General features: G+C 39.4%; 1 protein-coding gene and 1 long non-coding RNA gene across 2 annotated transcripts; one reads left to right on the plus strand and one right to left on the minus strand.

Annotated features, from left to right (window-relative positions):
• Positions 1–47,643: 47,643 nt before the first annotated feature.
• Hao1 (hydroxyacid oxidase 1) lies at positions 47,644–103,252 on the minus strand. The gene is made up of 8 exons (XM_052181490.1): positions 103,116–103,252; positions 97,580–97,731; positions 74,142–74,397; positions 66,500–66,675; positions 55,374–55,465; positions 50,625–50,783; positions 50,447–50,516; positions 47,644–48,321 (listed from the first exon to the last, which is right to left on the minus strand). The coding sequence occupies exons 1-8, from the start codon at positions 103,250–103,252 to the stop codon at positions 48,251–48,253; spliced, it is 1,113 nt and encodes a 370-aa protein (XP_052037450.1). The 3' UTR covers positions 47,644–48,250.
• Positions 71,118–79,390, plus strand: LOC127684585 (uncharacterized). The gene is made up of 3 exons (XR_007977753.1): positions 71,118–71,212; positions 76,646–76,754; positions 79,253–79,390. It is a non-coding gene; the product is annotated as an uncharacterized LOC127684585 (long non-coding RNA).
• Positions 103,253–139,169: the final 35,917 nt, after the last annotated feature.

Genomic DNA, 139,169 nt, shown 5'->3' on the forward strand with positions numbered 1-139,169 from the left:
AACCCTATCTGAAGGGGATATGCCAAAGAGGACATCCAATATCTGCATCTGGTCTCTATATGCATGAGTATATGGCTGCCTACACACAAATATGTATATGTATGTCTGCAAAATAAGAAATAAGAAAACATAACGGTTATTCATCAGATAGTTGATTATGTTCTTCAGTTAAAAGCTTTTATTGGTACAGTGCCTCGAAGACCTTTAATTAGTCCTACATCGGGAACGCAATGGCCAGGAATTCTGTACAATATTCTGCAATGGCTTCTTGGAAGCATTAATCAACTTGAACAGAAATGACACTTGGAGTCAATGGGGAGTCACAATGGAAACAGCAGCTTGTCAAGGAAACGGGAAAAACTGAAACCTGATTAGTTCAGAGAAGCACTTAATAGCTATTATAGTGTGGATCATGTGCTAAAAGCTGATCATCCCCTTGTGATGTTACTTGAGGTACTGGACCTTTAAGGCAGTAAGGCCTAGTGGCAGGAAGTTGAATCATTAGGGGTGAACCCTAGAAGGGCTTTGGAACCCAGGCTTTCAGTTCTCTTGCTTCCTAGTCACCATGAGGTCAACAACTGTCTTTTATGACCTGCCTCTGTCATGAGAAAAACAACTTATGGGAAGTCACAGCCCGAGTGAACATTTCAGACAGGAACTGCAATGAGAATGGAGAGAGGGTAGTTACCTTTAAAGGACCCAGCAGGACACACCAGGCTGTGTCAGAGACCATACACTACCATGAATCAGAAAGAAAGGCTAAAAGCCAGTCACCATAGCAGAAACAGCAAAGGCAAAGGTTCTCAACATTAGGTCTTGACCCTTTAAGGACTCAAATGACTCTTTCATAGGCATTGCTTATGGAATATCCTATGAGATATATATACTTTACAATTCATAACACTAGCAAATTATAGTTATGAAATAGCAATAAAGGTAATTCTATGGTTGGAGGTCAGCACAACATGACAAAGCTTATTAAGGGGCCGCAGCATTAGGAAGGTTGAAAATCACTGAGCAAAGATAAGGGTAGAGCCATCATCAGAAGAATCCAAAGAACATCCAACATCCAATAGAAAATGAGAATGATAAATGGTCCTGCACTGGGGCATTTAGAATGTCTTAGACATAAGAGTAACTACACTGAGCTCATTCTTGTCATCTAGTGATTGCTGGGACAAAGGTTCTATCAGCAGCTTGGGTCTCTGTCTGAAGCTGCATAATTCCCTATACCAGGAATGTATAACATCCCAAGACTCTCAAACCAAGCTTAGTGAGGAAATTTTTTTCTTTTTCTTTCTTCCTTTTTCATTTTTGGGGGATTTTCAGTATCTATGTATACTCAACAAATTGTATAGAAACCCTGAAATATCTGTACTAGTCAAGTGAATGCCTGTCTCACTACATGCCCACTGCAGCTGAGTGTCCCAGAGTTATCACCCGGCCTACTCCAGAGCCTCACATATACAGACAGATTCATGGCGTTCAACATCTTCAAAGATTAAGAACCTTCATTTTATAATTTATACACCATACGCCACACGCTTATGTCAAATTGAAATGTTTTTATGTCACAGGTCATAAAATCTCTCTATCATCCAGTAAAATTTACAAAATCAGGTGTCTACATTTGAGAACATTAAAGGTGGTATCTGTGATAGAATTTTTGTTGTTGTGTTTTTATTTCCAAACATTTACTGAACCTTTCCTTGGTAGATTAAGAATCTTTTATTTTTGCAATAACTTGTCCCAAGGGAACAGAATAAAAGTTTTCATAAATAGAACACAAGTATTTCTTAAATAATAATGTGTGATAATTATACTATAATGAAAGTTTTATGTGTATTATGTTGGGGGGGGGACTCAATCTCCTGCCTCAGCTCCCTGAGGGCTGGATTTGGGGATGACAGGTGCATGCCATTTTGCCCAAATCACAAGAAGTCTAGCTCTTACGAGGAGCATTTGCTAAGATAGCGCTTGGGCGACAGAGCAGGTGCCCATGATGCTATAGGCTCATTCTGCATCATCTCCTAAAGCAACTGTCTGTCATGTGGTAATAGATGTATGCATAACTAAAATGGTTGACATGAGATGACTCGCACTCTGGTGATTAATGATACCATGCATATTTTAGATTTAAAACATTAGTTTATAGAAATTTTGGAAAACGTTCCTTTTCTATTACTGGTACTTTTTTTTAGATATAACTCAATCACCATAACATTCTTTCTTTTGAAAAAGATTTCCGGTTTCCAATGAATTACTTGCTTGTGTAATGTCTAGAAATTTTGGACATCCATTCCATCAAAATTGGAATCTATGTATCTATTGAGGCATCTGACTCACTTGCAAAAGCAGGATTATAAGGAAAGGATCAACAAGCTTCTGAACATGCATCATCTGGGCTAACCACCTCTCCAATGTGCATCCACACCCCTGAGCTAGAAGCCCAACAACTTGGATACAATCGTGTTCGGAGTTAACTGATGATACCTAAAGAGACTGTATGTCCTTGTTGTGTTTGCCTGCTCAAGTAGAGTTCTCAGCCAACTGCCAGCAAAACCTAAGACCAGGTGACAGAGCCACCTAGAATATCCAACTCAGTGAGACCTTGACAGGCCTTAAGTGCAAGATGGCAGACACTTTAAGTGGGAATTTCCCAGACAACCTCTCCGAATTCCTGACCTTTTAAAGTATGAGCAAAATAATATTGTTTTAACAGCATACATTTTGGACATTTTGTTATTCAGGGTGGATAACTGAGATATTGTCTGATTCATGTCTCACTGTGAGATGAACTTTTTTGTTCTTCTCTAGCTCAGGGATGGGAAAGCACATTGGAGAGGCTGTTAGTCCATATGATGTAGCCTCAGAAGCATGTTGATCCTTTCCTTATAATGCTGTTTTTGAAAGGGCAAAACCAGAACAGGGAAGTGGGAAGGGGTGGATGGGAGAAAAGGGGGAGAGAAGAGGGCTTATGAGACTTTTGGGGAGTGGGGGGCCAGAAAAGGAGAAATCATTTGAAATGTAAATAAAAAATATATCGAATAAAAAATAACAAACATTTTAAAATCAATTGTAAAAAAGTCATTTGCAGCATCATATTTCTTATATTGTTGTGGGTTTCTTAAGTGGATCCATGTTATTAATGAGGAATCGGCTCATTCATAAAAATAAAATGCTGTTCTTGATATGAGGATTATAAACATACCCTAAGTCATCATGTTTGGCAAGAATGTATTGACTTGAGCACAACATCCTCTGTAGTCTTGGGCATTTGAATATTTACTTCCCAGTTGTTTGTGCTGTTTGGAGAGGCTTAGGAGGTGTGCCGTGGCATGCCTTAAGTATGTCTTAAGAGAGGTATGTATTGAGAGATGGGCTTTGATGTTTAAAAACTTGAGGCATTTCCAGTTTGCTCTCTCTGCTTTGTGTTTAGGGTTCAAGACATAAGGTCTTAACTGCCAGCATCAGCTGCTGACCTCGACTCTGTCGTCATGGTCTCATTCCTCTAGAGCTCTCAGTCAAATTACTTACATTTTGTAATTTTCCTTGACCCTACTATTTTATTATAACTATGGAAAAGCAAGTAATACATCAAATAAACATGAAGTTTGATATCTTGTAAATGTACATATAAAATTTCATTCTGTCCCAGTGGATAATTCCATAGCTATACTCATATGAGATGCATCAGATAGGCTCAGTGGATTAAAAAGACAATTAAATAATTAAAAAAAAAAGAAAGTGAGTCACATGCCCAAATAGATGCATAGAGAACTTTTATACGCTAAAAAAAAAAAATCTCCTGAAATCATGCTAGTGTGTGCACATGTGTGGATGCACATGTACACGGTCATACCACACACATACACACACACACACACACACACACACACACACACACACACACTCACAAAAGGCTAAATATGCTATTGGTGTTCTTCATGTCGGACTAAATTTCGCCATCTCTGCCTTCAATTCAACATTCTAGCTAGTATCATCTGGCTCTTAAACAGAGAGCAGCCCTCTGCAAATTCATCCCTGTTCTTTTCTCAGGAAAAAGACCCCGTGCTCCCAATTTTATACAAGAGATGATATTGGGAACTCAGTGTTCCTTCCTCTTAGTGTACTCTAGACAGAGCAGGGCTAATGCACAGTACAAGGGATTTACAGAGTCATTCTTGAGGCCGTTTCTCTAGCACAGGATTTAGTTATTCTGTCTTTTCAATCGCCTCCATTGTGCTAGATGCAATATTTCATAAATGCAACCTAAGACTGTGCTAGGTTACTTTTCTAACAACCACATGATGCTATTGGCTAATGTTATGGCTGTCATCAGATGGAAATCCCAGAGTTTTGCCATCTGTGCCGTGGCCAAGCCAGCTCATTCTCATGCAGCTGACTTCTGAACCTAAACAGAACCTGAAACTTGGTTCTGTTTTATGTCATTTCATTAGTCTCTGCCCAGTGTGTCTCTGGTAGTTGAGATCATCTTTATTCTTAGGTTTGTCACTGAAAGATTTTTCTGTTGTTTGCTTTCTACATTTTATTTTTTGTGTGCTTCATACATGATCGTTGCCTCTATATCACTCTCCCCATCTTCCTCCTCTGTAACTCTGCCCTTCCAAACTGATGACATCTTTATTATACTATTGGCATGTTATTGTTACACATATATGTATGGATATACATATATCCTATTGAGTCTACTTAGCATTGCTCATAAGCAAATATATATAGAGAGAACTGCTGGAGGTTAGACAACATATACCAGAGCTTATCCTTCAAGAAAACTTATTCTCCCTCTTTTAGCAGCCTACAGCTCTTCATCAAGATGGTGAAACTTTACAGAATTTCCCACACTTGTCTTGTTTAGGTGACCATATTGTTGTGATTTCATGGGTGTGTTTTTCCTTTCCTGTCTAGGGCACTTATCTCCAGGGGTAAATCCTAGTTTTCTAATTCTTACAATACTCCTGCACTCTTCTCTTCTTGCATGATGTTCCTGGACTCTTAGCTATAGGCATTACATAGAGGATATACCAACTTGGTCTGAGGTACTCCATGTCCAGTTATTCTGTTCATTTAACCAAGTACAGCTCTCTTTTATACTCTCCATTACATAAGGAAGCTTCTCTGATGATGGATGAAGGTTACACTTACCTGTGGGTATAAGCTTACATATTTAGATTCAATTAAAACTCATATTGGTTTAGGAAATGACATTAGTAGGTTCTCATCTAGAGTCCATGGCCTCTTTAGTAAAGGGTACTTGGCTAGATTTATAGTACCAGGCATGAATTCTCTTCCCCCACCCCCCAGACTTGACTCAAGTCCAGTTAAGCACATGTTAGTTACTCCCAAGATAAAAGTGCGACCATTGAACCATTGATGCCATATTGATTGACTGGCCATGGTGGCCCACAGGCTTGTTGACTTGCACACCACTTCTAGATACTCTGAGAGCCAGTTCTCATGGAGCAGATTTCAAGATTAATTCCAGCTACATTCTTCCAAGTCCTGTGTCTAAGTGTATGGTGTCTTCAGCAATGGGCAAGTTTATATTCAAGAAGGCAACTCAGGGGAAGAGTAATTGGTCATATTGATTTGAGATAGTCTTATATTCCCTAACCAACAACTTAAGGGAAACTTTCCCATGTCTGGCACTGGGATTTTTCTTTGATAGTTCATGGTTCTTGGGAGAATACCACCACCACCTAATTCCATAAACACATGCACATGCATGTATGCATGCACATGTGCACTCACATGGACAAACACACGAGAATGCATATCTATACATAGATATGTAAGATTACACAATAATAATGTCTCTGTGGCTTTTTCAAGCATTTTTCCTTGCTTACCTCTCATCCCTCTTTCTCACTTAGGGTTCTGTGAATCTCATCTATGCACTTTCACCTCTAAGGTTCTACTAGCCCAATCCCATTAGAACACCACAGCGTTCCTTACCAATAAGCAGTAAGCAGGGGTTTAAGGCCCCAAGCATAAACAGCCTCATTGTTCCATCCAATTAGCATGAACTTCATGCCAAAATGTTGACAGACACAGATAAAATTAAAAGAAGCATGGTATCTATAGAATGTTCTAAAGTTTATAACAAAATAACAAAGCACATAAATTTAACAGAATTTATTTGGAGATAAGCCAATTCCTAAAATATGTAAATTATCTCCCAACAATCTTCCAAGGGCTTTAAATCACATACATAATAATAAATTCTAAAATATTGCAATATTTTCTTACATAAGAAATAGACAACCACTGTATGTGTCTTCAAACAAAAATTATCACTTTTAATACATACAATAAAATAATCTTTATTGTATGATTTTTAAAATAGCATAAAATAATAATGAAAGCTCCCTCAAAAACACTAACTAATCCCTATTGTAATGTTTCACTACTATCTTGAAAGGTCACACACCATTTTTGTAGGTCAGACCTCAACTACAAATTTTGTTTTCTGGTATTTCTTAAAACCTCAAATGTAACCATTCTACTAGTTATAATAAATAATATATAATTAATGAGTAAAAAGACATGAGTTATTACATTATTTTGTTTTATTTTCTTCTTATCTAAAACCTCTCTGTAGAATTCATTATTTGGTCATTCTTTTTGAAGTTTGCTGTTTATTCCAGCTTGTATGTGTAGACGTGTGCGCCTCTCTTGATGATGTTTTCACAGTACCTACAACAGAGCCCAGGGCTTGTAACAACTCTAGAGAGATGTTGAGTGCAGTACAGGATTTCTTCCTTTTTATTTTTCAGTTACGCTTATCTGTACTTAATTGTGGGTAGCGTTGTAACTAAGTACATTGTACAGTGTGTAATGATCTAATAAGGATAATGACCATCTCTCTGCCTCCTAAAGTAGGATCATTTCTATGTGTTGTAAACCTTGCTTCCTAGTTATCTCGCAATGTATAATTAACTGTTCTCGGCCACATCTGGTCTGTGTTACTATGTAACAGAATGAGGTTATCATCCTTTTTATTTTGGTTTTGTTTTGTTTTGTTTATTTGTTTCTGTGATAGCTGCATGAGAACCAGGTATTTGAAAAACTTCTCAGGCCATCCTAGCATGTAGTCTTATATTCCCCTAACCAACAACTTAAGGGAAACATTCACATGTCTGGCACTGGGAGTTTTCTTTGATAGTTAAAAGTTTTCAAAGTTAAGACTTTGATAGTTAAAAGTCACTAATTCAAGGATGACCAGACATGTTTGCATATTCTTTACTGGCTTTTCTTCCTTGGCCATCTCCTAAGAAGACTGTCAACCTTACCTCCAATTGAGACAGCCCCTTGCACACTTTAGTGTTCAGTGAACATCTTTAAGCATTATTATTTGCTTCATTGTGAATTGTAATCTGTCTTTCCAAGAGATTGTATGTTTATGGATAAAATAAAGCTTGTTTTCCTCCTTTCTTTCTGTAGAAAACCTCAGGACCACCCCAGGCTCACCTGTGAGTCAATTCAGTTGCATACACAGGAGGTCAGCCACTTCCTTTTCCTGCTATTTCTGTCCATCCTCAGTCCAGCTCTTTAAAGCAAAAGACACATGTCATTGTTATCTCTGTGTTATTCCCCAAATTACGCAGTACTCTTCCATAAGCATGATTGCCAAAATGTAAAATGAGTAAAATGAATTGACCATGCCACAACTAGAAAGAGCAACAGGCTTGGACACGGCCCCCAAAGGATAGGCATCAGTTGCACTTGGAGACCAGGCAGAGAAGTTTAAATCTATCTTGGGCTCCTTACTGCAGTAAGGTACTTTATCTTCTCAGCCTCTAGGAAGCAAGCCATTTCTCCAAAGGGAAAATTAATTTTCACCAGAAACAACGAGTGTAATCTAACATGAGCAAGCAATCTCCTTCTGTTTATAATGACCCTGGCCCTTCCTCTTGTGAAAAGCAAATGAATAAACACGCACAGCATGGGGTGTCAATGCACATCTGACCCCTAGGAGACTTGGCGGATGTTCAGAAGCCACCACAGCAGTAGAAAAAGAGTCCTTTCTTAGCCATCTGGACTGATGCTTTCAGATCCTTCCATTTCTGCTCCTATAGGAAGGGGTGGGGCGTTTGATTTATTCACATTGGCAGAGAAACTCTATAGCTCAGCTCCGTGGGCACTGAAAGGAAAGAAAGCTCTGCATGTCATCAGTGGCCAACAGCAAACAAGCACAGGAGTTACCTGGGGGTCTTGTCAAATGCAAATTCTGAGCTTTGTGTGGGAACAGAGATGCTGCATCTCTAACAGGCTCCCAGTCGATGCTCCTGTTGCCAGTCCACAGGGCCTTCTCTGAGTATCCAGGAAGCAGACACGTATAGGAAAATAAGAATGACCGCCAAGCACTTTTCATCTCTGCCCTTTAATCTTGTGCTTATTTGCAGGACTAAATTAGGTTTCTTCAATAGTTTATAATAATCAGAGAAGTCTATTGTTCTTAGGCTTTCCGTCTCATTTGATTTTTTGTGATGGAAAAGCCTCTAAACTATTTTAGATTACAAGGTGGTTTTTTGGAGGGGGGAAAAATACTGAAAGGAAAAAAATTTGTAACATAATAAGATGTATTTTATTTTAAGCAAGGTGTGTGTGTGCGCGCGCACGCCCACGTGTGTGTGTGTGTGTGTGTGTGTGTGTGTGTGTGTGTGTGTGTCTGTCTGTCTGTCTGTCTGTCTGTCTGTCTTTGGTGAGTTACATCAGCCTCAGTTTCTAAACACCACAAAATATAATTAAATTTACTGTAGCAACCAGACTAAATATTACTCAAATAAGTAGTCTTCTAGAATTGTGATAAAACACACAGGACATAATGCTTGCAATAGTTAAATGATTCAAGCCTGGTGGGAATTGTGTTTATATGTTAGTTGGTAGTTTGCTGAGCTATGATTCTTCAATTAACTCTACTATTCAAGTCTGTGGCACACAAAGAATCAAATATGTTCATATGAATATGTCTGGGGTGTGAACTTCTACCTGTAGTCTAATTAGCTATATAGGCGTACTAGATTTACCCTCAAAGTTCTATTTTTCCAGAGCATGCTTGGCAAGGTAAGTATTTGAAATTCTCACCTGTCATTTAAACACCAATGGAAGGGGAACTTCCTGCCTACCATGAGGTGACATGCACTTAAGGAAAAAATCACTGAGATACCTTGAATAGTAGTTTTCCTGGGTTAGTAACAATACAATAAGTAAGGTCATTTATTTTGTTGATTATAATTGTAAAAACATTTATCCATTGAAAGAAAAGAAACAAAATACTGAAAATTATTAATAGGATACAAAATATCTACAAAGGAATTCTTAAAATCTTTTTCATCACTATCAAAAATTAGTTTTTCAAAATTAAAATTTTATTACAAAATTCATTTAGGTACATAAAATGGACCAACTTTCTATGAATCGCTATCAAACAAGCTATGCTATTCTTTCTAAATTGTTATTTATTAATATTATTTCATGTGTCTTGCCTGTATACTATCTATGTACCACATATGAGCTTGGTGCCTGAGGAGGCCAGAGTACAAAATCAGATCCTTTGCAACTAGAGTTACAGAATGTTGTGAGCAGCTTTGTGGGTGCTGGGAATTGAATCCAGGTCTTCTGAAAGTGCAGACAGTTCTCTCAACCACTAAGACATCTCTCCAGCTCCTGATTCTTATTTTTTTTAAAGTGTGTTATATTAGTTTTGCATAATATTTAAAGCTATCATTTATTTAGTTAATTCACATTTGTATACAAAGAAAATACATTCACAAGTTTTTTGTGAAAGTGATTTGTAGTCCTAGAGTCTGGATCACTGATTAAGAGCACATGCTTTTCCAATGAACCTGAGTTTAGTTTCAAGAGATAGAAGAAGAAAATAACAGAGGCAGAGGAATCGTAGGGGTGATGGAAAATGTAAAACAGGACTCTTTCCTTTGCCTTCCTGGTATCAACCAATAAACCATACACTATTTCCAAACCACATCTAGCCCAGAATAAATAAGTTTAAAGAATGCCATCCCAATTCATTTGCCCAAAGTTCAAAGTGCTGACTCCTTCCCAGGAGTCACCATCACCACAATCTTTACCTTGGAAGTGACATCTGGAGTGGTTATGCCAATGGCTTCATAGAGCTTATGTTGAAATTTTTGTCTAACTCCATGGTAACCATGACAAAGTTGATTTCAGTACTTACCATTATAATGAACATAAAGAACTCCTGACATAATTGTTTGCCAACAAAAATGAAGTTGCCTAAGTTAGTGTCTATTGTTCTGTTGGATCCTGGAAACCTATCGTAAGGAACAAAAATTCAGAAGCTATGTCTTCAATTACACTCTGGAAATACACTACAGTCTAAGAGGGTGGTTTCCATTTGCCTGGAAATTAAAAGATGTAGATTCTTTTCCTGTTTGGTCACCCACTTTTTTTGAGTTTGAACAAAATAATCAAACTTTTCAAACCTTAATTTAGTCTATGAATGTAATCTACACTGTTTTGTATCAGCATCTCTTTGTTTTCATCAAAACAATATATAAATTATTAACTTGAAATTTTCAGTAAATGTAAACCCTGTGTCCCTCCTCATTTATCCAAAGTCTTTGTCTGACAATCATTTTTCATTTTTTGTTTTTTGTTTTTTCTTGTCCCAAAAGCTTCTGGGAAATTTCTGCTAGCCGTGCTGAATCATTAGTGAAGCAACAAACTATACATTCTGGGCAAAGCAAATTTGCACAGTCCATGACATCACAGATTATTTGTAAGCCAGCAATGTTTACTGACAGACTGATAGAGACAAAACTGTACCCAGCATTGATTGATTTCAGCACCCTGAAGAAAGGCTACTGAGGGCCTTCCTTCAAGCTTTCAGGTAATGCGATTTTGATAATGCACATTTGAGATGTGCACGATCATCATAATGACACAGAGGAGCCAACCTTCTAAGTCTTGTTCAACACAAAAGTAAGCATTTGAAAGAATACAAAAGGGCGCCTGATAAGAATGGTAGGCAGCCTTATATCAATGGAGACTTAACCTTGAAAACCTACCTCCAGCAGTACCCATTGACCTTTGAGGAAGGTCTAAAAGCACAGAAGCTCCAGAACAAGGAAGGATAAACTAGAACTATCATTAGCTCCTCTGTCACTCTATACTCACTGCATCTATCAAGACTTGAGTTCCCATGTGTCTGTCACTGTTAAGTGTGAAGATATGACCTCACCCCAGAAAGAAGGAAATGGAGTTCACTGGCTGGAATTGACAGCTCTTCAGTACAAAGAGTCTATATTTCAAACTTCCCTAAATAGTTGAAGGAATGAGTAGTCTCATATAGAACTCCTTATGAAATGGAGTTTACTGGCTGGGGTTGACAGCTCTTCCATACAGTAAGTCTATATTTCAAGTGTCTCTAGTGAAAGGATGCCAGGTCTCATATAGAACTTCTTATGACCACGTTTTCTCTAGGATCACTATATGACCAAGCTCTTTATTGTTTTTACTTTCTTGCTGTCTTTTCCTCCTAATTACTGTCCTTATTTTCCCCCTTGTATTAAAGATAATTGATGATATAGCCTCAGTTTTTAATTATAGTTTGAACTAGATAAATGTTTGAAAACCAGTCTAAAAGAGAAGAGTGATTAACTGACCTGGTAGGACAGTCCAGCTAGTAAAAAGAGAAGTGGACTCGGTGATATAAGACTAGAAACTCAAGTTGAATGCAGACCAGGAATATTTGCAATTGTGGATGATGATGAAACAGTTAGGATTTCTTCCAAGTTAATGAAATGCATTGAATTTTAAAATGATTGTGCATACTATATGTACTCAGATATGAAGGAGTCATACCGTAAGTTCTGTTGGATTTTGTAGTTGAGTTTTATACTTCACACCTTTCTGTTACTTTGAGAAGCACTTGAGACTTATCAACTTGTAAGGAGAAACAGTTTGTTTGGGCTCATAGGTTTTAGGTGGTGGGAGAGGGGTCTTTGTTAAGGAGACATATCCTGATATACAATGCCATATAGTGAAATTACTCACCTCACAGCCAGGAAGCAATATATAAGAAAAAAATATTATTACACAGTGCCCTGTAAGGACTTTCTCCCAGTAACCTAAAGACCCGGCACCAACAACGGGCATTTCCTGTTGAATTTTCTACTACTTCCCAATAGCACCAAAGCAGAGGACTAAACTAGCACAGACACTGGGGATACCTAAGATCCAAACTAGAACAAACCTCTAAGAACTTGGTATTCATTTCCAGTGCACAGAGGTAAGGCTCCAACAGGGAAATGATCAAGGTTTACTCAAATAAAGATGGCTGAAAGGAGGTGGAGTATCAGAGCTTTTCAATTCACCCAGAACCTCTCCTCAGGGGTAGAGTTTGGCTTTTCTATGACCAGCAAGTCAACATTGGCAATAGCTCAGCCACTAAAGCAATCTCCAGTAAGCTACTGAAACCACAGAGGACTTTGAAACACAGCGTCTGGGTTTCAGTGTTATTCCCAAGAAATGTCCATAGTCTTCCCCTAACACTTCTCTCCATGAGGAATGGAAACAAGGAAGAAGTGGAAACCCTAGCTGAGTCACAGCATCTGGTGAGTACTTTTCTGTTGTCAAAGGACCTGAGAAAGGAACAAGAGTGGTGCTGGCTTCTGAGAGAAGCTTTTCCTGAAGAAAGGTAAATGAGCCTCAGATTTCTAACTCAGGCTGAATATGTCTATGAGAAGGAAGGAAAGGGAGTCTGTGCTCACATAGGCAGGTGTTTTCGAAGCAGAGAGCATGCCCAGGACCACACAGCTTCAAGAGCGATGATGGGTTTGGGTTCCCCTAAATGAAATGTTCAGCGATGCTGTTTGGCCCTCCAAGCCTTGATCAGAGCTTAGGTTCCCTCCCTTGCCTCTTGCTTTAGTTCAGTGTTTTGCTTGACTCTGAGTCATAAGCTCTTTAAGCTGGCAGGAAACCCAGAATTGGGCTGGCAGCTCCCTCTCCCCCAAGCAGAGGGAGTGTCTTGGCTGACACCTAAGCAACCTTTTCCATCTCAGACATGTAACAGAACCAATGAACATTAGCAGAACGGAGGCTGGGCTGCATTCACAGAGTAGGGGAAAAGAGAAGCCATCCTGGAGAAATGCATTAGCTCAAGCTATGGTTTAGGAAAAATAGTTCATGGGATTACCTCAGCCATCCACTAAATCCTTTAAATGGTTTGTACTATCCACCACAACCATCTCTGGTCAAACTTCCAGCCTATCCACACAGGTTGCTTCTATTCTCCTTCCAGTGTCCTCTGGACACTTTTCCTAGTGATATCTATCTTTATTTTATTGTCTTCTAAAATACAGCTACTCGAAATACAGAAGTGAAGTACCCATGCTCAGGGTCCTCCCTACTCAGAGTTTCCTTCTGAACAGATCGGGGAAGGCTTCTTTGCACCAAAACCAGTAGAAATTCCACTTGACTTTGTTAAGGATGGGGAAGATATGACCAGAGAGAGGACAAAATTATCAGTCGTTGACACCCAGTCAGTTGTCAAATTAACTCTAGCAAGGAACAAGCATACCAGCAAAGAAGGAATCAGACTTTGGAAAGGAAAGTTTGGCATGTAAATGTTATTCACTGATTGCTACAATGTGGGTGACCCTGCGGTTCAGGGGAAGGGAATGTGGGGTCTGAACACCTGCATAGAGAAAATCTGCCAAAACACTGAGTGTTGAAAATCATGGCAGAATCTTGGAATCAGTCCTGACCTCCTTCATAGATTTTCCTTTAACCAACCTGGTACTCAAGTTTAGGACTACGACTTGGCACGTTCTCTACATATAGACCTCAACAGAAAATGTCCATCTCACCTGAACCCATCCCTACACTCCACAGTGCCCCTCTCAGCTCTCTCTTGGAGAAAACCTCCTGCCATCATTTTCCTCTGGCTGGCTCTCGGCCATCCTCATCCTTGGCTCCTTAGTTTCAATTCTCTCCCACAGCACCACTTCTCACCCAGGGCCCTAGCCTGGTTTTGATCGAATGTTTCTCTGTTTTGATTGTTTGTGCCATCACACAGTGCCTTCTGGTTGCTGACACCAGGGTTCTGCTGTCAATCATGTGTTTGGCCTCCAGAAGATAGTTTTTGCCCAACTGATTTAATGAAATCAAAATATCAAGACAACAAAACTCTAAAATATTTGAAAAGGGCTCTTCTTGCAAAAGTAAAATTTGTCAATTCTGAATGTGTAAAACAACATATCTCACTGTCTGAGAGAAAGCTCTACAAGACAGCTATATTTCCTATATTAAAAATGTGTGCAGTTTTGTTATGAATTGAGCTCTTTCTTTTAAGAGACACTGCCTCTTTGTTTATTTCAGATATGAGCAGCTACACAGCTGCTACCCAACTCAGTACTAGTTATGAGAGATAACATTGAGTTATTATAAATAATGTGTTAATAGTGCCCCACCTGTGTGCAAAGGGTCTTGGAAGAAAGACTCCAAGCTAAGTATGAAATGATTTTATATCCAAATTTCCAGGGCAGAGATGAAAGCAGGTTCAAAATGTTGCGTTGCAACTGTTCCACCTGGACCTTACTTTGCAGTCTGTGCAGAAGGGATTTGCCCTTCAACCTCACTCTGTGTGCCCATTTGGAATTTCTGAATGCCAAACTTTCTATGGAGAGAATGATCTTATATTAACACAGCCAAGATAAAGACTTTGTGTCTTCATATTTGTGGACTGTGGATCTTATTTGACAGTTTTGGTTTCAGACTATGAAGGAATAGAAACAACAGGAGAAAATATCTCAATAGTCATTTCTGTTAGGAAGTGGGAATCTCCTAACAGTGGGAATTCTCATTTAGAGAATATCACTAAATGAAAGATATAAAGAAAGACAAATTTGATGAAATATGACTTACTAAAGAAGAGGTAGCTGGGGTTGGAGAATTGGCTCAGGAGCCAAGAGCATCTGTTCCTCTTGCAGAGGACTCTGATTCCATTCCCAGAATTCTCACATAAGAACTCCCAAACATTTGTGACTACAGTTTCAAGTAATCTGACTCTATCTTTTGATTTCTGTGAATATCAGGTACATATTAAGAAAACATCAAAAACACTCATACACATAAAATAAATCATAGGGGAAGAATAAAAAGAAGGAAGGAAGGAAGGAAGGAAGGAAGGAAGGAAGGAAGGAAGGAAGGAAGGAAGGAAGGAAAGAAGGAAGGAAGGAAGGAAGGAAGGAAGGAAGGGTCTTTAGTATTTTAAGTTCTTATCATAGTTAGTCTCTGATGAAATGTGTTACCCAAGGAAGAATTAAGCATTTTCCATAGACTTATAATAGATAAACTGCATTTTATAAAGACTATATATGGAATGGAACACATCTTTCCCTTTCATTTCTACCTAAGAGTATTATTCATGAGCCATTATTAAAATAGATGAGAACAATTCCATATTTATGCCCAACTTGACAGCTTCTTTTGGACCTATAGGACTTTGGACCTTCAGTGCTGCCATCTCATACTGATTTGAAGAGTGCTTTAACCATTTGTATGGAGAAACAGGGCAATATGAGACCCTACAGGGCACTACCTGGAGTGTCACAGGGTGGAAATGGATAGAAATGGGCAGTCAGTTGTTGCATCAGATGATGCTGCATGTGAGGCGTAGGGCAAAGTCTAAAAAATATTCTCTTCCTATCTTAAAGAAGTTCTTTGGAACTGGTTCCCTGAATTTGTCAGTTGACTAAAATCAAAGAGGCTACCTTAAACCTTCTGCTGAAAAACCTCTATTTCAAGAGCTCAGACATGGAGATAAGGAAGCCATTTCAGTTTTATTGGACAGGGAATCTCACTATGTAGGTTAGGATAGCCTTTAAATTGTAATGATCACCCTGTCTCTATTGTTCTGGGATTGTAGTCACCACATGAGGTATTTCAAGATTCTTACTTTTGCATGAAGTTTGTCCATTTGACTGCAACATCCTCTAAGGCTGAACCCAGAGAACTACATAACATAATATGCAGTCTTTATTAAATGCAGTTTATCTATTATAAGACTATGGAAAATGAGTAATCCTTCCTTAGTCAGTGTCTCGCAATCTCCACCTTGGTTCTCCCATCTTCACTCAGCCTTTAAACTCTAACACCATAAGCAATCTGGACAATTACTGTTCCTCCATTTGTATTTTCCATGTCTCCACTATCACTTTCTTGTCATCTGATAATGTCTTAAAACTCTTCTTTGCACCATAGTGTTTTATCATGCTGGTTATTTCAACTAAGCAGATGAGAACAGACCCTTGCTCTGTTTTAGCTAGGAGACCCACCCCATAAAGAATTATTAGGAACTTGGGCTGTATTTACTGAATCAAACTGCTCAAGATCCATTACTTCAATTCACTATGTCCCTCCTATAGGAAACCTCCAAGTTATAAAATTCAGTATGCTTCACTAGTCTTTGTGATGTGAATATGTAAAAAAAAAAAAAAAAAAAAAAAAAACTCCATAAAGAAAGATAATTCTAAAGGGTATCTGAATGTTCATTATTCAAAAAGAGACATAGGCATGATTAGAGACATATGGAAAGTGCTCCGTACTACCAGTCACCAGGGAAATACAACTTAAAGCCACAACAGATAGCACCACACCCCTGCTCAAATGGCTATCACTCAAAACGACATAAGATAAGAGCTGGCAGAAAGATGGAGCAGAGGGAATGCTGACTCACTGCTCAGGCCTGTGTGGAGTTGAGGATCTGGGGTGGCACACAGCATGGGGTTCCCCAGATTGAAAACAGAATGACTACATGACCTAGAAATATGTATCTCCCCAAAGCAAAGGAGATCACCAAGTCAAAGAGTTATCTGAATTCTCATTTTTATAGCAGCACTCTACATAATAGCAAAAATATAAACCAGACTAAGTGACCCTCCCTTGTGGATAAACTAAACAAAGAAAAATGTGGTGTGTATGCACAGCAGAGAACTCTTCATCCACAAAAAGAATGAAAGTCTACCAAAATCTACAGTAAGAACTGAATTCAAATAACATTAGTTGTGTTTTTATGGTGAATATCCATACAAATATGTTTGTATTTCACTTTTCAAGCAATGCGCAGAAATTGCATACCATATTCGGTACTTGACATGAACCAGACTTCATACTGGTGGATTCTGCCTCACTGTAGAGTAATGGAAGAGCACGTCTGACGGGCTAGTGGAGCTGGGGAAAGCATTTTCACCTCGTGATATGTTTCTCTGGAAACAGTACTATCTATATATTGAGTAACATCTGTGTTATATTCTTGAGAAATTTAGAGGGTGAATTTTATGTGCTTATACCATAAAACTACAGTGTGAGGTAATGCATTTGTTCATTAGCTAAACAGAATCATTCAGGGTGTTTATAGATCTCAAACATCATGTTAGATAGGATATAAGCATCCAGTATTACCTATCAATTTAAAAATAAATAATATTTAACAAAAATATATATGTATAAAGCATTGTGTGATCTTTCCCAGGATGAAGTCTGTTGTACACATTCTCTGCAAATATGGTACCTTCAATCTACAAAATTTAGAAATTTTAGAGTCTTTCAGCTCTAAAAGCTGGGAACTAAATGTGTTGGTGTAATTTGTATGCATGACTATCAAACACCTCGATTTTACTGCAACCCACAACACTTAGCATTTTATTTTATTTCTAAAAATAAGCAGTATAGCTGTTTGGAGGGATGAGGACCCTTTCCGTAACTATTATCTGAGGACTCATTTCTTTGTATATGCATAAATGACTCTTGGCTAGAAACAAATACTATTGTTCAAACTTGTGCAAAAGCCTAACTTGTAAAAAAAAAATCACTATTTTATGTGCCTGAAAGAAAGAAATGGAGTGTCTGAACTATAGCTAATGCTAAGACAGGATTTACAAAATGTGTCCTTGGGGCTAGAAACTGACTCAGCCATTAACAGCATCCACTGCTCTTTCAGAGGACCTGGGTTCAGCACCCATTTGGTGTGGCCCAAAAACACCTATAATCCCAGCTCCAGGGGAATCTACAGCCAGTGATTTCCTCAGGCACCTGCACCTCTATGAACACACCTGCATATAAATGTACTATGATGTGAATGGTATTGGGCTCAGAGTCAAGACCTGCAGTGTGCATGTGTTTGTCTGTGACTAAACAGAAATGTGTTTATGGGTAATATGTCCTTCTTGGGAGCACTGTCCACAAGGGATCATTTATTCTCTACAACAAAGACACACAGCTTTCTACACTGTGAGATTTGTCCATCTCATCACCTCTCTCTCCCCATTCAGAAGCACTACAGTTCCCTGATTCCATCTAGCTTAGTCAATCACATTTGGAATCAAATCAAAAATAGCAGACGCGTGAAGACTGTAGTTCACTCACATTAGCAGCAGCATCTTGGACACAGGATACTGGGATGTCTGGTAACCTTCCTTTAGTTCCCCTTTCCAAAGACTATGGGGTTTAACCCTTCTTTAATTCAGTGAAATAACCACAGCATCTTTCCAATCAATTTGCAGGAGGGGCTTAAGTTGTGGCCTGTGGCCTGAAATCATCAGAACATTGACTGGAACACTAAACTAGGAACATTTTTAAAAGCTGTATAAGAAATGAACCGCAGTTATGTCTGAGAAATTATGATGATTGTGGGTACTAAAGGTAAAAAAAGGAACTTTATTACTGTAAATAATACACCTGTAAATGCTATGTTGCTGTGGTTTGGCTTAGTTTGACTTACATTCATTGTTATACTATGAATGTGCTTAATTTACATACTAGTTTAATTAAACATACATAACCAGTGAATTAAATTGGGCTTACTTTCACTCTCATATTAACAAAGGATGCTCTAATAGTCATAAGAACTCTCAGGCTTCTCATTCTTATCATCACCCCAACCCTAGTCTAGCCTAGCCTCCTTATTCCATGGATGTGCAAACTGAATTACTTACTGTTGCTGAAATATTAAAAAAAAAAAAAAAAAAACAACTGGGTCATTCCTGCCCTAGTGCAGGCAGCCTACAGGTCACAGGGCTCTCGTCAAGCATTCTCACGTGCAGATCTCTTGGCCTTGTGACTCTTTGGCCCTATTGGGCCACAGGGCCTCCACTGGACCATTTTACTCGGTGGCTCCTCTGCTAGCCATCTCTCCAGCACCCCTGCACACACACACACACACACACACACACTTCATCTTGCTTCCACACAATGCCCACAAACCCCACAATCTGCCACCTCACCTCCTAATTACCTGGTGGAATCATGACTGTCAAAGTTTATTAGTTAACCAATTAGATTTATATACTAATAAGATCACAATTTATAAGATGCCAATAAATAATTTTATAGCCAATTGATAATTATAAAGCTTTGACCCAAATATTCTAACCTTATGATAACATCAGGAAGGCTTCCATTCCTCCCCCCCTCCTCCTGCAATCTCTGTCTCCCCAACATCTAGCTCCGCCTCCCTTTTCTTGTCCAATCACAGGCTTCCACTTCCCTAATGTGATTAGACAAGGAAAATCCTGCAACAACTTAGGATATGGCCAACTACTTTACAACCTTGATACCATCAGACCACTGCTTTAGACTAGCCCAGAATTACTTTCACCTTACTGCATGAATAATAATGATCTTATTTTAAATACAGTAACTATTAAAGGATCTAACATCTTCCTGTCAAATTGTCTAGTGTTCTTCACTTAATGTTCATTTTTATACAATTTAAGATTCACTTTGGCTTGTAATCCCTTACTTTGAAGAGAATGTTAAATTGGGATGGGTTGATTATCAGTCATTCCACATATTAATATAAATTATCTAAATGGGGATACACTTCCCCAGGCACATAGAACTTCTACGTCTAAATGAACTGGATTTTCCAAGGGGGCTGTAAACAATCAGATGGAGGCTGGGGGCAAGGCCAACTAGTACCATGCTGGTCACACAATTACAATCATGGGAATTAAACCCTCGGCACTCAGAAGAAAACTCCAACAGAGACAGCATGAGCCTGTGATCCCAACACTGGTTGTGGAGTCAGAGGATCCCTGGGACTTTCTGACCAGTCTAGTCAAATCAATAGTGTCCAGGTTCAGTGAGAGACTTTGTCAAATAATTAAAAGAGAGTGATTAAAAAAAGACAATCAGTGCAGACCTCTGTCTACTACACATGCCTATGCATATCTATACATGAAACCTAAACATGATTATTAGCAGTGACATAGAAAGACTCCTCTAGCTCACTGAGAGGAAAAATAGTATGTTCATAATGCATTTATCCCTTAGAATGAAATCAGCCCAGGTTGGGATAAATTTACCAAATTGGCCATCTGTGGAAACAATCCATACAGGGAGGTGACCTAGAAATTCTTTGAAAAATGGGACCAAAATCTTTTGCAGTCCAGAGTAGTTTAAAAAGGCTGGACTCCGGTGTCATAATTATGAAGCAGTAAGCTGTGCATTTGTGCTTTACCTTGCCTAAGATGATGTCATGATTCTCTGGCAGTTGATTATACAACAAGAATCAAAGAATAAGAAAGCACCTCTGTTTGTCCAGCATCATCATGAGAATGAGCACACAGGCCAGAACCACTCTGATGCTACTCGGGGGATCACAGGACTTATTCAGGCAACAGGTGTTTCCTAGACCAGTAAATTTAATGGAAATGGGGTCAAAAGGAGAAATGGGGGAGGAAAGAGAAGACACAGATGGAGGAAAAGGGAGATACAAATTAGGGAAATGGAAAAAAAGAGGACCATGGGAAAAGGGGTCCTTGGGGACCTTGAAGGAGAAGAGCTACATCTTCCATAAACAAACCATTTTATCTACTTAAAATAAGAGGAGGATGGTGAGGGTTGGCCCTCTCTGTAACTCCTATCTGTTGTAATGACATTTGAATAAAACTCCTACTATAGACTCTATTTTTCTAGAATGAACTTAAGCACAGTTGTTATTAGCACAGTGCTCTTTAAAATTCAGGACTATCCACCACTGCTCTTGGCATAGAGTTAACAGCTAAATATACATTTTCTACCTCCACTTCATCTCCCAGTCTCCACCTTCCTGCTACCCTTGGTTCTGTTCAGACTTCTAGAACCCATAAATATGCCTGCTTTTTCTTACTGACCATTTTCCTATTCCGTGCTCTCTATGCAGAACAGAAAACCAGCCTTTCATCTCCCAACTGCCCCTCTTGGGCTTGCTGGTGAATTTCTTAGCCAGAAATAAAAGGCCAAGTAAACTTTCAGGACCCATGCATGCCTTTCCATACAGAATCATTTGTATAGATCTTATAGGCATTTTCCAAGTGACCTGGAATTACTTCAGTACCTTCCACTCTGATAAATACTAAGCCCAGACAGGCATCTACATTCTCATGTTTACCTATGCACACTTGTCCCACATAACACTTTATCACAAACTCATGAAAACATTGAATGGATTAATGGATGGATAGATGGTGGATGGATGAATGGATGGATGGATGGATGGATGGATGGATAAGTGGATGGATCAATGAGTGAATGAATGAATAAAGTGACACAAACTGCTGTTAGGAAAATCTATCCAAAACTTGAAAATAATACAAAATGAAAGCCTTTGGGTTGTCTTCAGATGCTACAGGGTTGATTATTAATTTGTAAAGAATAAACAGCAGTGACTCTTAGCCATGGCACTAAGTGCATTATACAAACTCAGATTCTCACTCTGAGAATCAGATTCTAAGATTCTTATGTTTATATCTTGATGTTTCTTTCACTTAGCATGTTTTTTAAAAGCCATAAAGTCACACACATTGTTTGATGTTTCCACATTTGAAAATTTTGCTACAGCATTAAAACAGAACATTGTCATTTGTCATTCATTGAGTTATTCATAAACCACCAAATTGCATAGGTTGGGAGTGAGCCAGTAAAATACAGAGCATGTTTTCTGTTGAACAGCTAGCTTAACATGACAGTTGTCTGATAATATGGAAGTGAGATTCATATGTTAAAATCATAACACTAAATAAAGTACCACCAGGATAATACAGTAGAGCCCCTTTAGAGCAGGTGGTTGTCAAGTTTCTGTGGGAAATTAAAGGTAGGATTGTATATACTATACACAATCATACTTACATACACTGAAATGCTAAGCATAAATGATACATTGTCGATCTATTTCCCACACAGTAAATTTAACTTCGTTTCTTCGTCAAAGGTATGCATCACACTCTGTAGTCATAGGGAACAATGTTAACACTGTTACTTAGCTCTTTTAATCACAGTTACTCACTCTTGCCTGCTATTTGCTTTTCCATCATTCTAACAGAGGTCTGTGGATCATCCCCCAACCAGACATGCTCCACTCATTCAAGTGGAAACAGAAACTTTTCCCAATCAAAGCATCTGAACAGACCACATTAAGCAAAAGGGCTGAAAATCTAACAGCCTATTACTCATAGTTAGCTGATGATCTCCCGATGATTGTTGCTCAAGACAAACATTTACTAAATCAGTAAAACATCCCATCAGGCTCCCCATCCTATCCCATTAGAATGTGCTCACTTGGTAGGGTTGTTTATATCACTCTTTAAGACGGGCATTTGTTCAGTTCTGTCTCCCGCTGCCATCCCAGAACCTATGGGTATTGTTTCCTGTGACCTGTGGATTTTTCAGTGGCTGGAAGTGTACCTTTCCCTAAGACTGCACCTCAGAGTTGATCTTTAAAAAGAGTCTTCAAAGTCACTAGTGTAACACTCAGGCTCAAGACAGACAGACAGACGGACAGATTGATAAATACAGAAATACAGAGATGGATGGATGGATGGATGGATGGATGGATGGATGGATGGATAATGGATGAATGGAAGCATGGATGAATGGATAGAAAATCTTAATATATATATTATATGTGATTGGAGGCATATCCAAATTTTCTCTTCCTTAGCTGGCATTCCTCAGGAGTGGAAAAATATCAAAGGCATTCCCACCCAAAAGTCCACATTGAAGTATGTTTAGTGACAAATTGAGATGAACAAAAGGCAGGAAGCTGGGAGTTCAGACCTTAGTTGGCCCTGAGTTCACCCTATTGTGCCTATGTACCAGGAGGTCAGCAAAGAACTCGGGGTCAGAAGTAGCTGCTTCTGTTTCCTTTCACTGTTGAGATATTAAACTTTAAAACCCATTGATTTGACAAGAAATTTCCAAGTATGCATAAGCAATACATGTGTGTGACCTCTCCGTAACTCCAACTTTTAAAGGCCTGTTTTAATCTAACTCTTTTTCAAATTTATAAAATCCTCTGTTACCTTTGGTGAAACCCATTTTCTATGTGTCTATTTTCTTTCTCTACTGAGTCATTTCCCTTACCAAAAAAAAAATAATAATAATAAAGAAAAGAAGGTTTGCAAGAAGTGAAAAATAAAAAGGATTTCATCTCAGGCAATAGCAACCATCTTAGTTATTTTCAGCTTTAAATGAAATCTCTGAATTCAGTGACAAGCCTAACACTCTCATCCAGAAAAGATAAAGAATAGATAAAGGAAATGTCGTACATCTATCCAATGGAATACTATTCAACTATTAAAAACAAGGACCTGATTAAATTTTCAAGAAAATTACAGGATGGAACTTGAGAATATAATCCTGAGTGAAGTACCCCAGACCCCAAAAGACACATATGGTGTGTATGTACTCACTTACAATTTGACATTAGCCATAAAGTTCAGGATAACTGTTCTAAAATCCACAGACCCAAAGAAACTGGGTAATAAGGAGGCCCTATATGTCCCTATATGAGGGACATATAGGTTGTTTCCAGTTCCTGGCTATTATGAATAAAGCTGCTATGAACAGAGCTGAGCAAGTATACTTGTGTTATAGTGGGGCATCTTTTAGGTATATGCTCAGGAGTGATATATCTGAGACGAGCTAGAACTATTTTCTGAAAAACTGTCAAATTGGATTGTATAATCCAAAGCAGTTGTACAAGTTTGCACTTTCACCAACACTGGAAGAGTGTTCCCTTGTTCCACATCCCTGCCAGCATATGCTGTTACTTCAGTTTTTGCTCTTAAACATTCTTATGGGTATAAGATGGGATCTTAAAGTTGTTTTGATCTGCATTTCTAGCTGAGATTCCTACAAGTGGGTTATACAGAAACTGAAATGGCCACCTCCTGTAGCCAGGTGGGGCTTCCAGTGGAGGAAAGGAGATGTCAACTGACTCTTAAAGCCTTCAACTCAAAATTTGTTCTGCCTAAAAGATGTACAGAGAGTAAGATGGAGCAGAGACTGAGGAAACATTCTACCAAAGACTGGCCCAACTTGAGACCCATTCCATGTGAGAGAGTCAATCCTTGATATCATTAATGATACTCTGCTATGCTTGCAGACAGGAACCAGTGTAACTGTCTCCTGAGAGGTTTCATCCAGAAGCTGATGGAACAGATGCAGAGATACACAGCCAAATACCTGGGGCAGCTCAGGGAGTTTTGTGGAAGAGTGGGGGATAACGGTGAGCAAACTGGAGGGCTCCAGGATACCACAAGAATTCCTACAGAGTCAACTAGCCTGGGCTCATAGAGGTTCACAGAGACTGAACCACCAACCAAAGAGCAAGCAGGGGCTGGACCTAGGCCCCCTGCATACTTGGAACAGATGTGTAATTTGGTCTTCTTGTGGGTTCTATAACAACTGGAGTAGGGGCTGTCTATGACTCTGTTGCCTGCCATTGGCTTCCCTTCCCCTAACTGGACTCCTGGTTGGACCTCAGTGAGAAAGGCTGTGTTTCATCCTGCTGGGACTTGATGTCCCAGGGTGGGGTGACAACCAAGGGGGACTTCCCCTCATGGAGAGAATAATGGAGGGATAGACGTGTAAGGGTGGGACTGGGAGGAGAAGGGGGAGTTATGATTGGGATGTAAAGTGAATAAATAAATTAATGAAAAATGTCTCTAGTGTATCTGCAGGTGGAATTGTACTCTCCTTGCAGAAATGGACTGCTCTTAGGACCTGTTATGTTCTGTCTGGAGTATCCACTGCTGGGATGGACACTACTCAAGGAAGCACAGAAATCTTCTATGAAATTAGAATATACCTTAGTTTTGATTCAGGGATATTGATTTGCGAAACATAAAAGTAGAGGTGGTCTTCCATGATACATAATGATACTAAGGCAATTATCAGAGCTTATTAAGACTCCAGGTATCATATGTAATAGCCATGCATTGAGAAACCCGAGTATAGCAAGTCACAGCCTAGAACTCTTCTATTTAGTTGTTTTTCACACACTGTGAATTGAGAGAATTACAAGACTCATCTCCCTAAGACCGAGACACTGTGGATAACTGAGAGTTCCTGCTAGAACAGATCACCACAATATAAATAACAAGTAAGCCTTGGAGTTCCCTTCAAGCAGGGTAGAGAGTCCAAACTCCTCTCATGGCTTCTAGCAGCTTGCCGATTTAAAAACCTCCTATATCAAATGAGCAAATCTTCACTCTGCCTCAGAGTCAGTAACAGAAAGACATTCTTTTCAATAAGGGGAAATTGGGGTAAAATGTCAAATATAGAGATGATCAGAAAATGTAAACACCTGTATCACTCAGTAGTATAGAACCATAAAAATTATTATTCTTGCTGGCTAATGTCTCTGTTCTCCTTACTTTTCACATTTCCTTAAATTTTAAGAGAGAAACAGTAGCTGAAAACCCACTGTATGCCAGTCCATCAGTGTTTTCCGAGGATAGTAATGGCTACATAAGGGAAATAAATAAGATAATAGTAAATGGTTACATAAGTCTCCATCAAAAATTGTTGTAATTTAAGAATGACAAGAGACAGACTAATGATATAACCTGGACCACAAGCAAGGCCAACAGGCACAGATCACAACTGTTCAGGCACATCTAGCTGTGGTGCTCCCTAAGGCAGTGGTTCTCAGCAATGCTGCCACCCTTTAATACAGTTCCTCATGTTTTGGTGACCCCCAACAAGAAAATTATAATTGTCGCTATTTCATAACTGTAATTTTGCTACTGTGATGAATCATAATATAAATATCTGTGTTTTCCTAATGGTCTTAGATGAGCCCTGTGAAAGGGTCTTTTCATAACCCCTCAAAGGGGTCTCGAGCCACATGTTGAGAACCACATGAAGCGAAGGTGATGAGAGTTTCTGGCTTACCTTTGAGGCTTCTGCCCTTAGAGAGATAGTGAAGAGCTACAGAGCCACAGTGAACAGGGCCTGGAGGAGAAAGCCATACTAGAGGAACCATGTCAGCATCCCCAGGAAACGGGGTATTAGGTCACTGCACTTGCTCTTTGAAGCATAATTGAAACTTGTCCTGGCAGAGACAGAAGGACAATTGAGTCATTACTATGATAAGAAAATAGACCTCTGCGACTTAAGAGATGTAGGATATCTCATATTCAAAGACAGAATGAATCAGACACATGGTTTTTCTGAGTAACTGAGCAATGCTTTTAGCATTATTTTGGAGAAAACTATAACCAAAAGTGAAGTGGTACGTACAAGTTCCCCCAACTGTTCACAATAGGACCGTGAGTCATCTCTGTTGGAAAGATGACTATGTGATCAATTCTTACCAACAGGACATACAGAAATACAGATATCATAGGAACTGCCTTTATGCTTTACAGGCCTTGAAAGACCCTAAACTACAGATCTGAAGATGAGTACTGGAGCCTTACCAAGTCAACATCTAGCTTCTGTCACTTTAGAAGTCATGTTTCCATTTTTGGTTCTCCAAGGGAGAGTGTTAGCCTTAAAACTAGGCAAAGTCCTTCTGAGCATTCCTGTGGTACATGCAGTATCTTCAGTAGACAGCATCACCTCTACCTAAGAAGCTCTTTGTCATTTCAAAAGACTATGTGCCTGTAAGGTCTTCTCTGAAAACTTCTCTCTGGGCCACTGCCCTTGCACCTCCATCACCATCTGTTTACTCCCTGGGCCTCTCACCCCTTTCCTAAAACACTTTCACACAAGAAGTCACAATGCAGCATGGTTTTGTCCAAAGCTATAAGCAGACATTTGGTGAAATGGAAATTCAAGAAAGTATTTTCCTTCTTTCGTAAAAAAGGGCCTCTATTGATGTCCCCTGTTTCTGAGTGTCTTTAAGCCTCTGTAAGTTTTAAGATAAGTCAGGCATCTTCCAACCATGTAGTTATTAATGATAAGATAAAGCCCAGCACTCCTCTATGGTACTGAGCTGAAGGCTTATGGAGCAGGGTCTCAATCACCAGTGCCATTTGCCCTTTGTCTCTCCATCTTCTATCTGTCTCACATAATCATGCTTATGTGGAACTACAGAGATTTTAGATAAAGCCTCCCTACTATCCTTGCCCCACAGCAAGCAAGTCAAAACAAGCCACCAGGGTAGAAGCCAGGCAGAGGGTTGGAGTTGCCCCCACACTATGTCATATAGCACTCCTCAAGCATGAGAACTTGAAAGCTAAGACGGTGAAGTTATTTGTAAGTCCCATATAGGTGGACTTTCCTATGGTTATTTTTAGGTAAATGTTTGCCCTGCTTAATTTACAGTACTGCTGAAAGAGCCCTTTATTTCTGTATGCACTGTAGATTAAATGGGAAGGCTTTGGAGATACAAGGAACCAAATGCTTCACCGCAAACTGAATTATTTCTGCTATAATTATATATTTGGATACACACTTGCAGGAAAAAGATTCTCACCCATCTGCAGGAACTGTGCAAGGAGACAGGGCAGAAAAACAGCACAGAGAAGAGTCTCCATTCCTGCTTGGTTTGAAAATGGAATAAACACAATTCTTATCCTTGCTCCCACTTATAACTGCCTGTTGCCAGGGGCAACATGCTGCCCTTCAATCACCAGCTTGGGGTCATATTTGCATTGGTCCAGAAGCACAGCATCCCACATGGCATCATCTACATATGTGTCTTCCAGAGTGATGTTTAAGCAAATCACCCTGGTTTCCCCCTCAGGATGAGGGAGAAAGAGCTTAGGAAACTGGTAACAGGAATTCTTGCAATGGAACATGTTGACCTTGAATAACTTGGAGGTAGATATCACTGTGCCCACTGTCACTAGATTTTTCTTGAGCATACAGTCAAACTACAGCCCACCACTACCATTTTAGGTAGATATACATGACAGGGTTTTTTACCACTGGAATGTGAATGGAAATGCCTTATGAGCCTTAATGCAGAGTTCATCAAACTAAAGCCTACAAGCCATACTGGACCAATAAAGTTTTATTCAAGCACAGCCACCCACTCACACATGTATTATCTATGATGTACAGTGCAGGCTTCAGAAAAAAGTCAATTAAACAGACGACGGGTGAGCCATGTTGTCTAAACTAGGTATTATCTATCCATTACACTAAGGTATAACTGACCTATGGTTTGAGATGTGTTCAAAAGGAATATTTGCTTGATTCTCTTCCTTATTAACCATCTGGAAGAGACCAGACAAATAGTAAAGCTATGATTACAAAGGTTCAGAACTTGTTTCTGTAAATGACCCCAAAAATAGATGTTTTCTGTCCCATATCCCACTCTCTTGAGACACATAATATGGACAAAAATTATCATTGTATTCTTTTCAAGAACTGAGATGTGGTTGTCACAGGAATAACACCAAGACGCAAAACATACTACTTTATATAATATGACATTCAAAAACTGAGTAATTGTAGCACAGAAAACTCAAGGTATGTAAGACTTACATTAAAAGTTGGAAATGGCAGGAGTGAAGGCTGAGACTGCACAGATGGTTCCAAAACAGCCTTGAAGTTCTCCTCGTGTGATATGAACTGAGGAAGATTGAAGCTTCAAACCCAGAGGATTCACCCCCTCCTATTTGTCACTAGCCTGACCATGTGTTTGTATTATTATTAAAGGCTGCACTGATTTAGTTGAAATTTGAAGATCCAAAAAAATCCTTAATTACTCTACATTAGGGCAGCTTTTATTAAAATACCATTTTAAAAGGGAATCTAGACAAAGAAATCCAAAGCATATTTGTCTTCTCTCCAAACATCTATTGTCCTCCGGTTATAGAAAATAGTTTTAAAAAAAAAGAAAAAGGCTGAAGAGATGGCTCAGCAGTTAAGAACACTGACTGCTCTTCCAAAGGTCCTGAGTTCAAATCCCAGCAACCACATGGTGGCTCCCAACCATCTGTAATGAGATCTGATGCCCTCTTCTGGTGTGTCTGAAGACAGCTACAGTGTACTTACATATAATATTAAATCAATAAATTAAAAAAAAAAAAGAAAAAGAAACGAAAATAGTTAAGCAAAGGAAATCAGGTACGACTTGGGAAATGAAAGGTTCCCAAACCTACTGCCTCATGAGCACACAGCAGAGTGGAGGACAAGCTGCCAGTGTCTCTGTAGGGTCTTCTCTCCCTTGTCCCCTCCCTTTGACTGTGAGCCACTTCCCAGGAGAGCTCTTCAGAATCACTCAAGATCCATCCTTGTTTGTCTTCTCTGCCTCAGTTGAAAGCAATGAGTCTCAGGAAGCATTCATCACACCGCAGCCCGAGTTAAACTTTACATATCTGTCTCCCCTGCCAGGTTCCAGGCTGGGACCATTACCTAGAATGATATCTAGAATACAGAATATGTTCACTACATATTTGTGGAATTGATAAGAAAACTGTATGCCAGTGTGTCGTAAAAGCTAGTGAAGAGTTACAATTGCTTAAGAATAGTGACTCTGCAGAAGTATGACCATGAACCTGCATCATTCAGCCCTTACAGCAGGGAACCATATTCTGTGTTCCAGGCTAAGGAGAGAACTTTGAAATCCCGGGAACTAATGCAATGCTCCTCTCTTCTGGTGGACCCAGCAGGGACTCTAAAGAATAGATGGGGCAACTCACAGCCAGCCTAGGAGCCAACCCTTCTAAGAGCATCTTACATATGGCAAAAGTGATGTAGATTTGGGGGCTGAAATAATGGCTCAGAATCACTGCGGTAGGAGGTTTGTGTCCTAAGAAGTTAAGCAAGAGGTTTACAAAATAAAAATGTCTATGTAATAAGTACTAAAATGAAATATTAATATAAGAAAATTGTGAAGTATTAAGAGATCATATGTTATTTTATTATTTATCAGTTTAGTTTGTGGGTGAATATATTTTACTGTGTGTGTGTGTGTGTGTGTGTGTGTGTGTGTAGACACACACATGTTTGAGCTCATACATCAAAGCCAGGCACAACTTGTAGAAGTCAGTCCTCTCCTTTGGCCCTATGACATCCAGGGATTGAACTCAGTTCAGCAGGCTCAGGAGCAAGCATCTTTATCCATGGAGCCATGAAGCCAACCTGCCCAGAGGGTAAGTGTCAAATCCTGCAGCCAGAGAAGGCTACAGTAAGAAAGCAGCACTGCGTAAAGATCAGGAAGAAAGGGCTGAAGGAAGGAGCACATAAGCAGACCCGTAGAGAGTGGGCATATTTCTTTTAGGCATAGAAACAAGCAGGAGACCAAATGGCTGCACATCATTAGTAAGTGACCTAAGTGATGGCTGGGAAGGGGCACACCTTTCATATAGAACCTGCCCCACCCCACCGGTATAAGTTCTGTTTCCTTCTAGTGAGATGGAAAGCCTGCAGAGGTCTGAGTAAAGAAGAAACAGGTGTCCACTTAGCTTTTAATGGTGTCACTCTAGCTAGCATGTTGGAATTAAAATGAACTGGGGACAAGATTGGAACAGAAAAAAATCTTAGAAAAACTCTTGTCCTAGTGCAAGCTTGAGATGATGTCACATAAGGCCAAAGTTAGCCAAAGAACATATAGTGGTGAGTGCTAAGATCCTAGCAACATTTCAAAGTCGGCACCAACAGGCTTGGCTTCTAGATCTTAAGAGGGAACTCAAAGAGTTAAGGCTGAACAACCAGAACAGAGAAATGCCAATTGCTGGGATGTGTAAGACACTACACTGAACAGAGAGGGGTCAGATGACAGCTTCAGTCGGGATTTGATTGAACTGCCGAAGTGGAGAGCACCTAATGTGCTTCTTTTGCTCTGGCTTTCTCTGGCTTTGGTTTCCAGGGTCCTATCTTAAGTTTCTGTCTTCTGAAGAAAGGGTTAAGAATTGCACTTCTGAAAGTGTTCTGTGAAGTCATGAGGTGCAGTGGAGGGAGTGTTGTCAGCATTTACATGTGGAAACCCCAGCATGATGCCATCAACCCCAAGGAGAGCTTTTCCTCTGGCTTTTGGGAACTTGGGAAAGGAAACAGGATTTCACAGCACCCTCGGGGCTCTTGGCCAGAGCGGCAGGCACAGGGTAGATTCTTTGCAGGCTAGTCTAGTGCCCTTGCTGGAAACCCTCACAGTTGCTAAGCCCTTGCAAATGGATCCACCCATCGTTAAATCATAACCTAAGGGGACACAGAGTAACAACAGATCGCTCATGCCTACCTCTCTTTGCCCAGAAAGCAAATGCATTAAGAGCAGCCACAGAAACTATGATTTCAACCGAGAGGATCTGAAACCTGTGGATTTCCTCTTTAAGGAAACCAGAGTCCATGCTCGCAACCCATCTCCCATATCCAGCTCATCTCAAAACCACCAGCTCTGTCCTCACCACTCCCAGCCATCAAATCCTGGTAGGAACAGCTGTCACCACAAAAGTCATACTAGGCCAGGACGGCCAGCTGGCTCAGAAATTCACAAACAAACTAACCTTGAATTTTATTTTGAGCAGTAGGGCTTGCTAGCCCCTTGTATTCTTCAGAACTATCTCTGTGTTTACTCTTTGATAAACAAACACCAACTCAAATGTCATTTGGGGCTGTATTGTGGGGTTTCAAGGCTCTGTATTGCTTTCTTTGCTGCAAGTCTTTACATTAATATACAAAACAATGTGTTTCTTTATGCCGTTTTATACTAACTTTGTCCTATTCACTTCCAGCCTCACCCCCACCCCATCCCACCCCCATCCCACCCCTATTCAAAAAGATGGTATAGTCTCTTGAATTTTCCTTTCATAATGAAAAGGCTTTAAATCTTAACAGTATGGAGACTTAAGCATCCTAACTGAAGCCTAGAATCTGATGCTCAGGGGAAGAAGCTTCTAAACTGTTGTTCTAGTAACAATTTAGTGATCATTTTTCACAGCGTAGACAGAAGTCATGGCCTGGTAGATGACATAATCTGGTATTTTAAAAGATGTAAGAAATCAACAAGTGGATGTGTTGCTGCACAGCCCCACCTACCGACCAGCTGTGGAACAGACATGAGTGAGAAAGGGAACCAGCGCCCCAGAACCACGGAGAACAGGAGATGTGGGAAAGAGGGAGAAAAAGAGGAAGGGATGGATTTAGACAACTGTTCGCAAACTTCTGTATTCTACTGATGCAGAAGCTGAGATCAGAGCATCTACTAAGGTTCACAAAGGGGGCAAAGGACCCACAGATGTTCTTAGAAGGGAACCCACTTTCATATTGTCCAAGTTTAAAAAATAATGACTCTTCTGCAATAGCCAACAGTAGAGATGTATGTAAATAACAGAACAAAGAAGCAGGAAGCTACTCATCACCTTGAGTTCACTTCTTTCCCCAGTGCTTTAAAGGCATTTAGACAGAGAAATGTTGGTATTCAAAGCACTGCATTTGACAATTATACAAAATACATGTAATTTGATTTTGTACTTTATACCTAGTATACAAGTTAAATTAATATCTTATATCTAAACAAAAATGTAACTATGTAACTTCACAAAGTAAAGAGAAAGAGAAAAATTCTTTGTGGTTTTTGACTCAGGCTAAGCAGTCTTATATGTAACAGCAAAAAAATCCAGTAATTGAAGACAAAATTGATGGGCAGATAGTATCGATAGTTCAAAAATACTCTTAATCGATGACTGTTTACTATAATATAAACTTCTTTCTGCCACATTAAAATGACTGAAATATGCCCTAGCGAGTAGGCAGGGCTCACGATCCCCATCAACCTTGAGGACACACTCAACAAGGATGCTCTGTGCCTCCAGGAATGTTCTCTGCACCGAATGCAATAGAAGTGGTTGAGTGCCACTGTAGCCCCTGCTGCTTCCTTCGCAGACTTCAGTTTACATTCTCACCCACTATTGGGGTGAAACCTGGCTCTTAGTCTCAGAAATAAGGAAAAGAGTTCAGATGTCGCCACCTACAGGCAGAACATGAATTGTTTTGGAGTTACCACCCCAGGAGTGAGGGTCAAGCTAAGGCAGGAAGGAGGTGAAATCCCTAAAGCCTTTACCTTGCAGAAGGTCTGTGCTCCGCTCCATTTGCCACATCCCTATTGCTACTGCTGGCTTTATTCCGGATCTGCTAATATGTTTTCGGATTGCAAAATTTTCACTGATTAATAATTATTTCTTGTATGTCTCTTGTGTGATTAAAAATGAATAAATCTATTATGATGTAGAGACCAGAAAGACCAAGGACCCACCTAGAAGAGAAAGATCACCAAGGAGAGGATGTACTAACATAGTCTTGCTGGCCAAAAGGATAAGAATCCTGTCTCTGCTTCCCTAGAAGGAAATTCCTGGGAATCCCCATGCCAAGCCAGCGTTGGTGGTGGTTCTGGGGATCAGAGCTCCCTTCTCTTACTTGTGTTAGAAGCACTTTAGCTACGGAACCATCTCCCTAAGCCTGTTACAGGGAGTTTAAGCATCTGAAAATGCAAAGATTGATGTTCTCTAGCTTTATAGAACCTTGCAATTCCAGCTTTACTACCGTGTGTTTAAGAAATATAAAAACTCTGTGAAGATGTGTGTAGAATCTTGATTTAATCAGTCTTTGAGTATTCGATAAAATTAATCCAGATAGTACCAAGCACAAAACACTGAGAAAGCCATTGGGTTCTTCCATCCTGAAATGGCATCGTTGGTGTGTTCCCTGTTACAGCACCAAAGCGGCCAGCAACTCCACTCTGTTAAAATGTTCTCAATGGGCAAAAACCCAAATAGGTTAGGTCTCCATTGTCTCTTCTAGATCCAAAGTTCTCCGCACTTAGGGAAGGATCATACTATCCTGACTTCAGAGAGATGACATTTTACAGTCATTTACTTCCTAGGAATGCTCTAGTAAAGTATCGGGAGCATCTGCCTTGTTATTTCTTTGCATGGAACTTTATTGTTCATACAAAAAGGCCGTTCAGTATGACCCACGATCTTCATCTATATCATATACTTCAGTAATTGCTCTCATCAGTCATAGAAACCTGAAGACGTATGAAAAAAAATGCTTAGCCACTGGCTTCAATGCCTAGGTAAATAAACGCTTCCTTGAACCTCACTCCAATGATAAAATGTGGGCTAAAATTTCACACTGACAGACTGCGGTTTTGATCTGTTACAGTTTTAAGCTAGAGTTTCTACAAATATTGTTTTTTAGAAGATGAAGCTTGGCTGTGTAGCTAAGATCTTACATCAGCTTCAAGTTGGAGATAGAAAGAAAGAGCCTGGGTCTGCTGTGTGTGTGTGTGTGTGTGTGTGTGTGTGTGCGTGCGCGTGCAGAAGACCATCCGTAGAAGTTGGTTTTCCCCTGATACCACTTGGGTTCCAGGGATGATACTCCAGTCACCACAGTTGGTAGCTTCTCTCCCCACTGAGCCAACGGCCAGCCCAAAACTCATGATGCTTTGCAGTCGTTACTCTGCCTTTCCTTTGTTTGTGGCTGAGTTCTTCTTCCCTCTCAGCATCAAAAGTCCTTAGCTCTGAAGTCACACTCCTGGAGGTTTTTGTTTCCTCCTCTTACTGTCCAGTTTGTGTCTCTTCTGTCCTGTTTGTTCTTCTTCATTTGTAAACTTTCATAAGAGCAGTTGCTAACAACCACATGGCACAGATAATACCAGGCTATCTTGCAATACACTCTGTTGATGATATTCGTTCAAAACTGTCCAATTTAGCCTCAAACAGATTCTTGGGACAAGGGCAAGAAGTAGTGGCACACTTTGCAAAATATTACAAGAACGGTCTCTAGTGCACATGATAATATTGTTCCCCTCTGATGGCCCTCAAGTTTGGCCTCTATAGTCTACATTGTTCTCAGTTGTCTTCCACAATCTTACCAGGAAGGGGCTTTTTAAAAAACCCACTTATAGTGTTAAACCACTTTCCCAATCCAAAGTCCCAAAACAGCAGCATGATCAGGCCTGTCACAGCAAAGTCTCATTCTGGGTATGGTCTTAGTTACTTGTCTATTGCTATGAGAAGACACCATGATTAAGGCAACTTATAAAAGAAATCATTTAGCTGGGGACTTGCTTACAGTTTCAAAGGGTTAGTCAATTACTGCTCTGTCAGGGTGCTGGAGACAGAATTAAAAGTATATATCCTGATCTGCAAGTTGGAAGCAGAAAGAGAGCTACTGGGCCTGGAAGGTCCCGCCTCCGCCTCATAATACTTCCCCCAAAACAGTTCCACACAGCAGGGAGCATATTCAAATATATAAGCCAATGAGAGCGATTTTCATTCAAGCTACTGTCTTCCCCAAAACATTAAGCAACCTCTTTGCCCCTCTTGTCTCTAATTGAGACAAACTCGGGTAGGTGGAACTCTACCCTAGGGGCTCTTTGAAGCTGTTCCTCAAAATCACCTCACTTCCTGGTGTCTCTTGAAAGTGGATCCTTATTAAATTACATGGGCTCCATCTTCATAGGGATAAAGTGCTTCCGGGTACCTCCACTGTGGACTCCTGCCTCACTGTGTCTGTCAGACAGGCTCTGAAACAAATGTTCAAAGAAAATAGCACTGTGGCCAAATATTTTTGCCTTCTCCTCAACCTAATTGACCATAGAAGTGTTAGCTATTCTATTGCTTTTCCTGTCTTGGTGTGTTTCCTTTCCCTTCTTCCTGCAGCTTCAGGTTAAGTTGGAGGTGACAATTATAATTCAAGCGAAAGAGAAGCAAAGGTGTCAATAATGGCCAAAGGAAACAGCTGAGGAGTCCTTCAGCAGAGCCCTGAGGAGCCAGCCTCCTGACGTAAAAACTCCACAACATTTTAAGACAATAATTTCCTTAACTAAGATAATTACTAGACCTAGTTAACGATTTCGTACACTTTAGAACACTTTTTTCCAAAGCTTTCACTCTGTAAAATATTACTCCAGACTAAAGTCGCTCCTTTAAAAGACATTTTAAAAGATCCCCTTCACTCATTCGCTTTTTCTTTGAACCATTAAAGTTATTATATAGCAAGGAGCAATTTGCAATAATTTACCCCTCCCCATAAAATAATACTAAGGTAGCTATGTACCCCATGTGTTTGATTTAAGTAAAAGGGTTTCCATTCCAGGACCTCACGAATGCACAAGGTTCAATTTCTGCAGAGCGCTAATGAACAGGCCGCTCTCCAGGACCGGGCCCCTGCACAGAATGCCTTCATTCAGGGCTACTGCTCGCGCATGGAAAGTGTTGGTTAAAAATCCCACAGAGTTCAGACGACCTTTTCCTAACTCCCCCCGCCCCTTATTTGTCTTTCTGGTCTAAGCCAGGAGTTAACATAAATATCCACCAGCTGATGTTGGTAGCTGTGAAGTTATGAACGAGGCCACAAGGCTCAGTTCTGACCCTGTCCCCAATCTGTAAGCTTCTCCGGGCAGCTCCCAGGCAAAGGGCACTTGCCGAACTCCCCACTTCATACTAGAAAGCGTTTTCAGATTCAGTCCCTTTTCCCTTTAAAGCTCGAAGAAGAAACGCTGTCTACTTAATGTTTACTCTGGGTTTATAGAAGAAAAACACGACCGCGGCCGCTCTGCCAAGCTTTAAACTCTGAGATGCCTCGTCAGGGCTGGAGCATGTGTCAGTAGCTCAAAGCAGCAGCGGGTCTAGGGACGGATGCTGCCGTGGCAGGATCTTCCTATTGCACTGTGGCGAGGTCTTTTTTTTTTTTATATCAAATTCCAGACAGATACCTGGGGCACTTCTTGTTCAAAGAGCAGAGAAAATAGCCACAGCTTTGATCTCTGTCTACTGCTTGGCTAATTATCCAGACAGGTGTTCTAAAAGGATGTTGAAAGTTCTTGAATAACAGCACATCAAACAGGCCCTCTGTGCTGAGACAAAACGGAGAGAGAGAAGGACCATGAAGCCTGGCAGGCCTGCGGTGTAATTAGTCTTTCTTTAATGCCTATTTCCCACAACTTACTGCTTTTTAATATGAACTATTAATTTTCCAGCTTCCGGCTGAAAGGAATTTTGATATAAAGCTGAGTCTGAATTTTGTAAGCAAGAGGCTAGGGTGGTGTTAGGAACCCACCATCCAGTTGTAAGTAAACCAGAAGCTAACATGCTGCCAGAGACATGGATGAGTTTGTCAACACGCAACTTTCTGCTTCTAACTGGGCTTTGCCCAAACTCAACATTTGGTGTTTCCTTGTCTCTGAGGAAACAATACCTGTGTTATATATTCTCTGGATAAATCTACAACTTGATGGGCATTTATAGGAAGTGTCACTACAAGTGTCACACATAGAAAAAGCTCCCGGGAACTATTCTGTACTCCGTGCTATGAGCTTTGAACTACGCATATAGATCAGTATTTCTCACTGTCAAGGCCCTGTGTTTTTTCTAGGTTTTACCGCTTGCCGTATCTGAGAGTGGAAATAATTGTCTAGACCGCAGAACCAAAGAGATGGAGAACAGGGTCTCAGGTGTTCAAATGAGGACCAGATCCTAAGCTGGCAAGAGACCTGACTGGAACAGGCACTCATAGCCAGATTCCTGTCTCTGTCTCCATCCTGGGGTCTGCCCTTGCCAAGACCAGAACAGGAGCCAAAGGCAAGTAGTCAACTGTATTCTCCATGGCTCCAGTCCTTACCAGAGCAAGGCTGATGGAGAGCCATTGGAGGGAGGCACAGGCAATGACCTGCAGAAAAACTACCCAGGAGACAGCAATGATGGATTGTCATGAATACCGAGAGACAGCTGGAAAGCCAGCTGAGTTAGCAAAGGCAAAAAAACCCACATTTCCTCTCACTCTATCCCTTGCCTAACACTGAACATTTCAACCCAAGAGTAACAGAACAGAATTAGTTGATCTTCCCATGAAGATCTCTTTTTATAGTATCATATACGATCACAATGTCAAAAACATTTCATTTAAATACTCATTGCTTTCTTGGTGTCAAGGAAGAAAGTAGCCTGATAGTGACCTACCAAATCTGCTGACAGATGATTCCAGGATTTCAGATCGGCTGAGGCCCACCACGAGCAGCACAGTTCACAGTGCCAGGGTGATGTTAGGATTGGTAAGGCTCCATTGTGCCAACTATTTTCAGCACTTCTGTGAGTTCCCTTCACTGTTTGCTAGTCTTGAGAGCCTTCCCTCATGTGCCTACTTGTTTTGTATACTGCCTTCTGCTATTCTTGTGGAAGCCACAAGCAATCCATTTTAAAGTTAGTAATTTTTAAGTAATACTTACCTGAAATGTATACCCTTACTTAGACTGATTAAAAGAGTTATTCCAGGGATTTGCATAAATAGATTTTTTTTTATTTCTTATAACTCAATCTTGTTTTTATTGTCTGAAAGCTTATCATTAATCACTGGTACTAGTACTGCCAGTTGACTGACCTTGGATAAGTCATACCTTTTCTGGGTAAGTTTCTTAAACTGCAGATAAACAGGCAATAGTTTAGAGTTCTCATAGTGTGCACAGAATCCCAGTCCTCCCCTCTGTTGTATCTTTATCCAAAGCTTTCATAATAAATACCTGGGCTGGGGAAAGCAATTAACTTCTTAAATCAACTCAGCAGCAGATGGGCCTCATGAAACCTCAGGACTCAATGTTAAGTTTATGGAATTGATTTAGGCACACCAAGAAGAAAACAAATAAGATGGCAAAGTTGAAAGAATGGGCAATTTGCTTTGCTACATTTCTATCATTCCATGATCTCAAATTGACAAGCTCATTCTGGGACACTGATGGGAGACTGAGCAAACAAAGACAAAGACTTAGTGAGACCTCAAGCTAACTCTTGCACCTTGTGATTTCACAGTTGTCACAGGATGATGCATTCATAAGGCACTACAAGATTACCATCAGAGAATAAATGCATCCTCCTTTAGTATACATCAATGGGGAAATAATTCTAGAACCTTTGCAGAAACTAAATCTCTTTGATAAAATGGCATAGGGTTTGCACATAAACTACACTTACCATCTAATATATTTAAACCCATCTCTAGTAACAACATAATAAAATACAAAGGCTTTATAATCATTATACTGTAGTATTTATGGATGAAGGCAAGAAAAAAATGTGCGTGTATTCAATGTAGGCACAGGGTTGTTTGGCCTATGGGTGTTTGAATCCATGGGTATGGAACCCGCTGATACAGATGGTTAATTGTATGTTTCCAAAATTTCGTTTTTAAAATGGAACTATAGCCAGAAAACAGTTGGTTTGTAAAATGGTGCAAAGAGAGAGTTGCCAGGCTCAATGCACACATCTACCAGTACAGAGTGCCAAGTTAAACTTGAATTTCACATAGCAAGTGATATTTTGAAGACATGTCCAACATTGCTTGGGATATATTTTCACGACAAAGTTCATTGTTCTCATAAAGTATCTACTGTTTTGTTGCCAGTAAAGTCGTCAAACATTGAGAACAGCATTAACTCTGTTTTCCCTATTGAGAATACTGAGGCTCTAGAGGGTCCCATAGTCATTAGTAGCTCTTCTTCCTGACCACATATGGCAGGTCAAGAAACAAGTAAGTGGCCGGTATGAGTTCTGTTTCCTCATTATCTTGAGTGGGAGATGGAAAAAAATAAGTGAAGTTTTCTTCACAACAAATGCAGGAGACATGACTCCGTGGAATGACCATTAGCTGATCATCCCACTAGGGGAGGCTATTGGGTCTGTGACTCAAAGGCACCAAGGCCACACTCTAAAGGAACAAGACTAGAAAAATCCACAGCATTATTGCTGCTTTCAAGTCATGTTACCCCAAACCCTGCAGCACCATGCCATGGCTACTGCTTGGGGATTTGCCTATTCTTGTGGTTTTCCTAAGGTATTCACTCTTTCTCTTGACTTAGTTCAAATTGTGTTGTATTGCCAACAAATCACGGTGAGTTATAAGATCTTGTCAGGCTGAAATATGACTTTCTCTGAAGCACTGGAGAGATATTGATTATGCATCTTGTTTTAAGATGGCTCCAGCATAACTGTCATGCATTATATACTTTTGCCCTACTTATCTGGATACATAATCCTTTCTCTAACCTGTGTCAAAAATGCATGTGACACATGGATACATGACTGACATGATGCAAAAATTTCTATCATTTAGTTGAATTTCTGTTGCTTATCAAATTCTATTTGATGTTTACTGAAGAATCAAAGGACTTTTAAATGTCAGAATCTATATTTAAGAAAACCATATACTTTAATATTTAATAGTATCATAGTATCATTTCTATTCCTTATTGTAAATTAATTTCACAATGACCTTTTGTGATCATAAAGGCTCATTTTTACTTTCAGAATAATGCACAACATCAATGTTCTTTCTTCACATATTCTGGTTTTAAAGTTCCTAAGTTAATGACAATGGAAACTTACCATGCTAAGTTAAATAGTAAAACATTACAAAGCAATGCAAAGAATACTTTAACCTAATGGTGGGGCACCAGCAAGAATCCCAAAGCCTGGGTGACAGCTCCTGGTCTACTATTCATCATCACATAACCCTTCAGAGAGAGAGAGAGAGGTGGAGGGGAGGGAGATCTGGGGCATAGAAGCAACCTCTGGAAAATCAAAAGATCATGCACACAACACTGCCCCTCCCAGGCTTCCTGGCATCCTCCCAGTGAAACCATTAAAATGTCCTTATTAATTGAATATTGTTTTTGAAACTGTCATTGTGAGATACCCAAGGACCAAGATAAATATTAATTTCACTGAACTGTTTCTATGTTGTGATGTGGGTCTGAATATGAACATTTCTAGGATTCTAATATCTGTAATTTTTCTTCCCAACTTATAGACCAGGGAACACTCAACCATGATGAATATAGAATAGGAAACCATAATGACTCTTAAACTGGAGAAGAGTATTAGAGATCCCTAGCTTATGTATCATCTCTGATTTATAGTCAAAAACTTCAAGGGGCACAAGAACATAAGATGTATTAATATTAGTGAAAATGCTCTTTGAAATTAAAGTAATAAAATTAAATTCTTGAATGATGTGAGTCTTATTCCCTTCTCATTGTAGCTGGTACTTTTACCATTTTCCTTTAATTGGATAATTTGAAAATCACAGAAGACTATGAACTTCTATCATCAAGAAGGTGTATGTTTGGGGAATCAATAGAGAATGCATAATTGAGATTTTATACATATTATATATATTTTTGTACATTTATATATTATCTCTATAATATATAATATATTTATATGTTTTATAAATTTATATGTTGATATATTATATATAAATATATTCTTTAACCAATATTTTCAAATGTGTGCTGTTTCCTTCCCTTACCGACAGTAGGAGAGAAGCTTCCAACATAGATATGTTAACAGGGTGTTGAGTAGAGGGACAAGATTCTCATCCTTGAGCTCTTGGTGTGACTGCTTCAAAGCAGAGGCAGTTGAGATTGCATGTCCCATGGCCTTTAACTGCTGCCTTCCTTAGAAGAGCCACATAACCCTGGACTGAGCCTGGCTTCCTAGAGCCTTTCTTCCCCTGTTTCTCTGTTTACACATGCATCATTTTCTCCATCGTTTGCCTGCTTGGTACAGGATGGACAAGGGATGGCCAAAGAGCTGAAGGCCAATCAAATAATCCTGAGTAAATTGTTAACAGACCTAGACTAAGATCAGCCAAGAAACATTTATCTAAAATGAGGTTTGGGGGAAAATCTGTGGATTTCATTTAAATTGTGTTTACTTGACAACAAAGTCTGTCGTATATTTACTGGAGAGTGCACAACTAACTTGTTTTTGCAGTTGGGTGGACAAACCCACCAGCTGAACCAATGGCCACCTTTCAAATGCATTAATTCTGGCTTTTGTATATACTATCCTGGCCTAATCATGACTATTAAGAGTTGCATGAAATAAATCATTTTATTTTTTTCCTTGATAGATTGAGGTTTTACTTATGACTGAGTCTTGAGTATTACTGCACTGTTTCGCTGTTGTTGTGGATATGTGTTTGGGAATGTTGAAAACTGAATTTTAACAGTGTTCAGTCAAATGACTGAGGGTCTTTTCAAAATCTTTCTTGTTACTTCCTTACTGCTTTTAAAAAAATAAAACTACTGCTTAAAACAGTGGTGTCCACACCATGATAAATATTATATTTAAAGATATATTTCAAATTTTTCAAAAGACTACTTTTTAATGTTTAAACTACATTGGATGTATTGTGGCTTGAATCTAGATGTGTCACAAAGTCATATATGGTAAAAGGTCCACTTGTTATTTTGGAGAACCATCAGTTAACACAGAATTTAAGAGATGGGTCTACCTCGGGGACTTTCAGAGACCGAACCACCAAGCATGGAATGGGCCTAGCCCTACATATTCCCCTGCAGATGTGTAGCTTGGTCTTCCTAAAGGTTCCCCCAACAACTGGAGGTGGGGCTGACCCTGAATTCATTGCTGTCCTGTGGATCCCATTCTTCTAACTTGCCTACCTTGTCTAGCCTCAGTGAGAGAAGATTTGCCTAGTCCTGCAGTAACTGGTGTGCAGGGGCAGAGGAGGGGGAATGATACCCGAGGGAGGCTCCTCCTTCTCAGAGGAGAAGGGGAGGGGGAAATGGGCAAGGAGCTGTGAGGGTAGGACTGGGAGGAGAGAAATGATATTGGGATGTAAATTAATTAATTAACTAATTAATTAATTTTTAAAAGAGAGATGGGTATAATAAAGGTTGTGGAATCAAGGAAGGGGGTGTTGGTAATCTACCCTCTTCAACTTCTTTCTCTGAGGACATGCTGCCTCCACACAGTGCAAAACAATAGAAACAGATAACCTGTGAAGTGCAATCTCTGAAAACCAGGAGCCAGTGCCTTCTTCCCTTTTTATAAGCTGGTTATCACAGGTATCTTATTATAGCAACAAACAACTAACTACACTGTAGAGTTAGAATATAAACTAATGTTGGAACAGAAATTAAATCTTGACTTGGGGAGAGCAATGGTCTATTACTAGGGTTTAATCTTTAGTTGAGACTTGCTTATTTAAACTAACACTGTTGATAGCATGAACAAATAAGTAAATGTAGGGACAAAACATGTTCTCAATTTGAGTAATGTTACTTGTTCTTTATGATAAAGAATTTTTCGATACCAAATAGGTGACAGAATTTTTTTAAAGAACAATTTCATACCAATTCCTACTTTGCGATTTGACATACTCTCTGTTGGGTATTCTTCCTTCTGTCTAACCTATGCTGTCATCCATAGGCTTCCAAGGTCTGTCATCACAGCACATTTCCCATGTTCTTCTTGTTCCTATTAATAACAGCTTACGTATATATATATGTATATACATATATATACATATATATAAAATTTCTTACAGTTTGTCATCATGTCCTACTGCTCAGTGATATTACCAGGCACCTAGACAATGAGATCTAACATCCAGGATTATTTTCTTAAAATGATGTGTCCCTTCAGTGTCTGGACTGAAGATATGAGACAAAATTCTTGCTTTTGCTTCAATGATTCATAACTAAAAGTCTTAATAAGAAAACCTAATCAAGGATACAAAAACCAAAGATACTTTAGATCAACTTCCCTTCCAAATAATTTTAAAATATAATTACATGTATTATTTCAATTGATAAAATGTGCAACTAAGTTATAAATCATATTTTATTTACTCTTGTAGTTATATACCTATGATATAGGAAATAGGTGCTGTGATAAGTCCAAAAGCTACATTGCTTACAGACTCCTCCCCACATGTCAGCATCTGAGATTCCCCACTTTTAGAAGGATCTGGGAAATTTTCAGTTGAGCATTGTCATTATCTAGGTTCAGAAAAGTATCCTTAGAGAAGCAAACAGGAAATGATTTGTTTGAAAAAGCATCCTTTTCTTTTCCCTCAGCTGTCTATGGAGAATCAAATTGAGGAGAGAAGAGTCCTATTGCACAAGTTAGATTTTGAAAGGACAGGAAATTGTATCCTTTAAAACAGATAAAAGTTTTCCATCCTATAAACATATAAGGATGCCCTGCTATCACTTGGGTTAACATATTGCCTAAAATAGTCACCCTGAAGCCTTCCTATAATTGCCAAATGACAGAGTGCACACTGTAAAAGAGTGCAAGGTCAGAGTGTGTCCTCCATCTCTCTGTAATATGAAACCTTCATATTTTCATACACAGACTTTATTTTGTTGCTATGCAACCTACATGCAACACAGTGCATGTAAATAAATTATGGATTTTACAGAGAAAGGAAAAAAACCCTTTCTTCTTTGAGAACAAGCCGCAACTTCCTTTCATGCTATGCTAATGCACCACAGCCGTTTCAAGCTGTTTCACAAACACCAAGGTTTGGCCCAGATAAACAATCAAATGAATAACACAGCTAGGATACAGGTGCAGTTTGCAAACTGCACGCTAAGGAGCATCTGTCCCACTGCCTTCAGTCCTACAGGCCTGACAACTGGGTACCCAAGCCTGGTAGTGAGGAGGAAGTTTATTTCACACCCACACCCTTCCAGATAGTAGGATATGAGCAAGCTTAAGCAAAGGAAATTCTGGAGATTTCTACTGGAAGCCATCCCAAACTATCCAGGCTCCAGGCATAAATCTATCAGGTAGAAGAAGTATTTCGGCCCTGAGAGAAACACACAGCTATGACAATAAGATGTTATGGAGAGGGGGGACTTAGTGGTCTTGAACCGGATGTAGGCCATATCTACATAGAACATGACCATCTCAGTGTTTAAACTGCATAGCTTTTCCTGGAAAAAGCATAAACGAAGAATGCATGTGCTTTAAAGCAAAACAGAAGCTACTTCCATGGGGAAAAGAAAAACATGTAAATAACCCAAACAGCTACCAGTGGAAGAAGAGAACACTACACTGTGGCAACGCCTTACAGTGGGTCAGTACACACTACAAATCACTAAGTAAAACTAACTGCTGATAGATTTGGTATGAATGAGTCCCACATGGAGAGAGCAGGAGTTCTCAAGCACCCACGCATATGCCATACGGTTTGCATCACATGATCTTTAGCAGCTCTCATCAGCAATCCCTGGCCACAGACATGATGTTTACTTCTGAAAGGGAGGGTACTGTGAGGAAGATGGAAATTTTCTACATCAGGATCTCCAGGGGACCCTCGGGTTGTATAAAATGTATCCACCCACATACTTGGTCTTTTCAGCTTGATACGCTCCATGTAAGCATTTTATGCCTCTGAAAAATATAAAATAAAATAGGAAGAGTCAACTGTTAAAGCATGCCTGGTGTTTCTTGGTGGCATATGGTTGGTCCCTACAGCTCATAGTCATTGAGCTGACTGAATGAGGAGCTGCAGCATGTGGGCACTGCAGTCTGCTGTAACACTTTTGAGTTGTTCTGTTGTAGAACACTGCCCTATTGCACTGTGATATAGATAACACAACAGCCAAGGAGGCAGCCTAACTAACAAAACCATCTTTTCTTTTCTCCCCAAGATTTACAAAAGCTCGGAGAACAGATGAATATTAAACACTATGTATACACGTGTATATACACGTGTCAAAACCTCCAGGGTACACCATGATTGTGTATGATGTTTGTGTTTTACGTACTTGCTTAATAATAAACTTAATTTAAAAAAATCAGAAACAGAAAAGACAACCAAAATTTAATGGCAGGGTTCCTGGGAGTGTAATGGACACACTCCATTCTCACGTCAACTATTCCTGTATCCTATTTGTTTCCAGTGGATTTGATTTGTCTTTTAAAAAGGAGGAACCAAATATATCTTTTTGGTTTTGGAAAAGTTGTCCAACATGGAGTTTTAGACATACTCAAACTCTGAAAACATAAAAAGAAATCTGCATACCCTAGTCCTGAGCTTACAAAAAAATTATAGGGAGTTTACACCTCTGCAGCTATTCTTGTGGTAATTTCAATAAACCCTTCTTGGGGAACTTCACTTCCTGAGCTATTATCAACATCTTGGGATGGCATCATCCAACAACGTAGCCACAATGGATATTACTCACTAACATCAGGGATATGTACTAATCAGTTGGGAATACTTCGTCACTGATTAACTAGTAATGACAGCGTGATAGGAAATGAATATGTCACTTCCCCCTCACAGGAAAAGAGGAAAGGATGAAAACTAACTACCTCATTTTTATCAGAGTAAATGGCTGTGTGTTTTAATCTAACACGCATAATTTCAAAAGGGAAATCTCTGTTTACATTACTATCATTTAGCAATGATCTGAGATTCAGAAGCTAGTGGAGGAGATCACAAGACAATAAACACAATAATAAAGCAATATCACTACTATCATTTTTAAGGTGGCTTCATTCAAGAATGACGGTTGATAAAAGTGACTTCAGAAGCCAAATGCAGCTCCCATTGCAGAAAGCTCCCTGGGACTAAAACTTACAGCCCAGTGCTGTTAAAGTCACATAGTCCAGGGTTCCATATCCAGAAGGATTCTCATCATGTTCAGGCTTTGACGCTCTTTGGCTGCTACCTTTAAAACACTAACAATTTTACCTTTGAAATTGTGTCTCTTTTTAAATTTACCTTAATTTATTTATTCCCTTTACATCCCTCTATCAGCCTCCCTCTCCTCCCAGCATCCCCTCACACTGATCTTACCTGTATTCCACCCCCACCTCTCCTCTGAGAAGGAGGAGCCCCCGTGGGTATCACTCCACCCTGGCACATCAACTCATGGCAGGGCTAAATGCACCAGAGTCATGGTAAGTCATCACTCCAATTGTTGGGGGATCTGCATGAAGCCCAAGCTGTACATATGTGCATGGGGCCTCTAAGACAGCCTAGGTTCAGCCCATGCTTGCTCTTGAATTGGTGGTTTAGTCTCTGGGAGCCCCCAAGGCATTCTGGGAGACAAGTGGAATATATACGGAGACAAGCATGACACACTGTCCCTTCTGATACCCCTCCATGCCCCAGGAATTGGCTCTGGGCTGCTGTCTCAGTCACCATGTGCAAGTCCTGGGCATGGGCACAAGCAGGGCAAGTTTCAGGTAGAACCACAGTCACTTTATAGAGTTGAGAGAGTACCTTCACTAGCCATGCTGAAAGAAGAATGGTGCTAAATAGATAGAATTTTAAAAAAAAATGAAAACACAGACAAGTCAGAAAATTACTGTAGTAAAAGGAAAGGCTTTTTTTTCCTTTATTCTGAACAAGAATTTCAAAACTTTATTCACCATGGGCCCCACAAAATATATACTTGACACTGAATATGACTACAAATGAGGAGAAGTGAGAAAATCACAAAAGATTCAAGGGGAATTAGGAAGTCAACACTTACTTTAAAATGGGAGTGAGGAGACAGAGTTCAAAAATAAAAAATAACTCCATGTGATCCCAAGTGGACTAGACATATCCCCTTCAAATACAGTGACTACCACGAAACATACAGATATTTTCAGACATGAAATATATAGCTAAAAGTCCACCTTCAAAGGAATAGGGTGTTAAAAAATGAAAAGCCTCTAGAAAACATCACAAATTACCGCCATCCATTTCAATTCTACCCGGTGCTATTTTCTTAACACGGCAAATCCAAACCTCATGTTTCTCTGGGCATGTCCAGCATTTCAAAGCCCAGCGCACACTGTAAGAGCCACTGTCTTAAGGAAATCTAAACAGAAGACAGGTTAATAAACAGTGAGGTCAGTATCTTTCACTTCAGCATGCTACCTTCAATCCCACCAGAGGATATCTTTTGTTCCCCAGCACTTTAGCCTGCCAGGGGATGACGTTGCCCAAACACATTTTCAATGTTTTCTTTTTAACAGTTAATATATTTCCAGGATGCAAGTCCATTTCTTTCTAGAAGGTTCCTAGGACACCCATTGAAAAGTCAAAAGCAATGAAGGAGAAGGGGTGGCTATTTTGTTGGAAAAGAACGACACCCTTTGTATTGAAGTGGGGAGTTACAGTCTGTGGTCACCCTCTGCACAGTGTCTCTTTGTCAAGTAATCCACGCTGGAAAAAAATAATACAGATGGGAAAATATTGTGCACTGTCAGATCTTGGAAACAGCCAAAGGATTTTTCCTCACCAATGTCTTGTCGATCGCTTTCACATTCCGACACCCTGAAAAAAATAATGCATACATTTAATATGAGATGAATGCAATAATAATCAGGCAGGTAATCGTTTTCCCAAGGAATGTAAAACTTGACAAATGTAAGGTTTATGATTCAAGGTAGGCTTGCCAAATCTTATGTGGCATGAGACCATTTTTATTACCTAAACAGTCCTTAATACAAAATGACTGGCACATATTTTTATTAACACAAAGAGTGTATTCTTTCTGCCACATTTAATAGACAGCCAGAGGCTGAAAACTTTCGTTTAGGAGATGTCTGCAGCAAATTAAAATGTGTAGTGAGGATTCACAGAATGGCATTCTTCTCCTGAAAGTTCTGACAGGCTCCGGCTGCACAGTAGCACGGAGACAATTCATCTAGGGAGTTGTGGCCATCAGCGCGATATGGACTTTGTGCATCATAGAAAACGAGAGTCTATTTGATTCACCTTATTTGGGGAAGCTGGTAATTCACTCAAAGATTCCCCTCCCCACTTCTTAAGGTCCATTTTGAGTCAAACACTAAGCAATCCTCAGTAAACACAGCACTTAGTAATTCTTTTAACAAACATTTATTGTTTGTGTGCCAGGCACCATTTAAACACTGCAAGCCCTACAGTGAGATAAAAGACAGAAAGATCCCTGGTTACACATTTTATATTCTAGAGAGGAAGCACAACAATACATAATGTGTGTTGTCTTAAAAATAACTTATGTGACAGATGACTTATGGACAGTGATGGAATCTAAGTAAAAGGAATGCAAGAACACGAACAGAAAGCTGGACGATGGGGAAGGATGAGCAACCAGGGCGGTCCTTTTGTGAAGGATGAGTTTACACGAAGGCTTGGAGGATGGAGGATCTTCTTCATGCAGACATCTGGGGAGCATCAAGGATGAGGAAAGAGCCAGCACACAGGCCGTGATGCAAGAGCTTGTCAGATAGTCAGGGAACTTTAAAGATGCAAAGGAAGTTTCAGCACTGCAGCAGGAATGGCCACCGTGACAGGTGTGACTGAAAGGGTAGCAAGGAATGGAACGAGGGCCTTGTAAGCTACTGTAATCACTTTGGCATCTATGCTAAGTAAGTCAAGAGTCATTGGTGGGTACTGATCATGAGAAGAACATGAGCTAAATTAATGTTTTAAATAGTCATCCTGGCTTCTGTGATCAAAGGAGACTGAGGGAAGGCAAGTAGACAAAACTAGAGAGGAAGACCTCCAATATCCACTGCAAGAGGAAAAGACTGATGGTACTGCCAAGTGGTGGTGGCAGTGGAGGTGGCAAAGGGGGTCACATTCGAATTATGTTGTAATGAGCAATCCCTGTGGATAGCCAGATGTGAAAAACAAGGCAAGTCTTTGGAGTTTGGGCCAGAGCAAATGAACCTTTGACATGAGCATGAACTGGGAGAGAGGGGCTACAGGTAGAACACATGTAATAAGAGAATTCGAGACTTACTTTTAAAAGGGTAGAGTCTGACTTCACACGCAGTTACTGACTGGCCAGTTAGCTCTATCTACTCATGTATTCAGAAGTGAGAAAAAGAATGATGCTACACTTATCTTTAAAGTCCTCACCAAAGCATCCCTGATGGGATGGATGGGATGCTTGAAGCTGAAGGCTAAGTAACTACCATAGACCTATGCACAACGGAACACCCCCAGTCTGAGTGCTATGCCTCTAAGCCCTAAGTATAAAGCCAACAACAAATTCGGTGTCCCAAATCATCTGTTTTCCTCCCCCCTTCTGCTCCAGGGAGGCTGGCTTAAAGCTCACAGAAAACAAGAAATTGGTAAATGAAAGTCAGAATCTGCTACGGTTTGATTCTGGAGTGTTTGACACAGGCTCATATTTTCAGTGCCTGTTGTCCAGTGCTGGTGCCATGTTGGAGACTCTGAAATCTTTAGGAAGTGGGACCTAGACAGTGGAAGTAGGCATTAAGGTCAGGCCTTCCAAGGTCATAACAGCCCCTAGTTCAATTTGGGCTATGAGCTTCTCAAAGCCTTCACCATGGTGATGGACTGAAAGTTTATGAAAACATGAGCTCGAATAATCGCTTCTTCTGGTAAATATTGTCCATCAGTTATTGTGTTACTGTGACACAAAATGCAGGAAGTGCAAGCTTACCACTCAGAGCCATGGCCAGCCGGAATTCTTCCTTCAGTATCTCCAGGACATCTTGAACACCTTTCTCCCCCTAAGCAAGAAAAAGATGGTAAAGTATTGAATAAACTTGTCAGGTTCTATGCATTTAGTTCACTATTAAATCGTATTATTTTAGTTATTTATTTTCTTGTCTAATTACCTGGAAAGCCAAGCCCCAGATGATGGGTCTTCCCACAAAAACAGCCTTGGCTCCCAGGGCCAGAGCCTTGAGAACATCAGTGCCTTTCCTTACTCCCCCATCCAGGAAGACTTCTACCTTCCCTTCCACAGCCTCAACAATCTCTGGCAGGACATCAATCTAGGGAGAGAAGAAGGACAATGTTACACTGTGTGAAAAACTCTGCATGTTGTCACCTCCAATGATTTCAGACCCACCCAACTAAGTCTCTGAGAGGAAAGAAGCTTAAGAGAGGTTAAAAGGAGATAAGTAAACCGGGCAGTGGTGGCACACACCTGTAATCCCAGCACTTAGGAGGTAGAAGCAGGTGGATTTCTGAGTTCGAAGCCAGCCTGGTCTACAGAGTGAGTTCCAGGACAGCCAGGGCTACACAGAGAAACCCTGTCTCAAAAAACCAAAAAATAAAAAATAAAAGAGATAAGTAGGTTTAACATTGGTAGTGGAATCATTTCTTACTGAAGAAGACATACAAAATGCTAGGAACTACAAACTCACATGAATTTGGAACTGACTAGTTTCTATGTTTTCAAAGTCCAGCATTAATTTTTCTGTTTCTGGTATTTAAATGCAAATGCTGTGACTAAAAATGATAAGCATAATTCTAAAGTGCTTGGTCTTACATACTTCCTTTTTTTTTTTAATAAAAGTAAATGAAGTTTCTTACCAGTATATATTATTCTGAATGTTATTTCCCAGAAAGCTATGGATAAAATTAGATGTCATAAGCTGTCCTATATAAAACATGCAAGCATAGCTCCTCTGATTTCCTCTTATAACACACTTTACATCCAGATAAGCATTAGGTAACTATGAAAGCACTGTACTCTCTTTGGTAGGAATCTGACAATGGGAACCCTGAGAATCCCTATCTTAGTCGTCCATTGATAATGAACTTAGTTTATCATAGAAAATATAAGAACTTCACAAGGATGAGGTGGTTGCTATACTGTCCTTCCTGATGCTTCAGATGCCTCTAAATGTATCACCTTTCTACCACATCAATATAGCCTTCTCCCATTCAAATAGTGTGTTTACCCACTGCTTGGCACTGGCTTTGGTGATATGACCCACTTTGGCCAATCACTTATGTGCACAGAAGGTAGAGGAAGCCATTCTGTAACAGACATGAAGCGATGTCAGTAATTCTGCTTAGGTTTGTACTTCCACCACTTGTCACAAGATAGAGGTCCCCTAGGATTGGTTTTCACAAAGCTTGAGTCCCAGGGAGACTATTCTGGAGGGAAAGCTGTCTGAGCCTCACTCCGCTGACCCTAAAACTTACATCTCAGCCAGCAGGGTAGTCCCAAGCCGGGATCAGAAGATCCAAGTTGTGGAATAATTCAACAGGACAATTGTCACTTTAAATCACTGGGTTTTCCCCCCTAGAGCCACAGTAGTAGGTGACACAACTGGATCATTAGATGTAGGTGAAAATTTGTAGAAATTATTCACATTTGTCCCCAAAAAGGTTTAGATCTGAAATGAAGTTCCTACTCCTTTTACGCATGCTATGAAAGCCACCACACACTTAAACTGCCCTTTTTTCCAGAAATAATTGTACTGAAATCACTCAAAGGCTTTCCTCCTTCTCTCCTAGAAGTTTAGTGGCTCAACTTAAATAGAGTTTTATGTAAAAGGCTGAAAACCAAACACAGCTACAATTTGGAGGAAGTGGAGGCAACCCTTGGCAAGTGGCCCCTAAATGTTTGGCAGGTAGTATAATTTTCCCCTTTCCCTTTTGGCTTCCATGCCTTGCCAAACATGCTTCGGATCCATTTACATACGTTCCCTTACCTATACATAGTCCCCCTTTTACATTCAGGCAAGTTACATCAACATATAAATGCTACAATTTCCAAGCCATGATGCAAGCCGTAATTAAGCATATTTCCCCATTTGAAACCAGAACCAAAGAAAAATATTAGCTAGCTTGGGTTCAATACACATTTTCAAAGTCACACAAATCAAGTCTGTTTAGGTTATTTCCAGTGCCTAACCCGGCCTAAAAGTACACTAATAAGGACACTTAAGATATGAATCCTGGACTATAAAACAGAGCCTGCGTTTGTGTCTCTGTGTCTGTGGACAGGTACGTCTCGTCTCATCCAACACTGCATTTCTGACTTCCCTCCCTTTCCAGAGCTGCACTTTCACTGACCACACATTGCATAAAATCAAGTGATCCCTGCAGACTGAATAAATAGAGCAGAGAAGCTCACTAGGTAGGCTCTGTTTATGCTTCCCTTTTGCCTTTCCTTCGCATCCCTATAGCATTCATTGTTACTCTCTTGAAGATGAACACTCAAAGGGCCCAGCCAAAGAAGCTGATCATTAATCGAGCTGCTGCAGTTAGAGCAGAGGAGACCATAGTCCCAACTGCTGTGGTCAATCCTCAGACTCTTTCCTGAACCATTCCCCACACCTCACCAGGGGTTCCACCCAGCACAGTGAGAAAAACATCAGCCCAGAGATTTAGCAAGTCCCAAAATGGCTCTGATGATTTCTGCCTCACTCCAGTTCATAGGGGTGCGATGCACCTGAGGCATCTTAGGAAAAGCAACGTGAGGTTCAGAATTGTGCTTAGCCGTTCCCCAATGGAGCAGGAGAAATTTTAACAATGTGTTACTTCTGTGTATAGATCACCAAGAAATGAATGGCACTTTAGGAAACCGCCCCCTTCATGAAAACAAACCAACCTGATACACTGGGAGATGGAAGACAGTGAGATTATCCTGTGCCAGGCTCATCTACTGCATAAGCAACTGACTCCACACACCCAGGACTGGGCCCAGCCAAGACCAGAACACAGACCCTCACAATTCTCAGGCCAAAAAGCAAACTTAGAAAACTGGCACATAAATAAATGGGAGTTCTTTGAGCCAGTAAGTTCAGATTTATTTTTATACCTCAAAAGCCAATTAATATATCAAGTACCTCTTAAGGATGACACATATAAAGTGTCATAATTTTACATTTTATATTAGACCTTTGTGACACTCCATGCTGCATATTCAGTTTAGGGGTTCCTCTATGCTAAGTAAGCATTTCAGCATTGAGCACCACACCTAGCCCTAGGGACCCCCTCTTAAAAGAAATAACCCGCCTCTTAGATGGTACAGAACATGCCTAAGGACTCAATTTTTAGAGTTATTAATTTAATAGCACAAACGCTTATTCAGTGCAAGTGTTTGGCAGATGAGAGATTTACAGCGGAAAAGAACATTATATCTGTAAGTCTGAAGTACTTTGGGGTTCATTGGCATCAAAATGAAATGCAAATCTGAAAACAAACTTTTTTAAAAGAGAATGTTCTAAGGACTCAAACGAGCCAGGGAATAATGTGTCAAGATAACCGGAAGTTAAATTGCTAGCCCCGAAATTCAAGCAGCAAGTCTTTCTCCTTACAAGGGAATGCTATGAAGTAGAGAAAGGTAGAGCTGCACAGTCCAAACACATTCTTCATAGAATCAGTACAATCCCAGGAGAAGCTCAGGCACAGGAATCTGAATGACTAGCTGCTCTCTCTCTCCAATATGCTGGAGACAAGAAAAGAACTCAAACCCAAGCTGCCCATTTGAAAACTCCTCCCATGATATCATACTGTGCCCTGGCTTATGATGTAACCAAGTCTGCGGGACAGTAAGACTTTCTATGCCAGCTAGCATAGAGCCTTAGACCATACTCTCCTTTTAAGCCTTTGACTGCCCACCTCAAAGCCCATACACCACCAAAGGGGAAAACACTATTTGCTATAGACTGAGTACTTTCATACATTCCCTCATTATCATGGCCTTAAATCTGCTATAAGTATGAGGCAAAACATAGCCCAGTATATCCTCTCATGCACACAGCCTGCAAAAGGAACAGTTATTGTTTCCTAAACAGTCTCAGAGACCACAACTCAAAAAGCCCTTTTAGATAAGTTTCCATACATCCTTGGCCAGAAGCAAAGAGACCACAGCATTTAGATATTTTCCCCTTAAAATAGAGTTAGATTTTATTTTAGAAGATTTATGGTTTACTCTTAGAAAACAAACTTAATTTAGCCCACACACTAAGTCTACGTCTCGGTGCACAAGTGAGCATAAACCTGAGCCTCACTTGAAGCTGTGACCAGTTTCTGCACCCTGCTTTAAGGTGGGCATCACTGTTCACCTCTTTCACCTGTGGGCAACATTTACTATCCCCCAACCTCTGCATCTGTGGGACCAAGGGTACATCAGACAGGACTCACAACCTCCAGCTTTATAAGTTTAAGCCTTGGGCAGCTAATCCCACTGTGCACAGACTTGGTTTGCTGTCCTCTTCAGCGCTTTGGAAATGCTGAGTACCTATGCATACTACTCTTCCCTGCTGACTTGTACTCTAATCCTAGTGGTCTGCAGACTTCACCACTTCATTTCCTTCAGTTTTGCCATATCTGAATCTTCTCTCTCCATCTTCAGCTCATATAACACCTAAGTGTACCTATGTTCACAAGAATATTGCCTGGCTTACTAGTTAACAAGGTTTCCATTCATACACTTATAAATAGACATTTGGCTAGTTAAAAATAAATGTATTTGCTAATTTAGATAACTCTGTATCACAGAAAATCTGAGATATCACATAGCACGACACATTTTACTATAAGTGATCATACACACACACACACACACACACACACAAGGTAGACATGCATAGAATGGATAAATCCCAGTGGACACTCACAGTAGCTGGCACCCCATCCAGTTGTCGTGCCCCATGATTCGACACCAAGATTCCATCCACACCATGCTTAACGGCTTCCCTGGCGTCATCGCCTGAAAAAAACAAAGCAACATTCCATGGAAACACCACTGTACAAAAGGCTCGGACTTCAGATCTCCAGGATTCCTGTAAAGGGAGGAAGGAGGACCTCACTCCCACCTGTTCTGTTTAGTATTTTCACCATTAAAACACACCCAATAATTATGTGTGGAATATTAGTAGTGGTTTCTTCATCCAAAATTAAGAATTAGAGCAATGTAATTATGTGGTAGAACTGTGAGTAGATAGCAAATTATCATTAATAAGGAATTTGTCATTGTAAAGACATACTCCTGTTAACTTTATTTATTTATTTTATAATATTCTATTAGTTCTTTGATAATGCCATACAATGTATTTTGGTCATATTCATCTCAGTTCACCAACTCCCCGCAAATCCTTCCTTACCTCCCTTCCTGCCAACTTCTTCACTTCTGTCTCCCTTTCCACCCTCTCTATCAGATCCAATTTGTATTAGCTGACTATTTTCTGGGCATGGATCCTTGCCCAGAAAATAGTTCTGGAGTATGGTCAATATACCAAGCATCACATCATTAAATAAAGCTTATTTTAACTGTTAGTGATATATATTTTAAGATTGATTTGTTTGTTTGTTTGTTTGTTTGTTTTTATGTGTATGTTTGTGTGTTTGCATGAGTCAATGTGCCCCACATCAGTGTGGTAACCCAGTGAGGTCGGAAGGGAGTGCTGTTGACTCTTCTGGAAGTTGAGGTACTAGGTTTGAACTCAAGTCCTCTGGAAGAACAGTAAGCACTGGGCCATCTCTCCAGTCCATATTAGCCATTTTTAATTAATAAAATCATATCAGTTTTCTATTTAGCAGAACTATTATCCTACAATGGAAAATAAAATTCTATGAATGTGAATGAGCAGTATAAAAGCAGCCACCAATGAATGAATCTATTCCAAACCGTATTTAACAAACCTATGTTTCAATTTCAGTAACTGTTTTTATGTTTATTATATAGTTACATTTTTGCTCAATGGAATGCATGATAAACGTGATATTAAAGTTATAAGATAATTTACAAATTGTGCTTCAAATATATTTATTTCTTAAAATCTACTTTTTAAATAGATTAAATTTTTAAACCGTTAAAATGATTGTTAATTTTTACTTTCTAAACTACTATTTCTAGGATGCCTCTATTTTGTTAGTTCTTAACTGTAATATTAGGTAAAACTAATTTAATGTTGTCTTGAAAATCAGACTTTGAAGAGCTCAACAGGTCGATAGAGAAAATGCACAAATCTATCAACACAGTAATGGAGATCAAAGGCAGACTTAATTAAGAATAATTACAAAGGATACACAACAATTTGTAATTCTGATTATTTTAATTTTGTGCTACATCATTTTCCACTATATGTCATGGGATACTAAAATTGAGCTCATTTAAGAATGATAGTGATACTATTGTTTTTAAATTATGGGTCCATATTGATGTTACACCAACATGTTATGGCCTGAGTACCACTGTTCTCTCCAAATTCTTTTGAAAACTTGGGGTGGTGGTTTGAATATGCTTGTCCCAGGAAGTGGCACAATTAGGAGGTGTGACCTTGTTGAAAGAGGTTTGTCACTGTAGGGGTTGGCTTTAAGACCCTCCTCCCAGCCTCATGAGAGCCAGTCTTATCCTGTCTGCCTTTGGATCAAGGTGCAGAACTTCAGGCTTCTCCAGCCCCACATCTGCCTGGATGTTGTTGTGCTCCTACCTTGGTGATAATGGACTGAACCTCTGAACCTACAAGCCAGCCCCAATGAAATGTTGTCCTTTATAAGAGTTGCCTTGGTCATGATATCGCCACAGAGCAATGGAAACTGAGACACTTAGTGTCTGATATGATAGTATTTCCAGATGGAATCTCTGATGGGTAATTAGGTTGTGAAAGTGAAGCACAATGACAAGATTATTTTCTTTTACTTTTTCTTTTTGAGGCAGGTTGCAAGGGCAGAAGGAAGATACAAAGGGATGGGGACATGAGTAAGATTGGGGTGCATATTGTGAAATTCACAAAACATCAACTAAGAGAGAGAGAGAGACAGAGAAAAAGAGAGAGAGAAAGAAAGAGAGAGAGAGATTTCCCTTATAAGAAAAAGCTCTGTTTTCCTGTCCCTTTGAAAAAAGAGAAGAGGTAAGCCCTCACCAGAAACCATCTATGCTAACCATCTTGGATCCCATCCTCTGGAAGCATGAGAAATTTTTCTATTGTATATAGTATTTTGTTGAGCCTAATACTATCATTGCTGTGACTATCATTACTACTAGAGGGCTTCTGAGACTCAAACTTAAGAATTGCTATGACCTGGAGAATTATCTTCCCCAAACTAGAAAACAAGGCAGAAAAAGCCATGTAAAACAATAACAAGGGGTCAGCCCTAAAAGAATGTGTATATGAGGAACACTAAATGAATTCAGCAAGTCACATTTATGAATATATTTATAAAGTGCATGTGTGTATGTCTATGTCATCTGCGTGCTGGCTAGTTTTACGTCAATGTGAACAAAGCTAATTTTGTACAAAAATAAGGAATGTCAGTTGAAAACAATACCTTCATCAAATAGTCATGTAACCAAACCTCTAGGGCATTGATTGACAATTGATGTGGGAGGTCCCAGTCTTTTATTGGTAGTGTCATCCCTCAACAACTGGTTCTGGGGTATGTAAGAAAACAGGGTAAGCAAGACTTAGGGAGCAAGGCAGTAAGCAGCATCCCTTCATGACCTCCGCATCAGTTCCTACCTCCTATTTTCTACTCTTGTCTTTCTTGATGAACTGTGGTATAGAACTATAAGTTGAATTAAAGCCTTTACTCCCCAAGTTGCTTTTTGGTCATGGTGTTTGATATCAGCAGTAACTAACTGTTACCCTAACTAAAACTCTCTCTCTCTCTCTCTCTCTCTCTCTCTCTCTCTCTCTCTGTCTGTCTCTGTGTGTGTGTGTGTGTGTGTGTGTGTGTGTGTGTGTGTGTGTTTTGCATTACTAATTAAAGTAAAAAGAGATCATGAACTTGCAAAATGTATCACAGGGTATTTGGAGAGAGAAGAATAAGGGGAAATTATGCAAATATGGTACATATGTATAAAATAGAAAAAAAAGAATTACTTTTATATCCAGTGGCTTTTAAAAGAATGAAATAAAATTAGCAAGTATAATCTCTGATTGACAGCCCGGAGGACATTTTATAGAGAGAAATGGTCTGTTTTCTTTTCATATGAGTGACTGGTTTAAATGCATTCCTTTGATGAACTTAAGAGTTCTAAGCATTTGACATTGCTGGATTACTCCTCTCAACATACCTGCTGTATCATTTACTATGGCAGATTATTGGCACAGATGAAAACTGTCAATCTTTTAGATAGAAAAAGGAAAAACTTCATCTGTTCATAATTTAATTTCTTTAGCCATATTGTTTTCATTTTTTAAAAGAAATTTGTTAAATTTGTGGAGGAAAGGGGATACTAAGATGGCTTCTTCCAACATCAGCCATTCCTACTTTGCATTTTCTTGTTGTCTCCTGCTTAGACTTACAGACTTTGGTACATGACTTACATAGTTTTGTCTTCTTTTGTTTCAGTAATTATGAGGTGACTGCATCAAAGTCTCAAACCTTTCCATCATCCCAGCTAACCCCTTTGTGTTCCTCCTCTTATCCCTTCACAGCTGCCCAGAGCCCTCTGCCTTCTTGCTTTGCTCTTCAGTGGTTTCTCTCTGGCCTTCATTCTGTTTCCTCTGCCTTAAATCTCTAACAAACAGAAGGATGTAAGATCTCATTTGGTTTATGGTTTTGTTTGTAGTATGCTCATGAATAGCTGCCCCAAAACACTTCAGTGAGAAACAAATCAGCAACCCCTGACTGAACCCTCTGTGTGTTTCCCTAGATAAGCTGTAACACACTCAAGGTTGGGCAATTGTTTTCCCACAGAACTTTACAGACTTCTCTCCTTATTTGATGGAAACCATCACTGACCTGAAGACAGATGACAGTCTTGCCTGTAGTCCTTCATAATAAACCCTTTTCTTGATTTTTCTCACCTTATATTCATTTTATTTTTTGGCCATAAGGTTTGATTTTTTTTCTTAGTCTAATGACTTACATCACCAAAATTTAGCCTTATCTGCCTTTAACAATGTCTTCCTGCCCTTTCTTTGTGTATTTTCTACCTAAAAAGTATGTCAGACATTTTAAACCTGTCTGTGTATCTAACATCTACTTAGCTATAATGTTCTATTGGTCTTATTTTCATTGTTACTTTATTTATTTGGGGAAATGTTCCTGATTTTTATTCAATTACTCAATAATTTCATTTTTGTTTTAGTTTTAGTGTGTCATACCTCTTTCTTATGTTCTACTTTTCCTCTTAAGCAATTAATAAGTCAGGCTGAGCAAATATATATAAAGTATTTGCTACACAAGACTGAGTACCAGAGGTCAAGTTCCCAGGACCCTTGTAAATGCCAGATGGGTTTGGTGGCCCACCCTTAATCCCAGGGAGGAGATAAGCATAAGGCCTTCTCAGTAAGATACCTAGACTAGCTGGATCTAAGTGTGTGTATCTACTTCAGTAAAACTTCTTGTGGTGGTGAAAATGTTCACACAGATATAGCCATTTAACTCTTGAGAAACGATGGCCTATACAGCAAATCTGCTACAGAAGAATAAAATTAGAACCATATATTCTACCCTGCATGCAGAAAATAATTCAAAGAGAATAAAAGAAAAAAGGATAAAAGAAAAAGTTAAACTAGAAACACTAAACTATAAAGAAAGGCAGAAAAACTATTTCAAAATATAGGAACAGATAAAGATTTGGTGAACTAAATTTCAATTACACAGGGAAAAGCCCAGGAATTTACAAATGGTGATACATAAAATTATCTAGTTACTATGCAACAAAGTAAACTACTAATCAAGGAGGGAAAGTCCATCTGATGGAAGAATATATTTGTCAGCTGTACTTCAAGCAGCATGTTGATATCTAATATATATATATATATATATATATATATATATATATATATATATATATATATATATATATATTTGACAATTTTAAGTACCATGAGCTGGAAAGATGGCTCCACAGTTGAGAGCACTGACTGCTCCTCCAGAGGACCTAGGCTGGAATCTCAGTGCCCACTATGACTTCAGTTCCAGGAGATCTGACCCCTCTTCTTGCCTCTGCATGAGGTATTGTATGTGTATGTATGCATGTATGCATGCATGCAGTAGACAAACATATACACAGGTAAAACACCCATATATATAAAATACAATTTAAACTATAAACACATAATTCTTTTTATGTATTTATAAAAACAAACAAAACTACGAGTCAGTATAAGCCAATCAAAGGAAGATACCTTTCTCAAAAGAACACAAATGGTGCATACATATTTTAAGTTGTTCAAAACCTTTAGCCTACAGGGAAATATTACTTGGTAAGCCCATCTCACTCCAGTCAACTAGACTGTCATCAAGAAAATAAAGGACAATACTTACACATCCATGTTTTTTGCTACTGTATTCACATAAGCTGAGGAGTGGGAGCAACCTAGCTGCTCATCAATTCGTGAATGGATAGTGAAAGCACAGTACATATACACAATGGAATTTTATTCAACCACAAAGAATAATGTGATTTTCATGAAAATGGGTGGATCCTGAAATGATTATTAACTAAGCATGGTGACGTAGACCAACGAAGACAGACATAAGTGTTCTCTCTTAAATGTAGATGCTGGCTTCAGTGTTCACATATATGTAACCACCCATGTGGGTTCAGGCCACAAAAATAGAAAGAAGGGCATGAGAGCATGAAAAGAAGGAGCTGAGAAAGAGAAGGAAAGAAATAGGACATACACTATGTAAACAGAGAGGAAGGTGGTAGTCAAGCAAGGGCACAAAGGAGGCCAGGGTGGTGGGGGACAAAATTGGGATAGAGGCCTTACCAAACAAATTAGGTTCTAAAATCCCATAATGGAACTTTATACCTTGCATGCTAACTAAAAATTAAAATAGAAAAGAATTGAAATGTGGCCTCCTGACTCAGTAACTGAAGTTTTACTTTAATCTTTATTAATTTATACAGCTACCTGTGACTGGCAGATGCCACCACACTTATTTAACATTGCAGCCATAAGGAGACATGGGACAGTATGATGTTAAAAATACATATGTAGTCAAGAAGACATCTTTAAGTGATGTAGCTGCCTCTGGTTGTCTAGGTATCAAACCAGATGTATATAAAACAAAAAAGTAACTGAGATTGGTTAAGTCCAGAGCTGAACATATGGACAGTTTCCCATTTTCCTCCAAGTTACCCATCTGCTATGTGAGCAGAGAATCCAATGCCTTCTCTGGGCCAATGTCTTAAACCACCCAGGAAAGACAACGATCCACATTATATGGGTTTGTGGAGTGAAGAAGTTGGGAGTTCAGAAAGTATGCAGCACACATTGGACCCTCTGATATAAAGGAACTGCTATTTCTTAGGATGAAAAGGAGTGGGTGCTACTCCACTGAGTGGGTGCTACTCCACTGACCAGGTAAAGAAAACTGGGAAAGACTCACTTATTGAATGTTTTGAAACAAGGAAGTCATACTTTAGTCAGGATAAGACTAGAGAGGGTCTCCCATTTGAAGAAACGACACTTTAAAAAATTATGTCATCCAGATCATGGAGAGTCATTTTCCATGTTCTCTAGACACTGCGGGGCTGTTGGGCAAGTGACAGAATGACTTGCTATGACAGAATTATGAGTGTGTGAGACAGGAAGAAACAGGGTTGGATAAAAGGGTTTCTTATTTGTTAACTGCTTATGAAACCTACCCATGAGTTTGTGTTTTAAGTTTTAATTTAATTATTTATTTTATAACTCAGACCAAAAAGCTACTTAAAGGGTCACAATGTTCTGACTTGGCAAAATATTTACAAATCATTGACATTTTCACTAATCCTGAGAGAACATGATGTGGCCTTCCAATTTTGTGCTTTTGTCCTTAAGTCAGTTGAGTGCTTAAGAAAGGCAATCGTCAGAGGGTAGTACACCATGTGCTGTCATGTCATACATTGCTTTACATATTTAAACTACCAAAGACAAGTTTAAATCCCATAGAGCTAACCTCAAGTATAAAGAGATTCAGTAACTTGCATAGGTTTAAGAACTAAAATATTTTGTATTATGTATCAGCACTTTTGAAAATAATCCAGGGATAATGAAGTAATATTAGTTAAGAATTTTCTAACCTAGTGTATGTGAAAAAATCTAATTAGAGAAGTGTTTCTTCAAAACAAGTCTTAATGAAAGTTAAAAAAAAAAAAAAAGAATGGTTTAAAAAAACAAAGGAAACTCCAGAAAGCACTATGAATTTGCTCACAGATTCTGTTTGTTTGTTAGCGTGAGTTCTAGTGAAGACAAAATCCTGTCTGTAGCACACGGTTGGAACATTGTTAATGTTCTCCCAGGGCAGATTTTAACCACAGCAACAGATGATATCTCTCATTCCAGTTTGCATTTGTTAAAATGCAACTCCCAAAATGGTAGTAAGAGTGGATGCTTCTAGAACTTCCCAGCTACCCATGGTTTCACATTCCAAAACCATAATCTCTGTTCTTCTGCTAAAAAGAAAAGGAAAAGGAAAGGACAGAAAAGGAAGGAAAGGGGACAAGAGGGGAGGGGAGGGGAGGGGAAGGGAGGAGGGGGAGGGGAGGGGAGGAGAGGGGAAGGGAAGGGAAGGGAGGGAATGATCTTAGTCCACCCATGTGACTTCTAGGTGAAAATGTGTGAATTGATGAGAACTGGGCTTCTCAGAACTGCCTTAGGTTTTCCTGTAGTACAGGCTGAGCACATGTGTTACTTTATACACTTGTTGTCATGGAGATGATTTTTGTTTAATAAATAATTGAAATAAACATTTAAAGACAAACTAGACAGTATAAACTTTACATGTATGAATAACTTCCTTTCCACCCCTACTCTCTTCATCTTGTCTTTTGAGCTCTCTTTCTAATTAGATAGACTCATTGTTTTCACTAAGCATTTTACCTAGTAAACACTTTAGCTATTATATGCTAAATATCGTGAGAGCCTGGACAAATGAGGCAGATAAGATAAGAAGAGAGGATATTTGGATAAGAAGAGAGGTGGTGTTGCTGGGGGATAGAGTGGGGACAGTCCTAAGTACAGTGATTGTAAGCTACAAATCTAGATGTGCAAGAGGTTTTCAATGGACCACTTGTTATGAAACCTAAGTTAGTAGATTTGCACAATATGCCACAGGATAAAGTTGTATGGAATGATATAAGTTGAGAACCTAAAACTGATACCAGCTACGTGAAAATACTTCAGAAATGACTTTGTTGCTTCATCTGTCCTCTGTTTAATTGAGTCAACCTGGGAACTAGAGTAAAATTTCATTCATTCTTATGTATTCAAACCAACTAGTCTAGAATCCATTGGATTAACCTTCTAATCACTTGCACATGTCCAGTCTCTCACTAGCATCATTTAAGTTTACACACAATCAGCCCACACAATAGCTGTGCTCCAGACTTCATATGGTGACTGCACATGGTGTTAGGGCCATTGCAGAAGGCATGAATGAATTAGGATGCTTTACATTAGAATGTGAAGTCTACACTCTTTAGTTTGAGTGCATGTCACCTAAGTTGTTACCTGCAGCTGGTTTATTCTACTAATATTTCAGTCTGGAACAATCTGGTGATCTGATAAGATTGCAAACCTCATCCCATCAACTTTCACCCTGAAATGTGATTATTTAGCCTACCTTTAAAATTTCCTGATACCTCATTACATCTACTGCAGTCTACTCTATAGTTTCTATCTCACCATCAGTGAGATTTATTATACTCCAAATGCTTGTCCATATGTCTGTCTCCTGTAAAAAACATTTATAATTTTGGGCAAGGCCATCAAGTTGTTATATTTCAAAAGTTAGCACAGAGTTAGCATAATAAAAGCCTAACTTAGTGGATGGATTAATGGCATAGAAATTCCAGGCTGAATTTCATTTGGTACCCATTGTTGATTATAGCTCTGAATATTAGGAATAATAGTCCTGACTGATCAGGTAAGTGCAGTTAAAGCAATGAGTGATGCAAGATGCACACTGAGGTGTAGAATCCACAGTAATTCTGTTACAACAGTGCTCAACAGGGAAGCATATAACTTTTTTTTAAAAAAATTCAAAAGCAAAAATTAACACTGAGCTCTGTTTAAACACTTCTCCACTACTCCACAGTATCAGTGGACTCATTTTATTCCTTTAACTTTTATGAGCTTCACTTCTACATAAATTAGATGACAGAATCAAAGTAGATGAGATGCCCAGAGCTTTAGGCTAGGAACACACGACTTGAATAGGGAACCCTGACTGTTCTTGCAGAAGACACAGGGTTGGGTTGGCAGCACCTATAGTGCTTGCAAGTGCTGATAACCCTGCTCCCTAAGCTCTGATGCCCTCTGACCTCTGCAGGCTCTATGCACATAGAGTACACATAAGGACATGCAGGCATGTGTTCAAGGTCAATCTGGATCTTTAGATGCTCGGGTTTTAGTAGACACTTTCTTTTTTTTATTGATATATTTTTTATTTACATTTCAAATGATTTCCCCTTTTCTGGGTCCCTGACACTTCCTGAGGACCCTGTTATAACACTCCTGGGCATATATCCAGAGGATTCTTCAGCATGCACTAAGGACACATGCTCCACTATGTTCATAGCAGCCCTATTTGTAGCAGCCAGAAGCTGGAAAAAACCCAGGTGTCCTTCAATGGAGGAATGGATACAAAAAATGTGGTATATTTACACAATGGAGTACTATTCAGCCATTAGAAACAATGAATTCATAAAATTCTTAGACAAATTGATGGAGCTGGAGAACATCATACTAAGTGAGGTAACCAACCCAGTCTCAAAAGATCAATCATGGTATGCACTCACTGATAAGTGGATATTAGCCTAGAAACTTTGAATACCCAAGACATAATCCACATATTAAATGATGTCCAAGAAGAAGAGAGGAGTGGCCCCTGGTTCTGGAAAGACTTAGTAGACACTTTCATTACAAAGTTTTACTCAAACTCCTTACTTTAAGCTTGTTTTTTGGTAGTTTCTCTAGTACCATATCTTTTTAAAGGTGTTTTAAGTATTTTTTAAAGGGAGGAAGACATGTCTGTAGATGAACACACTACTGACCAGTGATCCTCATCTTTGTAGTTTCCGGGTAGATTTTAATACATGCAAATGCCAAATTCAAATTCCTATTTCTTAATACCAATAGCTTAATAACTCAGAATTTTACAATCTTCTACCATTCTCCAAAGAAAAGCTCTGTAGAGTCTGACACATTCAAAAATCAGTCAAAAATTAGTCATGGGAAGGAAGACCATTAAAAAAAAAAAAACAACTCCTGAAATGTTCTGGTGGACACAGTGCCATCTTTGGGGCTTCTCTTTGGACTGAGATCAACTACTACTGCCTTAAGATAAAGCAATGAGCTCATGATGTTCTGTTTAGGTTCTGTCAAGCTCTGTGACTCAGTAACAGCTCCAAAATAAGGCAATGGCAGTCCAATATTTTGGAAAAAATTACTTCCTATTTAGTAGGAGTCCAACTCTGCTACAGAATATGGCCCACAACCAAGAGATTGACTAAAACCAAAGGAGAGAATTGGATGACTAGAAAGATTACAGAGAGATCTTGGTGATTAAGAATACTGACTAGTCTTGCATAAGAATAGTGGCTCACAGTGCCTGTAACCCAGTTCCCTAAGCTTTGATCCCCTCCTCTGACCTCTGAAGGCTCTGTGCTACTTAGTGCACATAATGACATGAAGGCATATGGACACACCTAAATGTTTGAGAGAGAAATGGGAGCTGATACATCTTACAATTTGAAGCATCATTTGTTCTATCAATGATAGAACATCATTTTTCCATGTTTTTATCCATAAATGATCATAAAATCAGTGTGCAGCAAAGTAGAGAAATGACAAACCTCTCAAAATGCCCTTTACAACAATAGGCAGTGATGTCAATCGTCTGAGCCATTTAATGTCATCCCAGCTGAGAGATGGGTCTATAGCTTGTGCCACATACTCAGCAAGTCCACTGTTGTCTCCAAAATTCCCCTTAGGAGAAAATGCCAAATCATTGGTTTCAAAGTTTTTCATCCTAGAAGAGATACATAGAATAGAAATTAGAGAGAGCTTATATCTGATTTGGTGAAGAATAAAAAAAAAAAAGTCCCCCTTTCTGAAATGTACTCAGTCGCTTATGGACTGGTTGTCTGTAATTTTCTGTCTGTAAGTTTGATGTAGGAATATGTTCTAACTGTGACCATCCAGAGTTTTCAACGGGCCACCAAAAGTTTACTCTATGTAAGTGTGTTTTATTCAGACAAATCAGTTTTGATTATTAATATGTGGCCATGTTCAAGTGTTTCCTGTTTCAGTTTACAGCTACAGACAATAGACTGGATGCTATTTCCAGGCAGCCATGCAAATTCAGTATAATAGAAACCATTTACTTTATGGTTTACAAAGGCCTTCTATATACTCATATTTGCACATTTCTCCTTTTGAAAATCTCTTAGAAGGTAGCATTGAGCCACTACAATTCCTGTTTTATACAGAAAATAGTAACTCAAGTGCAGAATGAGGTAACCAAGAATAAAACTAACTCAGGACATTATTGGGGATCTGGCCTGGATTATTTAACTGCTAACTATATATTCTTGGCTCAGATGTGTTGAGCTGTGGGCTTTGATGGAGATCAGGAAGTGTCTCTCAGTTTCCTCCTGTCCTCTCTGGTTGCCTAGCTACTGTCTCAAACTGATCTTCCAGAGAATCTTGACAATAACCTGCCTTTCAAGTGATCATCAACCATCATTCTTTCATGTGTGTGTGTATGTCTAAGTGCCAGACTTTCATTACCATCCAGCAAACTGGAAGGGTTATCTCCTGCCCCTGTGGGTAGATGCACTCTGAGATGTAGTATGCATATGACTCCAGAATATTCTCACTGAATTAGGTGGTTCAGTTGCCCACAGTTTAATCAGTCTTCACAAAATTCCCCCTTGTGATGTCTTCCTCTCCTGCTCACACATCCCTATATACTAACAATCTTTACCTTTCAAAATATACTGGGCCAATGGCTGTTTTGTTCTCAGGGATCCATAGCCTAGATGTGTTACTGCTGAGCTGTCAATTTCTCCTAGCCTAACTTGTTGATCTAGTTGACCAAGTGCTTCTCTAACTCACAACCAAGACTCTACCAGAGGATCCCTGTGCTTGATATCCTTTTCCTTGCTCTAGAATGCTCTTCTTGGGTATATTTGAACAGTGTCCCAAGCTAAAGACAAAGTACACTCTGCTTGGAGTTTTGATCATACCCCATGGATGACTGGCAATGTGGACATGCAAATACCCCTTTTCATGCAGCTTAGCAGTCTGCAATCTCTCAATTTACTTGCAAACTAATCATATGAAAAACTTCTCTTGAAGAGCTGAACTTAGCTTACTCTCCTACACACTTTAACAGAACTGTTCAGTTCAGTTATGTTGTGACAACACAACTGTTGGATTAGTCCCAACTCATTTTCCCCTCCACCATCTTTGCCACTGAATGTAGAAAAGATCCTGGAACCATGGCTAAAACTTCCTGTCTGCAGATGTTCAGATCTAGGAATTCTATTTTCAAATCATCTGTAGATCTTCCTTTCTTACAAAACTGGTGGATACTTAGTTTACATTTTGGGGCATTTCAACTAAAATGAACCATGGAGGAGTTAGGGAGGAGAGACCATCCCATGGACATTAACTTTCCATTCCAAACAATCCTAACCAAGCCATTGCATCACAGCAGTTTCCTTGGTAGGACTGAACATACTCCTGTAGATTCATGTATATAAAGACATAAAACATCCCCCAAATACTTGATGCCCATCTAGTTATTGGTTTTTGATGAAATGCCTGAACTTTTCCATTTGTCAAAGCACTTAGGGTTATACAGTATGTCACAGTCCTAGGTCTTCTGTGGTCTCCTTAATGTGAATTGAATTAAGCTTTCTGTTCAATAAGTATATTCTTGGGAGAGAAACTTACCCCATTACATCAATGATACTAAACTCCAAATGTAAACAATATTGTTAAGAGAATAAAGCACAGTCTATCCCATCATCAGACAAGGATGGAAAAAAAGGAAACAATCTGCATGTGTCCCTGCCCCCACTCCAAACAGGCAGCAGTGCTTCGGCAGGGGTGGGTGAAAGGGTGAGATGGATAGGAAAAAACAGAAACATGGATAAAATTATATAAATAACTGTTGTTATTCTTGGACCGTGCAATGCAGATCAACACTTGAATGAATGTTGCCTTACAGAAATCTCAGGGCACAATGAAGCCTTGTTGTTACTCTAAACTTTCTTCAAAGCCAGAAGCCAAGAAAAAGTTTTCAGATATCTTGACAGAGAACCACGACAGAGTGTTTTACTGATGGCTCTGAAAGAAACTGCCAGGAATGCTATTTTTATTCAGATTGTGACATATATGTGTATATAATATAATAATATAATGTATACATATATGTATGTGTATATATTTATATATATATGTATATATATATATATTTATACATATATATATATTATCCTTAAACCGTAAAGTACCTTCTGCTATTTATTTTGAAAGGAATGAAAAACACAACACCAAAATATTAACATATCTATTTAGAACTTAATTTTCAGAATCTTGAGCTGATAAATACTGCAAAGAGATCAATTTTCTTCCTTGTAAAGGAATTGTTATGCCTGGAGTAGCTCTTAATATAGTTGTTAATCTAACATAGAAACTGGCTTGATTTTAGTAAGTCAGTATCAAGTGACAGTAATCATTATTAAAGTTAAATATGTCTAAAGAAACTAATAGTCTAATTAAGAATAAACATTGATGGTAAAATATTATTTATAAATATTGATAATGTAATATTAAGGATAAAGCCACATCTCTATACTGAAAACTCCCAAAATAAAGCAAACAAAATAAAAGCTAAGTTTGCAGTTTCATCAGAGTGCAGAGAGGAAGAGAAGTTCACAGTTCACAGGAGGTGAGGACAGGTAGCCAGCCTTTCTTCTGTGCTTGGACAGCACAGTGCTCAGAGCACACCCTGGTCACTTCCTCCTCAGTGTGGCCCAGTGGTCTAAAGACAGACCAAGGCCATAAGACTGGAGTTCTAGTCTCGATCAACTTTTTCCTAGTTACCTTATATTGGGGAAATCCCATATGTATTAGTAAGTTTCATATGCTGATTAAACAATTACATGCCAAGCACCTACCATTATCTGTCACTGTTTTAGATATTGAGTAAATACCAGCAAATAAGAGAGTAAATAATCTCTATCCATCACAGAAACAATCAACATGTAAAGTGTCAAGTTTGTTGGAATGTTAAGTACAGTGCAAAATAAAGGGGGACAACAGGGTAGAGTAGGAGGGAAACCAACCGGCAGAGTCTCAAATATACATGTTAAGTGTGACAGCAGGGCAGATCTCATTATAAAGCTACTATCCAATGAACTCAATATGGTTACATCTATTTTGTCGTTGTTGCTGTAACAAATAGCCACAGATGTAGAGATTTAGAATGTTGCAAATTTGAGGGCTGATGATATTAGCTGTGAAGAACACTGGCTGCTTTTCCAAGATCCATGTCCCGGCATGTATGCCATCTCACATGTATGCCATCTCACACCCATCTATAACACCAGGTCCGAGGGACCTAGTGTGTGCTTCTGACCTCAGTGGAACACCACCACACTGTATAGATACACATGCCAACAAAACACTCAGACACATAAAAATAACTTGTAATGTTACACATCTATTATATTTGCAAGGGTTAGAAAGGCCAAAATGGTTTTCTGAGAGCTCAAGTTAAGTTGTGTAGGGGTGCCCAGTCCCTTTGTTTGTCTACACAAGAATAGTTTACCCCATCTGTCCTCACAGTAGACAGTCCAGCTTCCCTGGGCCACGTGGTTCCAAACTCTCCTTTTAACATCTCAACTCCTCCTGTGCCAGACATGAATGTCTCTCCCTAACAAAAACTTCGTTGCATATAATGTCTAATGTGATGAAACTGGATCGCCTCCCATCTCTAGATCCTTAACTAATCCCTTCTGATAAGTTCAGTTTTCCGTGGAAGGTATCAGGTTCCAGGGATCAGGTGTGGACAGACACCTTTTGCCTCGGTGTGTATTCCTAACAATGATTCGCTCTTGTCACTTTTCCTTAAACTGTCTGTTACTGTGGAGGGAGCGGAAAGAGACAACTCTGAACCCAAGTAACGGATCATATCCATGGATCATGGGCAAGGCAAAATGCCTTCGCCTCACAGGCTCCTGAGTCTGCGTGGTAAACTGGCTTTATTTCTGCTTCTTCCAGAGAGGAGATTTCCCTTCTGTCTCTTTCATGCTGTTTGTAAAGAGCACACACCCGCATATGTTTTGCATATAGACCAAGTGGCCATTACCAACCCTCTGAACTCTCTCTGCTCCCGGGTGCCAAGAGTCAAGGCCCTCCCCTCCACCCGGACAGAGGAAGTAGCAAGGGCTGGAAGGAGCCAGGCTTAGCGACTCATTCTCCCCTGGATTTCCTGTCTCTCTCCCTTGCCAAACCTCACTTCTGAAAAGCAGGCTTCACCTTCTATGAGTCAGGTCAGTGCAAAAAGAAACTGATTTCATATCGGGCTGTTCACAGATGAATTGGGGGTGGGGGTAGGGGTGGGGGGGTGAGTGAAGTTTCAAGCGGAAGGCTTGACCTCCAGTTTTATGTGTTCTGTCTTCTAAAAGAGTGTGGATCACTGAGGTGCTGCTGAGCAGGACCTTGATGCCTTCAGGACAAGCCCTGGCAGTGTGAGGCTCAGATGGGGTGTGCCCAGCTGCAGGACGTTTTACGTGTTCCCCATAACCTGGATGTGTTGCTCGTGATTTGATCATCTTCAGAACAGAGCTGTTACAAGCTGGGCCACTCCTGTGAACACTAACAGCTGAAAGGGGTCTTTGTTTCACAGCTCTCCACATCATCTGGGCAGAAGTCCAGGGGCAAAGGAAAAGGGGGTGGAGGGGAAGGGCCTGCGGCTCATCATGCAGTCACCCTGCTTTGAGACGAAAGGGGTCCCAGCCAGGATACACAACAGTATTCTCCCGCCCACAGGACTAGATGATACCTATGTTTTTGCTACCCGGAGAAGGAAATACAAAGCAAACTCCACGATTCTATCACCATCACAGTTGTCAAGAGTGGTATCATTAGGAAAAGAAGAAACAGGGGCATTCCCTCACAAACGACCAAAGGGCAATGTGAGTGTTTCCTGGAGGAAACTGTGGCAGTGTGAAACTAATTATTTTAGAAAGTCTATAAAAAGTAGGCAGTCAAAATAAAGAAGTTGAGTATAGATTGCATAGCAGAGAAGTTGTAAGTTGTTTGCTCCCTACATCATATCTAGGTAGTCTATTCATCAGACCTGTGACCTAGCTTTACTACCAAGTCTTTCATTAGCTTATTTGAGGTACCACATACAGAAATAATATCCCCCAAACGTGTCTGGGAGTGAGAAGCATTCCCACTAATTACATCACCAGTTGACACATAGCACAATAGCAAAATCTTATGTGTGGTACTTTAAAGTATGTTGGTGGCTATGGTAAATGACAGTTTTGTGTCCTTACACAAGGCTGGGCACTCTTGTCTAGGATGCATATGAAGCCACACGGCCAGGGATCTGTCTTCTGTATGGGAAAACCTGACTCGAGCTTTGCTTCCCTTTGTTTGAATTCTCTCAGAAGGTAAACAGGAGATGCTTACACATACCTTCCTTTTTTTTTTTTTTGATTCTTTTGTATTTCTTCTGTCTTTAAAGCCCTAGTTGTTCCAAACACAAACCAAATATCAGCAGGGTGAGCAGTGGCCCCTGTGGAATGAGCCTGACGTCCTGGAAGGCACCCACAGTCACCCAACACCACATATCATTCACTAACACAGAGATCTGATGTCTGTTTAGATACATATAGTCCCAAGGAACATCACACATCTAGCACAAATGGCATGAAAAAAATGCAAAAGAGGCCGTTTTTGTAGTAGCCAGAAGCTGGAAAGAACCCAGGTGTCCCTCAACGGAGGAATGGATACAAAAAATGTGGTATATTTACACAGTGGAGTACTATTCAGCCATTAGAAGCAATGAATTCATGAAATTCTTAGACAAATGGATGGAGCTGGAGAACATCATACTAAGTGAGGCAACCCAGTCTCAAAAGATCAATCATGGTATGCACTCACTGATAAGTGGATATTAGCCTAGAAATGTGGAATAGCCAAGTCATAATCCACATGTTAAATGATGTCCAAGAGGAATGGAGGAGTGGCCCCTGGTTGTGGAAAGACTTAGTGCAGCAGTATAGGGCAATACCAGGACAGGGAAGTGGGAAGGGGTGGATGGGGGAATAGGGAGAGGGAAGAGGGCTTATGGGACTTTTGGGGAGTAGGGAGCCAGAAAAGGGGAAATCATTTGAAATGTAAATAAAAAATATATCGAATAAATTAAAAAAGGAAAAAAAGTCCAAAAAGAACGGAGGAGTGGCCCCTGGTTCTGGTAAGACTCAGTGCAACAGTATAGGGCAATACCAGAACAGGGAAGTGGGAAGGAGTAGATGGAGAATAGGGGGAGGGAAGAGGGCTTATGGGACTTGCAGGGAGTGGGGACCCAGAAAAGGGGAAATCATTTGAAATGTAAATAAAGAAGACATCGAATAAAAAAAATCCCCCCCCAAAATGCAAAAGAGGCCCTTTTGGTATAAAATATGGAAAGAGAAAGCAACAGAAAGATGCTCGAGCTGAAGGAACCTGGAGTCCTTTCTCACTGAGCTCCACTGAGGCCCTGGTTTTGACTCAATTTTCTAAAATGCTACCATTTTAGAAGGGTACAGTTCAAAGCCTGAATGTCCTGATGAAATAGCAGTTCAACTCTAGATTATTTGATGCATGGATTTTGCCAACATGAATGAGTGAGTGAATGGATGAATCACATGAAGGCAGAACAGAAGGCCATAGGAGATGAAGGGTTGAATGCATTGCTTCTTCTGCCTCCAAGTCTTTGTCCCTTTTTCAGTCTTCCTTGCCCTAGCTGCTCCTACTTCAACTAAAATTAAATGATGCATATGAGTCTTTGATTTCCACAGAGAAATAGGGTACCAGGATTACAATAATAAAACTGTGACCTATTCAAAACTTATCTATATGCTCTTTCATATTTCCCCAAAACTTTAATGCACTTTGGTAATAAAATTTTCTGACTTTTACAAATATACAGTAATCCTTCCTGTTGGAATAGCTCAAATGTGTGGCATCCCCAAGCAGATATATGGCAGTACTTTTTCTAAAACACAGAGCCAATCATTTCCAGTGAGATCCTTTTAATTATAAAGTTAGTATCTCTATGGTTAATGTCTTTATGGAGATCTATTATTCTGGTATCTACTTGCAAAGTAAATAAATAAATAAACAAATAAATAAAAAGCAGCTTCTGGAGGTGGCCCATGAATGGAAAAGGGAAACTCCACCTTGAGTCTGTGAGATCATACTTACCTGAGTTGTGGTGGCAGCTTGAACCTGTTCCGCACATCATCAAAGCGATTGCCCAGGTAAGGTGTGTCTACAGTCACAAAGATGGCCTTGTAACCCATCTGCTCAGCTCGCTTCACCAGCTGCCTGCTGACCTCACGGTCTTTGTAGATGTACAGTTGCATCCAGCGAAGTGCTTCCGGGCCAGCCTCTGCCACTTCTTCTATTGAGGAAGTGGCCCAGGAGCTCAGCATCATGCCAGTTCCCATGGTCTGGCAGGCTGTAATGAAAGGAAGAAGATCAAGGTAGACCTAGCATAGCTCTTCCTCCTAAGACTAGTGTTTCATTCAAGGAGGGAAGACCTCTGCAAATACAATCTGTCAACATGAAATCAAATTTTTAAGCATAAACACATAAAACATGCATTGAATTTCACTGTTCATTATATCATTTGAAAAAGAATAAGTAAATAACCAAGCATGTGCTATAGCTGAAAGTAGAAACCCTAACAGCAATCTAAATGACTATCTTAGGGTACTGGTTATAGTGTATATAATTAATATATAAAACACAACCATTAAGGATAGCACTGAGGTAAAGGATAATTTTATGTGTCAGCTTGTCTAGGACACAGTGCCTAGATACTTGGTCAAATAAATCTGGATGTTACCATGAAGGTATTTTTAGTTGAAATTAGCATTTAAAGTAACTGTAGAATTGAGAAAAGCAGATAGCCTGCTGTTTTATGGCCTCAACTATAAAATATGACTTAATCTCTCCCAAGGAAAGAAAGGAAATTCTCCCAGCTGACTGCCTTTGAAGTTGACTTTAATATCATCTTTCATCAATTCTCTAGCCTTCTGCTTACTCTGCAGATTTGGAGTTTAGGTGCCACCACGGTTATGTAACCTAAGTCCGAAAAATAAGTATCTATCTTAAATAGTGGTATAGAGATAGAAAAATTGATTGATTGATGGATTGATTGATAAATAGATAGGTGATAGAAAGAAAAAAGGAATTAAAGAAAGAAAAATTATAGAAAGATAGAAATATATTGTTATCTATATTGAGAGATAGATCTTACTGATCCCATCTCTCTCTAGAGAACTCTAGTTGCTATAATTATTAAAGACTTATAGGGCTGCAGAGATGGCTCAGCAGTTAAGAGCACTGGCTGCCCTTCCAGAGCCCCTGAGTCAATTCCCAGCCAACCACATTCTGTATAGCATGAAAATATCATATCCAATAGATAGGAAGAGTTTAGTAGAGGAGAGACTGACTTGATGTTTTGGATGCTATACAGAAAATTCCAAGAAGTAGAGCATAAACATCCATAGCCAAACATATATGAAAATCCACCTTGCGTCAAGTCAAATGGGAATGAATGTACTTGTCCAAGGGACACTAGACAATAAAGGGAACCAAGCAAGGTGGTGTTTATGTAGTTTCTCTGAGAGGTCCAAGAGCTTCCATGTTTAAACTTTAACAAGCAACCAGATTTCCTGGAGAGCTTTTAAAACTGGGCCTCAGGATCCAACCTACAGGTTTTTACTCCATCAGTCCCTGCTGTACCCCAAGGATTCGACTATTCCAGATATGCTGCTGCCACCTCTACACTAGACCCCACTAGGACACTAAAATATTAGCATCGGCTTTGAGACTCAAAGTCTAAATCTCAGTGTGATTAGAATGGCTTTGGTTTTGGTAACACAGACCTTATTTTTCCAATACCTTTGACGGAATCTTCATCTTAAACAAAATATGTAAGCTGGAGTGTACCATGCCTTTTCTGATAGTGTTCATCCCAGGAGCTTGTTTGAGAATGTCTATAATAGATTCTCATGGCTTGCAAATCACTGACCATAAGAAACACATTTTGCTAGATAATAAAACATCTGGATCCTAGTCTGATTTTCATTAAATTTAGCAATGTGGAAACAACACCAGAGGGCACTGAGTGCTTGAGTCAGAACTTCTAGCTATCACATTACCCCAAAAATAAATAAATAAATAAAATTTAAAAAAAAAAGATGTCCTGAAGATGTAACCTAACTAAGGTCACGTAGAGTTGGGCAGCAAAGACAGACAAAAAATTCAACTTGCCTATTTGTATAGGACTGCTATCCATGATTGTCTCCAGTAGCCAAGCACAGACAAAAGTAGTTCCTCACAAAAGGATGAGCAAAGGGGATATTCAGATAACTGGGGGACCTTCATGGAGTTAGGAGTACACTCAATCACAGCTCTGTCAGTGGTAACAAAGATGTCTTCACAGACTCTCTTTAGCATATTAGAAATATCTACAGGCATTCTATAAATGTTGTGACAATCTTAAAAGCCAATGCATAAATCATACCAACACCAAACCTTCCGGTTTGCTCAGGGTATCAGCATTCTTGAACACCTTTCCATAATCACTTAAGTACAGATGTTGGTAGAAAATAAGGCAGCCTATGCCGCCGTTGCTCCCACCTGCTCTGGAGCTACCCATCCTCCTCTAATGTTTACAAACTTACTTTGCCTTCCAGCACTGGAGACCAAACCCAGAACAGGCTAGCACTGAGTGCTGTCACTGAACAGTGGTCCCAAGCAGCATGGTTTTTCAACAACTAACATCACAGGGGCTGAAATTTGGAGGTGAGGACCAAAAATTCTAAGTTACAGTTGTCTCTAGTGGCAAGAATTTAACAAATGTTGGTGATTTACCAGGAGCCTACTGGCAACAGAGGGAATAGCAGAATCTGAGCATGATGAATCATCTCTGTTGAGGCAAAGTTATTACAACCAGGAAGAAATACGGGAGACATCCTAGGAGGTCCCTGCTCCCTGAACAAACATTACTGATCGCTCTGATTCCTATTCACTTGTGATGACTCGTCCTGCACAAAGAAAAGTACTAATTCCGTATAACTGTTATTTTCAACCTTAGAACAAACTAAAGACCCATTTAGAGATAGAACTAAAAATGTGTCTATTCAAGTTAAAGCATTTTGAAAATGCTCTGAAAATGGCATTTTGACTCCATGGTGTATTGAAGTGTACCCAAATGTGATCACTCATCTCTGGTATTCAGCCCTTGAGAAAGCTGAGGTATGAAGCTTTCAATTTTAAGGAGAGTCTGGATTTCCTGTTGCAACAGAACAGGTTTAGGACCAGCCTCAGCTACACCTGATCTAAGAAAAGAAAATTAATGTACTTCCATTCTCATAGGCAAGTTACCATAGCTGTGAAGTGATTGTTGTTCTGTCCTTCAAATGTACCAAAGTATTTTCATCATGCCTTCAGTTCTTCCCCTCACCAGTGGTTCCTCGGACCTTTTAGAGACCAATGACTTCTATCATACCTGGCACACCGTGCAGTATCCATGCCTGTTACAGCATAAGATGCTGATATCTAAGCATCACTTTTCATGGGTTAAAGTCCTTTGCTGTACTGAGTACCAAGGATTTCACATATTACCTTCACCTGAAAGATAAACCCTTCTAGTTCACTGGGCATTTTTGGAGATAAATATTACACTTTTTAAATTTTTTCTTAAAGTACCTGAGCATGGGCAAGCTTTGTCCCAAAGTTCTCGTCAGAAAAATCCTCAGGTGACTTGTGTTCATAAATATGCTCGTCCTGTTATTCCCAAGAGGTTTTGTTTCTCCCTGTCAAGTCTGAATCTGTTACCTGTGTCTCTCAAAGGTCGATTTAATTCAACAAAGGATAGGCTTCAGCTCTCCTCTTTATCCCTAGATGCTGGCTGTTCAACACCCCACTGTAAGGTGATTTCGCATATCCACATTCCACTGCCTGCTGGACAGAGCCCTCACATGAGACGGTGTTGCTATGAAAGCACAGCCTGGCTCTTTCCAGGGATGAAGATTTCTAATACTGGTCCAGGGTTGAAGATTCATGGTAGTCAATGCATCCTAGAGATAACACATCCTGAGATAGGGAGATAGTTTAGAGGATAAATCACTTGCAAGCAAGCCTCAAGACCTGAGTTTAATCCCCAATACCCACATAAAGGTAGAGGGAGAAAACCAACTGTACAAATTTACCCTCTGATTGACATGCACACGCATGCACGCACACGAACACACACACACACACACACATACACACATGCATACACACACATGAGTGAATAATAATAATAATAATAATAAATTTAACATATCTAGAAGAATACACTGGCAAGTAAATGGGAATCCCATGTGACCTCTCAGAACTTTGGTTTCTTATTTTTACTGCCTCTTTTTATCATCCTGAAGGTATTAACACAAGAATAGAACCCTAAAGTATCAGAGGAAAGGCCTTTGCCTCCTTGGTCTTGTTGTGCATCCCAGTCTGATCTGGAATTTTTTATTTATTTTAAGATGGCCTTGAACAAGAGACCCTCTTGTCACTGTGGCACTACCTCCTAAGTACTGGGATTTCAGATTCGTGGCACCATGTGCAACTAACCTTTTTGAAGTGGAAACTTAAGGGTTCTTTGAACCTTAAGTTGGTTGGATTGTGCTTTGCTGGGGCAAGCATGTGAAGGAAGGTTTAGCAGGACTGGCTAAGGCAGACTCCTGAATGAAGGGTTTTTTGAAGCAGACACAGGTGAACGGATGTTCTGCTAAAGCAAGCACATGAAAGGACAGATGATGAGAGATTCTTCACTAACAACATGCATGTATTGGTCTGCCTTACATTGTGTAGTTGAGTTCCATTTGTCCTGACTCCGTAAAATGAAACACACCGAAAAACTTCTGGTGGTATGCTGTGCTTGGTGAGGCTTTTTGCCACTTTCATAGACTCAGACTGATTGGCAGAGTGAAGTCAGCTGAGACAGATGCGCATGCTGGAGGACACATGATGTTTAGAGGAAGTATAAAAAGGGACTGGACAGACTGTGACTGGGGGGGGGGAGGTGTGGGAGTACGACGGGGGCTGAGCTAGGCTTGCTCATAGAGCTAGCTGTGCAACATTTGTTGACCTTGAGTCTTCGCTGATCTTCGCTTTGCTGAGAGAGGCAAAGTTGAGAACTTCTCCTGGCATTCCTCCTAGTCCCTCTTGCTGGCTTGTGTTGAGGCTGAGGTCTGGCTGTCTCTGCTAGGTAGTGTCACCACCGCTGATTCGTGTTTGCTATCCCAACTCTACAGAACTGAACTGCTGATATATTTGTGAAGTGTTTGCCAGTGGATCCAGCTGCTGCTGCTAACATCTGTGAACTAAACTGCCAATTTCCATACAACATGGATGGGAGTTGCTTCTAAAAAACCTGTCTAAACTGGTTCATGTCCCCTACCTATATCCTTTCTTTTCCACTACCTCTAGTGGATGGGGGGGCTAAAAGGGAGGTTAAAGCATTTAAGAACCATCATTAAAAATAAGGCATTGAAAAAATTTTAAGTTGCAACTTTTATTTTAAAGAGTTACTTAGTTTTAGTTTATACCCATGAGCATTCGGTCTAGAGATACACGTGTGTGTGTGTGTGTGTGTGTGTGTGTGTGTGTGTGTGTGTGTGTGCTGTAATAATTGTAGATAAGTTGGGAGTTGCCCTATTGTTGCTTGAGAATTGAATCTGAGTCTTCTGCAAGAGTAGCAAGTGATTTGAACCACTAAGACTCTCTCTATCTCCCAAGTAAATTTTTGAAATCTGTATTCCTTCCTTCTCTTTATTGGGCAGTAGCAGTCATATGTTATCCTATTGCTCTGAGGAAAAGTATGACACTCATACATCAGCAAAAGAGACAACTGTATGGCCACATACACATAGGTAGTGAAAACAAAGATTAGATAGATAGATACATAGATACATATATAGATACACAGAGAAAGATAATAAATACATTAGATAAGATAGATAGGTAGGTAGGTAGGTAGATAGATAGATAGATAGATAGATAGATAGATAGATAGATAAACTTGGAAATAACACTGATGTTTTAGAGTAGCAATAGGTGGTAACAGGTTGAGCATTGAAGACTTTCTATCCAGGATGCACATTCCTCATGCAAAGTAATTCAAAGCCACCTGCCTACTTTAGAGCATCACTAGACAGTTATTTAAATTAATACAGATCTATGACTATTACCTCTGAATGCTGAAGTCACATGACTGGGATGGGATATGTATAGTAATTTCTACAGCAATATGGAAAATGAAAACCAAGAGCACTGTTAAATTCTTCATATTTTATCAGAGACATACTTCCTAACATCATCTTAAGGTAAAGTGCCTCATAGTCAGTAATGTTTCTTTTTTTCATATACATGTATTAATGAATTTTAATTGACAAGTGGTAATTGTGTGTATAATGGTGATACAATGTGATCTTTTGACTTATATGCTCATAGTAAAAGATAATCAATTACTCTGTAAACATATGCAACTAATTTTGTGATGAAAACATCAAAAATCTTTTTTTCAAGCCTGGGTATGTAGCTCAGTAGAGACTTGAATAGCATGTAGAGTAAGGCTCTGAGTTCAACCCATAGCACTAAAAAATAAGTTTAAAAATCCTGTTCTTTCAGCAAATTTTGAAATATATATCAGTATTCAGAGCGGTTTCATTCGTGCAGCCCAATGGCTATTCCTCTAGTCTACACTAGACTTTGGTTAGCTCCTTCCTTTCCGCATTCTCATCCTGACCCCTGGCTTCTCACTTCTATCACATCATCCCATGCTCTGACTGACATCCTCCTTTCTCCATCCTCAACCACAGCGTCTAGTTTTGTCACGTTACTCTACAATTCTATATTTCATTGTACATGCATCCACACCACATTTTCTTTATTTGTTCATCCATTAATGGGATCTTGGGTTCTTTCATATTGACTATTTTGAATAATGCTTAGCTGAACATGAGATTACAACTGTATATTTAGCATGCTAGTTTCAATTCCCTTAAATATTTCAAAAGTGAGAAGACTGGGTCACATTGTAATCTTATTTTTTTAGTTTTCAAGGGATTTCACTGACCTACAATGTCTCAGCACAGGGAAGAAAACAGTTAACAAGAGAAGGGACTACCAGTAGACTGGAAGAAAACATGGGCAAACCATATGCCTGACAAGGGGCCATTATCAAATGGATATGAGAAACTCAGTCCGCAAGCAAATAAACAACCCACATACCAGACTGTGGAGTAATGATAGCAATGCTCAGCTCTCAGATCCACCCAAATAAAGTGTCTTTGCTAATGTTAAATCCTGTTTACCGGTGCGGGACTATACATGAGGTAAGCAGTATGACCCAGGATGCTGCCATCCAGTGAAGTATTAACTACATCCTTACTCTGTGGCATCTGTAACTGGCTGCATAAGAATTGAGCTAATGTAAATCCTGAAGTCCAATGTACAGTGGCTTATGTAACTACAAACAAGTTAATAGCTCAACAAAAGGGGATGCCTGGTAAGGTCTGCCTTATGGCTGAGAAGTGCATTGGGCCCCTGGATTGGGGGCAGGTTTCTTTATTTCAACCTTTAAAGAAAACGTTTCCTTCCATATTCATCTCTTACTGATTTTGCGTGGAGGAGTTAAACTGCATTAGGGCGACTAGCCTCAGTTCATTTAACCATCACTAGTTATATTTCATAAGCCGGTTTGCCCATCATTTCCCTAGCTTCCTAGATTTCAGATCAGAAGGATACATTAAGGACTAAATCCAAATTTAAATGTCCAAAGATGGAAAGGGAAGATGAGTAGTTACCCAAAGCTGGGAAATTACAATTTACCGATTATAAAATGGCTTCCAAATTTTATAATGTCAAGTCCAGGAGTCTCACGAAGAGGGTGTTGGGTGATCAAATGAAACAAAAGCTCATCTTGCTTATGCTTGACATTAAAAAAAAAAAAAACCCATCCCTGATAGACCTGAAGATTTCCATCCACAGTCACACCAATGAAATTATAACTATTACTCAAAACATTAACTCATAAGAGACCCTCCCATACTCTGACTGAGGCCCAGACATTGAACAATTTCAAACACCCTGCTTTCAAATGCTTTCTTTGACCATCATCTCTCTTTCATTTTCATGGTAAAAGGGACTTGAGTTTTCAAAGTTACATTTTTTTAAAGAAAACGAGAGAGAGAGAAGCAAGGAGAAAGGTCTAATTTGTTCAAAAACATTGTAAGATGCATTTGATTAAAATGCTCCTACAAAACTTAGTCACCAAAACATCTGCGCTGAAAAACGAATTTTGTCATCTGCACAGGAAGTCCTTGTGTAATGGGGAAAATATGCAGTGACAGAGTACCAAGCCACTGTGTGCTCTAAATTCAAGGTCTAACATGCTGAAGTACTTGCAAAAATATACACCTTAATGTCCGTTTGCGTGCGTCAGCCTTTCATCTTGCAAGGACTGAGAACATGACCAACGTTGCAAGAGTGTCTCAAAGTATTACTAGGCTTCTCTGGAAAAATAGTTCTGAGGAAATTAACTAAGTGAACTGTAAATTATGCTCAAAGTATTTAGAAATGGTCAAACAAACCTTAACATTTAAGGACTTTAATCAGTTTAAGTACTTTCAACAAAGGTGAGGAAAACAGGCTTAATCTTACAATTCCTTTAACATGAGTCGTTCTCTGAATTGGAGCAGTACATCCTCCAGGATCACAGGAGCCTGCCACTGTACTTTGAGAGTTTTTTTATGAACATACAGAAGAGTGTGTAAAGACCCAGCAGTCCTGGTGACTCCTTAGACCTTCCTGACTTATTCCAGCCCATTCCTAGGGTACAACACTGTGTTACAGTAGAACATTGCCTCCCCTGCTTTGTTGTTCTCCTGTGCTGAGTGGTCCCATCCTGATATAACTGGCAGATAACAAGAAAGAGACCACCCCGCAGTCAGATACTTCCTAATGATAAATGACTTTGAAGACCACCAAGGCCATCCCTGGTGACTTCAGTCAATTGTCACAGCTTAACTCCCTCAGTGTTGGGACACACTACAATCCAATTGCTCACCGTCACAATCCAACATCCACTAAGAAGTCACAAAAGCAATTGCACGCTATTCACAAACCTACTCAGTTGCTTACATTTTTGTGGCCAGTCCTTAATCATACCATTTGATGATGTTCTAATTAAAATACAGCTAGATTCTAATTTTTAGTAGCCATTTTTGATGAACAAATTTTATTTTCTAAAATGTGATTTTGATACTAAACTTAACTCTCAGGAAAAAACATGGAATTTTAACTTTACATATGAAATTGTTTAATTTCTGATTCTCCCTAACTTACAACAGGTCGGCTTATAGTTTTCTAGTTCACAGCAAAAAGAAAACAAGATGTATTCAATAGATACTATTCAGTAGTAGTATGTAGTTCATACTTCAAACTTTGAACCTTATTATTTCTCCAGTCCAGCAATAGTCCAAATGCTTCTCTCTTGCTTGTCTTGCTGAGCAGTAGCTGTGAGCTACAACTTCTAGTCACCAAGAGAAAGACAGGGTAACAATCAGTGTGAACTGCTAGTCATGGGGTTCAGCAAATTCAGTGCATTCCATGCATTTTATCTGAACAATATTTTCAACTTAAAATGGGTTTATCAGGATACCATCTATTGTTAAGTCAGGAACATCTACAAACAATATAGTACACTTGTCATTCTATACACACATATATAGTATGTCTGTATGTGTGTGGGTGTGGGTGTGGGGGTGTGGGTGTGGGGGTGTGTGGGTGATCTTGGAAAGGAGATTCAAACCATAAAAGAGCTAAAATTGCTTGAAGTAAGAATTTTTTTTAAAGCATGGACTAGTTATTTTTATATTTTTAATTTAGTTGTTGGCATGCTCAGTTTGCACCAAAATAAGATATTCCCTTCAAAGGGCTAGCTACCATAATGTGGAGAAAGTGTCAGGTGATCTGGTTCCTTTTGTTCCTAATTTTGTTTCTTCTTAGTAAAAAATGGTCAAAATATTGGGCAGAGTTTGGAGAGAGAGATACGTAAATTAAACCCTTCTGCCTGCCAGCACCCCCTTCTCTTCCACCATCAAATGAAAATGGCCACAGTCCTGCAGGCCCATTTTGAGGAGCCATGGCAGAGATGTAGAAGCCAAACACTATACCCAAGACAGAAAACACCCTCCACTTTCAGAAAAGTCAAAAATGTCTTTTTGAGCAAGCCCACTGCTTTGCCTGGATTGGGTAAAATTGAGTACAATGAGGTTCTTTTTCTAATAGGAATGTTGAAACGTATATATCTCCCTGGTCACCTAGAATAACACATAAATATATAAATCAATAAAACTTTCAAAACTGCATCGTTTTGAGTTGGAAGCAAAGGAAATGACAATGTTTTCCTGCTGAGTGCTCTTTCTGTCAGTGTTAAGGCCTGACCACTTAATCTCGGAAAATCCAGAAAATTCCACAGCTAGAACGCTCTCCTCCACTGCGATCTGTTCTCTGGAGTGTGTAGCTCTTTGTGTCTCTCCGTACCACCTGCCATAGGTGGCCAATCACAGCTGAATCCCAAACTTCACTTTGGGACGTTTTAGGCTCAAAAAGAAAGTGTTCAGATTTAATGGTTTTATGGCCCATCAAATCCTGTTCAGTAGTCTCTAATTGCATCCAGCGGAGGGGATTTCTTTAAAAACTTTTTCTTGACAGTTTAATAAGAATTTGCTAATATGCTGAGCATTCCTAGAACGCATTAAACAGTCATGACTTTCTCCATATAAGGTCCTAGCACTCCCTCATGTGGTCTTTGTCCATATAACAAGCTAGAAAGATAAGGATACATACTTTTTTTTCATTATTATTCCCCATGTTTAAATCCAATAAATAAGCAGGCTTATGCAACTCCATGGAAGACTTTAAGGTTCGATTATGGTCACTATGCAAACAATGAGAGGGCTTCCCTGGTAACACCTATAACATAACAGCAAGCATTGGAGAACTCAAACTTGGGACTGGAGAGATGGCTCAGCTATTAAGGGCTACGCTGACCATGAAGAAGACAAGGGAAATCAGAGTGGTCTACCCATCTTGCAATACAGAAACTGAGTCTAACAATAGCACCTATTTTAGCAGCTACTAAGATTGATGGTCACCTTTAATATGTGAAATACTGAAGTGATTTCTTCCTTGAAGAATAAAGACAAAAACTAAAAACAAAAAAAAAAAAGAAAGAAAAGAAAAAAGAAAAAGAAAGAAAAATGTAGGGGGCACTGAAGTCTCTTATTCATAGACATTTACCATTCACTAAATATTAGAACAATTTCCAGTTGTTAAGGTGGAATTATAAGGTTAAATAATGATCTGCAGAAAATCTTTTAGTCACAGCATAATGCCTAAAAAATAAAAATAAAAATAAAAAAAAATTGTGGTATCCCCAGTCACACATTCCCACTTCATAAGAGTTTTAGAAACTGTAGTTTTTGTTGATGCATAATGCAAGACTACCAGGAATTTCCTAATGGCTTTCATTTTATTTGGTTTATTTCTTCTCAAAATTCAAAAGGGTAAAACTGCTAAGGTTTGGCTTATGGTTTGGTTCCTAGACTGGCACATAGGGCTTACCTTGGGCCTCTTGCTGCAGTTAATGATATTGGGAAATATAGGTGGTTGACCAGGATATCCCAATCAACATCAACTAATGGAATAACAACATTGAACAAAATGTTTAATGTCACCCAGCCCCGGTTTCCACATTAACAGAGTTAAAGATCAGACCTTAGGGATTTGAGTGAATGTGTTTTAGGATAGTGTTAAAGCAATAGGTGAGATAAATTTAAAAATCTGAGACACACCAATAGTTCAATAAATTTCAGATATCTTTCCACCAGCTTTGAATTATAATTTTCTGAATTTCTGAAATATTTACCAAATTTATCTGTGTCTTTGCCAAAATTCAAAGATAAATATACTTCCACTGGTATTCCACATCCCAGGGGTATAGTGTGAGAAAAAACACAAGTGCACACAGGTGCTCACCCATCTGAGCTCTCCAACCTTGGCCTTAAAACACACTTTTAAAAAGATGGAACCCCAGGAAAATGTTTGAGTCCAACTATATATTTTGAAATGTCTTTGGTAGTTGGTGAAATTTTAAATGTGATTTATTCAAAACCGTTTTGTTTGTTTTTTTTTTTTAAATCATTTACTCATTTGAATTTTTGTGTTTTGTCTTCATTGGGTTCTTTCTCTGGCTTTGGTTCTCTGGTCTTGTGACTATTTTGTTTTGCTATGTAGCCCTCCCTACCTGCTACCAACTCACTGCAACTCCCATCCCCCATCTCCTGATGCTGAGGTTACCACCATGCTGAGCTGGTTTTGTTTTGCAGTTTTCTCACAGACAGCTTTGCCTTCATGAATTGTTTAGCAGTGGAAAGCTTTTCCTAAGGAACTTATTTTAATACTCAATTCACAACAGCAGGCATGCTCAGTGATGACTAAGTTTCTAAGGTCCTTCAGAACAGCCCCAAGCACCTTGGGACTTGATATGCAAAACCCTTGGCTTCCTTAAGCAGTCCACTTTATCAGTGAGGAAACAGTAACCTTAGAAAGTGAGAAGGAGTGGCAGCCCGAAGACCACCACTAAAATGAGTTAGTGGTGAATGTGCACATAAATCGGTTGTCCTGGCTGAACAGCCCGGGGACAGTTCTAACCCACAACAGTATTTGCTTTGGCCCACATACTGTTGCCCCAAATGGCATTTTAAACAATTTTGATTTATTTGCCAACATATAAAAACAAGAATTTGTACATTAAAAAAATTGAGATTGCTAGCTTCTTTTGAGATAGTTGAAGAGCTGGCAGCCTCTCCTCACTCCTGCAGGAACAGGCAGCTTAAGCAAGTTCACAGCTACCCCCTGCTGCCTTCACCACTGAGCATAGACTTGGTTCCTTAACTCCTCTACTCTGTAGACATTAATCATCTCAAGCATAGCTTTCAAAGGTAATTTTTGAGGTCCTTGAATTAAGTGTAAGACAAAAGTATTAGTTCAAAAAAAAGTGGTTTTCATTGTAATAAGAAATGAATAGGCTGTGCTTTTCTAAAAGAGGTTATATATGCAAGAAGATTTGGAGAGATATAGTGAGTGGCATGCCCTGCCTACCGCTGTCAGCTTTTCTAGCATTTATTTCATGACTCCACACTAGAATGTCTGGAAGGTAGAGCTCTCGCTTATATCAAGTGATTAGCTGTTCACTAAAATGCAAAGGGCCCCTGAGTTTTACCTGGGATGCCCGTATGCATCGTCATTGCTTCTCAAAATTAATAATAAAATGCGTAGTGCACTCTACAACCATCAGACCATGGGAAAACATGGAATCCTATGTGTAGGTCTGGGTCATGCCTATTTGTGGCCACAGTGGTGACAGGACAAGGTAAAGGGCTTTTGAGTCAGATTCTGGGAAGATCTCTGGAAATCACGCAGGGTATATAAGACTATGGCACCATGGCCATATCTAGAACTGTCAAGAGAATATGCTAATTTCACAGGTCAGACCTTTCCCTGTGGATGTAAATGACCCTCATTTATTCTCATTTGCCAGGTTGTTGGGGACACTTTGTCCTGAGATCACAAACTAACGTCTGTCCTTTGAACTTGGCCCTAAATTCACATAAGCTGTGTCCCTGGAAATACACAATTTAGGGGCCAGGTGGTTGACAAAGCTCTTCCATGGTAACTTGAACAGATTTTGCGATATTTTCAAGGATCAGAATTAGATTGTCTAATTCTACCTGGGAATAATAGAATACATCAAGTAATAGATTCTCGATTCTGTGATAGACTCCTGAATTTCAGAGAGTAATCTACTAAACGTGAAGGTTGCTCCATTCTTGCTTAAACTTACTTGTGGCTAACTACATCCTTCACCGAGCTATTATCTTGGTCCACATTTCTCCAGAATCCAACAGTAGCAGGAAGAAGCAATGAATTCAAATACCCCAGTCACCCACAGCATCCGCTCAAGGGCCCCTCCTTTTCCTGTGAAAGAAACTCATTATCCCACACCTAAATGTACAAGTCATGGCCAAATTCACAGACCACACCCAAATGTACGAGCCAAGCAATAGCTTTTTCTCTGAGCTGATTAATTCCAATATTAAAGAGAACACTGTATCGTAGATGATTGGAAGAGCACAGATGGAAACCTGGAAGAATGAGCGGAGGTCCTTGAGGGAGCTCCCTGGTATACAGCTGTATTATAAGCTGAGGTGCTATAACTTGGATGCTTTGGATTCTTGAAGAAAGGAATATCTGAACCCTATTTTGTATGCCTTTTCCACCTCACTCACAGGTAGATTGAGTGTGTCAATGTCCCAGAGTCCTGCTTTGAACATACCTAAACCTATAAACGCATGACTTCTGATGTTACAACTCCTTCAGAGCATTTTCAAAGCAGTTCAGGGTAGTTAGGAGCCAGTGTTCTGGAGACAGACTGCTCTGGACACTTCCTGTCACTTATGAATCATTTAACCCTGAGCAAGTGACTCATCTTATATGTGCCTCAGTTTCTCATGTGTAAAATAGGCTTAGTAATATAGCTGCTTCTCTGGGCTTTCTGAGAATATCAAACATGACAGTTGTGATGTACTTAGGCAAGTGCCTAGAAAATGTTAATTTTGTGCTAAATAAATCTAAAAGGGTAAGAGCTAATGGGCACTTAATATTAGCTTATGGTGAGTACCAGGGTATATAACATTTGATGAATAGTTTTCCCTAAGAATTTTTTAATAAGCATTTCATTTTACTCCAGCTGTCCTCACCATAGTCACCCGCTTTGGACCCATACGGAGGAAGTGAGAGAGTATGGCACACCATCACTGGTTATGAGAGCAGTTCTCTGAAACTCGAGCAATCTGTCCACAAAACTTACCAGGAGAGCTCTGCCCATTGTTCTACTTGCTCCCCTCTCTTCTGTCCTCTGAATTGCTTTCTGGTTCTGTCTCCTCTTTCAAATCTCTTTTCCATTGTTTGCTTCTTGAACAATAATTCAAATATAGTTCAGAAGGATGGGCTAAAACACAGAAGTAATCTCCCACTCACCACTTTGAAAAACTAGTAAATTACGAAAAGCATCTCCATCTTGCAACACAGTCTCCCTAACATTGTTTCTGCCCACTAATAAAATGATGAAATTGTGTGCCTTACTACCAATTGTAACTGCTAACTGAAATGATTCAAGTGTGGTAGCTATTATAACTGTAATCCCAGCAGTCAGGAGGCTGAGGCAGTAGGATCACGTGGAGATATACAACAAATTCTTATCAAAAGATGAAAAAGAGAAAAAAAGAAAAGGAAAGACAGATTTTTTTAAGAGACACAAGACAGAGATAATAATCAATTCTGTACCATTTGCAAAATTTTGTTTCTTTTGGTCTGTTTGCCATTTTTTCTTTGGTATCTCTAATTAGAAGTCAATTCCTCTAATGTCTGTTGATGAAGTTAAAATCATGGGAATTCTTATACAAATCATTTTTTTTAAAACTACAGCATCATGTAGAATTCACATCTAAAAGTCTTTGATACAGACTGCCGTATTATTTCTTATATTCCTTGCTTTCTATTCTTCTGATCCATGTTGGAAACTGAATATTTCTTCCAAATCACACTAGACATCACAATGTTAATAATCTGACATTCAGAAAATAAGATACATGGTAATGACATATTACTTTGCATATTAGTTGACTCTTGTATCCATTCATGAATTTATTTTCTAGCTTTTGTCTTTGTATCATTTTCTTCTGCGAGGGCTATTGATATCGAGTGAACAATACCCCTTTGAGGCCTCTTATTTTCTCAACTATTTCCTTTTTTCTATTCGATATTTTTTTATTTACATTTCAAATGATTTCCCCTTTTCAGCCCCCCCCACTCCCTGAAAGTCACATAAGCCCCCTTCTCTCCCCCTGTGCTCCCACCCATCCCTTCCCACTTCCCTGTTCTGGTTTTACCTTATACTGCTACACTGAGTCTTTCCAGAACCAGGGGCCACTCCTCCGTTCTTCTTGTACATCATTTGATATGTGAATTATGTTTTGGGTATTCCAATTTTCTAGGCTAATATTCACTTATTAGTGAGTGCGTACCATGATTCATCTTTTGAGACTGGGTTGCCTCACTTAGTATGATGTTCTCCAGCTCCAACCATTTGTCTAAGAATTTCATGAATTCATTATTTCTAATGGCTGAATAGTACTCCATTGTGTATATGTACCACATTTTTTGCATCCATTCTTCTGTTGAGGGATACCTGGGTTCTTTCGAGCTTGTGGCTATTATAAATAGGGCTGCTATGAACATAGTGGAGCACATGTCCTTATTGCATGCTGGGGAATCCTCTGGGTATATGCCCAGGAGTGGTATAGCAGAGTCCTCCAGAAGTGTCATACCTAGTTTTCTGAGGAACCACCAGACTGATTTCCAAAGTGGTTGTACCAGTTTTCAACCCCACCAGCAGTGGAGGAGTGTTCCTCTTTCTCTACATCCTCACCAACACCTGCTGTCTCCTGAATTTTTAATTTTTAATCTTAGCCATTCTGACTGATATAAGGTGAAATCTCAGGGTTGTTTTGATTTGCATTTCCCTAATGACTAATGAAGTTGAGCATTTTTTTACGATGCTTCTCAGCCATCCGAAGTTCTTCAGGTGAAAATTCTTTGTTTAGCTCTGTATCCCATTTTTAATAGGGTTATTTGGTTTTCTGGGGTCTAACTTCTTGAGTTCTTTGTATATATTGAATATTAGCCCTCTATCTGATGTAGGGTTGGTGAAGATCTTTTCCCAATTTGTTGGTTGCCTATTTGTCCTTTTGATGGTGCCCTTTGCCTTACAGAAACTTTGTAATTTGATGAGGTCCCATTTGTCAATTCTTGCTCTTAGAACATATGCTATTGGTGTTCTGTTCCCCCTGTACCAATGTCCTCAAGGGTCTTCCCCAGTTTCTTTTCTATTAGCTTCAGAGTGTCTGGCTTTATGTGGAGGTCCTTGATCCATTTGGAGTTGAGCTTAGTACAAGGAGATAAAGATGGATCAATTCTCATTCTTCTGCATGCTGACCTCCAGTTGAACCAGCACCATTTGTTGAAAAGACTATCTTTTTTCCATTGGATATTTTCAGCTCCTTTGTCGAGGATCAAGTGGCCATAGGTGTGTGGGTTCATTTCTGGATCTTCAATCCTGTTCCATTGATCTGCCTGCCTGTCACTGTACCAATACCATGCAGTTTTTAACACTATTGCTCTGTAGTATTGCTTGAGGTCAGGGATACTGATTCCCCCAGAATTTCTTTTGTTGTTGAGAATAGTTTTAGCTATACTGGGTTTTTTATTATTCCAGATGAATTTGAGCATTGCTCTTTCTAACTCTATGAAGAACTGAATTAGGATTTTGATGGGTATTGCATTGAATCTGTATATTGCTTTTGGCAAAATGGCCATTTTAACTATATTAATCCTGCCGATCCATGAGCCTGGGAGATTTTTTCATTTTTTGAGGTCTTCTTCCATTTCCTTCTTCAGAGTCTTGAAGTTCTTGTCATACAGATCTTTCACATGTTTTGTAAGAGTGACCACAAGGTACTTTATACTGTTTGTGGCTATTGTGAAGGGTGTCATTTCCCTAATTTCTTTCTCAGCCTGCTTATCCTTTGAGTATAGGAAGGCCACTGATTTGCTTGAGTTGATTTTATAACCTGCCACTTTGCTGAACTTGTTTATCAGCTGTAGGAGTTCTCTGGTAGAGTTTTTTGGGTCACTTAAGTAGACTATCATATCATCTGCAAATAGTGATAATTTGACTTCTTCCTTTCCAATTTGTATCCCTTTGACCTCCTTATGTTGTCTAATTGCCTGAGCTAGTACCTCAAGTACAATATTGAAAAGATAATGAGAAAGGGGGCAGCCCTGTCTAGTCCCTGATTTTAGTGGGATTGCTTCAAGTTTCTCTCCATTTAGTTTGATGCTGGCTACTGGTTTGCTGTATATTGCTTTTACTATGTTTAGGTATGGGCCTTGAATTCCTGCTTTTTGCAAGAGTTTAAGTATGAAAGGATGCTGAATTTTGTCAAATGCTTTTTCAGTATCCAATGAAATGACCATGTGTTTTTTTTTCTTTGAGTTTGTTTATGTAGTGGATTGCACTGATGGATTTCCTTATATTGAACCAATCCTGCATCCCTGGGGGATAAAGTCTACTTGATCATGGTGGATGATTGTTTTTATGTGTTCTTGGATTTGGTTGGCAAGAATTTTGTTGAGTATTTTTGCATCCATGTTTATAAGGGAAATTGGTCTGAAGTTCTCTTTCTTTGTTGGATCTTTGTGTGGTTTTGTTATCAGCGTAATTGTGGCTTTGTAGAACAAGTTGGGTAGTGTGCCTTCTGTTTCTATTTTGTGGCATAGTTTGAAGAGTATTGATGTTAGGTCTTCTTTGAAGGTCTTATAGAATTCTGTACTGAAACCATCTGACCCTGTGCTTTTCTTGGTTGGAAGACTTTCTATGACCCCTTTTATTTCTTTAGGGGTTATGGGACTGTTTAGATGATCTATTTGGTCCTGATTTAATTTTGGTATTTGGTATCTGTCTAGGAAATTGTCCATTTCCTCCAGATTCTCCAGTTGTGTTGAGTATAGGCTTTTGTAGTAGGATCTGATGATTTTTTTGAATTTCCCCAGTTTCTGTTGTTATATCCCCCTTTTCATTTCTAATTTTTTTTAACTTAATACTTTCTCTGTGCCCTTTGGTCAGTCTGGCTAAGGGTTTATCTATCTTGTTGATTTTCTCAAAGAACCAGCTCCTGGATTCGTTGATTCTTTTGTATGGTTCTCTTTGTTTCCACTTGATTGATTTCAGCCCTGAATTTGATGATTTCCTGCCTTCTACTCCTCCTGGGTGAAGTAGCTTCTTTTTGTTCCAGAGCTTTCACATGTTCTATTAAGCTGTAAGTGTATGCTCTCTCCTATTTCTTTTTGGAGGCATTCAGGGCTATTACTTTTCCTCTTAGCACTGCTTTCATTGTGTCCCAAAGATTTGGGTATGTTGTGCCTTCATTTTCATTAAATTCTAAAAAGTCTCTGATTTCTTTCTTTATTCCTTCTTTGGCCAAGGTGTGATTGAGTAGAATATTGTTCAGCCTCCATGTGTATGTGAGCTTTCTATTGTTTTTGTTGCTGTTGAAAACCACTCTTATTCCATAGTGATCTGATAGGAGGCATGGGATTAGTTTGATCTTCTTATATTTGTTGAGGTCTGTCTTGTGACCAATTATATGGTCGATTTTGGAGAAGGTACCATGAGGTGCCGAGAAAAAGGTATATTCTTTTGCTTTAGGGTGAAATGTTCTATAAATATCAGTCAAATCCAATTGGTCCAAAGCTTCAATTAGTTTTACTGTGTCCCTGTTTAGTTTCTGTTTTCCTGATCGGTCCATTGAGGATAGTAGAATGTTGAAGTCCCCCACAATTATTGTGTTAGGTGCTATGTGTGCTTTGAGCTTTAGTAAAGTTTCTTTTGCAAATGAGGGTGCCCTTGCATTTGGCGCATAGATGTTCAGAATTGAAGGTTCTTCTTGGTGGATTTTTCCTTTGACCATCAAGAAGTGTCCTTCCATGTCTCTTTTGATGACTTTAGGTTGAAAGTCAATTTTAGCTGATATTAGAATGGCTACTCCGGCTCGTTTCCTGAGACCATAGGCTTGTAAAATTGTCTTCCAACCTTTTACTCTAAGGTAGTATTTGTCTTTGAAACTGAGGTGTGTTTCCTGTATGCAGCAAAATGTAGGGTCCTGTTTCCTTATCCAGTCTGTTAATCTATGTCTTTTTATTGGGGAATTGAGTCCATTGATGTTAAGCGATATTAAGGAATAGTGATTATTACTTCCTGTCATTTTTGATATTATTTTTATATTTGAATGGTTATTTTCTTTTGGGTTTGATGAAAGAAGGCTACTATCTTGCTTTTTCCAGGGGGTAGTTTCCCTCTTTGTATTGGAGTTTTCCTCCTATTATTCTTTGTAGAGCTGGGTTTGTGGAAAGATACTGTGTAAATTTGGTTTTGTCTTGCTTTCTCCATCTATGGTGATTGAAAGTTTTGCTGGGTATAGTAGTCTTGGCTGACATTTGTGTTCCCTTAGAGTCTGCATAAGATCTGCCCCAGGATCTTCTAGCTTTCCTGGCCTCTGGTGGGAAGTCTGGTGTGATTCTGTTAGGTCTTCCTTTATATGTTACTTGGCCTTTTTCTCTTACTGCTTTTAATATTCTTTCTTTGTTTAGTACATTTGGGGTTTTGATTATTATGTGACAGGAGGTATTTCTGCTCAGGTCCAGTCTGTTTGGAGTTCTGTAGGCTTCTTGTATATTCATGGGCATCTCTCTCTTTAAGTTAGGGAAGTTTTCTTCCACAATTTTGTTGAAGATATTTGCTGGCTCTTTCAGTTGTAAATCTTCACTCTCATCTATACCTATAATCCTTAGGTTTGGTTTTCTCATTGAGTCCTGGATTTCCTGGATGTTCTGAGATACAAGCTTTTTGCATTTTGCATTTTCTTTAACTGTTGAGTCAATGGTTTCTATGGTATCTTCAGCATCTGAGATTCTTCCATCTCTTGTATTCTGTTGTTGATATTTGCATCTATGGCTCCTGATTTCTTCCCAAGGTTTTCTATCTCCAAAGTTGTCTCCCTTTGTGATTTCTTAATTGTTTCTACTTCTGTTTTAAGATCTAGGGTGGTTTTGCTCAGTTCCTTCATTTGTTTGTGTTTTCCTTTAATTTTTTTAAGAGATTTTTGTGTTTCCTCTTTCATGACTTCTGCCATTTGACTCACTTTCTCCTGCATTTCTTTAAGTCTTTTTTTGTTTCTTCTTCATTGGCTTCTATCTCTTGAGCCTTATTCTCCTGAATTTCTTTAAGTGATTTTTGTGTTTCCATTATATGGATTTCTAGCGTATTCATGTTCCCCAGTATTTCTTTAAGAGTTTCATTTATGTCCTTTTTGTGTTCTTCTAGCAGCATCATGACCAGTGATTTTAAATCCAAATCTTGTTTTTCTGGAGTGTAGGCGTATCCAGGACTTGCTGATGTTGGAGAGTTTGGTTCAGACACTGCCATATTGCCTAGATTTCTGTTAGTAGCATTCCTACGCTTGCCCTTTGCCATCTTGTTATCTCGGAAGTTAGTTGGTCTTGTCTCTGGCTGACGTTTGAGCCTCCTGTGAGACTGTAGGGCTATTTCCGCAACACTGGATGGCTGGGTCTCCCTTGTCACAGATTGCTGATGTGCTGCCCTCCTCCTTGGAGCCCTAGTGTGCCTTGCCCCAGATTGTGTCTGTGAACCAGGTGGTGCCCGTTTGCTCCTTCAGGGAGTGCTGATGGTGTATGCTGCGGGGACCTTTTCTGCAGGAATCAGCAGAGTACTGATCACTGCCGGGCAGCCATTCCCCCAATTGGCTTGGTGCACACAAGGCTAGCCTAGCTGCTCAGGCCCTGAGTCTAGGCAAAAGCCTGGCAGGTTTAGACCCAAGCAATGTTCACCTCAGGCTATGACTGTTAACTGGTTCTGTCTGGTAGCCAAGATGGCAGCCTGCGTGTGCTCCCTGAAAGTGATGGCCCACAGGACAGCCCAGGGCCTGGGGGCAGTCCAAGGCCTGTCAGGCTTAGACACCCACCCACCCCACCCCCCCCACCCCCCCACCCCCCCCACCCCCCCCCCCCCCCCCGCTATGTTAGCCTCAGGCTATGAGTGTTAGCTGGCTTTGCCTGCTTGAACTCTCTGGCGTCCCGAAGCCAAAATGGCAGCGCACCTGCTGGGACAGACTGCCTGGCCAGGTTGGCACACCGATGGCCCCCTTAACAACCCAGGGCCTGGGTGCAGGCCAACGCCTGTCGGGCTTAGACCCCGGCAATGTTGGCCTCTCTCTGGCGTCTGAGAGCCAAGATGGTGGAGAGTCTCTCATAACTGACTGGCAGGAGGCAGTGTTCTGATGTGGCTTCAGAGCGGTGAAAGGTGCTGTAAATCCGCCGCTGCTTGCAGCCCAGCTGGCCAGCAATGGTCAGTGGTAGGGGGCACAGGGCCTGCCGGGACCCTGTCACCTTGGTTCCACTGCTGATGGCCCTTCCACTGGACAAGCTGCTGCTGAGGTAGCTGCCGCTGCCGCCTCTCCCAGAAGTTCTTTACTAATGTTCTCAATTATCTTCAATTCCTCAAAAAATTACGATATCCTATGGAATATTTCCTTTTGATATTTATGGAAATTTTGGTGCATTCAAATTATAATCCAACATGCCCATCTCTCCAGGTTTGTTTTGTTGCCCTAAGTTTCTTTAAATAGACCTAACCATCTACACTCATTTAATCTGGTCTCCCACCTTCCATCACCTCCATCCCAGGGGCTGTGTCTTTCTGGACCAAAACCAAGGCCCTGGGGCTCTGAGAGCACTCAGCTGTACCTCTCCAGCATTAAGGATTCTGCCAGTCTCTGACCTAAGCTTATGCAGTACAACCTTTTTGTGTCAAAGTAAAAGTTTGATGTTCTTGGCAGAGTTCTGTGGGAGTCATTTTAATCAAGAAGGTAGAGCCATTTGATTCTTAATTCTCAGTTTTAAAAGGTTTTACAATAGCATTGAGTTCATGTTCTTTTGGCCCTTCATTTCTTTCCTGCCCTACATGAAAAGATGTCAAACATGATTCCTCAGCCACACTTCTTCATCTGTAAAGCAGAATGTGCAGAGGTCTATACATAGCCTTTCACATATTCAGTGTTGCTAGGGAACTAGGAATTAATCTATTAGACATGGAGTGAAATTTCTTTGTTGTCTTTTTCCTTTCCTATTCGCTCCTTCCTGAGACAGTGGGAAATGCTCTATTGGAAAAAGAATCCACCCATAAAGCAGAAGCAAGTTCCACTACTGTAGAAGAAAAGAGAGCCAACTAGGTCTCTTCCTTTGTTCTCTCAGTATGTAAATCATTTGTTTGGAATAATCCCACATCCGCTACTCAAGATCTATAATCTTGGGCAAACTAGTTCTCAGATCTCCAATTTTAGAGACCTTGATATCACTACACATAAAACAAAAATTATTAGATGAGCACTATTCTGCATCAGGTGTTTATATGTATAATTTTTGTGGGCACCCCCTCCACACACACACACAGCAGCTGAATACAACAACTACTAGTCTGATTGCTGTTTCTTTGCAGAAGAATCCCAAGCACATAGACAGGATCTTACCCTGAACCAAAAGCTAGAAAATTAATGGTGAAACCATCGGTGGGTGGGTGGGGGGAACACCCTCATAGAAGGAGCAGGTGGAGAAGGGATAGGATAGGAGGACCCCGTGGGCGGGGGACTAGGAAAGGGGATAACATTTGAAATGGAAATAAAGAAAATATCGAATAAAAATCTATAAAAAAATTGAAAACTAAAAAGTTAAAAGAATTAAGGAAATGTAATTATTTTAAACAAAAGCATCCTGGGAAGAGTGTTAGAGGAGGGAGCCTCTATTTGTCTCTCTTCGCCTACCTCGGACAGTGGCCAGCTCCCCATCCACATGAGCCATGCACTGCATGGCAGTTGCCCCAGCACATATTGGCATGCTGACTCTCTGTCCTAAAACAGAAGTTGACAGATCGATGTCAGCAACGTTGCGAAGCATCCGTGGATAGAGCTTCCATCTGGAATTTAAAATAATATCAATATGAATAAATGTAACTTTAGAATTTCAAAAGTATAACCAAGACTTTAACATATTTTATTTTAAAAGAGAAAATAATATTTTTTTTTTCAATCAGGCCAAATCCTTTCCTTGCATAGTAAAATTTTCTCCCTACCTCAATCCTCTGACAAACTTTGGTCTGTCTTTTCCATCCTCCTATTTCTGCTTTGTAAGAGTTTCATATGATGGATTCATACAGTAGACAGTCTTTTGAGCCTGACATGGTGTCCTTGATAGCCACCTGTGCTGGTGCTGGTACGGCCCAACTTGTACCATTGGGCTGATCCATTTCACCTCCTGGAGGGAACCTTAGTTGTGTATTCACTACTGGGGTATACTTAGGATATTTCAATTTTGTATCGATGATAAACAAAGTCACTATGAACATCCACTTAAAGGCTTTGGGGTGAATGTAGATCTTATTTTACTGTCCCCAGATCTAGACGATGATATACAAAGTTCTAGAGGTTATATTCAGATTGGAGAAGGTATGGGTCTTCCTTCTGTAGGAGAGAGTAGTTCAAGGCAATTGCTTTTAAAATTATGAGTATTTCCTTCAAAGTTATTAACTAAATGCTATGTCCACTGCAAATGAATATAACAGAAGAGTTAAACCTTTGGTCCCTGGTTTTGTTAGCCAAGCCCTTTCCTTGGAATAGTTAATAGAAGCTAAAATTTTTAATTCTTGAAAATTATTGTAAATGTTTTTTTGTGATTCCTCAAAGTCAGAACAGAAGTTATTAAGCCAATTTGTATCCGCGAATCTTGTTGGAGACTAACGTATCTTTCCTACGAGTATATTTCCCATTTGCTTATGTCAATTACTCTCCTCATGGCAGGCAGAGCAAGACTGGGCATTATTAAAATAAATACCTTGTTTAGGCATACATACAAGCCTGACCAACAGCCTTGTATGTTGATGTTTTAGATTTAACTCTAATTCTAATGAGGTTGAGATTGTTCTTGTAAATATAGTGAAGAGTGACTTCATATTGGAGAAATGAGGGGAAAGCCCGTCTTTGAATAAAACCTGTTTTCTCTGGGGGAGGAAGAGGAAGAGCAGCACTAGCAGCAGCACTAGCAGCAGTTCTACCTTGAGGACCTGCTAGAACTCTGCAATCTAACATTTCTCACACAGTAAACTAAAACAAGCCATTCCTGAATGAGGTGATAAAGAAGTTTAGCATATGGTTCCTAAGCTGGTTGGTTGGTTGCTTTCTCCCTAAGTCATTCTTTGACCATCATAATTGTCATCATTTTCCATCACACCACATGTACTGTTCCTGGAAATCTGTTCCTCAGCTTGGACACTCACAGCACGATGCTTTCATCTCCAATGTGAAGGGGGAGAGGCAGAGGCCATGGAAGGAATTTTCATTACCAGTCATCTCTAAGAGTGTTGTTAGAATGAGAGGAAGAGATTTTAATAGTGGGGACAGACACACCAGCTTTGAAAGGCATTAATATTAATATTTACGTATGAGTAAAAAGACAATGGAAGACTTTATGAGGACACACAACACTGTGGGACATCAATGCTCTCTCTCTCTCTCTCTCTCTCTCTCTCTCTCTCTCTCTCTCTCTCTCTCTCTCTCTCTCTGTCTCTCTCCAGCCGCTCTCCCCCATGTGTGTGTATGTGTGTTCCTGCACAAGTGTATATGCGTGTGCATATATAAAAGGTACAATTGTAATGTGACCCATTTACAAACCAAGGCTCCTTCTGTCAATAAACAACAGCCTTACACTTGTCCACTTGGTGGCGCAGTCACCTTAATAATTGCATGCTCACATTTTTTCAATCAAATACATTTTCTGTTGCAAATATTACAGAGACTCTTCAACCTCTCCATTTCTGGGCAAAATTAAGTAAATTAAATGTACGTCGGGGGAAGTGTATGTCTTGGAAAGTATCCTGCAGGTTTTGGTGTTTTACAAATAACAATAACTTTGCAAGATAGTTTCGAAGAATTTATGACTCTTACCCCAAACTCCCCCAAATTTAAATGGCTATCACCTCAGTTATACAACAAACAACTCGTTGTCATAGCCTTATGTTGCCTTCACTGGTATCTACTTTGGGAAGAGCCTGTGAAGATGGAGAGAACAGTTGGACCACTGAGTAATAAACCTTTTTTAAAAACCAAAATTAACAAAGGACATTACAACAGGACTTTTAGCCTACACTTCACATAGAACAAAGGCTTAGGTTCTAAATAATCAAAAACTCATGAGAGACACATACTCCCTCAAATTAACTATTCCCTGAAATATCATAACTTCCATAGTACTGAAGCCTTATGCCCACTTATCACATGGCAAACAACCTGGTTTCTTCATCTTAACTTTTCTCTCCACAAATTTAAAGCAAATAATTAAAAACGCCCCTTCCTCACTTTTTTCATGTATCAATGGAGAGATGATGTGACAGTTCTGCTTACATAATACTAAAAATACCACTAGCAAGTTTGTAAATGTTTCCCAAATAGCAAACTGAGTCTAGCACAGCTCTTAATCTGTCAGAGAGTTGGCCTGAAACCTTCCTTTTGTCAGTGTCAATCAAGATGCCTCAGGAAGGGGGCAGCTTCCACTTCTGAAGTCATGATCCTACTTAATAATCAAACTGTGGAGAAAGTTTCCATCAGGAATACCTTCAGAAAAAGCCAGAGTGTGTGACAAACCTGAGTAGGGAGGCTCCTTTACGTCAGTGTGTAAAAGAAATGGTGTAGTATACTTTTTCAAATGAGCCCGAGTCAGGTCAGGCTATTCAAAATGAAGGAGCTTGGCATTCTAAACTTTGCCTTGTTCTTACATATTTGCAACAGAGAATTTCATTCCTCTGGGTGGTTAAATTTAGTTGTCCTTTCATGATATTATTTCTGGTCATGATAATGCTAATGCCAAGTCAGACCAAGAAACATCTCTAGCTAGTTGTGGGTCACACAAGTGGCCTAAGTTTCCAGAACTCTAAAATGTGGTTGTCAGATCAGCATGCTGATGGACAGTGCTGGTGAGGATGCTCCCAGATACAGGTAAGAAGAAAAGGGGATGAACTTCACAAATGCCTTTGAAATGCCCTGACCTTTCTCTGATTGTTTTGTAGCCTTTATTTGAAACAGAATAAGAAGCCTCAAGGTGACTTCCTCCTGGCTATTAAGCCAATGCTACCAAAGTCAGCAGAAATTCTCTTATTTGCACATGACCAGCTCAATAGAACAAATCAAAGGATTATGGGTTTTGCAGAGACCTACAAAGCAAGGGAGGAGTTGAGATTTCAGAGAGGGGATCACACCTGATATTTGTTGGAGTACAAACATGAAGAACCAGAACTTTGTCCTTTGAAGAACTTTGTTCAATGCCTTTTTACTTCTTTAAAGAAAGAAAAAAAAAACATCAAGTTTCATAAAAGATAATGGCATTTGTCTTTCTCAGTTGCATTATATGTAGCATGGAGTTTAGTCTACACTTAGGATGGTTTTCGTTTGGGAGGTCTATAGACTTCACAGAAGCCAAGAGACTATTATGGTTGGTAAAAACTTGGACAACAAGTTTTATCAGAAAGTTTCTAGCATTTCTAGGGTCATCAGGTCATCAATGCAGTCTGCCTTAGTGTTCTTTGTTCCTTCTCTTATGTTTGGGGAGTATTTTATACCATCTCTACCCATTAGATTATGGTAGCTAAGTCAATGTGTAGTTGCTGAAATGTGACTGTCTGTTGGTAAGAACTTTCTACCTTTATCATTGTTGGGTCCCCGCCTTGTAGCAATATTATCTGTGAAATAGTTCAAACTATAATTCAATCAGATATCCTGAATGTTGGCATATTCCTGTAGCTCTCAGGAAGTAGAGCTGAGGGGATGACTATAAGTCTCAGGCCAGCCTGCTGTGAAGGGCCAGATTGATACCACATAGAGTTCTTGAATGGGACTATCAATATGTTAATATGTTGGACCATATAAGCTGAGGTGTCTAAAAGGGTAGAGAAGGCTGCTTTGAAATGGAGTTGGTGACTACCAGCAGCAATGCTCAGATACATTGTACATGTATTCAGCCCTATACATCAGTCAAGGGCATGGAAGTCTTTGGCTATAAAAACCCAGTAGAACTAAGATTTTGCTTAAGGAGAAGACGCAGGAAATCTATTTACCTGGAGAACACAGCGGCATAAACCCAAGAAGGAACATTTACAAGAGCAGGAAATGTAGAAAAAGTAAATAATAATAATAATAATAATAATAATAATAATAATTTGGTAAAGTTCAGACCTCTAAGCTTCTGCATTATTAACCAGCTCCCCATCTACAACGCTCCCAGCACTTGTGTGTTCAGGAAGGATTCAGAAAAAGCCTGATCAAGGACTTCAGACGTTGGGAAGACATCCTGCCCTTCACGCTACGACCACCCATGCTCTGCTATCAACCTGTGGGTAACATGGCCACGGCCAACAAGAAACTGCCCTGATTATAATGATTTAATTTCTCCTCATCAGAAATATAAAGGTGATGCTGAGTGGTTTTTCTCTAGATCAAAGAAGAAATAGGAAAGAAGGCAGATTTTCTACCCGTGCATATTTTCTGTCAGTTTCTATGAGAAACTGAGAGATCATAAATGGAGAACCTTGTTGCCCACGGCCATCACTCAGGACTACAGTGCAAGGGGAATGGCACGGAAGGAGTGAGAGGTGGGAAAGCCCTCTCAGCTACTTGGCTAAGGGGAAAAAAAGAAGAAAGAAAGAAAACATACCCATTTAAAGTTATCTTATTTTCTGTTTTTACCACAAAAAAGAAAGCACCTACTGTCTTGTGTGTGAAATATGAAAGCCTGGGAAAATAATGTAGGAAGAGAGATGAGGCACTTTACAGGAGGTGTGAGACAGCAAGCGTGAAAGATAGATGCTACACAGACTTATTGCAATCTGAAGTGAAAGTGTAGGCAACCCATAATCAAAATGAATGATAACGGGGAAAGCCAACAGGATGGGAACATGGGAAGCAATAATCTTATCAGGTTCAACTGGATAGGGTGGTGGTTGCATTTAAAGCTGTCCTAGGCTATCAACATAGGCATTCTGTCACACTCTAATTCGAAGCAAGTGGAGCCATCAGCATTTATGACAATTTGTGTGTATAGTTAAATTAATTACTGCCGCAGTTGAATAAAAGATGCCGCTCACTTTTGCCACCAGGCTTTAAGACATCAAGATTTCTCACATGCTGGAAATGCTCTACTCTATTAAGCACAAATCCAAGCAAGCATTTTCACACCATCACACAAAACTACATTTCCTTCCCATGCAATGTTTTTGTGTGATATAAAAACACAAGTTTAAGTAACAAAGTTTCTTACCTAGAAAATGCTCTGATATTATCAGCCAAAGTCTCCTGATCATTTGCCCCGGACTTGTAATAATCATATACTGACTTCTGAAGCACTGCTCGGGCATGCTGTTCATAATCGCTGATGCAGACCAGCCGAGGCAACATCGTGGCAGGGTGTAACAACCTTAGAAATTCTGGAGGGGTTTTGTGGGTTGCTTTCTATGCCCAGGCAATCCCGTTATTTGTCAATTATTAATAGACTTTTGCCAAAGTTCATATTTAATTCTCTCTTGCTTACATCAAATGAGCAAACATTGTATGCCTAGACTTTGACATTTCATTTGCAGGCTAGCCACCCACTGTACCAGAAGCACACATAGTTAGAGCTGGGGAGGTAGCAGAAATGGGTAGGGTTGGTCACGTTGTCAAAGTAGGGAAAAGCGCTAAGGGGTGGCATGAAGTCACTATTGGTTTACTTCCCCATCAGGCTCGGTCCTCCAGCACTCCATACCTTTACACTTTGCCTTGGCACACCCGAAGAGCTCCCTCCTCATTCCCTTCTATGCTTCTATAATACACACGCCATACAAAACCAACACAAAAGGTTATAGGGTAAATCCATTATCCACTGACTGCAGAACTTCTCTATAATATAAATTTGACCCGATCATAAATATTTGGCTTTAATACAGAAAGCACTATTGCTAAAATCCAAGTTTGTTTTTTTTTTTTTAATAGCTCTTGGAGTGATAGAGGGCAGTGCCACACTAAATGACTTTGTAGTCAATATAAAATCCCTCCTTGTTGTGGGATACCTGGAGAATATTTGGGTGAGCAATGCATGGCTAGAAGAGCAATAGAGTTGACCCGAGTCATGCCTGGATTTCAACCCAGTAGACCACACTGTGGGCTACCCTGCAGCTGTTCAACAGTTAAATTCCAAATGCATAAGTCTGAAAGAACTTTCTCTCTTGAACTTGGAGCCTTACTTTCCGATCCAAGTGGTACCCTAAGTATCGTGGAATCTGGGGAAGGGGTCGGTGCTCTGAAAGGGACCTCAGCAAAGAAGTTAAAGAAGTGAAGCATAAGCCATGATAATTCCTTCCTCAGGTAAAATTACTCTCCAGTCTGCATCTTGTATTCCAGGCTCCAGGTGCCTACAACATGTGCTGACTGGTCTCCACTGAACACTTTTCTGACAGTACTATTTTGACAAAACCCAAACTAAGAATTATTAATACCAAATCTATGGGGAGATGTAAAGGATATCTTATCAATGAAATTACAGTACACAGAATGAGTTGTTTTTTTAATATGAGATATCCACTATAAATCCGTATGTTAAATGCTTGATCCCCAGATGATTGTATGAACGGTTCTGGAAACTTTAGGAGTCAGAGAATAACAAGAAGAAGTCAATCGTGGAAGAAAGGTCCTTAGTACTATCTTGTAGCATCTGTCCTCTTCTCTCTACTTACTGCCTGCCAGAAATGACTAGCTCTTCTGTTACCTGTCATTGTGATGCCGTGCCCAAATGCATGGGACAAAAAAAAAAAACATGGACCAGAATAAACAACTTTTCCTTTTGAGGTGTTAGTATCAGCAATTCTTTTTAGATCAAAGAGAAAGCAATATAGCAGATATTGAGCAAACATACCCCCATTCGCATCTTCTAACTTTGTTGAATTTTTAAAAAAAAAAAAAAAAACTAATGGCTGTCTTAATCTCAATTATATCAGCAGAGTCTTGAAAGTGTATGAGAAAGTGTATGAGCTTCCTTGGCTTCCAGAAGACTTTTGCTGTTCTGAACTCATGTTACTCCATTTGAAAAGTTATTTGTTTAGTTCAAGATATTTTATGCACTCTCGTGAGAATTGCCATCCAACAACAATCTTTAGGTAGCCAGACTCTTTGAAGAACTGTTTTAGCTCATGCTTTAAGAAGCTCCATTGAGTGAATGGGATTCAGTGTAAAATCCACATATTTTATACTGGGTTTAAAAAAAACTCTAAATATATATGTAGATGGGAAAGCATCCAAGGAGAAAAATGGATCACCAGAACTTCACTGTGTGATCCACAGCTTAGTTTGGACCTGAAAGCACAGGAGACACATGGAGCCCAGTCAACTGCCATGCAAAATCCTCACAACCATAGTCACGGAGAGCAGCAGGAGACAAATTACTAGTTGCTAGTCTGGAGAAAGCAACGAGAAGTCAAGAAGAATGGGTCCCTGATAATAGACTGAGAAGAATGGAAATGAAACCAGTAATGAATATAAGCTTGAAACTGTTTTTTGGGAAACAGAGTTTTGATTGCATCAACGGAAATTTGTTTGGTTTATCAATGATTTACTGTTTGGATTGGTACCTAGGCATATTGCAATGTTTCCCAATGGTTCAGGCATCAGTATAAATAACATATGAAAACTACAATTGCAAGGGTCAATCTCCAACAACCCTCACCAAAGAATAAAAGCAGCACGGAAAAAAAAACGTGAAATTTTTCATTTTAAAATTGCTCTGAGAATGGGCCAACTGTGTTGCTTTGATGGGTGAGGATTCCAGCCTTGCAGTTACCAGGATCTTTATGAAAGTTGATCAAAGGAGCCTTAACTGCCCCAGTTTGACAATTAACAGGATCGTTAAGAAAGTCGATCAAAGTTTTGACTCTTGCTCAGAACAGATTCAAAATTTGCAAATTAAACAACCTTTTCTTTACACAGTCTGCCCTTTGCAACAACTGCTAAAAATTATTATTTGTACCTTGCAACTTACATAACTAGGATGGTGAGGCAGTTTAGTGCTGTTTAATAAAATTTAAGCAGGCCAAATCCTAGTGATACCAAAGGGAAATCAGGGCCAGAGATTTTCAAAGTATGATTCTGGACCAAGAGCTGGAACGCGATACCAGATGAGCATTTGCATCTTCAGGCTCAGCCTCTGATGAGACACTGGTACAGAGAACTGGACTGTACCAAGCCATCCCTGTGACTATGACACACAATAACTGTTTGAGAGCCAGGGTTTGGGCAGGAAAGAGAATAAAGGAAGAGACTTGAATTTTAAAACCAACTGACAAGCCAACCTTTCATTCTCTGTCAGTACCGTGGCAAGCCACTGGTGGATTGAGAGTGATGTCTTAAAAAGTAAACTGTGAAATGCATAGTCCTCACATAATTTCATTAAATTCTTGGTTGCTAGGAATAAAAAGCAGTGGGGTTTAAAAACAGACTCTTCTAATTCCTGACAACTGTCTAAATATCACACTTTTTTTTTCCCAGAGACAATCTGTAAAACTTCCATGGAAAACCTGCACAAGCTGCTTAAGGAGAGAATGGGCAATGCAAGTTTAATTTTTACTCATGTGGATAGAGGGTACATTTGTGTGCAGCTATAGCAACCCTGATCTCAAATCTGAGAATCAGGATGATGACCACACAAATGTTCAAGCCCTCTTACTCACAGTGGCCAAAACACTGGAGTTCTGAGTTTTCACTTTTTAATACTAGTCTTAATAAAACTTAATTTACTTTTCAGCCTCATTTGTGAAACAATAAAACTTTCAATAATATTGTCCCCACCCCTTTTATAGTTCCGAAGCCACAAGCCTGTCTTTAGGAACACTTACCTGCTCCTAAATGTCCAGTAAAATAAAACCTGAGCTCAGAGGAACCAACGAGACCACTGCATCCTCTGGATGCTTTTATCCAAGATGCAGTTTTTTTAAAATTTATTATTATATATTTTTATTTTCTATATTCTTTGTTTACATTCCAAATGATTTCCCCTTTCCCAGTTCCCACCTCCCCATATGTCCCTTAAACCTTCTTCTCTCCACCCATTCTCCAATCACCTCTCTCCTTTTTCTCTGTCCTGATACTCCTATCCAATGCAAGATCAAGATTTTGCAGGATCAGGACCCTCTCCTTACTTCTTCATAGGAGTCATTTGTTATGCTAATTGTGCCTTGGGTATTCAGGGCTTCTGGGCTAATTAATATCCACTTATCAGAGATTGCATTCCATGTGTATTCTTTTGTGATTGGGTTACCTCACTTAGGATGATATTTCCAGATCCAACCATTTGCCTAAAAAGTTTGTGAATTCATTGTTTTAATTGTTGAGTAGTATTCCATTGTGTATATATACCACATTTTCTGTATCCATTCCTCCACTGAGGGATATCTGGGTTCTTTCCAGCTTCTGGCTATTATAAATAAGGGTGTTATGAACATAATGGAACATGTGTCTTTATTGCATGCCAGGGAATCCATTGGGTATATGCCCAGGAGAGGTATAGCAGGGTCCTCAGAAGTGTCATGTCCAGTTTTCTGAGGAACCACCAGACTGATTTCCAAAGTGATTGTACCATCTTACAACCCCACCAGCAGTAGAGGAGTGTTCCTCTTTCTCCACATCCTTGCCAACACCTGCTGTCTCCTGAGTTTTTAACCTTAGCCATTCTGAGTGGTGTAAGGTAAAATCTCAGGGTTGTTTTGATTTGCATTTCCCTAATGACTAATGATGTTGAGCATTTCTTAAGGTGCTTCTCGGCCATCCGAATTTCTTCAGGTGAAAACACTTTGTTTGGATCTGTACTCCATTTTTAATAGGGTTATTTGGTTCCCTGGGGTCTAACTTCTTAAGTTCTTTGTATATATTGGATATTAGCCCTCTATCAGATGTAGGGTTGGTGAAAATCTTTTCCCAATTTGTTGGTTGCCGTTTTGTCCTTTTGACAGTGTCCTTTGCCTCACAGGAACTTTGTAATTTTATGAGGTCCCATTTGTCAATTCTTGATCTTAGAGCATAAGCTATTGGTGTTTTGTTCAGGAACTTTTCTCCTGTGCCCGTGTCCTCAAGGGTTTTCCCCAGTTTCTTTTCTACTAGTTTCAGTGTGTCTGGTTTTACGTGGAGATCCTTGATCCACTTGAAGTTGAGTTTAATACAAGGAGATATGAATGTATCAATTCATATCTCCAGTTGAACCAGCGCCATTTGTTGAATAGGCTATCTTTTTTCCACTGGATGTTTTCAGCTCCTTTGTCGAAGATCAATTGACTATAGGTGTGTGGATTCATTTCTGGGTCTTCAATTCTATTCCATTGGTCCACTTGCCTGTCACTGTGCCAATACCATGCAGTTTTTAACACTATTGCTCTGTAGTATTGCTTGAGGTCTGAAATACTGATTCCCTCACAATTTCTTTTGTTGTTGAGAATAGTTTTAGCTATCCTGTTTTTTTTATGTTATTCCAGATGAATTTGAGAATTGCTTTTTGTAACTCTGAAGAACTGAGTTGGGATTTTGATGGGGATTGCATTGAATCTGTAGATTGCTTTTGGCAAGATGGCCATTTTAACTATATTAATCCTGCCAATCCACGAGCATGGCAGATTTTTCCATTCTCTGAGGTCTTCTTTGATTTCCTTCTTCAGAGACCTGAAGTTCTTGTCATATAGATCTTTCACTTGTTTGGTTAGAGTCACACCAAGATACTTTATATTGTTTGTGGCTATTGTGAAGGGTGTCATTTCCCTAACTTCTTTCTCAGCCTGCTTATCCTTTGAGTATAGGAAGGCAACTGATTTGCTTGAGTTGATTTTACAACCAGCCATTTTGCTGAAGTTGTTTATCAGCTGTAGGAGTTCTCTGGCAGAGGTTTAAAGGTCACTTAAGTAGACTATCATGTCATCTACAAATAGTGATAATTTGACTTCTTCCTTTCCAATTTGTATCTTCTTGACCTCCATATGTTGTGTAATTGCTCTAGCTAGTACTTTAAGTACTATATTGAAAAGATATGGAGAGAGAGTGCAGCTTTGCATAGTCCCTCATTTTAGTGGGATTGCTTCAAGTTTCTCTCCATTTAGTTTGATGTTGGCTACCGGTTTACTGTATATTGCTTTAACTGTTTAGGTATGGGCCTTGAATTCCTGTTCTTTCCAAGACTTTTAGAATGAAAGGATGCTGAATTTTTTCAATTGCTTTTTCAGCATCTAATGAAATGATCATATGGGTTTTTTTTTTCTTTGACTTTGTTTATGTAGTGGATTGCATTGATGGATTTCCTTATATTGAACCATCCCTGCATCCCAGGGATGAAGCCTACTTGATCATGGTGGATGATTGTTTTGATGTGTTCTTGGATTTGGTTGGCAAGAATTTTATTAAGTATTTTTGCATTGATATTCATAAGGGAAATTGGCCTGACGTTCTCTTTCTTTGTTGGATCTTTGTGTGGTTTTGGTATCAGCATAATTGTGGCTTCATAGAGCAACTTGGGTAGTGTTCCTTCTGTTTCTATTTTGTGGAATGGTTTGAAGAGTATTGGTGTTAGGTGTTCTGATATAATTTTGCACTGAAGCCATCTGGTCCTGTGCTTTTTTTGGTTGGGAGGCTTTCAATGACCCCTTTTATTTCTTTAGGGGTTATGGGACTGTTTAGATGATCTATTTGATCCTGTTTTAATGTTGGTGTCTGATATCTGTCTAGGAAACTGTCCATTTCCTCCAGATTCTCCAGTTTGTTGAGTATAGGCTTTTGTAGTAGGATCTAATAATTTTTTGAATTTCTTCAGTTTCTATTGTTATATCTCCCTTTTCATTTCTAATTTTGTTAATCTGGACACTGTCTTTGTGCCCTTTGGTTAGTCTGGCTAAGGGTTTATCTTTCTTGTTGATTTTCTCAAAGAACCAGCTCCTGGTTTTGTTGATTCTTTGTATGGTTCTCTTTGTTTCTACTTGATTGATTTCAGCCCCGAGTTTGATGATTTCCTGTCTTCTACTCCTCCTGGGTGAAATAGCTTCTTTTTGTTCCAGGGCTTTCAGGTGTTTAAGCTGCTAGTGTATGCTCTCTCCATTTTCTTTTTGGAGGCACTCAGGGCTATGAGTTTTCCTCCTAGCACTGCTTTCATTGTGTCCCATAGATTTGGGTATGTTGTGTCTTCATTTTCATTACATTCTAAAAAGTCTTTGATTTCTTTATTTCTTCCTTGACCAAGGTATCATTGAGTAGAATATTGTTCAGTTTCCACGTGTATGTATGTGGGTTTTCTGTTGTTTTTGTTGCTATTGAAGACCACTTTTACTCCATAGTGATCTGATAGGAGGCATGGGATTAGTTCGATCTTCTTATATTTGTTGAGGTCTGTCTTGTGACCAATTAAAAGGTCGATTTTGGAGAAGGTATCATGAGGTGCTGAGAAAAAGGTATATTCTTTTGCTTTAGGATAGAATGTTCTATATATATATCTATTAAATCTAATTCATCCAAAGCTTCAATTAGTTTCATTGTATCCCTGTTCAGTTTCTGTTTTCCTGATCAGTCCATTGAGGAAAGTGCAGTGTTGAAGTCACCCACAATGATTGTATTAGGTGCAATGTGTGCTTTAAGCTTTAGTAAAGTTTCTTTTATGAATGAGAGTGCCCTTGCATTTGGAGCTTAGATGTTCAGGATTGAGAGTTCTTCTTGTTGTATTTTTCCTTTGACCAGCAAGAACTGTCCCTCAGAGTCTCTTTTGATGACTTTGGGTTGAAAGTCAATTTTATCTAATATTAGAATGGCTACTACAGCTTGTTTCCTGAGACAATTTGTTTGTAAAATTGTCTTCTAGGCTTTTACTCTAAGGTAGTGTTTGTCTTTGACACTGAGGTGTGTTTCCTGTATTCAGCAAAATGTAGGGTCCTGTTTACGTATCCAGTCGGTCCATGTCTTTTTATTGGGGCATTGAGCCCACTCATGTTAAGAGATATTAAGGAATAGTGATTATTACTTCCTGTCATTTTTGATGTTATTTTTAAAATGTGATTGGTTATCTTCTTTTGGGTTTGATGAAAAAAGGTTACTATCTTGCTTTTTTCAGGATGAAATTTCCCTCTTTGTATTGTTGTTTTCCTCCTATTATCCTTTGTAGGTCTGGGTTTGTGGAAAGATATTGGGTAAACTTGGTTTTGTCATGGAATATCTTAGTTTCTCCATCTATGGTGATTGAAGAGTTTTGCTCGGTATAGTAGTTTTGGCTGGCATTTGTGTTTTCTTAGAGTCTGCATGAGATCTGCCCAGGATCTTCTATCTTTCATAGTCTCTGGTGAGAAGTCTGGTGTGATTCTGATAGGTCTTCCTTTATATGTTACTTGGCATTTTTCTCTTACTGCCTTTAATATTCTTTCTTTGTTTTGTATATTTGGGGTTTTGATTATTATGTGACAGGAGGTATTTCTGTTCTGGTCCAGTCTTTTTGGAGTTCTGTAGCCTTCTTTTATATTCAGGGGCATCTCTCTCTTTAGGATAAGGAAGTTTTATTCCACAATTTTATTGAAGATATTTGCTGGCCCTTTAAGTTGTAAATCTTCACTCTCATCTATGCCTATAATCCTTAGATTTGGCTTTCTCATTGTGTCCTGGATTTCCTGGATATTTTGGGTTACAAGCTTTTTGCATTTTGCATTTTCTTTAACTGTTGAGTCCATGTTTTCTATGGTATCTTTAGCATCTGAGATTCTTTCTTCTATCTCTTATATTCTGCTGTTGATATTTGCATCTATGGCCCCTGATTTCTTCCCAAAGTTTTCTATCTCCAAAGTTGTCTCCCTTTGAGATTTCTTAGTTGTTTCTACTTCTGATTTTAGATTCTGCATGGTTTTGCTTAGCTCCTTCACTTGCTTGTTTGTGTTTTCCTGTAATTCTTTAAGAGATTTTTGTATTTCCTCTTTCATGACCTCAGCCTTTTGACCAAAGTTCTCCTGTATTTCTTTAAGTGATTTTTGTGTTTCCTCCTTATTGGTTTCTGTATTCTCCTGAATCTTTCCATTTTTGTGTTTCCCTTGTAAGGGCTTCTAACTTTTGATCCATTTTCTCCTGAATTTTTTAAGAAATTTATTTATGTCCTTCATGTGTTCCTGTAACAGCATCATGACCAGTGATTTTAAACCCAAATCTTGTTTTTCTGGTGGGTTGGGGCATCCAGGACATGCTGTTAATGGAGAATTGGGTTCAGATGCTGCCATATTGCCTTGATTTCTGTGCATGCACATTTGTGGACCGTATCCACAGAGGCCAGAAGAGGCAAGTTCCATCTCCTAGAGCTGGAGGTACAATTGTGAGCAGCCACCTGACATGGGTGCTGGAACTAAATGTGAACCTTGTACAGGAATCTCCAGCCCTTTGCGAAATTTTTGACTTACTTTCATGCCTAATTCTGCTTCAGTCCGGTTCTAATATTCATCTTAGAGAATGTGTGATGCTCCTTCTCCATGCTTTCCCAGTCTTCACGATTCTCTCTCTCTCCATCGCCTCCCTTTCTCTTATGGTTCACAGGTTACCCCTCTTCTCACCTTTTCTTCCATTCATTGTCTCTTCATTTCTGTCCATGTCTTGGATTTAGGTTTTCCCTTCCTTTTGTACTCTTATTCCTTTACTCTCCCATCTCTTCTAATGCTCTTACTTTTAACTTTCCTTCTGCCCCCATCTTCTTTCACACCCAAGTCTTAGACAGGCAGTTCGCCTCTGTGTAGCACACTTTCTGCACCTTTTGAAAAGGTCGTAAGGTAAAATTTTAACAAGAGAGCTGTGCTTTCCTATGAGGTGCTGACTCTCAGCTGAGGCTAAAGGGTATGTAAATGTTGACAAGCTTCTGTAGAAAGTTTTCTCTCTTGTCCTCTGAACAGCAGAACTTGGCAGTTTCCTGGGGAGGGTGTGAAGGTTCAGCTGACTCGAGCTTGCTCTACATAGAGCTAATAAGCAATGAGTAATTTTATTGTTGTTGTAGATAGTGGTGTGGGTTTTTTCCCCCTGGGTTTCCTCCTATTTTTTTTTTTTTGATAATACATTTTCACAGAATCATGATATATTGATAAACACACAGGTAGGAGTTTGCTGGTCAAAATTCTAAAACTGAACCTGTCACCAAAAGTTTATTTACAAAAGCCACTGACTTCTCCAGGGAGCTGGGCTGGAGAACCTGGACGGCCATGTGTAGGTCAGTACAGAGCTTGTAGCTCAACTTCTGACTTCTGAGTCGTGACTGCTCTAAAAGAGTGTTTTTAATGTTATTCATTTTATAATAGACTAATAATTACATAAATTCTTCCTTCATTTCTTCCCTCCACCCACCTCCCATCAATTCCTCATGTTCTCATTCAAATTCATGATTGTTCTTTTCACTGATTGTTGATATATATGTATGTGTGTGTGGGTGTGCATGTGTATATGTATATATGTATATGTGTATGTGTGTATGTATGTGTATATGTAGTATACATATATGTATATGTATATACACATGTGTATATACATATATGTTTCTAAATACATAACTATGTCCTGGTCACTCTGGATAATGTTACTTGTATGTATTCAAAGCCAACTATTTGGTATTGGGTAACCAGTTGGTGTTCTCTTCTCTTGGAAAGACTATTTCTCTCTCTCTCAGCATTCCTTATTTGCCTAAGGAGATGAGATTGTCTGCCTATACCCCAACCAAAACCTTATTAGTTTTCTTTCTTTTGTTTTATTTTTTCTTTCCAACTGTTTATCATCCAGCATGTGAGATGGGCCGTTTATCCATGATGCACTGTCCTTTCCCCGTGGATATTGTCCTTCTGGTCTCTAATTTTCAAATGCGATTTTCCATGCTGCCTGCATACCAGGATGGCTACAAACACCAACATGCTTGGGCTTCAGCAGATACATGTAAGAATATTCAGCCTTTTACCTGTCTGACAGGCTTTCCTTGAATTTTTTTAAGTTTGGTGTTTCTACTTTGACTTACAAGAATATCGAATATTTTGTTGCCACTTCAGAAAAACATTGTAAAATATGCTGTTCAGTAGAAGGTTTTTTAAATCAGGCTAGTCCAGGTGCTTCTAATTGAATGCCTTTAGGCATAGGCCTTTTATCACACAGAAATTCAAAATTTTAATATGCTCAAATAAAGCTATGCTATTGCTAATGTGCTGAGCTCTTTAGTCTTATTTTTCATAATCCTCCAGAGATGGGGCTAGAGAGATGGCTGAGCTCTTAAGAGCACTTATTGCTCTTACAGGGGACTGGAGTTTGGTTTCCAGTACCCAAACTGGACAGCTCACAACGACCTTCGAACTCCAGCTTTAGGGGTCTGAAGCCCTTTATCTGACTTCATGAGCATATGCACATCAATATAATGAATATCTCTTTAACAACCACCCCACACAGATCTTATAGCATTCTCCCATGTTTCTTTCCATCTATGGACGACATTAGCTATGACTGTGCTTCAGTAAACAAAGTGAACCAAATACTTAATTCAATAAATCTGCTCAGATCCTTCCTTCAAGCCATAAGAAAATAATGTATTCTAGCTCTCTGGTAGTCCATGCCTGGTTCTGAGCCATGCAAACAACTCTGGACTACAAATTGCTGATATTTGTGACTGTTAATCAGGGGCTAGAGCACAACATTGCCAAGACAATACCTTCCCATCTTTTCCTTAGAGGAGACTACAGCTTTGTCCTAATGGGAGTTGTTTCACCTGGCTGACATGAACAGTCCCCAGCATAGACACCTGAGACACAGTAGGTCTACAGCTACAGTGCTGCCATTCCAAGTCAAACATTACACTGTAGTCCTCCTGACATAGGCATAGAAAATGAGTTCACTTATTTTTTACAAGTAAATTTTAGACATTTTAGACAGAACATTTCAACTTATGTATATAAATAATCCTCATATTTTAGTCCATATAACCCTCTTATACATTCCCTGTAAGTAACAGCTAAAACACTAAGATCCATATCACATGCGAAGTATTTAATAGTGCCTGAAGCAAGTACACAACCCCTGCTTCCCTTTTTATTTTTTTTATTTTATACATTCTTTTTTTACATTCCAAATGCTTTCCCCTTTCCCGGTTCCCCCCTCCCCATAAGTCCCATAAGCCCTCTTCCCTCGGACCATTCCCCAGTCAACCCTCTCCTACTTCTCTGTCCTGGTAATACCCTACATTGCTGCATCAAGCCTTTCCAGGACCAGGGCCCTCTCCTTACTTCTTCTTGGGAATCATTTGATATGTTAATTGTGTCTTGGGTAATCAGAGTTTCTGGACTAATATCCACATATCAATGACTGCATTCCATGTGTGTTCTTTTGTGATTGGGTTAGCTCACTTAGGATGATATTTTCCAATTCCAACCATCTGCCTAAGAATTTCATGAATTCATTGTTTTTTAATTTCTGAGTAGTATTCCATTGTGTAAATATACCACATTTTCTGTATCCATTCCTCCACTGAGGAACATCTGGGGTCTTTCCAGCTTCTGGCTATTATAAATAAGGCTGCTATGAACATAGTGGAGCATGTGTCCTTATTGCATGCTGGTGAATCCTCTGGGTATATGCCCAGGATGAACCCACACACCTATGGTCAATTGATCTTCGACAAAGGAGCTAAAACCATCTAGTGAAAAAAAAGATAGCCTTTTCAACAAATGGTGCTGGTTCAACTGGAGGTCAGCATGCAGAAGAATGCAAATCAATCCATTCTTATCTCCTTGTACTAAGCTGGATCAAGGACTGCCACATAAAACCAGACACACTGAAACTAATAGAAAAGAAACTGCGGAAGACCCTTGAGGACATGGGCACAAGAGAAAATTTCCTGAACAGAACACCAATAGCTTATGCTCTAAGATCAAGAATTAACGATTGGGACCTCATAAAATTATAAAGTGTCTGTAAGGAGAAGGACACTGACAATTGGACAATAAGGCAACCAACAAATTGGGAAATGATCTTCACCAACCCTCTTCTATTCGTTATATACAAAGAACTCAAGAAGTTAGACTCCAGAGAGCCAAAAACAAACAAACAACAAACAAACAAACAAAAACTATTAAAAATGAGGTACAGAGTTAAACAAAGAATTTTCACCTGAAGAATTTCAAATGGCTGAGAAGCACCTTAAGAAATGTTCAACATCATTAGTCATTAGGGAAATGCAAATCAAAACAACCCTGAGATTTCACCTCATACCAGTCAGAATGGCTAAGGTTAAAAACTCAGGAGACAGCAGGTGTTGGCAAGGACGTGGAGAAAGAGGAACACTCCTCCACTGCTGGTGGGATTGCAAGCTGGTACAACCACTCTGGAAATCAGTCTGGCAGTTCCTCAGAAAACTGGGCATGTCACTGCCGGAGGACCCTGCTTCCTTTTCTTAAGCATGCTCTCACTACCCAGGGACCTCATTCCAGGTACTAGGCCTTCCTGGCCTCCTGTAGCAGGCTCACACATAACTCCTGGGAATTTTGATTTAGCAAAAAATAAATCCCAAATAGCCTCCTGCACCAAGTAGAGGATTCCGGCTTCCCCTGTTAGGCCCACCTATGCCACCTGGAACTTTCTACACAAGCCCTACAGAAAAATTCACATCTCAACCCTGCTTAGAGTCCTCTCCTGAACACTCTAAACAATTCTACTGAAAACAGAAAAGCAAATTGAACATAAGAGAGGGGAGGGAGAAAGGGAGAGAGGGAGGAGAAGAGAGAGAAAGAGACAAAGAGAGAGAGACAGAGAGACAGAAGACACACAGAGAGACAGAGAGAGACAAAGAGAGAGAGAGAAACAGAGATAGAGATAGAGACAGAGAGAGACTGAACTAACAAACTACTCAAGATATACAAGTCTCAGCACAGAAAAAAAAAAAAACACTACAGAAAGGATCAAGACACACCTCATCCATAATCACTGATCTCATGATAGCAGCCCTAATGAAAACTGCCTAGGGGACTGTCCAGAGAAATAATATTAATAAGTGATTATAACTGTGCTCAGATAACAAGAAGACAATAGAAATGTACTCCGAGAAACCAAAAGCAAAGAGTCAAATGAAAGAACGTGCTGAGTGCAGTGTGTAAAAACATCACTTAATAAAGAGATGGATTTATTGAAGGAAAACACTGAAATCATGCTGGAAATTAAAAACAAAAAGAGCAGCATGAAGCAACACTTCAGAGGAAAACCTCAATATAATAACAGATGATGTAGAAAACAGAGACTCAAGGATAGAAGGCAAAGTAGAGAAAATGGTTACTCAGTAAAGGTCAGGACATATTTTTAACCATATGAACGTATGTATTGGAAATCTATGAACACTTTTATTAGAACACTCTGAGAGACAATGACAAGACCTAAACTTTGGATTATAAGTGTATAAAATGCAGAATAATATCAACCCAAAGGCATAAATATTTTCCATGAAATTATAGAAAATTTTTAGCATACATCCAGGTACAAGGCCTACCTATAAAACACTAATTAAAGACAACAGCTGAGAAAAAGAAACTCCCTAAACAATCTTTTATTTTTAAAGATTAAAAAATAGACAAAAGAATTGGACTTGAAAGCTGTAATAAGAAAAGGCAATGTCATAAGAGAGTTACTATTATTAAATACCTGATTATTTTACAGAAAAGTTTAACACCAAAAGGACCTGCAAAGATATATTCTAAGTTCTGAAGAAGCACAACTATCAAATCATGTTATTATACCCCACCAAACTACTAAAATTGAAGAACAATAAAAGTACTTATCATAAAAACATGTTAGTAGAATTAATGACTTCTAAGCCAACTCTACAAAGAACAATAGAATAGTTCATTCTGAAAAAAATAATACATACAAGAGGACAAGGGAATAAATAAACACCAAAAAAAAAACCAGTTAAACAAATGATGCCAAAAAATACAAGATCCATAAGATGACAGGAATTAACACATATATTTCAGTAATAACTCTTAATATTAATGTTCTCTGTCTTAGTTTTAGTTTCTATTGCTGCAAGAAAACACTATGACCAAAGCAACTTGGAAAGAAGAGAGTTTATCTGCCATTTACTTCCACCTCATTGTTCATCACTGAAAGAAGTCAGGGCAGGAACTCAAACAGGGGAGAAATGCAGAGGCAGTGGAGGGGTACTGTTCACTGGTGTGGTCTTCTTGGCTTCCTTAGCATGCTTTCTTATAGAACCTAGGACCACCATTCCAGGGGTGGCCCCAGCCACTGTGGGCCAGGCCCTCCCATGCCAATCGTCAATTTAGAAAATGCCCTACAAACTTACCTACAGCCAGATCTTTTTGAAGGCATGTTCTTAATTGTGGTTCCCTCCGCTCAGATGACTTTAGAATGTGTCAAGTTGAAAGAAAACTATCTATCACAGTCTCCATTCCCCCATGAACTGAGTAGAAGATTGGATCAGAAATCACTGGTTTTTTCCTGCAAGAAACATTCCTTCCATAATAATGGATATCACCTTAGGATAAAGGGACATAAAAAGTTCTCTCAAGCATGTGGATCTAGAAAACAAGTAGACATTAATATTCTAATGTCTGCTCAAATATAGATCAATTAGGAGAGATAAGGAAGCTCCTTCATACTCATTAAGGAACAATAACCAACTAGATATTCCAATTCTAAATATAAACAAATTAAACACAGGTACACACATTTTCATAAAAGATATACTTCCATAATTTTAATTTCATTAAAGATAAACTATCTAAAATTATAGATTAACCCCAACACAATCATATTTTATGACTTTAGAATCCAACTTTCTCAAGTAGGCACTCTGGACAAAAAATTGGCATCATAAATCAAATGGAGCGATCATACATCTACGGACCATTTCACCCAAGCACTAAAAAATGCGTATTTTTCTAAAAAAATCTATTAGACCTTTTGCTCAATCCAAAATTGATCACATATTAGGATACAAACAACAAACAAACATAGGAACATCAACAATTGTAGAAAAACTGAAATGACATTCTGCATTCTATTTAAGGAGAAATTACAGAAAACATGTGAACTTACAGTCACTAAACTACACATCACTTAATGATAGCTACATAAAGAAAATCAAGAGTGAAATAAACAAAATCTTATAATTCAATGAAAATAAACACTGTATACCAAAATCTATGGAACAAAGAGAAGCCAATCCAAGGACAGTTTGTGGCACCAAATGTCAACAACAAAGCAAAACAAGAACAATGACAACAAAGAACTAAAATAGCTACTTCATGATGTACCATAATGCCTTAGAAAAACAAAAGCAAAATTAATTCCAAAATAGTAGAACCACGTACATAATCAAAAATCAAGACCAAAATTTACAAAATAGAAATTAAAAAAATATAAAGAATTAATGAAGCTGGGCGGTGGTGGCGCATGCCTGCAATCCCAGCACTCTGGGAGGCAGAGGCAGGCGAATTAATGAAATGAAGATCTGGTTCTTTGAAAAAATAAGTAAGATCAACAAACCTTTAACTAAATTAACTAAAAATAAAAGGACAAGAGCCAAATTAATACTTTCTTTTAAAAAAGGAGACGTTACAAAAATACCAATGAAATTCACAATATCATAAGGCCACATTGTACAAACATCTATCCAACTAAATTTAAAAAATCTTAAGGAAAGTTTTAAATGTACACAATCTACAAGATTAAACCATGATGAAATACATAATTAAAACATGTTTAAAAGCAGCAATGAAATTGAAGGCAGTAATAAAAGTACCCCTGCACAAGCCTCAGGAGCAGATGGATCCAGCAGAATTCTTCCAAATCTTCAAAAATGAACTAACAAAAACTGCCACTTGAAACTTTCTTTTTATTAAAAAAACTTTCAAGCTCTTTTCATTAATCTAGGCCCTGATAACTAAATTAGATAAAAATACAACAAAAATGAAAATTACAGACCAATCTACCTGGTGAATCAGCACTAACTTCACCTTGTTCTAGACATTTAGGGATGGTTCAATATATGTAAATCAGTATTGCACACATGAATAGACTTAAAGACAGAAATCATGCCTAATTTCATCAAATATGAAAAGGCCTTTGACAAAAGCCAACCTTCTTTCATAGTAAAAATCATGGTGAGGCCAGGGATGATGGACCATACCACAACATGATAAAAAAATACACATATATTATATATAATATATAACATATATGTGTATATGATGCATATATATATCATATAACCAACATCATATTAAATGAAGAAGAGGGAAATCAAAACATCCCCACTAAGATGAGGATAACAGGCATATTTTCTCTGCACTCTTATTTAGTGTAGTGCTGGAAGTCTTAGATTAATAAAACATAAGAGGAAATAAAAGTGATGCAGTCTGGAAAAGGAGAAGTCAAAGCATCTTCAAGGGCAGATGATGTAATTCTGTACACAGGAATCCACAACAACACCAAAACACTCTTAAAGCTGATATATACTTTCAGCAAAGTGACAGAGTACCAAATTAACATGCAAAAACATCAGTTACCCTTATTGTACACCAATGACAAATATTCTGGAAAAAGAAATAGGGGAAATAATCTACCTCACAGTAGCCACAAAAAATAAAAAAATGCCCCGTAGAAAACCTAACGAAGTATATGAAAGAGTTCTACAATGAAAACTTCAAGGTTCTGAAGAAAAAACTTGAGAAGACACCAGAAGATGAAAGGACTTCCCACATTCGTGGAATAGCTGAATTAATAGTGTGAAAATGGCCATACTGCCTAAAGAAATCCATGGATGGATTCAGTGAAATCCCACAAACATACACTCATGCACACAGACATTGCCATACATACAAATACACATCTATCTCTACACATATGCGTACATATATGTATTCACATACACACATAATTAAATACACAAGCAACTTTACTAAATCCAATAAGTTTCAAGAAAATATTATAAAAGCACATTACATTCTGTCTGCAGCTTGCCTGCAAAAGCCCTTTGTCTAAACTACCTGTACCTCCATTCTCCGGGGACACCATCTCTCAGTAGAAACCCCAATTCCTCTACCTCTTTCCCTTAGCCCCTTCACCCTCCCCCTATATGATCTCCATTCCTTTCTGCCTTAAACTGGCTGAAAGAAGGATTCATTACACAGCCACCATGCCTGCAAAGAGGACAACAGCAAGCCAAAAATAGAACACTTACCCAACAAAGACAAGAACATGCATTGACACCTAAGAAACTTCTAAAACATCATTACTCCAACTGCCAGAATATAACTCTAACCATAGCACGCGAACACACACATAAACAACCAAGCTAATATACTTTCACCAGAACCCAATAACCTTACTGCAGTAGTTTCTAAGAAAGGCACTAAATGGTTCTAGCTAAGATAGTTACAAGTAGAAAAATGGAGATAGATCCGTATATATCACCCCAAATAAACTTCCATTCCAAATGAGTTAGGAACCTCAAAATAAGGCCAGATACCCTGATTCTAAGAGAATAGAAAATGGGGAATGGTATCAAACATTGGCACAGGAAAAGACTTTCTGAATGAAACACAATAGTATAGGCATTAGTGCCAACAGTTAGTAAATGGGAACTCCTGAAACTGAAAAGCTTCTGTGTGACAAAGCAAAAGGCAACAGACTGGAAAACATACCAGTTATACATCTGATAGAGGGTTATTATCTAAAATGCATAAAGAAATAAAAACAAAAACAACAAAATAAATACCACCTGAATATCATGATGACCCAATAAAAAGCAGCAGAGCATTCTCAAAAGAGGAAACACAAATAATGGAGAAACACTAAAGAACACTAAAACGACTTTCAGATTCTACCTTTTAACAGCACATGCTGGTGAGGGTATAGAGCAAGGGGAATGCTCATTCATTATTTGTGAAAGTACAAATTTGGACAGCCACTAAAGAAATCAGTGTGGTGGTTCCTCAGGGAACTAGAAATCAATCTATCTGAAGATCTTGGGCACATAGTCAAATAACTTTGCATACTACAGCAGAGACACTCGCTCATGCATGTTCATTGCTACTCTATTCATAATAGACAGAAATTGGAAACAGCCTAGATGCCCATCAGCTGATGAATGGATAACAAATAAATGGCGCACTCACACGATGGAATATTATTCAGCTCTTAAGAAAGATGAAATTATGCGGTTTGGAGGTAAATGAATGAATAGAGTGGAAAAATTATCCTGACTAGAATCTAGAATAGGAGAATTAAATATGGAGGAGAATGGAAGAGAAGTGTGCAAGAAGGGATATGGGAAAGACAACTAACACTAATGACCGTTTGAAGCAATCATATGGAAACTATTATAGAAGCTTCCTAAAATATGTAAACATAAAAGGAATCTAAAAGGGTCTCTAAATAATAGATGCTACAGCTATACCTGATACCACCAAGTAAAACCTCCACTGTTAGAAATGGATTACATATAGTTGAGGTCAAAGGGATCCTCTAACAATGCCCCCAAAAGCACAGACTTGCCAAGGCTATTGAATGTCCTACAAAATTTTATGATAAAACCTATTGCTGAAGACACCATTTACATATCTCATAAAAATGGAGAGGTCAAGTAGATACCTAACTAGATGTCATCCCTACTGACTAGCATTCATGGTACTGGATGGTACTCTGACGACTACGGTAGAGAATGTCATCATCAATATCTCCTAGATACACATCCTATGACCTGTAATAGTTAGCTGCTTCCATGATCTACTATTACAATAGTATCACAATAGTATTATTGTGATAATACAATTGTGTATTACAAGTAGTAGTAACCAACTACTTGACTGAAGTTAAGTCCTAGTCCATGAGATGGAACCCAAACTTAAAATAAGTGGTCAAGAGCCTGAAACTAGATAGAATGATCCTAGAAGTAAACTTAATACTATTTTTCTGCTAAAGGATCATAGCAATAAAATGGCTCCTAATGACATTCTGTTATACCCATAGGTTGGATAAGGGGTACCTTACTTACCCCTCATCAAAGAAGGCTTCTTCTTGAAATGGATAATAGCTAACCTACAGACCCCTAAGTGGACAATGTGCAGAGAGTAAGAGACTTTGGAGTGCTTAATTCTAAGTGGGATGCCTTCATCAAAGTCCTTAAGGCTTAGAGATCTATGTGTAAGAGGAGGCAAATAGAATGTAAGAGCCACAATGAGCGATGACTCCATGGAAACTGTGCATTCTAGTCACAACTGGACTGATGTACACAAAGACTCTGTGGTAGTGTATGCAAGGATAGACAAGATGTCAGTACTGAGTGGGTAAGTGGACATGGGCTCTGACTACTAACCAAAGATGTCTGAAAATAATATCCACTAGCAAAGGAAAAAATTATTTTCTCCAATGGAATCACACGGTGTGTGTTAACTACACTTTGGGGCAGGTCCCATGCCCAGGAAGAGTTGGCCAATACAAAACGAACTCAAGAGCCCTTTTCTAGACTTTTTATCTCATTTTGCTCTGTTTGAGCATTTCTTTGTCATATTGGTCCTTTGCTTATAAATTTTAAGTAGCAATTTTGTGTGTGTTTTCAGTTCCTTCTTTGTTTCTTTTTACTTTTGTATGTTTCTTTGTAGTTGTTGCCACTGTTGTTTTGAAGAGACAATGAACAGAGTTGTGTGGATGGGGAGGTGGGGAAGATATGGGACAAACTAGAGAGGGAAAAACATTAGAATATTTAGTATGAAACACCTACATTTATATGTTTTTATACAGCTACTCAAAATTTTACTACATATAGAGATAATAAACCTTTAAAAATATTTACATATTAAAAAGAATATAAAGCAAGGATCACCATTGTAAAGACTTACTGAAGTTTCTTCTAATACCTACTGCTATCATCTAGGGGTCTTTTATTCACAGAAACAGAGAAAACAAACTCAAAAATCATACTAAAGTACAAAAGTCCAAAACCAGACAAAGCAATCCTGAATATAAAAGAATATTTCAGGGGCTATCACAATACATGATTTTCAGTTACACTACAGAGCCATAGTAATAGAAACAATATGGTAGTGGCACCCAAAGACACATGAATCAATAAAATAGAATAAAGGACCCATTTATAGCTCATGTGCATAACTACCAGGTGAAGGATGAAAAACTATACACTGAATAAAATACACACATTCAATAAATGGGATTCGAATTCAATATGAGAAAAAAATTAAACTAAACCCATTCTTCTCACATTGTAAGTGGATCCAGAGCCCAACATATGACTAGAAACCCCAAAAATATTAGAGAAAAACTGCTGGAGACTGCTCCCAACTTCAACTTCCAGACACAAGTAAAGACTTTCTAAACTGGATTCTGCAGCTCAGGAAACAAGACCAATAATTGACAAATGGGATTTCATGAAGCTAAAAAGCTTCTGTGCAGCCAAGAAAAGAGGTACTTTGAGGCAACCCTCAAAATGAGAGGAAATCTTTGCCAGTCATATATCTGACAGAGAATTTGTGTCTAGAATACACAAGGAACTCAAAAAACTAAAATCAAGAAACCTAACAACTCTATTCAAAAGTGGCATGAAACTGAATAGAAAATACTCTGAAAACTGAATAGAAAATAAGAACTATAAATGGCTAGTCACTCTAAAACATGTTCAGTGTCCTCAGACATCACAAAAATTCATATCAAAACTGCTTTAAGAATCTACCTCACACCAGCAAGAATGGTAATCATTGGAAATACAAATGACAAAGGATGTGGAATAGAGGGAAAGGGGAATCTTTGCACATTGTTGCTGGAAATATAAAGCAGTGCAGACCCTCTGGAAATCAGTAGGGAAATGTAAACTAGAAGTAGTAGATTCACTACTATATAACCAGCTATTTCACTACTGGACATGCACCCAAAGGACTTTAAATTTTACTAAAGAAACACTTGCACATCTATGCCAGTTACCACCTACTCATAACAACCAAGAAATGGTTGGACAATGGTGGACAATGAAAATGTAGGTACACATACAATAGAATGCTACTGAACTGTAAGCAAAATGAAATTAAAGAATTCATGGGTAAATGGATAGAACTGGGAAAACATATTCTGAGTGAATTCATCTAATCCCAAAAGACAAATACCACAAGTTCTCTCATATGAGTGTCCTAGTTTCAAGTTCCTTGTTTTGTGTTTTAATATGAAATACACACAGACATGTGGAATCTAGGAAACTAGGAATAGGCCATTGATAGGGTGGACACATTGGAAAGGTTGTAGAACACGGATGAAATGAAAGGGGAATACTGGTGGCAGAAGGCCTCAAGCAGGGAGCAGAGTGAGGGCTGGTGGGGAAATGAGGGCCCAGGTGAAAACTTAAACAAAGTGAAGTGTGCATTCTTTGGTCTCACAATATACATAATATATTTTAAGATATATATGATAGAAGAGAGGATAGTAAATGATATGTGATATGAAAAGAACTAGGGGGGGGTATTGGGAGCTAAAGGGTTAATCAGAGATGGAGACAGAGAGGCAAAGGGAAGGAACTAGTCAGGGCTAAAACTGCTGTGATACAACACCAAGATAAAAGCACATGGCCAGCCAGCCATTGAACTGAGCACAGGGTCCCAAATGGGAGAGCTAGAGAAAGGGCCCAAAGAGCTGAAGGGGTTTGCAGCACCACAGGAGGAAAAACAAAATGAGCCACCCAATACCCCCAGAGCTCCCAGGGATAAAACCATCAACCAAAGAATACACATGGAGTTACCCATGGCTCCAGACACATCAGTAGCAGAGGATGGTCTTGTTAGACACCAAAGGGAGGAGAGGCCCTTGGTCCTGGAAAGACTTGATGCTGTAGTGTAGAGGAATACCAGGACAGGGAAGTAGGAGAGGGTTGATTGGGGAAGGGGAGATGGCTTATGGGGTTTTCAGGGAGGCGGGAACCAGGAAAGGGGACAACATTTGAAGTGTAAATAAAGAATATACCTAATTTAACAAAAAAGCACATGACCAAAAGCAAGCTGGAAAGGAAAGGGTTTATTCAGCTTCCACTTCCACATGGTAGTCCATTATCAAGAGTATCAGGATCTGAACTCCAACAGGGCAGGAACTTGAGGCATGGAGCTGATGCAGAGGCCATGCAGGGGTGCTGCTGGCTTGGCTTACTGCTTGTTCATCCTGCTTTCTTACAGGACCCAGGACCACCGTCCTAGGGATGTACCATCTACAGTTGGCTGAGTACCCACATACACACCAAGACCAATACCTACTTAATAAAATGTCCCCACAGGCTTGCCTACAAGGTTATGGAGGCATATTCTCAATTGTGACTCCTCCCCTATGATGATGTCATGTCAGGTTGACATAAAACTAGCCAGGTAAGAGGGGTATAAGATGTGTAACCAAAACTAATGAGCTATGAGAACATCTTATGAATACCCTACTTGCTGGCAAGCAATTAAAATATAATTCTTGAAAGAATTTAAACAGAAGTACCTTATATTAGTGAGCAATGCAGATCTCAGAAGACATGTCAGTAAATGAAAATCTCAGTGCTGGACATTGAGTAACTCCCTACAAGTTACATGGGTCAGTGAGGCCCCAGAGGCATCTAAAACCATAAATGCCATTCTCTTAGTTGCCCATCAGAATTGATAAGACCCTCCTGCTGAGACCCAATATACTTTTCTTTAGGAATGGCCTCCAGGAAGCTTCATGTCCAAGTGGATGATCCATGATACTGAGCATATACAGCACTAATTGCACCCAGAAGTCTACAAAACAAATTAATAGAGAAATTGACCATTAAAAAAGGAGAACATGAAGTTAGAAGGGAGATGAAATTAGGGTTTCTTGAGAGAAGGAGAGGTGTGTATGATCAAGATATTCTGTACACCAAACACTTTGCCAATTGCAAATGAATTTGGCAGGTCTTTTTTTCAGAAACTGGGAATAGTTCTACCTCAAGAACCAGCTATACCACACCTGGGCATATATACTCAAAAATGCCCCACTATACCACAGGGACACTTGCTCAACTATGTTCATAGCAGCTTTATTTATAATAGACAGAAACTGGAAACAATCTAGATGCTCTTCAATGGAAGAATGGGTAAAGAAAATGTGTACATCTACATAATAGAATACTATTCAGCCATTAAAAAACAAAGACATCATGAATTTTGTAGGCAAATAGAGCTTGAGAATATCATCCCGACTGAGGTAATGCAGACCCAAAAAGACATGCATGGAATGTATTCACTAAGTGAATATCATCCATAAAATACAGGATACCCATACTACACTCCATAGACCCAAAGAAGCTAAACAAGAAGGAAAGGCCAAGTGAGGATGCTTGAATCTCACTTAGAAGGGGAAATAAAATAATCATAGAAGGCAGATGGAGAGAGGGAACTGGGTGGGCACGGGGATGAGGAGTGGAAAGGTGGGTTTTCAGGATCAGACCTAGGGAGAGACAGGACAGAGAGCCAGAGTGCCAGAATGAATGGAAATCTGCAGCTGGCAGGAGTGGGAGTCCATCCCAGAGACCTGGGAGGAGGGAGGCTCTCAGGAATCATTGAGGGTAACATTAGCAGAGATACACAGCCACGGGGATACGGAACCCTAAGAGGCTACTTCTTGTAGCCTGGCAGGAAACCCATTGGAGAGATAGGTACAAGAAACTTTTAACTCAAAATGTATATGGTGTCTACACGAAATGCAGGGACAGGAGAAGGAGGAGAGAATGAGGGAATGACCAACAATAATTTGCCCAACTTGAGACTCACAACATGGGCATGCACCAATCCCTTACACTATTAGTGATACTCTGTTATGCTTGCAGACATGATCCTAGCATAACTGTCCTGTGAGAGGCTCCACCCAGCACTTAACTAAACAGATACAGAGATCCACATCCTAACACTGGATGGAATTCAGGGACTCTTATTGAAGAGTAGGGTGAAGGATTGAAGGCCTAAAGTGGATAGGAACTCCAGAGGAAGACCAACAGAGTTAACTAACCTGGACCCTTGCGAGGCTCTCAGAGACTGAATCACCAACCAAAAAGCATACACGGGCTGGACCTAGGCCCTCCCTCACATGCACATATGTAGTAGATACGTAGTTTGGTCTTCATGTGAGTCCCCCAACAATTGGAGTGGAGGCTGTCTCTAAAGCTGTTCCCTGTCTGTTCTGGACTTAGAGAGGATATGCCTAGCCCTGCAGAGTCTTGATGTGCCAGGGTTGGGGGATACTGGGGGGGAGGGACACCATCCCCTCAGAGGAGAAGAGGAAGTGAAATGGGGGACTGTATACGAAATTAATAAATTAAAAAATAAACCATACACATGTATGAACACTTCAAAGATTAAATGAAAATTAACAAAATATTAAAGATATTTAAAAACAAGAAAATCATTGGGTCTAACATCTTGGGAAATTCAAGGGGGATACTTTTACATAAAAAGCATGTTGTAACTAGGCAGATTTATTAAAAGCAAATGGACTCAGGAAAGAGATCAAGGTGAATAAAGGTCCAATCTGCTTAGTCTTCTTTTTTGTCATATGTGAACACATAGAGCTTTATTGTTACATGAAATTTTATATACCTTTAACAATTCTTAACAGAGTTCATTGTACATCACCCAGTGTTGTATGCATTATGCAATGTTGGGAAAATGTGCAAATAGTTCATAAAATATAATAATAACACTGTTTCCAATTATAATTAAATGTATTCAGTATATTGTACATGTCCTATACCACACATCATTATATATAATTTGTTATCACTGTGAAACAGAAAATCAATGTGTAAGCTCAACAAACAAAAACCATACAGACCTTAGCCTAAGGACTGATTAAAAAACATTATTCCCTAGAAATGGCCATTTCTGTGGCAGTCTATGGAGATGCTGTATCCATGTGGCATGAGATGTGGTAGAAACAAGACATGGGCATGTCCTCCTATCTGTAACCTGTCATGCTGTTCTAGTCTATGTGAAATTGTAACTACCCTGCACATAGATGAGCTGTAATTCCTGGCTAACCAGGTGTCAAGTACATAAATGATAAGGCACCCACAAAACCCACAGGCATAGGAGTGAGAGTCTAGACAGACTGGGAAAGGGGACACTGATTAATAATATTGGCAAACTTTTGGGCTTCACCCTTACCCTGATGACTCTATAGGGATTTTTTTTTCTGCTACTAACAGGGTCTCCCTTCTAACTGATTCGTCCATCTTAGATATGCTCAAGGACAAACCTGAACATGTTGAATTGAAGTTGTAGACCTTCCCTTTATTAGCTAATCTGATCAACCAGAAATAATGGGATAGGGACCTATCTCAGGCCACCAAAAGCATTTAACCTCTTCCTTAGGACTCCAGGAGAAAACACATTACAGTCATCCCTCAACTCTGTGAGGAATTTTTCTTCTGTGTGCTTTGCTTCTCTCTCTCTCTCTCTCTCTCTCTCTCTCTCTCTCTCTCTCTCTCTCTCTCTCTCTCTCTCTCATAAACCAAAATAAAATTTGTTTCTTATTGCTGCCTGCTGTCTCTGAGATAATTTCCTGCCTTTGAACTCATTACTTAGCAGAGAAAATGAAACCTATCTCAAGTCCTACACAGTAACAGGATGTCTCAGTAAGTAAAATCCCAAGAACCTCTTAAAATGATGACTCTAGTTTTACACTCATTCCCCAAAATATATTGGGATGAATAATGATGTGTATGCATGTGAGTATGTGAATGTATGTGTTTGTATACTTATATGTCTTATGTATGAATATGTATATGGAAGTTGTGTGTGTTTATTCTGTGACTGTGACACTCAATATTAAAGAAAAATAAACTTGCCTATGGTGGTGCATGCCTTTAATTTCAGCACTTGGGAGGTAGAGGCGGGTAGATTTCTGAGTTTGAGGCCAGCCTGGTCTACAGAGTGAGTTCCAGGACAGCCAGGGCTACACAGAGAACCCCTGTCTCAAAAAATAAAATAAATAAAAAACTAAAAAATAAAAAACTGAGGATTATGTGTTGATTTTTAGCAACAGAATATTTGTAACATAAGTAAACAGTATGACTAAAGGCAAATAAGTGAGGACACATAAGCACTTAACCAAAGTTAACACTGCCATGGAAGCAGAATACACAATTCCTTTCAAGTTGTCTCATAATATTCTATTTCAAAATTGCATGCCAAGAACCACAGGTGTCCTAGCTCATGCATGAGGCCCTTTGTTTAAGCCTGGGTACCACACACAAAAACTAATATAAAACACAATCAATTAGAAAGGGAGACGTCAGTTTAACGTAGTACCTATGATTTGAAGTAGATAAAATACATAGCCAACCACTACTCAAGGTCACTTGAGTATTTTTAAATTCCCAACAGAAGGAACATTTTGTTCTGTTCAAGTATCTGCATACAAGATAAACATTTTGACCCAGAGCACCAGCTTTCCTGCCAGGCATTAAACCTCAAGCCGTGGCAGGGTAGTGCTAATGTGATTTAATCCAGCATCTGTCCGGTGCTAAGAATGGCTCTTTTAGCCTAGTAAATTAGATCATCACTATTTCAGCACGCTATTCTGATGAAGAGGAAAACAGGAACAGAACCTTTTCAAGGTTCTGGTGGTCATTATACAGTTCTCTCAAGTCAATAGCCTCGGTGAAACCAGAACAAAGTCGGCTTCATCTCCACAGACAAAGTCTGTCTGCAAGCAGAAATGTGTTCAGTTGCTTGTCATGGTTTGGTTTGGTTCAGGTTGGGCTTTTCTTTCTTTTTATTTTTTGTTTTATTTGATATATTCTTTATTTACATTTCAAATGATATCCCATTTTCTGGATCCCCCCCTCCCGGAAAGTCCCATAAGCCCTCTTCCCTCCCCATGTACCCCAATCACCCGCTTCCTGTTTCCCTGCCCTGGTATTCCCCTACACTGTTGCACTGAGCCTTTCCAGGACCAGGGGCCTCCCCTTCCTTCTTCTTGGGCATCATTTGATATGTGAATTGTTTCTTGGGTATTCCGAGTTTCTGGGCTAATATCTGCTTGGGCTTTTATTTCTCTAAAGCTTCAGAGATGGGCAGGCCTTTTCATGAACAGACAAATGACAGATGTGAAGTGGCTGGCTTTCCAGGTTAATATAAACAATATTCCAATAAAACTGATCTCTTTTCTAAGCAAGACTTCTCCCCAAGGAATAAATCCTAAAATTAAGACCCACAGGAGCTCAGGGATCCTGTTGTATTCCTGTCCACAAAAAGAAAAATAAAACATTAAAAAAAGATAAGGTTAGAGTGTGAGAAGAAAATGATAAATTTTCACAGAAAACCAACTGGTAAAAATTGTATATTAACAATTTCAACACCAAAAGATTTTCAAGTTATTATACATGACAATGTCCGTTTCACCTCTTTATGTCACTTCTGTCAACAGTAACAATGCATAGCCTCTTGTTCCTCCCAGATTCTTAGCATGCCCACATGCTACCTTCTGCAACCTTTCTGTGCCTCACACCCATCTACTCAAAATGAGAGCAAAAGCTAGGCATCAAGAGACTGGCAAGCTTGCAGCACTCAGCACTTTTATCTTAATAGGATTTTCCAGAAGTCATGAGGATAAGGATCATACAAATTAGCTTGGCCTTCTGGCTCTCAGCAACAGGAAAGTGTCTGTTAATGTGATTTCAGTATTGATAGATACTGATGTTTTCCAGAAAGAAGATGGCATCATTTTCCATATGTAAGAAGCAATTTCTCAATAGAGAGTCAGGACCAAAGACATAGGAAATGTAAAAGAGTAGAGTTAAAAATGATGGTCCCAAGGATGGGATATTGCCAAGCAAAAATGAAAAGTATTTTTATGAATCTTCCAGTCAGGAGTCAGCATTACTGGTGAAAAGAAAATTCCCAACATTTAATAATACTAAGTAAATTCTGTTGAGGAATCTGGTTTCTCAAAATGTTTGAAATCATAAGTAGAAGAGGAGCTGGAATGAAAGTTCTACTGATGAGATGCATAATCTCTCTCATCTTCCCCATTTCCTTCATTGACATGCTAACTGGAATGCAGCCTCTTCCAAAGAGGTTTCCTACACTGGGCTGCATGGATCCCTAGTGCATGTTGCCTCATTGAATGTATTATGTGTGTGATTAAATATGTTTATCACCAAGACTGCTGACCTGAATTCAATCCCTGGAACCCACGTGGTAAAAAGAGAGAACTGGCTCCTTCCTGCAAATTGTCCCCTGGCCTCCATACAGCTATCAGCTGCATACCTGCCAATGTGCACATAAATAAAAAGTATAAATACATAAAAAATTAAGAGAGTTAAGATTGAGATCTGAGGATATGGTTCTGCCAGTAAAGTCCTTACCACATAATCATGAGAATCTAATTTCAAAAAAAAATAAAATGCTAGGAAAGGTAGGAACGGAAAATGGCGACAAGAGGCTGCTCGAGGCTCACTGACCACCCAGTAGAGAGAAATTGGTGCAATCAAAGTTCAATGAGAGACTCTGTCTCAAGTAATATGGTGGAGAGCAATAGAGGAAGAAACTGTACAGATGTGTGCATCAGTACACACAGATAGATGCCTACACAGAGCCATACACACACTCACAGAGAGACAGAGAGACAGAAACAGAGAGAAACAGAGAGAGAGGAAGAGAAATTGAGAGGAAGAGAAAGATGGAAAGATGGAGAGGAAGAGAGATGGAGAGGAGAAAGAGCTGGAGAGAGATGGAAAGGAGAGATGGAGAGAAGAGATGGAGAAAAAGAGAGGTGAGAGGAGAGAGAGGGGAGAGACAGACAGAGAGGAAGAGAGAGATGGTGGTGGTTGAGTCTAGCAGCTGGCTACACTGAACTAGTGAAGTCTGGCTAGCAGAAAAATGAAAAATGTAGTCACAGACATGCACAGTTTCTATAGACACTGATATCCACAGCCTGCATCCATCTTCTCTCTTGATCAAGAACTCTGGTTGGGCTGGTTGCTGTTTCTAATTGCCTAAAGATCCAAGGCTCAATTGTACCGTGAAAATCCTAGAAACAGTAAGAAAATCTTTCTGAAAGGTGTAAAGATGAAGTAGACATAAAAGGTGTGAGAAAGGGAATGATTACCTTGTCCTTTGGAGACACTTGAAGAGCATCCCTAGGCATGGTATAAAAGACGAATGAGGACACATGCGGGCTTTTGGAAGTGATAGCTTTTGAGACTAAGAGAGAATGGAAGTAATATAAAAATGAATGTTTGCTAATCCCTAGATCTTTGAGAGCAATAAATTAAACTTAGATATGACTACTGGGTTTTCAAGATTTAAACGAGCCATGGAAAACTATGCTAGAGCAGAATTTTAGAATGAATGCTCAACCTAGGAGCCCAAGTGTGGCCAGTAACTTCCTCCAGCACCTGTACCTGCTTCTAGCATCATTTTAAATTTCAGGTGGTGGATAAGTGTTGACTTCTGTCTCAGTGTCTGCTTAGTTGAAGCACATTCTCATTCCTCAAGTGAGATGTTTACAAGACAGGATTGGATTTCCCAAGCCCTTCCACCCTTAGCCAACCTGGCTTCACTGAGGTAGATTCTCAAAGGCATTGCTGTTTCATGATATGCCCCATCGTCCTCAGGATCACTCTTAGATCATGAAGTGCTTCTTTATAAATGCTAATACCATTCCAGGTGTGCTACATTTAAGAACAGCACTTGAGTTCCTTGAGTTGCACTCTATGGATTGGTTAAAAATCTCACCTGCTATCCCCAGAGTGAAGATAAGATACAGGGCATGTGGGTCCCTTGCTGGAGTTTGCACCTCTGGGATGAAGTGAAACTGGGACCCAGCAGCAGGAGGCTGCTGTCAAGTATCTGCTCCCTATCAGTGTAATAGAGGTTGCTTTCCAGTGTTTAAACATTCTAGTGTTTCCCAAACATTATTGTCCAGAGAATATCTCACAATCAAAATGGCTAAAGGGCCATTGAAGTGGAAACCCTCTGCATTGTCCCACCAGAGTAAAGTGAGTGGATCATCTGAGCAGCAATTATGTAATGATGTTTTTGATACAGTGAACCTTAAATATAGCAACATATTGCTTTAAACCTACTCCTTTTGTTTTGGAGGTTTTTCAAATGTTGTTTTAATAATTTCATTATCTCAAAGATTTAGGCAATCTAACCCTACTATAGGGAACAGAAAATTCTTGCGGCAATTAGGATTTAGACAACCTGGTGCTAATATAGATACCTGGTTTGAATGAGTTAAAACATGGCTGACCCCAGACATTCAGGGGATTATAACCTAATTGACATTAGACATTCAGGAACCTATAGTTAACAATGATGTAATATGTTATATTCTTGGAAAAATGCCACTTTGTGTGTTTTACAGAAATATGCCCTTGAGAGCAGAGGTGATTACCCTCCCCTTTTGTCTTTGTCAGCTTGACTGGAGGGCTGTCAAACTACCCACAGCTTGTGTGCTGGACTACAGGTGTCAATGCCACGGGTGAAGCCCACATGTACAAGGGTGTGCCTGTGTGCTTGCCAGCATCTGCCTGACTAGTAATCTATGTGTCCACGAATAAGGTTATGTTTTCTCTGCCTATAACTCCCATCTTCTTCACCCTCCTACCCTCTGATGACACACACACTTTCCTGGCTTCAGAGCCTTAACTACACACCTGCTGGCTGTTGAACAGCTTCCTTATGTGACTCTTATTTTAGACTGAATTCGAAGAATGTCAAAGCCATGTTGCGGATGTTTTCAAAAGCATTTTTTTTTTGTAACTTGCTTCTGCCAACATACCCTCATTCTCCTGCCCCATTAGTCTTTATATTAGAAATGTTTGGTTTACTTTTTTGGTTTTCAGGACAAGATGCTAGTATGAATTCAAACACCAACTTATTTAAAGAGAGGTGCATGTGCATGCTTTTAGAAAACTCCTTTGTCTGCACAGAGACCAGGCCAAAAGAGATTTTTCATGGTCTTCATGGGCTGATGAGTTTTTGTTTTGCCAAGAATAGAGATGAAAATGTTCAGTTATTCCAGCTTATTTCTACCTTGTAACAGGCAATTCTTGTATACCAGTAGCTGGAGAACCAATGACACATGTGGTGATTGGCTTCCAAAGATACAGACATCAAGATCACCACCACCAAGACAGTCCTAACTCCTCTACCTGTACTTCTCATGTTTTTAATCTGTTAATCTTTTGTACATTCTTTTGAGCTGAACTGTACCCTTAAAAATAGTAGTCAAAATCTATCTAGTTTTTGTACTATCTCCCAATTTTTTCTCCTACCACACTGCTTACCAAGTATACCTTAGAGTCACATTAAAAATTATTTTTATCATGTTTTAATACCTTGGGCGGGCAGTGGCGGCAGCAGCAACAGCAGCAGCAGCAGCAGCTCTGGGGCCATCAGCAGTGGAACCAAGGTGACAGGTTCCAGGCAGGTCCTGCGCCCACGACCACTGACCATCACTGGCCAGCTGGGCTGCAAGCAGCGGCGGATTTACACTGCCTTTCACCTCACAGACGCCACATCAGAAATCTGCCTCCCGCCAGTCAGTTAGGAGAGACTCACCTCCACCTTGGTTCTCAGATACCAGAGAGATCAGACAGCCTGAGGTACGCAAACATAACCCGAGGCCAACATCACGGGGCTCTAAACAGGCGTTGGCCTGCACCCAGGCCCTGGGCTGTTGGGGGGGGGGGAATCGGTGTGCCAACCAGGCCAGGAGGTTGTTAGCCCAGCAGACTCTCTCAGCACTTTCAGGAAGCACGTGCACACCACCATCCTGGCCACCTGACAGAACCAGTTAACACTCATAGCCCAAGAGGAACTTTGCTCAGGCCTTGGCCTGCCAGGCTTTTGCCTAGACTTGGGGCCTGAGCCGCTAGGCTAGCCTTGTGTGCACCAACCCAGTTGGGAGATCAGCTGCCCAGCAGAGTATTCATCACTCAGAAAAGGTCCCACAGCATACTCCATCAACACTCCCTAAAGGAGCAAATGGGCACCAAACGGGCACCACCTATTTCACAGAGACAACCTGGGGCAAGGCACACTAGGGCTCCAAGGGCACCCAAGAGGAGGACAGCATATCAGCAATCTGTGACAGGAGAAACCCAGCCACCCAGTGTTGCGGAAATAGCCCTACAGCCCCACAGGAGGCTCAAACACCAGCCAGAGATAAGACCAACTAACGCCAGAGAGCAAGATGACAAAGGGCAAACACAGGAACTCTACTAACAGAAATCCAGCATCCTTTCATGCTTAAAGTCTTGGAAAAAACAAGAATTCAAGGCCCATACCTAAACATCGTTAAAGCAATATACAGCAAACCAGTAGCCAGCATCACACTAAATGGAGAGAAACTTGAAGCAACCCACTAAAATCAGGGACTAGACAGGGCTGCCCCCTTTCTCCTTATCTTTTCAATATTGTACTTGAGGTACTAGCTCGGGCAATTCGACAACCTAAGGAGGTCAAAGGGATACAAATTGGAAAGAAAGAAGTCAAATGATCATTATTTGCAGATGATATGATAGTCTAACTAAGTGACCCAAAAAACTCCACTAGAGAACTCCTACAGCTGATAAACAACTTCAGCAAAGTGGCAGGTTATAAAATCAACTCAAGCAAATCAGTAGCCTTCCTATACTCAAAGGATAAGCAGGCTGAGAAAGAAATTAGGGAAATGACACCCTTCACAATAGCCACAAACACTATAAAGTACCTTGGGGTGACTCTTACCAAACATGTGAAAGATCTGTATGACAAGAACTTCAAGACTCTGAAGAAGGAAATGGAAGAAGACCTCAAAAAATGGAAAAACCTCCCATGCTCATGGATCAGCAGGATCAATATAGTTAAAATGGTCATTTTGCCAAAAGCAATATACAGATTCAATGCAATACCCATCAAAATCCCAACTCAGTTCTTCACAGAGTTAGAAAGAGCAATTCTCAAATTCATCTGGAATAACAAACATGCCAGGATCACTAAAACTATTCTCAACAACAAAAGAAATTCTGGGGGAATCAGTATCCCTGACCTCAAGCAATACTACAGAGCAATAGTGTTAAAAACTGCATGGCATTGGTACAGTGACAGGCAAGCAGATGAATGGAACAGGATTGAAGATCCAGAAATGAACCCACACACCTATGGCCACTTGATCCTCGACAAAGGGGCTGAAAACATCCAATGGAAAAAAGATAGCCTTTTCAACAAATGGTGCTGGTTCAACTGGACGTCAGCATGCAGAAGAATGCGATTTGATCCATCCTTGTCTCCTTGTACTAAGCTCAACTCCAAATGGATCAAGGACCTCCACTTACAGCCAGACACTCTGAAACTAATAGAAAAGAAACTGGGGAAGACCCTTGAGGACATCGGTTCAGGGGGGAAAGTTTCTGAACAGATCACCAATAGCGTATGTTCTAAGATCAAGAATTGATAAATGGGACCTCATAAAATTACAAAGTATCTGTAAAGCAAAGGACATCATCAAAAGGACAAATAGGCAACCAACAAATTGGGAAAAGATCTTCACCAACCCTACATCAGATAGAGGGCTAATATCCAATATATACAAAGAACTCAAGAAGTTAGACCCCAAAAAGCAAAATAACCCTATTAAAAATGGGGTACAGAGTTAAACAAATCATTTTTACTTGAAGAACTTTGGATGGTGGAGAAGCATCTTAAAAAATGCTCAACTTCATTAGTCATTAGGAAAATGCAAATCAAAACAACCCGGAGATTTCACTTTACAGTCAGAATGGCTAAGATTAAAAATTCAGGAGACAGCAGGTGCTGGCGAGGATGTGGAGAAAGAGGAACACTCCTCCACTGCTGGTGGGGTTGCAAATTGGTACAACCACTCTGGAAATCAGTCTGGCTGTTCCTCAGAAAACTGGGCACCTCACTTCTGGAAGATCCTGCTATACCACTCCTGGGCATATAGCCAGAAGATTCCCCACCATGTAATAAGGATACATGCTCTACTATGTTCATAGCAGCCCTATTTATAATAGCCAGAAGCTGGAAAGAACCCAGGTATCCCTCAACAGAAGAATGGATGCAAAAAATGTGGTATATATACACAATGGAGTATTATTCAGCCATTAGAAACAATGAATTCATGAAATTCTTAGGCAAATGGATGGAGCTGGAGAACATACTAAGTGAGGTAACCCAGTCTCAAAAGATCAATTATGGTATGCACTCACTAATAAGTTGATATTAACCTAGAAAAATGGAATACCCAAAATATTATCCACACATCAAATGAGGTACAAGAAGAACGGAGGAGTGGCGCCTGGTTCTGGAATGACTCAATGTAGCAGTATAGAGCAAAACCAGAACAGAGAAGTGGGAAGGGGTGGGTGGGAGAACAGGGGGAGGGAAGGGGGCTTATGGGACTTTTGGGGAGTGGGGGGCCAGAAAAGGGGAAATCATTTGAAATGTAAATAAAAAATATAACGAATAAAAAAATTTAAAAAGCAAAAAAATTATTTTTATCAAAAATCCCATTTTAATACACATGAAGTTCTCTGAGTTGTATCGAACCCTGAATTATTATCCTCATTTTATAAATGGGGTCATTCTCCCAGCTCTCAAAGTTGTAGATGATTTCTTGAGGCTTTTACTTGAATTAACCACTAGGACCTGGCAGGACTTCTCTTCCTGTAACTCATAAGAACAGATCTATTTAAAAGACAGGTTAATAGACAATAGAAATATGCCTTCTAATCATTCTACTTTATGCTACTTGAAAACACAATCACTAGTCGGAGAGGTGCATGCCATGCATCACAGCACACTGGGGATATTGCGGAGGATTGAAAGTCTAGAGAGTTGTAAATCTGAGGCTAGCTTGGGACAGGTGCTGAGTTGGAGACACCCAGAATGACCTTGCTTCAAAACACAAAACCCCAAATACAAAGTAAAATACTTAAAAATTGACAAGTGACAACTAAATTTCCAGTAAGTAGAAGAGTCTGCAGATCAGACTGTTGGCTTGGCACCTTACTTTTACACAGCTATTAAGGATTTGAGAAACAAAATACACTGTACCATATTGCTATTAGTCAAAATAATCAAGCAGCCAACCTGTAATCTAGTATGTGCCTGAGACTTGTGCAGAGAGCATGGGCTAAAAGGGCAGTTGTTGCTTTAATGATTTTTAACTTCATGAACCTGACAAGCAGTTTGTCCTTTGCAGCACTGATATTATCTGCATCTATCACATGTTCTTCACCAAAGAAATTGTAATTCCAAGAAAG

This window comes from Apodemus sylvaticus, chromosome 5 (assembly GCF_947179515.1).
Source record: "Apodemus sylvaticus chromosome 5, mApoSyl1.1, whole genome shotgun sequence".
NCBI lineage: Eukaryota > Metazoa > Chordata > Mammalia > Rodentia > Muridae > Apodemus > Apodemus sylvaticus.

Coding starts and splice junctions, on each gene's coding strand:
- Hao1 (XM_052181490.1), bottom strand. CDS start 103,252: ATGTTGCCTCGGCTGGTCTGCATCAGCGATTATGAACAGCATGCCCGA. Junction 97,732..103,115: donor AATATCAGAGCATTTTCTAG/GTAAGAAACTTT, acceptor TTTAAATTCCAG/ATGGAAGCTCTATCCACGGA. Junction 50,517..50,624: donor TCTGGGGCTTGGCTTTCCAG/GTAATTAGACAA, acceptor TTTCTTGCTTAG/GGGGAGAAAGGTGTTCAAGA.